The sequence below is a fragment of the Bufo bufo genome, chromosome 1 (assembly GCF_905171765.1).
Source record: "Bufo bufo chromosome 1, aBufBuf1.1, whole genome shotgun sequence".
In the NCBI taxonomy this organism is placed as follows: domain Eukaryota; kingdom Metazoa; phylum Chordata; class Amphibia; order Anura; family Bufonidae; genus Bufo; species Bufo bufo.
In genome coordinates, this window is record NC_053389.1 from 219,417,124 (window position 1) to 219,561,302 (window position 144,179).

The 144,179-nt window shown below is 46.0% G+C and overlaps 1 protein-coding gene and 2 long non-coding RNA genes across 11 annotated transcripts; 2 read left to right on the forward strand and 1 right to left on the reverse strand.

Annotated features, from left to right (window-relative positions):
• The first annotated feature begins 10,138 nt into the window (after positions 1-10,138).
• On the forward strand, positions 10,139-104,630 carry PLEKHA5 (pleckstrin homology domain containing A5). 9 transcript variants are annotated; one of them, XM_040435416.1, is made up of 30 exons: positions 10,139-10,274; positions 10,369-10,445; positions 19,645-19,702; positions 75,374-75,457; positions 75,661-75,772; positions 75,935-76,039; positions 77,840-77,912; positions 78,800-78,900; positions 79,649-79,764; positions 80,049-80,522; positions 80,598-81,072; positions 83,826-83,909; positions 85,084-85,200; positions 87,963-88,016; positions 88,938-89,018; positions 91,268-91,330; positions 92,573-92,653; positions 92,742-92,891; positions 93,326-93,427; positions 93,693-93,798; positions 95,570-95,616; positions 96,368-96,559; positions 96,945-97,065; positions 97,171-97,286; positions 97,468-97,677; positions 97,753-97,902; positions 98,306-98,403; positions 102,341-102,486; positions 102,600-102,705; positions 104,318-104,630. In XM_040435416.1, exons 1-29 carry the CDS (start codon positions 10,183-10,185, stop codon positions 102,683-102,685), a joined length of 3,771 nt encoding a protein of 1,256 aa, XP_040291350.1. In that variant the 5' UTR covers positions 10,139-10,182; the 3' UTR covers positions 102,686-102,705; positions 104,318-104,630. The 9 variants fall into 9 exon arrangements, with proteins under 9 accessions (XP_040291350.1, XP_040291288.1, XP_040291312.1 ...); XM_040435354.1 differs by lacking the exons at positions 85,084-85,200; positions 87,963-88,016; positions 88,938-89,018; XM_040435378.1 differs by lacking the exons at positions 85,084-85,200; positions 87,963-88,016; positions 88,938-89,018; positions 96,368-96,559.
• On the reverse strand, positions 77,798-92,324 carry LOC121003522. Its single transcript, XR_005779495.1, has 3 exons — positions 92,215-92,324; positions 83,180-83,184; positions 77,798-77,808 (listed from the first exon to the last, which is right to left on the reverse strand). It is a non-coding gene; the product is annotated as an uncharacterized LOC121003522 (long non-coding RNA).
• Positions 104,631-122,391: 17,761 nt separating the features above from the next.
• Positions 122,392-129,193, forward strand: LOC121003530. Its single transcript, XR_005779496.1, has 3 exons — positions 122,392-122,462; positions 122,982-123,062; positions 129,126-129,193. It is a non-coding gene; the product is annotated as an uncharacterized LOC121003530 (long non-coding RNA).
• Positions 129,194-144,179: the final 14,986 nt, after the last annotated feature.

Here is a 144,179-nt window from a genome sequence, read left to right on the forward strand (position 1 = left end):
TCAGATTTGTCTATAACTCTAATCAGGAACTCATGACTCATGGGCTATTGCTTCTTTTTTGTGTTTTGTTGCTCGCTGCAGGAAACCTACAGTGCTTCGGAAAGTCTTCAGACCCTTTCACTTTTTTCATATTTTATGTTGCAGCCTTGTGCTAAAACAAAAACTAATTCCAGTTTTTCTTCATTATTCTGCACTCAATACCCCTTAATGAGAAAGTGATAACAGAATGTACAAAATCTTTGCCAATATATTGAAAAAAGGAAAAACCTAAATCTTGCACTGACATAAGTATTCCGACCCTTTACTTAGTATTTAGTTGAAGTATCTTTGGCATCAATTACAGCCTTTAGTTGTTTTGGGTATGATGCCACAAGGTTTGCACAAGTGCATTTTGGGATTGTCTGCCATTCCTTTCTACATATCCTCTAAAGCTCTGTCAGGTTGGATGGGGACCATCAGTGGAAAACCATTTTCAGGTCTCTCCAGAGATGTTCAATTAGGTTCAAGTCAGGGCTCTTGCTGGGCCACTCAGAGTTGTTCCTAAGCCACTCCTGTTTTGTTTTGGCTGAGTGCTGAGGGTCATTGTCTTGTTGCAAGGTGAACCTTCTGCCCAAGTTTCTCGCATCTGTAATCAGGTTCTTTGGAGCTCAGACAGAGTGACCATTGCGCTCATGGTCACCTTTCTTACTACCGCCCTTCTCCTCCATTACTTAGTTTGGAGGGGTTGCCAGCTATAGGAAGAGTCCTGGTTGTTCCAAACTTCTTCCATTTAAGAATTATGAAGTCCATTGTACTCTTGGGTACTTTCAGTGGAGCAGAATTGTTTGTGACCTTCACACAATCCTGCCACTGAGCTCTACAGGCAGTTCTTTCCTCCTCACAGCTTGAATTTACCACAGGTAGACTCTAATCTAGGTGTATAAATATATCAAAGATGATCAAGAGAAATGGTAAGCCCTCAGAGCAAAATTTCAAGTTCATTTCAGAGTCCATTTATGCCAGAAAACTGGCATAAAAGAAAATAAATGTACCAGACCTGCTGACCCCACCTTTTTCTTTGAAAGTGGCGAAAGTGGTATAGCAAGGGCACTTGTGAAAAAATTGCTATTTTTTTCTGCTAGAAAACTGGCATTGGAGTAATGAGAAATTCCCTCATGGTTCCAGAAGTTTTGTGGTTTGTTGAGATGCAACTTTGTAAACCCTAAGCCGTGCTGCCATGTTCTTTCTAGAAAGAGGTTTCCCTCTGTCAGCCTTCCAAACAATCCACACTTGTTTAGTCTTTTCTTACTGTACTGTCATAAACTTGAACATTTATCATGCCAACTGAGGCCTGTATAGTCTCAGATGTAGATCTTGGGTATTTTGCAATTTCTCTTAGCATTGCATGTACTGACCTTAGGGTGAATTTGCTGGGATGTCCATTCCTGGGAACATTGTCAACTGTCCTGAATGTTTTGCAGTTGAGAATAACCTTTATCACTGTAAAAATATGGACTTCAAATTTTTAGAAATGGCCTTATAACCCTTGAAACAGGTATGAGAGAAAAAGATGTAGAGGGTTAATCACAAAACTTACTTGGAACCAAATCCAAGAAGTCTATATAATTATTTGCAGGGCACCAGAGGAGGAGGAAATAAAAAGTGGGTAAAGAGGAGAGTCAAGTATGGTGATCGATAGGCTGCCAGATGTGGTCAGTAGTTTGAACTAGTTCAACACGTACATAAAATGAAGATAAAAAAGAGGGAGGGACCACAGTGTGAGGCGCCAGTCGAGACAAAAGAAGGTATTAATAAAGGTATCTGGAAGGTACGTATAGTTGACCCCTAACGGATCAATAGTACTGACACCAGATATATCTAATATTAAGACCAATTGTTAGTCACTGGATGGTGTTAAGTGCATTTAGGAGAGTGTAAACAGGAATAAACAATACCTGAACATTCAGATCCTGAATAGGTATGATACAATAAAATCAATATAAGATCAATAGGTATTAGTAATCTCCACTCACTTCACTGGGAGGAAATTTTGAGGGATAAAGCTCAAGACACCCAACAAAAAGTCCTCCCAATCCTGGATCGCTTCAAGAATCTTAGGATGAGGCAGCAGTCCCAGAGTCGGTACTTCTTGCAAAAAATCCTTTATTTCCAAACAACAGGAAAATAGAGCTCCTTCCCAGATTGATGAGCAGCAACAGTTAAAGGGAACCTGTCACCAGGATTTTGGGTATAGAGCTGAGGACATGGGTTGCTAGATGGCCGCTAGCACATAGGCAATGCCCAGTCCCCATAGCTCTGTGTGCTTTTATTGTGTATAAATAACGATTTGATACATATGCAAATTAGCCTGAGATGAGTCAGAGCTTGAAAATATGACTCTTCTCTGGTCACACAAGCAAGATATGACTCTTTTATGTTAATTTGCATACCGTATGTATCAAATCGTTTTTTTTACACAATAAAAGCACACAGAGCTTTGGGGACTGGGCATTGCCTATGTGCTAGCGGCCATCTAGCAACCCATGTCCTCAGCTCTATACCCAAAATCCAGATGACAGGTTCCCTTTAACACATGGCCGAATGCTCCAGACCAACAAACTGTCAAAATGTCTGTTTTTATACAGGTGTTCACACTTGCTGATGAACATTTGATTAGCAGCACTTGGCTGCTACTTACCCTTTTCACACACAGCTTGTGCATTTTCGCCTAGTTTCTGTTAAGTAATGTCACAGTGTACTTTGTCAAGTGTTGTTGTTCATCTGAGGTTGTATTTACCCGATTTAACACCTTCTAAGGAACTGTTTTTTTCCATTATGTCCCGGTACATAAAACTATGGAATTCAAAGAGGGTGTACTACGTTTTTCTCATGACTGTATATATAAAATATCCAAGTGTTTTTGCTACCTCTTGAAGCTCATCAAGAGAATGCCAAGAGTGTGCAAAGCAGTAATCAAAGCAAAAGGTGGCTACTTTGAAGAACCTAGAATATGACATATTTTCAGTTGTTTCACACTTGTTTGTTATGTATATAATTCCACATGTGTTAATTCATAGTTTTGATGCCTTCATAGTCATGAAAATAAAGAAAACTCTTTGAATGAGAAGGTGTGTCCAAACTTTTGGTCTGTACTGTAAGTCAATGGGGACGGCTCAGTTTCGTCAAGCGAAATGGTGACTGATCGGAGGCAAACTGATGCATTCTGAGCGGATCCTTTTCCATTCAGAATGCATTAGGGCAAAACGGATCCATTTTGGACCACTTGTAAGAGCGAATGATGGATCTCACAAACGGAAAGCCAAAACGCCAGTGTGAAAGTAGACTGAAAGACTTGGCAAACAAAAAATGACAGATAATTTCAACAAAGGTTATGTTAGTAAGTGCCATATAATCCTCTTACAAATACATTGGTCGACAGTAACCAGAAAGTGGCCAACCCCTTTAAGACCGCCAGACGTATCATACAACCTGAGCCACTACAATCATTTTGGCACATTTACCGGCTCCTGTCTGGATATCTTACCCTGTCTGACTCATACTAAATTTAGGCCAGTGTGTGAGAAGGAGATTTTCACTTTTTTACGCCATAAATAAAAAAATAGTTTTTGCTCCCAACAGTAACTGATTACAGCACAGTTTAGGCTACTTTCACACTGGCGTTTTGGCTTTCCAGCTTCTGAGATCCGTTCAGGGCCCTCACAAGCAGTCCAAAACGGATCAGTTTTGCCCTAATGCATTCTGAATGGAAAAGGAACCGCTCAGAATGCATCAGTTTGCCTCTGTTTCGTCTCCATTCCGCTTTGGAGGTGGACACAAAAACGCTACTTGCAGCGTTTTGGTGTCCGTCTGACGAAACTGAGCCAAATGGATCCGTCCTGGCACATAATGTAAGTCAATGGGGACGGATCCGTTTTCACTGACACAATAAAAAACGGATCCGTCCTCCATTGACTTTCAATGGAGTTCATGATGGATCCGTCTTGGCTATGTTACAGATAATACAAACGGATCCGTACTGAACGGATGCAGACGGTTGTATTATCTCAACGGATGCGTTTGTGCAGATCCATGACGGATCCGCACCAAACGCGAGTATGAAAGTAGCCTTACATTTCTTAGGGCTTGTTCACATGGCAGATAATTCTGCTGCGTATACAGAAGCAGAACCTGCCACAGTTTCTGAAGTTGACCCACTTGCATCTTATCTCCACTGAATGGAGCTGAGTGGACATCTGCCACGGCTCCAAGTGACAGCTGCCCGCACACCACCCCAAGGGGGGGACTTGCCCAAGGGGATGTCAAGGGATGCAAGGTGCCGGCCGCACCCACCGCCGCCTTTCCAGCCTTCTGCACCGCCTCCTAATCCTCTGTGCCGCCTCTCGCTCCCCCCCCCTCCCCCTGCTGTAAGATATCGCGCGTGCGCACAGGGCTCTGAGAGGCTGGTGCCAGAGTGCAGGTCATACCTGGGTTGAGCGAAGTGCCGGCGCATGCGCACTTCGCTTTAAGAAGCCAAATCGAGAAGTCTGCACGGGCGCATCAGGCAGAGCCCTGTGCGCACGCGCGATATCTTACAGCAGGAGGAGGGAGGAGGGGGGGATGGAGGGAGAGGCGGCACAGAGGATTAGGAGGCGGTGCAGAAGTCTGGAAAGGCGGACGAACGGCACCTTGCATCCCTTCGGGCACCTTATTTCTTTGAGTAACAGCTTAGTAAAACCTGTTTTTTTAGCAAAATAAGGCTACGGATCACATTTAGAAGCCCACATTAGGAATCCTGATGAGGCCCTGAACATCAGCATATGTTTAGCTGACAGGGGTGAAACCTGGTGACAGAATCCCTTTAACTTAATCCCAAAAAAAACTTTCCACTGCATTTCATTGCTGTCATTAAAGGACCTGCTGAGATCATTTCAGTAATCGTCTTGTTAACTCAGGTGAGAATGTTGACGAGCACAAGGCTGGAGATCATTATGTCAGGCTGATTGGGTTAAAATGGCAGACTTGATATGTTAAAAGGAGGGTGATGCTTGAAATCATTGTTCTTCCATTGTTAACCATGGTGACCTGCAAAGAAAAGCGTGCAGCCATCATTGCGTTGCATAAAAATGGCTTCACAGGCAAGGATATTGTAGCTACTAAGATTGCACCTAAATCAACAATTTATAGGATCATCAAGAACTTCAAGGAAAGAGGTTCAATTCTTGTTAAGAAGGCTTCAGGGCGTCCAAGAAAGTCCTGCAAGCGCCAGGATCGTCTCCTAAAGAGGATTCAGCTGCGGGATCGTAGTGCCACCAGTGCAGAGCTTGCTCAGGAATGGCAGCAGGCAGGTGAAGGGACAGATTGATCTTCTGCAGAAAGTATGGTGAATGGACTGCTAAAGACTGGGGCAAAGTCATATTCTCCGATGAAGCCTCTTTCCGATTGTTTGGGGCGTCTGGAAAAAGGCTTGTCCGGAGAAGAAAAGGTGAGCGCTACCATCAGTCCTGTGTCATGCCAACAGTAAAGCATCCTGAGACCATTCATGTGTGGGGTTGCTTCTCATCCAAGGGAGTGGGCTCACTCACAATTTTGCCCAAAAACACAGCCATGAATAAAGAATGATACCAAAACACCCTCCAACAGCAACTTCTTCCAACAATCCAACAACAGTTTGGTGAAGAACAATGCATTTTCCAGCACGATGGAGCACCGTGCCATAAGGCAAGAGTGATAACTAAGCGGCTCGGGGACCAAAACGTTGACATTTTGGGACCATGGCCTGGAAACTCCCCAGATCCCATTGAGAACTTGTGGTCAATCCTCAAGAGGCGGGTGGACAAACAAAAACCCACTAATTCTGACAAACTCCAAGAAGTTATTATGAAAGAATGGGTTGCTAATCAGTCAGGAATTGGCCCAGAAGTTGATTGAGAGCATGCCCAGTCGAATTGCAGAGGTCCTGAAAAAGAAGGGCCAACACTGCAAATACTGACTCCTTGCATAAATGTCATGTAATTGTCGATAAAAGCCTTTGAAACGTATGAAGTGCGTGTAATTATATTTCACTACATCACAGAAACAACTGAAACAAAGATCTAAAAGCAGTTTAGCAGCAAACTTTGTGAAAACTAATATTTGTGTCATTCTCAAAACTTTTGGCCACGACTGTATAATGTCTATTGGAGGAGAGATGGTTTGTACTTGTAGTCATCAGCGAGAGGAGGTGGAGAGTGGTCATGGAGGTCAGGGTAGAAATGTCAAAATGTAAAAACCATGGCCCCCGCTTCCAATCTAAAGCCTTCAGCCATTTCCATCTTCCTCAAACCCTCTAGCTCTCTTCACAGAAATAAAACCTTCAAAATCTTTAGAGAAAAATCCAAACCGAGAGTCCAGAGGTATGCTGGAAACAGGACACCTGATGTAGGGGAGACATCAGGAGGCTCTGCTCCTGGCACTGGGGGTGAGATGAAGGGACCCTGCTCCTGGCACTGGGGGTGACATGAGGAGAATGCAGATTCTGGCATTTGGGGGGGACAAGTAGGTTGACTGTTTCTAATATTGCGGTTGACATGAGATGGCTCCCCCTCAGGTTTTATGGGTGACGTTAGCAGGCTCTGGGACTGGAGGGGGTGACATGAAGTGGCTCTGATTCTGATATTGGTGTGACAGTAGAGGATTCTGTTCCTGGTACAGAGGGTGGCATCATGTGGGCTATTGATGGTATTAGGGGTGACATGAGAGGGCTCTGCTTCTGATACTGGAGGTGTTGAGGGGCTCTTCTAGTATTATAGGCAAGGGACTCTGCTCCTGGTATTAGGGGGTGACATGAAGGGACTTTGCTCCTGGTATTAGGGGGTGACATGAAGGGACTCTGCTCCTGGTATTAAGGGGTGATGTGAAGGGACCCTGCTCCTGGTATTAGGGGGTGACATGAAGGGACCCTGCTCCTGGTATTAGGGGGTGACATGAAGGGACTCTGGTCCTGGTATTAGGGGGTGATATGAAGGGACTCTGCTCCTGGTATTACGGGGTGTCATGAAGGGACTCTGCTCCTGGTATTAGGAGGTGACATGAAGGGACTCTGCTCCTGGTATTACGGGGTGACATGAAGGGGCTCTGCTCCTGGTATTACGGGGTGTCATGAAGGGACTCTTCTCCTGGTATTAGGGGGTGACATGAAGGGACTCTGCTCCTGGTATTAGGGGGTGATGTGAAGGGACCCTGCTCCTGGTATTAGGAGGTGACATGAAGGGACCCTGCTCCTGGTATTAGGGGGTGACATGAAGGGACTCTGGTCCTGGTATTAGGGGGTGATATGAAGGGACTCTGCTCCTGGTATTACGGGGTGTCATGAAGGGACTCTGCTCCTGGTATTAGGAGGTGACATGAAGGGACTCTGCTCCTGGTATTACGGGGTGACATGAAGGGGCTCTGCTCCTGGTATTACGGGGTGACATGAAGGGGCTCTGCTCCTGGTATTAGGAGGTGACATGAAGGGACTCTGCTCCTGGTATTAGGGGGGTGACATGAAGGGACTCTGGTCCTGGTATTAGGAGGTGACATGAAGGGACTCTGGTCCTGGTATTAGGGGGTGACATGAAGGGACTCTGCTCCTGGTATTACGGGGTGACATGAAGGGACTCTGCTCCTGGTATTAGGGGGTGACATGAAGGGACTCTGCTCCTGGTATTAGGGGGTGACATGAAGGGACTCTGCTCCTGGTATTACGGGGTGTCATGAAGGGACTCTGGTCCTGGTATTAGGAGGTGACATGAAGGGACTCTGCTCCTGGTATTAGGGGGTGACATGAAGGGATTCTGGTCCTGGTATTACGGGGTGACATGAAGGGACTCTGCTCCTGGTATTAGGGGGTGACATGAAGGGACTCTGCTCCTGGTATTAGGAGGTGACATGAAGGGACTCTGCTCCTGGTATTAGGGGGTGACATGAAGGGACTCTGGTCCTGGTATTAGGAGGTGACATGAAGGGACTCTGGTCCTGGTATTAGGGGGTGACATGAAGGGACTCTGCTCCTGGTATTACGGGGTGACATGAAGGGACTCTGCTCCTGGTATTAGGGGGTGACATGAAGGGACTCTGCTCCTGGTATTAGGGGGTGACATGAAGGGACTCTGCTCCTGGTATTACGGGGTGTCATGAAGGGACTCTGGTCCTGGTATTAGGAGGTGACATGAAGGGACTCTGCTCCTGGTATTAGGGGGTGACATGAAGGGATTCTGGTCCTGGTATTACGGGGTGACATGAAGGGACTCTGCTCCTGGTATTACGGGGTGACATGAAGGGACTCTGCTCCTGGTATTAGGAGCTGACATGAAGGGACTCTGCTCCTGGTATTAGGAGGTGACATGAAGGGACTCTGCTCCTGGTATTAGGGGGTGACATGAAGGGACTCTGCTCCTGGTATTAGGAGGTGACATGAAGGGACTCTGCTCCTGGTATTAGGGGGTGACATGAAGGGACTCTGCTCCTGGTATTAAGGGGTGACATGAAGGGACTCTGCTCCTGGTATTAGGAGGTGACATGAAGGGACTCTTTTCCTGGTATTACGGGGTGACATGAAGGGACTCTGCTCCTGGTATTACGGGGTGACATGAAGGGACTCTGCTCCTGGTATTAGGGGGTGACATGAAGGGATTCTGGTCCTGGTATTACGGGGTGACATGAAGGGACTCTGCTCCTGGTATTACGGGGTGACATGAAGGGACTCTGCTCCTGGTATTAGGAGGTGACATGAAGGGACTCTGCTCCTGGTATTAGGAGGTGACATGAAGGGACTCTGCTCCTGGTATTAGGGGGTGACATGAAGGGACTCTGCTCCTGGTATTAGGAGGTGACATGAAGGGACTCTGCTCCTGGTATTAGGGGGTGACATGAAGGGATTCTGGTCCTGGTATTACGGGGTGACATGAAGGGACTCTGCTCCTGGTATTACGGGGTGACATGAAGGGACTCTGCTCCTGGTATTAGGGGGTGATGTGAAGGGACCCTGCTCCTGGTATTAGGAGGTGACATGAAGGGACCCTGCTCCTGGTATTAGGGGGTGACATGAAGGGACTCTGCTCCTGGTATTAGGAGGTGACATGAAGGGACTCTGCTCCTGGTATTAGGGGGTGACATGAAGGGACTCTGCTCCTGGTATTAAGGGGTGACATGAAGGGACTCTGCTCCTGGTATTAGGAGGTGACATGAAGGGACTCTTTTCCTGGTATTACGGGGTGACATGAAGGGACTCTGCTCCTGGTATTACGGGGTGACATGAAGGGACTCTGCTCCTGGTATTAGGAGGTGACATGAAGGGACTCTGCTCCTGGTATTAGGAGGTGACATGAAGGGACTCTGCTCCTGGTATTAGGGGGTGACATGAAGGGGCTCTGCTCCTGGTATTAGGGGGTGACATGAAGGGACTCTGCTCCTGGTATTAGGGGGTGACATGAAGGGGCTCTGCTCCTGGTATTACGGGGTGACATGAAGGGACTCTGCTCCTGGTATTACGGGGTGACATGAAGGGACTCTGCTCCTGGTATTAGGAGGTGACATGAAGGGACTCTGCTCCTGGTATTAGGAGGTGACATGAAGGGACTCTGCTCCTGGTATTAGGGGGTGACATGAAGGGGCTCTGCTCCTGGTATTAGGGGGTGACATGAAGGGACTCTGCTCCTGGTATTAGGGGGTGACATGAAGGGGCTCTGCTCCTGGTATTAAGGGGTGACATTTAAAGGACTCCTGGTGCTGAGGAGGCTAAATGCACCTGGTGTGGTACGCAGGGACAATACTGAGGTATGAGACCACTCCACCTGTCTACCTCTGCCAAGGACCGGCCTCCATCACATGAATAGTCGGGAGTGGGTGACCTGGGGCTCAGAACACGGCCCCCGCGCCACCTCAGGACTTTTACACTGACGTGACTGGTATCCGGGTCAATCACAGCCCCCTTATTCCCACTCACAGCACTGCCATCTGGACTGAAGTGCGGGTGCTATCAAAGAGTCACATCACAACCCCCGCACCCTCCTCTCAGGGATCTGTCACCTCAGGATAGCGGGAAGGTGGGCACTCTATGGGGGAGTGGTTACGGTGCTCGCCCTCGCGACGCTGCTCTGTGATTGGCTGGCTACTGCCAGTGAGCAGGAGCGCGCGGCGCGGTTCATCCCAGCAGGCTGTGCGCGTGCCCGCTCCGTGACAGACATGGCGGCGGATCCGAGCTTGGACTGGGTCAGCTCCCTGCCCTGGGCGTGGGGCTACGGGATCACCGCGGCCGGCCGAGTCTTCTTTATCAAGTAACCGCGGGGCCTGGGGGGCCACATCCGTGTCACACACATCTCACACAAATGTCACGTCTGTCTCATATCCATGTGTCTGCTCTCCCCACAGTGAGGAAGCCAAGAGCACAACCTGGCTGCACCCGGTGACCGGGGAGACCGTGCTGACCGGACACAGGAAGACCCCAGGTCAGTGCATCTGCAGGTGGTACACATGAGAAATCCTCACACCCCTGCCATTATGTATGCACACCCCGTCTACAGTACGTGTAACTGCTGTGTGCCCCCCTCTAATGTATATGACGGTGTGCAGTCATATTACTACTGTGTGCCCCCCTATGTATATTACTGTGTGCAAATGTGTGCCCCCCTCTAATGTATATTACTGTGTGCAGTCATATTACTACTGTGTGCCAATGTGCCCCCCATGTATATTACTGTGTGCAGTCATATTACTAATGTGTGCAAATGTGTGCCCCCCTCTAATGGATATGACTGTGTGCAGTCATATTACTACTGTGTACCCCCCATGTATATTACTGTGTGCGAATGTGTGCCCCCCCCTCTAATGTATATTACTGTGTGCAGTCATATTACTACTGTGTGCCCCCTATGTATATTACTGTGTGCAAATGTGTGCCCCCTATGTATATTACTGTGTGCAAATGTGTGCCCCCGTGTATATTACTGTGTGCAAATGTGTGCCCCCCGTGTATATTACTGTGTGCAAATGTGTGCCCCCCATGTATATTACTGTGTGCAGTCGTATTACTGGTATGTGTAAATTAGTGCCCCCTCTAATGTATATTACTGTGTGCAGTCGTATTACTACTGTGTGCGAATGTTTTCCCCCCAATGTATATACTGTGTACAGTCATAGTACAGCTCTCTATATAACTGTGTGCCCCTCACATGTGTGTATACTGTGTACAGTCATAGTACAGCTCTCTATAGAACTGTGCCCCCTCACATGTGTATCTACTGTGTACAGTCATAGTACAGCTCTCTATATAACTGTGCCCCCTCACATGTGTGTATACTGTGTACAGTCATAGTACAGCTCTCTATAGAACTGTGTGCCCCTCACATGTGTATATACTGTGTACAGTCATAGTACAGCTCTCTATAGAACTGTGCCCCCTCACATGTGTATCTACTGTGTACAGTCATAGTACAGCTCTCTATATAACTGTGCCCCCTCACATGTGTGTATACTGTGTACAGTCATAGTACAGCTCTCTATAGAACTGTGTGCCCCTCACATGTGTATATACTGTGTACAGTCATAGTACAGCTCTCTATAGAACTGTGTGCCCCTCACATGTGTATCTACTGTGTACAGTCATAGTACAGCTCTCTATATAACTGTGTGCCCCTCACATGTGTGTATACTGTGTACAGTCATAGTACAGCTCTCTATATAACTGTGTGCCCCTCACATGTGTATATACTGTGTACAGTCATAGTACAGCTCTATATAACTGTGTGCCCCTCACATGTGTGTATACTGTGTACAGTCATAGTACAGCTCTATATAACTGTGTGCCCCTCACATGTGTGTATACTGTGTACAGTCATAGTACAGCTCTCTATATAACTGTGTGCCCCTCACATGTGTGTATACTGTGTACAGTCATAGTACAGCTCTCTATATAACTGTGTGCCCCTCACATGTGTATATACTGTGTACAGTCATAGTACAGCTCTCTATATAACTGTGCCCCTCACATGTGTATATACTGTGTACAGTCATAGTACAGCTCTCTATATAACTGTGCCCCCTCACATGTGTATCTACTGTGTACAGTCATAGTACAGCTCTCTATATAACTGTGTGCGCCTCACATGTGTATATGCTGTGTACAGTCATAGTACAGCTCTCTATAGAACTGTGTGCCCCTCACATGTGTGTATAACTGTGTACAGTCATAGTACAGCTCTATATAACTGTGTGCCCCCTCACATGTGTATCTACTGTGTACAGTCATAGTACAGCTCTCTATATAACTGTGTGCCCCTCACATGTGTATACTGTGTACAGTCATAGTACAGCTCTCTATAGAACTGTGTGCCCCCTCACGTGTGTATACTGTGTACAGTCATAGTACAGCTCTCTATATAACTGTGTGCCCCTCACATGTGTGTATATACTGTGTACAGTCATAGTACAGCTCTCTATATAACTGTGTGCCCCTCACATGTGTATATACTGTGTACAGTCATAGTACAGCTCTCTATAGAACTGTGTGCCCCTCACATGTGTATCTACTGTGTACAGTCATAGTACAGCTCTCTATATAACTGTGCCCCCTCACATGTGTGTATACTGTGTACAGTCATAGTACAGCTCTCTATAGAACTGTGCCCCCTCACATGTGTGTATACTGTGTACAGTCATAGTACAGCTCTCTATATAACTGTGCCCCCTCACATGTGTGTATACTGTGTACAGTCATAGTACAGCTCTCTATATAACTGTGCCCCCTCACATGTGTATCTACTGTGTACAGTCATAGTACAGCTCTCTATATAACTGTGCCCCCTCACATGTGTGTATACTGTGTACAGTCATAGTACAGCTCTCTATATAACTGTGTGCCCCTCACATGTGTATATACTGTGTACAGTCATAGTACAGCTCTATATAACTGTGTGCCCCTCACATGTGTGTATACTGTGTACAGTCATAGTACAGCTCTCTATATAACTGTGTGCCCCTCACATGTGTATATACTGTGTACAGTCATAGTACAGCTCTCTATATAACTGTGCCCCTCACATGTGTATATACTGTGTACAGTCATAGTACAGCTCTCTATATAACTGTGCCCCCTCACATGTGTATCTACTGTGTACAGTCATAGTACAGCTCTCTATATAACTGTGTGCCCCTCACATGTGTGTATCTACTGTGTACAGTCATAGTACAGCTCTCTATATAACTGTGTGCCCCTCACATGTGTGTATAACTGTGTACAGTCATAGTACAGCTCTCTATAGAACTGTGTGCCCCTCACATGTGTGTGTATATACTGTGTACAGTCATAGTACAGCTCTCTATATAACTGTGTGCCCCTCACATGTGTGTATACTGTGTACAGTCATAGTACAGCTCTCTATATAACTGTGCTCCCTCACATGTGTGTATACTGTGTACAGTCATAGTACAGCTCTCTATATAACTGTGTGCCCCTCACATGTGTGTATACTGTGTACAGTCATAGTACAGCTCTCTATATAACTGTGCCCCTCATGTGTATATACTGTGTACAGTCATAGTACAGCTCTCTATATAACTGTGTGCCCCTCACATGTGTATACTGTGTACAGTCATAGTACAGCTCTCTATATAACTGTGTGCCCCCTCACATGTGTGTATATACTGTGTACAGTCATAGTACAGCTCTCTATACAGGGAGTGCAGAATTATTAGGCAAGTTGTATTTTTGAGGATTAATTTTATTATTGAACAACAACCATGTTCTCAATGAACCCAAAAAACACATTAATATCAAAGCTGAATATTTTTGGAAGTAGTTTTTAGTTTGTTTTTAGTTTTAGCTATTTTAGGGGGATATCTGTGTGTGCAGGTGACTATTACTGTGCATAATTATTAGGCAACTTAACAAAAAACAAATATATACCCATTTCAATTATTTATTTTTACCAGTGAAACCAATATAACATCTCAACATTCACAAATATACATTTCTGACATTCAAAAACAAAACAAAAACAAATCAGTGACCAATATAGCCACTTTTCTTTGCAAGGACACTCAAAAGCCTGCCATCCATGGATTCTGTCAGTGTTTTGATCTGTTCACCATCAACATTGCGTGCAGCAGCAACCACAGCCTCCCAGACACTGTTCAGAGAGGTGTACTGTTTTCCCTCCTTGTAAACACACATTTGATGATGGACCACAGGTTCTCAATGCGGTTCAGATCAGGTGAACAAGGAGGCCATGTCATTAGATTTTCTTATTTTATACCCTTTCTTGCCAGCCACGCTGTGGAGTACTTGGACGCGTGTGATGGAGCATTGTCCTCCATGAAAATCATGTTTTTCTTGAAGGATGCAGACTTCTTCCTGTACCACTGCTTGAAGAAGGTGTCTTCCAGAAACTGGCAGTAGGACTGGGAGTTGAGCTTGACTCCATCCTCAACCCGAAAAGGCCCCACAAGCTCATCTTTGATGATACCAGCCCAAACCAGTACTCCACCTCCACCTTGCTGGCGTCTGAGTCGGACTGGAGCTCTCTGCCCTTTACCAATCCAGCCACGGGCCCATCCATCTGGCCAATCAAGACTCACTCTCATTTCATCAGTCCATAAAACCTTAGAAAATCAGTCTTGAGATATTTCTTGGCCCAGTCTTGACGTTTCAGCTTGTGTGTCTTGTTCAGTGGTGGTCGTCTTTCAGCCTTTCTTACCTTGGCCATGTCTCTGAGTATTGCACACCTTGTGCTTTTGGGCACTCCAGTGATGTTGCAGCTCTGAAATATGGCCAAACTGGTGGCAAGTGGCATCTTGGCAGCTGCACGCTTGACTTTTCTCAGTTCATGGGCAGTTATTTTGCGCCTTGGTTTTTCCACACGCTTCTTGCGACCCTGTTGACTATTTTGAATGAAACGCTTGATTGTTCGATGATCACGCTTCAGAAGCTTTGCAATTTTAAGAGTGCTGCATCCCTCTGCAAGATATCTCACTATTTTTGACTTTTCTGAGCCTGTCAAGTCCTTCTTTTGACCCATTTTGCCAAAGGAAAGGAAGTTGCCTAATAATTATGCACACCTAATATAGGGTGTTGATGTCATTAGACCACACCCCTTCTCATTACAGAGATGCACCTCACCTAATATGCTTAATTGGTAGTAGGCTTTCGAGCCTATACAGCTTGGAGTAAGACAACATGCATAAAGAGGATGATGTGGTCAAAATACTCATTTGCCTAATAATTCTGCACGCAGTGTATAACTGTGTGCCCCTCACATGTGTGTATAACTGTGTACAGTCATAGTACAGCTCTCTATAGAACTGTGTGCCCCTCACATGTGTATACTGTGTACAGTCATAGTACAGCTCTCTATAGAACTGTGTGCCCCCTCACGTGTGTATATACTGTGTACAGTCATAGTACAGCTCTCTATAGAACTGTGTGCCCCCTCACGTGTGTATATACTGTGTACAGTCATAGTACAGCTCTCTATAGAACTGTGTGCCCCCTCACGTGTGTATATACTGTGTACAGTCATAGTACAGTTGTCTATATTAATATGTGCTGTATATATACTCTATTATATGTACCAGCCAGTTGTGTCTTTACGGTGTACAGAATACAGGCCTCATACATGTACACGCTGTAGACATACTTCCATTTTTTTTTTTCTGTTCCTAAACTGGAACAGATAAACAGTAATTACACCGCACATGTGATCCTAGTATTACACCGCCATGCAGCGATGGAATAATACTAGCAGTGACTTCCACTGACGGAATAAGGCTACTTTCACACTAGCGTTTTTGCCGGATCCGGCAGGGCTCAGCAACAACGCTTCCATTACTGATAATACAACCGTCTGCATCTGTTATCAACGGATCCGTTTGTATTATCTTTAACATACCCAAGATGGATCCGTCATTAACTCCATTGAAAGTCAATGGGGGACGGATCCGTTTTCTATTGACTTGTATTGTGGGTCATGCCGGATCCGTCTTGCTCCGCACCCCAGCAAGCGGCGGTTTGCTCTCCGGTATGGGAACAAAACCAAACGGAGCAAAATGCATTCTGGTGCACTCCGTTCTGTTCAGTTTTGTCACCATTGACAATGAATGGGGACAAAACGGAAGCGTTTTTCTCCGGTGTTCAGCCACTAAAATGGATCTCAATACCAGAAAATAGAAACGCTAGTGTGAAAGTAGCCTTATACTTATAGTGACGGATCCGTTTTTTTCCTTTTTGATTTCACACAACCGCATGCTAACGGAATGGATGTGCAAAATCAACACAGATCTGTTTAATTCCAGCATTGAGATTCTCTGCCGGATCTCGATTAACAACACAAGTGTGAATGTAGCCTAATAGAATAGTACTAATAGTGTCGTACACTGACGGGACGGTACTAATAGTGTCGTACACTGACGGGACGGTACTAATAGTGTCGTACACTGACGGGACGGTACTAATAGTGTCGTACACTGACGGGACGGTACTAATAGTGTCGTACACTGACGGGACGGTACTAATAGTGTCGTACACTGACGGGACGGTACTAATAGTGTTCTGTGCTTACAGAATAGCACTAATAGTGTCATACATTGACGGAACAATTCTAATAGTATTGTACACTGATGGAACAGTACTGATGATGTATGCTGACGGAATAATACTAATAAGGTCGTACACTGACTAAGCAGTACTGATAGTGATGTAAACTGATGGAACAATATTAATAATGAAGTACACTGAAGGAGTATTACTAGCAGTGTTGTAAACTGAAGGAATGTTACTTATAGTGATGTACAGTGACGGAATAGTACTAATAGTTACATACACTGACTGAATATTATTATTAGTGTTGTGCACTTATGGAATAATAATAGCTCTGTACACTGAAGTAATAATACTGATGGTGACGTCCACTGACGGAATAGTACTAATAGTGTGCTTTGCTGAAATAATAGTATTAATAGCTTTATGCACTGATGGAATAATACCACTGCACAGTGATGGAATGATCTTTATTTATATAGCGCCAACATATTCCGCAGCGCTTTACAATTCAGGGGTTCATGTACACACAGTCATAAATAACATAGCAACAGACCAGTCAATAATTAGAAGAAGAGGAAGGAGGGCCCTGCTCGCAAGAGCTTACAATCTATGAATAGTAATAACACTAGTGATGAGATTACTCGGGGGTTGATACCTTTTAATGGCTAACTGAAAGATGCCAAGATGGCTCGCTCCTGAGACCACTGCTCTGGTCCTCAGGCCTGTGTATGGAAAGCTCGCAGGAATCTCCTTTTCATATCTCCTATTTACTGGCTGAGGCTACTTTCACACTAGCGTTCGGGGCTCCGCTTGTGAGTTCCGTTTGAAGGGGCTCACAAGCGGCCCCGAACGGATCCGTCCAGCCCTAATGCATTCTGAGTGGATGCGAATCCGCTCAGAATGCATCAGTCTGGCTCCGTTTGTCCTCCGCTCCGCTCAGCAGGCGGACACCTGAACGCAGCTTGCAGCGTTCAGGTGTCCGCCTGGCCGTGCGGAGGCAAACGGATCCGTCCAGACTTACAATGGAAGTCAATGGGGACGGATCCGTTTGAAGTTGACACAGTATGGCTCAATTTTCAAACGGATCCGTCCCCCATTGACTTTCAATGTAAAGTCAAAACAGATCCGTTTGCATTATCATGAACAAAAAAAAAAAAAATTTTATTTTTTTTTGTTCATGGTAATGCAAACGGATCCGTTCTGAACGGATCTAAACGTTTGCATTAAAGGTGCGGATCCGTCTGGGCACATACCAGACGGATCCGACCTAAACGCAGGTGTGAAAGTAGCCTAACCCAGTACAATGTTATTTGTTACTTCACCGCAGACGGAGTAGTAATAATGCTGCTGTATGCTGCACACTGATTTCATAGTATATATACAGTCATTTAGAACGGATTGGGCATTGATGGCGCTTGTGTACCTTTTTATAGATTAATTTTTTCCATCTACTGTGCAGACGCGCTCCCGCTCAGTAACACGCCGGATTGTAGGGTTGACCCCAGCGTTGAGTACAGGGGGGTGGCAGTGCTCTTGTGGACGGGGGTTGCATGCTGTCTTCATGGTTGTTCCTTTAGGCCTCATGCACACGACCGTTGTGTGCATCCACGGCCGTTCCGTTTTCCGTTTTTTTTTCACTGACCCATTGACTTTCAATGGGTCCGTGGAAAAATTGGAAAATGCACCGTTTGGCTTCTGCGTCCGTGATCCTTTTTCCAGTCCGTGAAAAAAATATAACCTGTCCTATTTTTTTCATGGACAACGGTTCACGGACCCATTCAAGTCAATGGGTCCGTGAAAAATCACGGATGCACACAAGATCCGTGTCCGTTTTTCCTATAATTTTCAATGCAAACTTGACTTAGTTTTTTTTTTCACTTTTCATGTCCGTGGATCCTCCAAAAATCAAGGAAGACCCACGGATGAAAAAACGGACACGGAACAACGGAAACCGTTTTTGCGGACCGCAAAAAAAAACGTCAGTGTGCATGAGGCCTTACTTTTTGGATCAAAACTAACGCGTCTGCCTCTTGGGCTACTTTCACACCAGCGTTTTTGCTGGATCCGTCATCGATCAGCGGAAACGCTTCGTTCTGATAATACAACCGTCTGGATCCGTTCTGAACGGATCGGGTTGTATTACCTCTAAAATAGCCATGACGGATCCGTCTCTAAAACCATTGTAAGTCAGTGGGGAACAGATCCGTTTTCTTTTGGGTCTCAGAAAACTGATCCGCCACCATTGACTTACATTGTGTGTCTTGCTCCGCACCACATCGCGGACAGAAAAACGCTGCTTGCAGCGTTATTCTGTCCGCGATGGGGATGCAGCCAAATGGAATGCAGCCAAATGGAACGGAACGCATTCTGCCTCCGCTATTGAGATCCTATGACGCATCTCAATAGCGGAAAAGGAAAGCGCAGATGTAAAAGTAGCCTTACCTTTGTGTCACTGCTATGTACTCTGAATTTTCACTAGTGGTCCTCAGCTTCGAACGTGTGGCGGAAGCAAGCAATAGGACTGTAGCTTTTACTTTTCCAGTTGTGTCTAATGAGAGCAGCGATGTGATTGGCTGGTTTGGTACGTGAGGCCCGTGTAGGGAAATGTGATGTGTGGACCCCCCAGGAAAGAGCTGGTGGCTGTGTATACAGTAGTGGTGGTGAATGTGATGTTGTGCAGGCCCCTGCGCCCTCACACAGACCATTGTAAATATTTACTGGGTGCTGCGATGTTCTGCAGGATCCTTCTGTCTGGCCGAGCTCCAGGTCTCGGCTCACGCTCTCCGCTGGGCCTGTCCGGGTTTCTTGCCAATGTGAGCATCGCACTGTCTGTTACAGTGTGGGAATGAGCTGTCTGTGTAGACTGGCGCAGTCTGCCAGCACCATTGGCCCCTGTCTGCTTGCTCATATCTCTGTGGATAGTGTTTGTTGGGGATCCAGATGGCACGTTTGCCTCCACTATAAATAACAAGGAGCTGCCAGTGCAGGAAAGCAGCAGATTTGTGATTGTAGAGGTGCACAGCCTCTGACCGTACCCCCACATTCCACAGTTAGTCCTGCGTTCTCCAGACCCCAGAACATCCCGCTGATACAGTCTCTGTATTCTTTTTCAGATTTACCTACCGGCTGGGAGGAGGCGTACACATTTGAAGGTGCCCGATACTACATCAAGTGAGTGCTGTCTGTAGTGGTTTATTTAAAGGGCCGGTGTCTTCTTTGTTTAGTTTTGAAACTTTCTAATAGACTGTGGGGCAGATTTTGCTAATCATGTCTCATTTAGACAAACGATGTAAAACTGGCCCAAGCTCTGTCCGTGGAAAACTGATGATTTTCCTATCTCGCTGAATCTGGATAGTCTTTGACTGTGTTCAGTTTATCTGCCTTTACCATCTGTGTCACATTGGTATGTCATCCTTCTTTCATGTCAGTGAGAAAAACTGAAGAATTAATTCACACCTAGCATCTCGTAGCGAAGCATCAGTCACAAACTAACTGTACATGGATGGTGGCCAAGTATGGTCACTTATCCCAGACCATCTGCTATCCTTTTGAGCTGAACTGAACGGCCATGTGAAACCCGCCTAATGGGTCAGTTTTCAGTCCTGGTGCTGTCCGTTCAGCACCTTATAGACAGTGGCTGATGCTGGATCATATATTTGGTGGACGTTTAGACTGTCTGACTTATGTACCCACCCACTGGTTGACTTGCGCGTTTTGGCACAAAAATTTAACTTTTTAAGCAATGTCCCTTTTCTAACAAGTCTACCCCCCCCCTCCCCTTGGCAGACGAGGTGCCAAAAGTGTTTTTTTGGCGTAGTTTACTCCAGTTTTCAGGCACAAGCACATGTTGGGAATAGTCCCCTCACAATTTACTTTGACCAGGCCCTGCTTTAAAGTTGCGACAGTTGTCTCCCAGTCCACATTCACCTTTGGTTTGACTTGTATGTGGTTTTCAATGGGTGAGAGAGGAAAAAACCTCTGCTAGACACCTCCGGTGGTGGCTTATTTCCTGGGAAAATAAGGATCGGGCAGAAAAATGTTCCCATTCCTCGTCTCCTCCGACATCGTCTATCGGTAGTTGGCAGCTCTCCATATACATTAGATGGTTGGCTGGTCCTGCTGAAAACGGCGTCTTTTGTCGACCATACACTAATGTGCATGTGGCCTTAACAGCTGAGGGCTGTGTATCCAGATTGTATCATCTTCTGTACTTATAGAGTACCTCAGCATTAGGCCCCATTCATTTGGTCTGCACCTGATCTGCATTTTTTTGCGAATTGGATGCAAACCTATTCATTTCAATGGGTCCGCAAAGAATCTGAATAGCACACCATATGCTGTCCGCATCCGTACGTCCGTTCCACAAAAAGATAGAACATGTCCTATTCTTGTCCATTTTGAGCACAAGAATAGGCATTGTTACAATTGATCCGCAGGAAAAAAAAAAGGGATACAACACTGACGTCACAAGGATGTCATCCATATAATTTGCCGACCGCAAAATACATACGTTCATGCGCCCTTATAAGCAGGGCTTCATAGGATATGTTTGCACCCTTGTTCACTGACAGCAAGCGTGGAAATGCTTAAAAATTGAAGCACAAACTACTAATTGCAGTATGTGTTACACTGTGATTATGTTTAAATGATGGGGCCGGCCCTTTAAGGATCTTGCCATGTTGCAGTAAATCTGTCGCTTGTTGTCAGGGCCTGACGGTGCTTTTATGACATCTGGACAGTGTCCTGACATATACGGTGCCAGCTGTGATTCATCTGGGGCGCAGTTAGCAGCAGATATGTGGCGGTCGCACTCCTATGACAGGTCAGCGTTGGATGTGCTGAGATGCTGGAAAGAAGGGAAGTTGTTCAGATAATGCTTTATGCATTTGGAAACTTTTCAGATCCTTCACTTTTTTCACATTTTGTTATGTTTCGCCCTTGTGCTAAATAAAAAAAAAAATATATAAGTTTTCCTCATCATTCTGAAGTGGTTACCCCATTATGACAAAGTACAAAACAGAATGTTCAAAATCTTTCCTAATTTATTGAAAAGGAAAAACATAAGTATTCAGACCCGGTCTCCTTGTCCCAGCCCCCCCCCCCCCCCCCACAGCATGATGCTGCCTCCACCATGCTTCTCTGTAGGGATAGTATTGGGCAAGTGTTGAGCAGTGTCTGGTTTCCTCCAGACTTGACTTAGAATTGAGGTAAAAAAAAGTTCAGTCCTGTTTTCATCAGACCAGGGGATCTTGTGGAACACAGTCTGAGAATCCTTAGGGGTCCATTCACACATCATATGTGTTTTGCGGATCCGCAAAACACGGACACCAGCAATGTGCATTACGTGTTTTGCGGACCGCACATCGCTCTCATAGAAAATGCCTTTTCTTGTCCGCAATCGCAGACAAGAATAGGACGTTCTATTTTTTTGCGGAACAGTAGTGCGGATCCACAAATGCGGACAGTACATTCCGGCCCCATTGAAAATGAATAGGTCCGTACCTGTTCCGGAGAGCGTCACAGCTAGGGAGAAGGTGAGGTGTTTTTTTTTCTCCCACGTAGAAAGTCTCCTCCTCATTGCTCCGATGCTAAAATTAGCATGCCTGGCGGGAGAATACAACGGGGGCCACAGCGGGCGAACAGAGCGCCACCCAGAAAAAATAGTAAGTGCAGTTAGATCACTGCACTATGCCCTACGTATCCTGATACTTGGTTTATAATGTTATAATGTTAGATCTGTGCATCCACACAATCCTGTCTCTGAGCTCTACAGGCAGTTCTGTCCCCCAATGGCTTGGTTTTTGCTCTGATAAGCATTTTCCGTTGTGAGACCTCATATAGACAGGGGTGTATCTTTCCAAGTTATGTCCAATCAACTGAATTTACCATGGCTGTGCAGATGGTAAGCCCAAATTCTGACTGGCATTTTATCACACTCCGACTCCAGCTCCTTCATAAATGGCCAATAATAAGTTTACTGTAGTGAAATGCTAATATTGGGCTTTTTACTTACTATTATGTAAGTAATCAGGCTGCTTAGAACTTAAACCATATTTATTGGAATGGGATTTCTGAAATTCTTGAAGTTTTCTAAACTCCTGTAAGTAAATAGGCAATGTGCTATCCACTTAGTGACTAGAAGCACTGTTATACACTTAATAATTCAATTTTAAGAAATGTATGAATTTGTCCTCAAAGATAGAAAAGCTATATATGTATTTCCTGGAGATGCAGAGAGCCATATGCAAGTCTAAATGGGAATAAAAAGAAACCTTTAAATAGTGTAACTACTATAATCGGTACTTCACAGGTGCCCGCAGTCTGCCTCCGCTATGGAAAGATGAATTCTTACCCGCTATTGGCTCCTGTTTCTCCATCTTCTGGTCCACGGCTTGTTTACGTCCTCTCCGGCATTGGCTTGATCATCTCAGCCAGTGACTGGAATCGGTGGTGATGTGTCCACAAGAGAGACGTCACCGATGAAGCTAGTTACTGGCTGCAGCAGAACAGATGATTAAGCACCTGCCAGGGATGAATTAAACGAGCCGCGGACCGGGTGATGAACACACGGGAGCCGGCAGGCAGGACCAGAGCGGTGGAGAGTGGGCAGGTAGGAATCTTTCCATAGCAGAAGCAGGCTGATGGCACCTCTGAAAAAATACTCATTCGCCGGACAACACTAAATACTGTGTTCCTGTTCTGTTTCAGGCAATGTAGTAAACGGCCTTGAGGCAGCATGAAGATACCAAATATAAGGCCTTAGGCGCACAAACGTATTTTGTTTCCATGTCCGTTCTGGTTTTATTACAGATAGGATGTGGAACCATTCCTTTCAATGGGTCCACAAAAAATGCGGACAGCACACCGCGTACTATCCACATCCATATGTCAGTTCCGTAGCCCCGCAAAAAAATAGAACATGCCCCATTCTTGCTCGTTTTGTGGACAAGGATAGGCATTGTTTCAATGGATCCGCAAAAAAAAAATGATGCAATACGGATGCCAAATGGACTGATTTTGATAACCATAGACCTTAAAATTTATAGAACATAAAATATATGAATAATATTTTATAAAATAAATTAACATTTGTAAATGTCTCTAAATAAATAAAAAAAAGAAATGTATTCATATTACAGTGTTCCCTGTGCGCTAAAAATGACATGACCGCCTTATTCTGCGATTCAATACAAGTATGGCGAAAGCAAATTTGTATAGTTTTTATTTTGTTTTAATACTTAGGCTACTTTCACACTAGCGTTCGGGGCTCCGCTTGTGAGCTCCGTTTGAAGGCTCTCGCAAGCGGCCCCAAACACATCCGTACTGCCCCAATGCATTCTGAGTGGATGCGGATCCGCTCAGAATGCATCAGTCTGGCAGCGTTCAGCCTCCGCTCCGCTCAGCAAGCGGACACCCGAGCGCTGCTTGCAGCGTTCGGGTGTCCGCCTGGCCGTGCGGAGGCAAACGGATCCGTCCAGACTTACAATGTAACGTAAGTTGACACAATATGGCTCAATTTTCAAACGGATCCGTCCCCCATTGACTTTCAATGTAAAGTCTGGACGGATCCGTCTGAACAACTTTCACACTTTTTTCTAAACTATAATGCAGACGGATCCGTTCTGAACGGATCCAAACGTCTGCATTATAGGAGCGGATCCGTCTGTGCAGACACCAGACGGACCCGCTCTGAACGCAAGTGTGAAAGTAGCCTAAAAAAACAAAAAAAAAAAAAAAAAACATTTGGAAAAAAATTTCTTTGCACCGACATTTTCTGACAGTCATAACTTTTTTTTGCGGGGCAACCTTTAGTTTTTTATTAGTACCATTTGGCTTTTTGGTCACTTTTTATTAGATTTTTTTGGGGGTGAACAAGAAATGGTGAATCATGGATTTTTTTTTTTTTTATTGCTCCGGCGGCAGGAAAAATATTTTAATATTTTAATCGTTCGAGCATTTTGGGATTCCTGTTAATTTATTTTTTATATATATGTAAGATTCAGAAAGGGGTGATTTGAATTTTTTATATATTTAACATTTTTTTATTTTAACTTTTTTTTTTTTTTGGCTTTTTACTACGTTTAGGGGACTGGACTGGACTTATCCCATACACTGCAAAAGAATACTATTGCAGTCTATAGAATTCTCAGACACTGGCTGTTGAGCCATGCCTTGAGCATGGCTTTAGGGTCCATTCACACGTCCGTTGTTTCTTTCCTGATCTGTTCCGTTTTTTGCGGAACAGATCTGGACCATTTCTGTAGCCATTTATTTTCAATGGGTCCTGACATTGAGCTGTCCGATTTTTTTCAGGACCCATTGAAAATGAATGGGTACAGAACTGCTCCAGATCTGTTCCGCAAAAAACGGAACAGATCAGGAAAGAAACAACGGACGTGTGAATGGACCCTTATAGGCATTTAACCATGACAGACCTGAGAACCTGCGGGCCTGCGGGGTGGCTCGGTTCGACATATGACCGCTGCAGACAATTATAGCAGCGTTGACCCTCTCCCCTTGCATAATATGAACAATTGTTATAATGCAAGGGAAGCAGGTCACTCACCGAACCCCATCTGTATTGCTGCCCCCTCTACTCTCTGTTCCCATCTGTATAACTGGCCCCTCTATTCTTCTGTTTCAGACGATATCACTGGCCCCTCAATTCTCCAGTCCCCATCTGTATCGCTGCCTCCTCTACTCTCCTGTCCCCATCTGTATCGCTGCCTCCTCTACTCTCCTGTCCCCATCTGTATCGCTGCCTCCTCTACTCTCCTGTCCCCCATCTGTATCGCTGCCTCCTCTACTCTCCTGTCCCCATCTGTATCGCTGCCTCCTCTACTCTCCTGTCCCCATCTGTATCGCTGCCTCCTCTACTCTCCTGTCCCCCATCTGTATCGCTGCCTCCTCTACTCTCCTGTCCCCCATCTGTATCGCTGCCTCCTCTACTCTCCTGTCCCCATCTGTATCGCTGCCTCCTCTACTCTCCTGTCCCCATCTGTATCGCTGCCTCCTCTACTCTCCTGTCCCCATCTGTATCGCTGCCTCCTCTACTCTCCTGTCCCCATCTGTATCGCTGCCTCCTCTACTCTCCTGTCCCCCATCTGTATCGCTGCCTCCTCTACTCTCCTGTCCCCCATCTGTATCGCTGCCTCCTCTACTCTCCTGTCCACATCTGTATCGCTGCCTCTTCTACTCTCCTGTCCACATCTGTATCGCTGCCTCCTCTACTCTCCTGTCCCCATCTGTATCGCTGCCTCCTCTACTCTCCTGTCCCCATCTGTATCGCTGTCTCCTCTCCTCTACTCTCCTGTCCCCATCTGTATCGCTGCCTCCTCTACTCTCCTGTCTACATCTGTATCGCTGCCTCCTCTACTCTCCTGTCCACATCTGTATCGCTGCCTCCTCTACTCTCCTGTCCCCCATCTGTATCGCTGCCTCCTCTACTCTCCTGTCCCCCATCTGTATCGCTGCCTCCTCTACTCTCCTGTCTACATCTGTATCGCTGCCTCCTCTACTCTCCTGTCCCCCATCTGTATCGCTGCCTCCTCTACTCTCCTGTCCCCCATCTGTATCGCTGCCTCCTCTACTCTCCTGTCCCCCATCTGTATCGCTGCCTCCTCTACTCTCCTGTCCCCCATCTGTATCGCTGCCTCCTCTACTCTCCTGTCCCCCATCTGTATCGCTGCCTCCTCTACTCTCCTGTCCCCCATCTGTATCGCTGCCTCCTCTACTCTCCTGTCCCCCATCTGTATCGCTGCCTCCTCTACTCTCCTGTCCCCCATCTGTATCGCTGTCTCCTCTACTCTCCTGTCCCCCATCTGTATCGCTGCCTCCTCTACTCTCCTGTCCCCCATCTGTATCGCTGCCTCCTCTACTCTCCTGTCCCCCATCTGTATCGCTGCCTCCTCTACTCTCCTGTCCCCCATCTGTATCGCTGCCTCCTCTACTCTCCTGTCCACATCTGTATCGCTGCCTCCTCTACTCTCCTGTCCCCATCTGTATCGCTGCCTCCTCTACTCTCCTGTCCCCATCTGTATCGCTGCCTCCTCTACTCTCCTGTCTACATCTGTATCGCTGCCTCCTCTACTCTCCTGTCCCCCATCTGTATCGCTGCCTCCTCTACTCTCCTGTCCCCCATCTGTATCGCTGCCTCCTCTACTCTCCTGTCCCCCATCTGTATCGCTGCCTCCTCTACTCTCCTGTCCCCATCTGTATCGCTGTCTCCTCTACTCTCCTGTCCCCCATCTGTATCGCTGCCTCCTCTACTCTCCTGTCCCCCATCTGTATCGCTGCCTCCTCTACTCTCCTGTCCCCCATCTGTATCGCTGCCTCCTCTACTCTCCTGTCCCCCATCTGTATCGCTGCCTCCTCTACTCTCCTGTCCCCCATCTGTATCGCTGTCTCCTCTACTCTCCTGTCCCCCATCTGTATCGCTGCCTCCTCTACTCTCCTGTCCCCCATCTGTATCGCTGCTCCTCTACTCTCCTGTCCCCCATCTGTATCGCTGCCTCCTCTACTCTCCTGTCCACATCTGTATCGCTGCCTCCTCTACTCTCCTGTCCCCATCTGTATCGCTGCCTCCTCTACTCTCCTGTCCCCATCTGTATCGCTGCCTCCTCTACTCTCCTGTCCCCCATCTGTATCGCTGCCTCCTCTACTCTCCTGTCCCCATCTGTATCGCTGCCTCCTCTACTCTCCTGTCCCCATCTGTATCGCTGCCTCCTCTACTCTCCTGTCCCCCATCTGTATCGCTGCCTCCTCTACTCTCCTGTCCCCCATCTGTATCGCTGCCTCCTCTACTCTCCTGTCCCCCATCTGTATCGCTGCCTCCTCTACTCTCCTGTCCCCCATCTGTATCGCTGCCTCCTCTACTCTCCTGTCCCCCATCTGTATCGCTGTCTCCTCTACTCTCCTGTCCCCCATCTGTATCGCTGTCTCCTCTACTCTCCTGTCCCCCATCTGTATCGCTGTCTCCTCTACTCTCCTGTCCCCCATCTGTATCGCTGCCTCCTCTACTCTCCTGTCCCCCATCTGTATCGCTGTCTCCTCTACTCTCCTGTCCCCCATCTGTATCGCTGCCTCCTCTACTCTCCTGTCCCCCATCTGTATCGCTGTCTCCTCTACTCTCCTGTCCCCCATCTGTATCGCTGCCTCCTCTACTCTCCTGTCCACATTTGTATCGCTGCCTCCTCTACTCTCCTGTCCCCCATTTGTATCGCTGCCTCCTCTACTCTCCTGTCCCCCATCTGTATCGCTGCCTGCTCTACTCTCCTGTCCCCCATCTGTATCGCTGGCCCTTCTGTTCTGTCCCAGTCTGTATCACTTCCCTCCCAGTCCTCTCCATTAATGTTTCTCTCTATTAGTTCTGAATATGGTCCTGGAGTAAGATGTTGAGGTCTGTGGCACAGGTTTCTCCTGTTCTTCCTGTTTTCTCTGACACCTGGTGCTCACTATGCTTGCTGATCGTACTCACCTCCTGGGAGGAAGCCATGACTCAGGGATGCTCCTGCTGAAATCTCTGTTGAGCAATCACTTCATGTTTCTACATGTCAAACATCTGCTGAGAGGCTACAATTACCTGAAAAGGAAGAAGGAGTAGGCTGCCGGCTGTGTGCCGCTGAACCATTCCAGCTGTAATCCCTAAAGTGCTGTGTCCTTAGTTATAGACCACTCCTCATATGAAATGTCTTATGTAGTGACCCTTAACCCTGAGAGCCCCCCTTAGTGCAATATCCGTAGTTCTAGACCATTTCTCATATAACTTGTGTCTGCTGTAGGGGCCGTACACAGGGAGCCCCCTCCTCAGTGCTGTATCCATATAGTTAGAGACCATTCCTCATATGACATATCTTCTGTAGTGACAGTACATTACACCCCCTCCCCCACTGGTGTACCCACTGTCTCCTCTCTCGGACTCGGGACATCTGGCTTTATTTGGGATTCTTCATATTTTTTATACTTACATCCTGTTTGTCACATTCTGCTTTCCCAGGCCCTGTCATGTCACATACAACGTGCTGATATCTCACAGGACCGGTGCTCCCACGAGACGGGGCTGTCCTTCAGTATGATTATCTCACGCTCCCTGTGCTCACAGATGAGTGTAAATTGAGGTCTGCGCTTGTCGAGTTGTGATTTTTCTTCCTTATTTTCTTAAAGTAACCCTACAGAAAAATTTGATGCGCTGTGATAATCTTGGTGCAGAGCCTGAAGAGGACATGACGTGAGTTCAGTTTTTGAGTCTCTTTGTCATGCCCCACCCACTCAGGCATTGCACTAAGCAGAACTCATGCATTAGTGCTAGTGCATCCCCTTTTCCTGTAGTTTGCCTTTAAATAGTCCTAAAGCCTCTACTCTCACCCCGTGTATAGAGAACCTGATGGGGTTGTATCTGTCTCATAAGTACCTGAGCTCACTCCATTTTATCTTACCTCATGTCCCTTTTGTCACTGAATGGGAGCCTGTCCGTGGATAAGTCTCTGGTCATTAAAGGGCCAGGCATCTCAGGATATCTTCAGCAGAGTATTGTGCATGTGGCCTCTTAATCTGGTCAAGTTGAGGCACCTCTGACTGACTTGAACATGATCAGAATTGGTCATTTTTAGTCCCATAGACAAGGATAACCATAGAGAATTATTTGGACTGCTCAGCTGCCTGTTCTTTGCCACAGATGAATACATGAAGCTTCTCCATTGTTGGGCTGGCAGATCCGGTGTCTGGGAACCTGCCTTGTCCTCATCCTCTATCGCTTCTTCTCCATGTCGTGGGCTTCATGCATAGGAGGTTAACATGGGGATGATAATGGCCCAAAGTGGGCTATGTCCTTCAGCATTAGTTACCTAAACCTTCATGTTTAAATGTTGCAGGAACGAGCCTACGATAATTTGTGGGTGTTAATGATATAGGAATCCTCTGGGGGGCGCTGTGTGTAGTCAGTATGGATAGCGTCTACGTCTGATGTCGGTGAGCCGTGTTAGGCGGGATCAATATGGATTGGATCTGTGTCTGTGAGGTCACAGTTTACCACTAGGGGTGATTTGTATGGTCGGATCTACATCTGATGCCACTGTGTGACCAGTATGGTCCAGGGTCTGGTGAGTTCTGGAGCCTGGGTCCTCACCATTTCTAGTACACATTACCTATACCTGGGTTCTCTGGTGTGGTCACCTCAATTGTAAGTCGCTGCTGATGGGTTCATGTGTAGTTACTGCTTGCCTATGAATTGTGAGTGTGAGAGTAACGGTGAGGGGGGGGGGGGTAGTTGTGTTTCACTAGAAGATCATGATTTTTTTTAGGGGAGGTACATTTTTCTACATGAATGATTTGATAGTATCATGACCTCTGGCGTCACATGATGATGACATACCTACACCATTAGTCCATTACCAGATTGGATAATCAGTGTTTTATACAGCGTTGTTCTTATTCATGGCTCCGTGACACCTCCACCACCGTCCGCTTGTACACGTGGCGTCTCCTGCTTCTGATCCGGTGCGGTGTTTGTGAAGCTGCAGGAACTTGTCATCTCCTGATGTGGACATCTGCCGAGACTGCCTAATGGTTTATGAGCCCCCTGTCAGTGACATGTGGGCACCATACGATCTGTGTATCCAGTATCAGGGTCGTCGACACTGAGCCATTTTAGTTTTTTATAGTCCTACAAAGATTTCTATAGGATAGACTGGAGAACACTTGTGTTCACATGTGTAGCACACAGCCAGGTGCCAGCAGAAGTGCTCCGGGCACTTTGGAGTCGCAGGGTATGTCTGGGGTCATGTGGCACAGTGTGCACACATTACAGCATAAGACACCATCGGTGATATAATGCTGCACAGGCCCTCATACACATTAGTGTATTGTTGGCAGGACCAGCCAAATGTAATGTGTATATGAGCTTCAGCTTTCCCTGATACATGATGAGAGGAGGATCGGGTGAACTGGATTTTTTTTTTTTCCTGGTCCTTTTGTGTCCTCGGGAGATAAGCTGACCACAGAGTTTTCTGGCTGTGGGTTTCCCCTCTCTCCCTACTGGTTGAACAGAGCACATATCTGTATGAGGAACGTTCTGCCAGCATCTATTGAAGGTCTATTGGCACGATCAGTGTATAATGTTGTCCCACTGTGACGCCTTACAGGGATGCTCCACTGCAGGCAATATCTCTAAGCTTATCATGTGATATCACGTTCTCCGGGTACTGGATTCTCTGGGGGACCAGTGGCAATTGCTGAATGTCCCGGCAGCGCCACCACATGGAAAATGAAGCATTGCACAATCCTCACAAAATCCATGGTGTATCTGTGTAATGATGATGGGTCCTCCAGAGACACTTAGCAACTGCTCTCTGCTTTGACTGATAGATGACCACCCTGGACCCTGACCGCTCCATGAATTCAGAGTAAGTGTGGATGTGTTATGGCCACTTACATGGAGCATTCCAAGTATGTGATGGACATGTCCTTCAGTGTAATCCTGCTATATATGTCACCATTTACTATTACAACTTTGATCGTAGTGACACTTGAAATGGTACTTGATCCACATTTCTGAACACCGGGAATGATGATAAGTTTTGCTCAATGATTAATCTTGGATATGAAGATCTCTAAACTTAATGAATGGTAACGATTATTGTTGTCTGTAGACCCACCATAAAGGGATGGCCTATGCTCAATATCTGATTGGTGGGGTTGCTGTAACTCTGACCCCGAAAGTAGGTGCCAGAATCGGACAGCTCCGTCCATTGTGTAGAAGGAGCGGTTTACTGCAGAGGTGCTCCCGGTGAAGTGGGAGCAGAACTGCAGTTATGGTCTCCATCCACTGCACAAAGTACAGAGTAAGGGTCCATTCACACGTCCGTTGTTTCTTTCCTGATCTGTTCCGTTTTTTGCGGAACAGATCTGGACCCATTCATTTTCAATGGGTCCTGAAAAAAATCGGACAGCTTAATGTCTGATTTTTTTTTTTCAGGACCCATTGAAAATTAATGGGTCCAGATCTGGTCCAGATCTGTTCTGCAAAAAACGGAACAGATCAGGAAAGAAACAACGGACGTGTGAATGGACCCTTATGTAGTTACAGTGCCTAAACTACTGCAAAACAGCTGATGGGTGGGAGTGCGTGGTATCCTGAGGATAGACAACCCCTTTAAAGCCAATGTCCAACCTTGAACACCATTTTACTGCTGCTATCAGCCTCCACTAGAGGGAGCTCACTGCATAGGTTGGTATTATTGACAGCTACATATAGACAGTACGCAGTAAGCCCCCCCCCCCCCCCCCCCCCCCCAGTGGTAGTTGTGGGCATCAGGATTGCATTGTGTAACTGTCCATCTAGGGGATAAGGAGCTCTGTATCAGAAAAACATATTTGACCACTAAGGATATATGAAAAGAACAGTAATCGGCATAGGGTGCTGGACCTTAGAACGACTAGGTGATAAAAGGTGATCTGCTGTACTGTCGGTGTCCTTGGCCCAGCTGGGGGCTGTGAAGGTTATTTGCAGGTGTCAGTTGCTCACGCTCCAAGCATTGATCGGCTAAATCCTGCCTCGTTTAGTGAAATAAGTTTTGTTAGTCGGTGGCGGCGTCCACAGCGCTCTCATCATATTAGTGTTTGCTGTGCTGTAATGAGACTTAAAATGCATTCAGACTATTAATGTGCTGCAGGAGGACGATGAAGGACATCAGCTTCTCCAGGCTCCTTCCATCTTACTGCTGGGCTGACCTCTTTAGACTTTCCGAGACGGGTGGCTGGTCCAGTATCACCAGAAGCACTGTCCATAGGTTGCCGGCCAAAGGTTATCAACTTCAACAAACTTTGTTCACCATCTCCTGCAGAAGCCGTCACACATGGACAGGAATCATCTGAAGTTTTCTCACCATTCTTTTCATTTCACAATCCCCTGCTCTGCAGCCTGCATACATAGGGGCATAGTGCTCTGTCCATCCAGGTCCTTCTAGTTCATGAATAGAAGACCAGAACTGCAGTGAAGACCCATATCTAGGGGAAGATTAGCCTATACAACAGTGCATTAACAGCCTATAGAAAGCTGAGAAGATGCTTGGGACACTGTATTAAAAGGTTCTGGGCCAGGAGCTGACCCACTATGCTGGACCTGGACTTTTATGGTCAGATGCAGTTTTGCTAGTGATGCCACCACGCAGACCAGTACAGCATTGATGATGGTAGTGGTGATGGTGTCATCGTGTGCCACACCCTGTAAACTTTTAGGCCCCTTGCAGACGAGCGTGAGCGGATTAGGTCCGGATGCGTGGCGGATGCATTCAGTGAAAAATGCACGATTTCGCAAGCAAGTTCATTAAGTTTGGTCTGCGATCGTGTTCAGTTTTTATCACGCGGGTGCAATGTGTTTTGATGCGTGTTTTTTTCCCCCGTGTGATAAAAAACTGAAGGTTTACAAACAACATCTGCTAGCAACCATCCGTGAAAAACGCATTGCATCTGCACTTGCTTGCCGATGCGATGCGATTTTCACGCAGCCCCATTCACTTCTATGGGGCCAGCGTTGCGTAAAAAACGCAGAATATAGAACATGCTGTGATTTTGACGCAATGCAGAACTGATGCGTGAAAACCAACGGTCATGTACCCAGACCCATTGAATTGAATGGGTCCGGATTCAGTGCGGGTGCGCAATGCGTTTGCATCACTCATTGCACCCGCGTGGAATACTCGCTCGTGTGAAAGGGGCCTTAGGTTGATTACTCAGTATTACTCCAGGTCACATCTTACTTTGTTGTCATTATTGGCCGAGTAGAAGGTTCTCCACATCTGGACTTCATCCAGAATAACCAGAAGTCCAGGCCTTGCAGATGAAATAGGACTTTAATAATGATGAAGAGGACCCCATTACACATTGTTTGTTGCGGGGTCCTGCGTTGCTCTGTGTTTAGTGAGGGTTTCGTTGCTCTCAGTTGTTATGAGTGGGGGTCCTTTTGCTCTCTGTTGTGATAGGTGGGATGTTTCATTGCTCTCTGCTGTGATGAGCTAAGCAGGGGATACTCAAGTACTTTTTGTAAAGGTCCACGTACCTGGGTCTGCAAAAAATATAGTAAGGAGGTAGACACCAATGTTGCATAGTTTGCTGCAATAAGTATTTTTTTTTTCACAATAAGCCGTGCCTCTAATCCTCTGTGTGCCTCCCACACCATAATGATGCCATCTTAGTGCCCCAATGTATTAAGAATGTCTCCTTAGTGATGCTTCACAATAATAATAGTGCCCCCAGAGTATGTTGCCTGCTTAATGCCCCCACAAAGAATATGGCCCCCTTAACTGCCTCCACACAATGTGATGACCCCTTAAGTGCCCCCTCACAGAGTGAGGCCCCATTACGCAACCTCCATATAGTGATCCCCTAAGTGCCCTGCTCACAGTGAGGCCTCCTTAAGCGGCTCCCAGCAAACCTGTGAAGGGAAGCTTACTTACCTGCTTCCTGATGCAGGCTCCCGTCTCCTGCTCTACCCAACCTCTGCTGCTCCACTCAGGTCCCTGGATGTAAACTTCTGGTTTAATGCCACTGCAGCCAGTCACTGACCGCAGCAGTGACCTGCTCTTTTGCGTCCTATCTTATGGTTACAATGATGCAAGTGATGCCCACTTAAGTGCCACCCACGGAGTGATGCCACCCACACAGTAATGGTGCTCCACTCTGTGCTCTGCTGTCATAGCGTTGTACCTGCTTGTGCTGAACCACCAAAGGCAGGGGAATGGTAACGTAGGGAGCTGGCGGTACCATGTGGGGGGGTTTAGACAACTGGCAAGCACTGCCAGTTCAGTACCCCTGAGTCAGTGTGTTACTGATTCTGTTGTGGTGAATGTGGGGAGTCTTTGCTCTCTTGTGATTGTTGGACGTCTCGTTGCTCTCTGTGTTGGGGTGGGATGTTGTTGCTCTCTGTATTTTGTGTTGTGCTGCATTGCTCTCTGTTGTGTTTGGGAGGGGGGCATCTTCTTTATAAAGGGGGAATGGTGTCTGCTTGCTCCCGGCATTTCTCCAGAGCAGTGGAGAGGAGGTGGTGTGTGCACTGATGGAGGATGGCTACTCTCTACTGACACTGCAGCCTTATTTAGCATTGACTGGAGCAGACTGATCATGTGTTATGGTGATATTGGGGGGTGTAGTTAAAGACGACTGACGTCGGTCTGGTCTATCCGCTCCTTCCAGTGTGGCCCAGACAGGCTGATCCTTATGCAATAGATGTCTTGCTGATGCCCCATCACTGTAGACCTGGAGCTTGGGAAAGCTGGGTGGCAGTCCCAGGGAGAGCAGCCTCGGGGGCCATATTGCTTGGTACCCAGCTTTCCCAGGAATGGGTTGTTGCTAAGAACCTGCAGAACAGAATATAACCTCGGGAGCTGATGTGGGAGACATCATGCTTACACTTCCACACTGCGTTCTTTCCTGTGGCGGTGTGAGCGCCCAACACTTGTTATATTTATCTAGAGCCGTATTCTCACCTTGTATGACTTTCTGGATCAGCCTCTCCTCCTCGGCCCAAGCTCAGTTACAGCAGCCATCTTGCAGTGTCGGAGCATGTAGTCACTGAAGTCCAGGCAGAGCCTTTTTATGGCAGCCTGTTCACATGAGGGCTTGTGGATTGACTCTTGGGGAGCTCTGTTCCCCTCTAGTTGTGACGACGGTGGTGGTGGTGGGGTTCTGCCTGCACAGTGTTAAGGCCGATTATCGGGAACGAACGCTCATTCCCATTAGTTGTTAAGGTGCGGCAGAACTGCCCCTTTCTGATACTTGCCTGCTTAGTCAGCGTGTGTAAATTACGCGATTTTCAGGCTAGTTATCAGAAGCGAGCGCTCAGCGTACCGTTTATTCCCGATAATTGTCCCGTATAATCAAACAATGGCCATCTTATATCAGGATGAAAGAAGCCCAATTATCGGCAGCACATTCCTGTGTAATCAGAGATGTGATGCTGAACTGAACACGGGGCGGGGGGATGACTGCGGTAGCAGTGTTTCTGTGGTGGCTAACCTCCGGCACTCCAGCAGTGGTGAAACTACGACTCCCATCATGCTCCATTCATTTTTATGGAGTTCTGAGAACAGCCAAGCAAGTGTACATCTTGGGAGTTGTAGTTTTGGCCATCACAGCAATATTTCCTCCCACATTCAGTTTGCATCAGGCAGGTGCCAACAAGTGCCAGTGGATGTGCGCTCGCATTGCCTGAATATTGGGCAGTGTAATACAGCCCTTATTCCTGGTAACGGTTGGAGAGGAGTCATAGGGAGTGCGTGCACTTGCAGGAGTAATGCGTCATTGTATTTGGAGGTTAGCTGGCGTCGCTTGATCATGGGTTGTTCCTCTCAGGATGTCCATAGCTGATCAGGTGGAAGCTCCAAGTAGAGGCAGTTCTAGAGATGTTCCAGTGGTGGGGCGACCGTGACCTATCATCTGATCACTTGTGAGGTTTGTGCAATGGAGGAGGCAGTTTGGAGGGATAAGTGGATGCCTACTGATGCAGCTGCTGCTCCTCTCCGTTACCCAAGGAAGGGTCGCCATTTGTGTTTTACTGGGGGCTCACAGATCTTTGTATTCTAGATTTTGGGGCTCCCGTAGATTGAGGACTCCCTGGTCTACAGATCCTGTATAGTCTGAAGTCATGTCACATATTACAGTAGGTGACACTAGAGGCCTCTATATATTCACAATTTTCCCCTGTAACGCCTGTACCCCAACCCCTCACCGCTGCATAAGGCCCCCATATATATCGTGCTGCAGACACAGCCTTGTAACTGGTCATGTTCTCATTTTATGTCATAGTCATTCTCTCGTGTCCTCCCGCAATCCCCCACTCTGCTGCACTCTATGGGACCTACAGTTTGGTTCATCCTGAGCCTCCTGCTTCCTGGATAGAATGCTAGAACTGCAGTTGGTGGAAGTACAGAAGAAATGTAACCCTTCATGGCAGTGTGGGTCTCTATGCCATGTATGGTTTGTGGAAAGCTGGTTGACTCCTCATGTGAACAGTGTAATGGGGGCCTCTAGTGGTCGTCACCCACCGACTGTTACAGAAGGTTAAAATAAAACCGCACACATGAGATGCTCTCTGGGCGACCTGTAATCGGTGGTTTGTGGTGTGAGGATCCTTTACAGTGCGTGAACGTCTGCAGCACGTTCTGTACAACCGGTTGGATGAGTTTTCAGCCTGAGCTTTCCTTCTCTTTGTTCCCGGGATCAAGTCAGTAATTAAAAGGGAAGTGATCTGCAAATATTGGATGTAGACGATGGGAGGGTGGTGCAGGGGCAGGAGGCTGGGAAGGCGGCAGAGAGAGAAGGGGCAGGAGGCCTGAGAGCATTGGAGACATAGAAGAGGAGTTTGCCCTGGAGTGAAGCTGTCCCCTCTCTGTCCTATGGTGACTGTCTGTGTTGTGGTCACTGCGCCTCCCTCTTAAGAGAGTGTATCTTATTGATTGCAGAATAAAGCTTCTTTCTCCACTTATCAGACACTTCTACAGTTCCCCCTGCTTTACTAAGGCTACTTTCACACTAGCGTTTTTTTTGCGGATCCGTCATGGATCTGCAAAAACGCTTCCGTTACAATAATATAACCGCATGCATCCGTCATGAACGGATCCGGTTGTATTATGTCTTCTATAGCCATGATGGATCCGTCTTGAACAGTCAATGGGGGACGGATCTGTTTTCTATTGTGCCAGATTGTGTCAGAGAAAACGGATCCGTCCCCATTGACTTACATTGTGTGCCAAGACGGACCCATTTGGCTCAGTTTCATCTAGCGGACAGCAAAACTCTGCAAGCAGCGTTTTGGTGTCCGCCTCCAAAGCAGAATGGTGACTGAACGGAGGCAAACTGATGCATTCTGCGCGGATCCTTTTCCATTCAGAATGCATTAGGGCAAAACTGATCCGTTTTGGACCACTTGTGAGATCCCTGAACAGATCTCAGAAGCTGGAAGCCAAAACGCCAGTGTGAAAGTACCCTTACTCTCAATTTAGTGTGCAAGTCCATCAAGTTAGCACCTCACTGAGGGATCAGATTACATCTGCAGCCCATAGAAATCTATGGAGAAGGGGTGAGGGAGGAGATACTGGAGAGACAGAAGCAGAAAGATACCCAGACATGGTGCTGATGGATAGTAACTTAGTACGGCCTGATTTCCATCCCTAAAACATGGACTTACCTGGACGTCTGTATGGTATTACATTTTTTTATTATGTGAATATTGAATGGGAAACGGAAAAAGGGTGGTGCATGCTATGCCAATAAAGTGAAGTGTGAATTATACCATTTACTGGATTAGGGCTGTGTGGATGTCACAGCTACACAGTTGCAAGAAACAGTAAGTGAACCCTTTGTAATTTCCTGGATTTTTGCGTTGATTCTTAATATATTGTGGTCACTATTATCGACAAACACATTTTACGGTACATGCAGTTGTACCGTTCATGTATTTTATTGATCCCACTGAGAAACATCCACAGTGCAGGGAGAAAAAGGTAAGTGAACCTATGACGTCTCCAAGAGCTACATGTCTAAAGGGGTTTGAATTAGGCCTCTTTCACACGAATGATACGGATTGTGTCAGGGTGCGTTCAGGGAAACTCGCACCATTATGCAAGCAAATTAAGTCAGTTTTGTCTGCGATTGCGCTAGTTGTTCAGTTTTCTCAGCGCCGGTGCAACGTGTTTTGATGCGCTTTTCACGCTCGTGATGAAAAAAAATGAAGGTTTACAAAAAAGTCTCGTAACCTTCAATGAAAAAACGCACTGCCCCCAGACTGCGTCCGGATTACAATGCGTTTTTCACTGAAGCCCCTTTTTTTTCCTATGGGGCCAGGGCAACGTGAAAAATGCAGAATATGGAACATGCTGCGATTTTCATGCAACACAGAACTGATGTGTGAAAAAACCCGCTAATGTACACAGACCCATTAAAATGAATGGGTCAGGATTCAGTGCGGGTGTTATGCGTTCACGTCACGTATCGCACCCACGTGGAAAACTCGCTCGTGTGAAAGGGGCCTTAAGGAGATAACATTGGAAGTATGAGCTTCATACGTTTTTTGCCCATGAAATAAAGACACACACAGGTTGCCCATGGCTGTCGCTGGTCCGGCTGTGGGATCTGTGTGCCGCTTACTGCTGGTTGCTGGGCGAGGCCTGTACGAGGTATTGGAAACAATCCGCATGGGATCCCACTTTTAAAAGACCTCACAGGATACCTTGTAGGATGACATGAAGCCTGAAAAGGCTGCAGTAGCATTGCCAAGGCTGTGTTTACCAGCTGTGCCTTGACATAAGACCTTTGGAACAACCATAGCAAAAACTGCACCCTGTGCTATGCACCTGCAATGTCTGAACACATTCCAAAAGACCGGGATGTACATCAGTCTAGGGGTGGGCGATTTACAATATCGTCATAAATTCCGGCCACAATATAGATTTTAGTTATATCGCGATAGATGACCACGAAGCGGTAGTGAATTGAAGAAGCTTTTCACTCGCCGCTCTGTGGCCTCCCGACTCTGCACCGTGCTGCAGGGCTTTGCGTTCACACATCGTCAGCGCACTGGCTGACGCTGTCTGTGACGTCAGGTCCCTCCCAGTGCATGGGAAGAAGGCGCGACCCGTCTCCTGCGGACTCCATCAGCCAGCCGTACAGGAAAGGTAAGTATATTAGCAGGGGCCCGAATCTACCAGGGGAGTGGATGGCTATGGCAAGAGGCTGATGGTGCTGGCTGGGGGACATGATGATGGTGGCAATGGCAAGGGGCTGATGGCGTTGGCTGTGGGGCATGATGATGGTGGTAATGGCATGGGGCTGATGGTGCTGGCTGGGGGACATGATGGTGGCAATGGCATGGGGCTGATGGCGCTGGCTGGGGGACATGATGATGGTGGCAATGGCATGGGGCTGATTGCGCTGGCTGGGGGACATGGATGATGATGGCCATGTAATTTGTATACATACAGAAGAAAATAATATATCGTTATATCGCACATGGTTCAAATTATATTGCGATATAGATTTTAGGCCATATCGCCCAGCCCTACATCAGTCCATGGTTAGACAAATTACCTCCAAATGGAGAAGGATTGGGACAGTTGCTACACTCCCTAGACCTGGGGATGCTGTTAAAATCACTCCAAGAGCACAATGAACAAACATGAAAAAAGGTGTGAGGAAACCCAAAGATCATACCTCCCAAGTTTTTGCACAGTCAAAGAAAAACACTTATGGTTCACTGTAGGGGTGGGCGATATGCACGATATGAATCTGTGCACCGATACAGATTATGTCCATATCGCTTATATCGCCGGGCCGCTATATGACCACGGAGCGGTAGTGAATTGAAGAAGCTTCTCACCGCTCCGTGGCTCCGGCTCCCGACTCGGCAGTCCGCACCGCGCTGTGCTGGAGTGGCCAGGGCCTGGCGTGCACACAGCGTCAGCCCGCTGGCTGATGCTCTGTGTGATGTCAGGTCCCGCCCACAATGCTTGCTGGGAAGAAGACGCGACACCTGCAAACTGCCGAGCATCCTGCAGGAAAGTTAAAGGGACTCTGTCACCACTTTCTAACCCCCCCTTTTAAAAGTATTGTTATCTCCATGGCGCCCCTGTGATTACAAAGGTGTTGTTAGAAGATAAATTCGCCGTCTCCTTTTGATAAAAAGAGCTTTTATCTAACCTGTCAATCTTCTTGATAAGGTGCCCAGGGCGTTTCTGTTGGTCTCAAGCTGCCGCCCGCCGCCGCCGCCGTTGGTGCCCAGCTCCTCCCCTGATGCTTTCAGCGCCGCCTGAATGTAATGAAATACGCCTCCGGCTCTCGCTCAGTGCCCCCTCCTCCTTTTCAAAGATCCCGCGCGTGCGCACAGGCCTGTGCCTGATGCGCCCGTGCGGACATTTACAATCAGCCTCATTGAGCGAAGTGCGCATGCGCGCACTTCGCTCAACCTCCTCATCAGACGAGCACTGCAGCCGGCTGGCTGCAGTGCTCGTCTGATGAGGAGGTTGAGCGAAGTGCGCGCATGCGCACTTCGCTTAATGAGGCTGATTGTAAATGTCCGAACGGGCGCATCAGGCACAGGCCTGTGCGCACGCGCGGGATCTTTGAAAAGGAGGAGGGGGCACTGAGCGAGAGCCGGAGGCGTATTTCATTACATTCAGGCGGCGCTGAAAGCATCAGGGGAGGAGCTGGGCACCAACGGCGGCGGCGGCGGGCGGCAGCTTGAGACCAACAGAAACGCCCTGGGCACCTTATCAGGAAGATTGACAGGTTAGATAAAAGCTCTTTTTATCAAAAGGAGACGGCGAATTTATCTTCTAACAACACCTTTAACAACACCTTTGTAATCACAGGGGCGCCATGGAGATAACAATACTTTTAAAAGGGGGGGTTAGAAAGTGGTGACAGAGTCCCTTTAAGTATAGCGATTTTTCTGGGGGGAAGGCTGGCGGATCGGGGGGGAGGGGGGAACTATTTGCAAAGGATGGCCATGGGGCTTGGGGCTGATGGCAGATGATGGCAAATGCCATGGGGCTGATGGCTCTGGGGGAAATGTCTGATAGCAGTTTTGTAATTTGTATTTTTTGTATACATACAGAAGAATATAATATATTGCGATATATATATCGCATTTCGCACATGCTTCAAATTATATCGCAATATAGATTTTAGGCCATATCGCCCACCCCTAGTTCACTGTATGAAAGATGCATTTTTCCTGTGTATCTATACACCTCAATGGTTTACTTTTACACTGGTGCAGTGATGGGCAAACTGCGGATCCCCAGATGTTGTAAAACTACAAATCCCATCATGCCCTGCTGTAGGCTGATAGCTGTAGGTAGACTGGGCATACTGGGAGTTGTAGTTTTACAACAGCTGGAGAGCCGCAGTTTGCCCATCCCTGCACTAGTGCATCAAATAATGAAATATTATACAAGACTCTAATATACAGAGCTGAACTAAACACTTTCTGGATCAATATTTTAGATGTATTAATGCAAATCTATACATCAGATCAAAAAGGGAGATATTTAAGGAGCAAAGAGGGACTGTCCCTCCAGAAGAGGGACGCTTGGGAGGTATGCAAAGATAACAGCAAAAGAGCTACTTAAAGGGTTTCTATCACTTCGTTTCACCTATTTAGCTTTCAGACACTAGCGATCCGCTAGTGTCTGCTTTATCTAACCATCCTAATATAAGAGCTTATTGTCCTGCCGTTTAGCTAAAAAAATAACTTATATAGATATGCAAATGAGCCTCTAGGTGCTATGGGGGCGTGATTAGCACCTAGAGGCTCCGTCTACCTTAACAAACTGCCGCCGCCCAGCGCGTCCCTCCAGCCCGCCCATCTCCAGCTGAAGCGATCCTCTCCGTGCGCGTCTCTGTTCTGCGCATGCGCAGTGAATGTCTGATCGCTTCCCTGCTCAGACATCTCCACTGCGCCTGTTCCTCGGAGCACTATGACGTCATCGGCGCAGGCGCAGTGGAGATGTCTGAGCAGGGAAGCGATCAGACATTCACTGCGCATGCGCCGAATACGAGGAGCATCGCATTCCGGAGGAGATGGGCGGGCTGGAGGGACGCGCTGGGCGGCGGCAGTTTGTTAAGGTAGACGGAGCCTCTAGGTGCTAATCACGCCCCCATAGCACCTAGAGGCTCATTTGCATATCTATATAAGTTATTTTTTTAGCTAAACGGCAGGACAATAAGCTCTTATATTAGGATGGTTAGATAAAGCAGACACTAGCAGATCGCTAGTGTCTGAAAGCTAAATAGGTGAAACAAAGTGATAGAAACCCTTTAAGACTCTACAAACTGCAAAAACCTGCATTGACGTGTCCACTAATAGAAAACTACTGGACAAGAATGGTGCTCATGGGAGGATGGCACGAAAGAGTCTGTTGTCCAAGAAATGCACTGCTGCCCATCTGAAGATTGCTCGAGACCTCACGGATGTTTTACATCTTCACCGCCCCTATTCACTTCAATGGGACGCTCCTTCCTAGTCACTTTAATAGTCCCATTGAAGTGAATAGGGGCGGTGGAGATGTAATTACACTGCTCGCCGCTGCAATGCCGACATTGGGCAGGTAAATGGAGAAGAGAACACATCGCTTGTACGAGTGCTGGCAGTCGGGCCCCTGCTGATCTGCTATTGATGACCTATTCTGACTAGATAATCACTTTAAAAAAATCATAAAATCGAGAAAGTGGTTTGTTATGTATTAGTGTAAAAGCATTGATTGATTGAATGACAAGCAACAATTGTTTAGTTTGTCGTTCTTGCAATCGCTGATGTAGACCCCAAATTATCGCTCGTCGTCCAGAATTCCACAAGTGGAAACCAGTATCATTTACAGCACAGGCGATCCCACAGTGGAATCATTAGGCTGCTCCTGTCACGTTAAAGGGGTTATCCAACCCCCTATAATGACTTGGGTAACAGTCAGACCACACTATTGGCAATCAATGCACAAATCCAGGGAATTCCAAAGGATTCACTTTTTTTTTTTTTTTGCGGCAGTAGTTCTGCTAATGTTTCTCATTGCTGCAGTTACTTCTGGGGGTGTGCAGTAGATAAACGGGAGCAGGATACCTGTGTGCTGTGTTGCCATTTAACCACCTAACTGTTTTGCCTGAATCCAGCTTTGGCAGTGGGAAAAGTGGCTAGCTGAAAGGGGGGGGAGGGGGATTGGGGGGCTGCTTTATATGCTATCTCCTGAATGGTAGCAGCTAGAAACATGCAACTGGTCTTGTTTGAAAGCTGACATTCATACAAGACCCAAAATCACAGCTAAAGCAACAGAGGAGAAATCACTGTTAGAAATCAAGTTGGGAATAATCGTGGGCAAAATCTGCTGTTACTTTTAGTTTAAGCTTTATTCACAGCATCCCGATTTCTATCAGTGATATCTTCCCCTGTACTGAACATATTGCTGTCATTCTGTTATTGTCTGAAAGCCTGGAATGTCCGCTTTCAAACAAGACCAGTTGCATGTTATCTACCATTCAGGAGATAGCAGCTTCTAAAGCAGCCACCCCCCATCCCCGTCCCCTCCTCCAGTTAGCTACTTTTCACCCGCTGCTGGACCTGGACACAGGCAAAAGAGTTAGGAGGTTAAACCTGAAAAAGTTGCAAACTGCACATGCAGTCTCGCAAAGTAAATAATTCTGTTATTCCACCAGCCTTCACTTTCCTGAAAAGGGGGCATGATGGAGGTGGGGCTGGCGTCCCAGCCACCTTTTATCATAAGTTGGCGTAGATTTCAGTTCAGTCACACAGACTGCTGGATGTTGCGCCTCGTCATAAATCAGGAGCAGCATCCAGCAGCGTGCCTGGTTATCGTAGCCCAGCGTACACCACCGGGCTTTGATAAATCTGCCCCACAGTCTCCATCCTGTATCTCCAGTAAAACGGACAGGTCTCACCTAGGGCTGTATCTGTATTTTAGTCTGCAAATAAAAAATCCACAAAATATGGACACCTTCAGTGTGTATTCTGTGTTCTTCTTACTCCCAAGAATAGAAAGGCCTGTTATCAGCAGTACGGACAAGAATAGGACCTGCTCTGTGATTTGTGGATCCACAAAACATACCTATGTGTGGCCCATAGAAATGAATGGGCCAGTGTCCGATCCTCAAAAAAATGTGGCTAGCACACGTATGAAAAAGATGGCGGAGTACATGTAGCCTTAGAGATGGAGCCTGTTCTGATAAATGCAGGATACAAGTTCTAGAACGGTCAGATGTAGGGTTGGTCCTTGTGTACATACCTTGCTTGACAGCTTATTCTAAAAAAGAAAAATCACTTGAAAGGTCACTGCTCCACCTACAGATTCTCAGTGGTGCTGCATCTGCAGGTGCCACTGCTCCACCTATAGTTTTTTTTGTGGTACTGCAGCTGTAGATGTCACTGTTCCACCTGCAGGCAGTAGTGTAGTCCATGAGCTTTGTGCTCATATCGGGATATTACATTCTCTCATTCTAGCTTCATTTGCCATAAGGAGATATTGTGATGATGTGACTGCTGGGATTTGTGGTACCACTTCTTGTATATTGGTATGTGATACATGGTGTGACTGCTGTATGTTGATGAATATAAAATGAGCGAAACTTAGCAATTGTCTGGCACTGGTCAGAACCTGGGCTGTATTTCTTTGTCTGCCTCTGACAATGAGAGTCTTACATCTAGGATATGATTAGCAATAGCTCCATCTGCAGGAGGCTGAGCAGTATTGCAATAGTCAAGTGCACTTCTGATTGATGTAGTAATATTTCCCAACCTGTAGCTCCAACTACAACTTCCCACATGTCTTGAGGGGGGGCAGTAGACTTGTGCTGTTTGTTAATGAAGGTGCAGCAGCCAATAATGACCTTTACATGGATTGAGGCCTTCAATCCAGAGTTAGGGCTCATGCACACGGCCGTTGCCCAGCCCGCATACAGCGGGTCCACAATACACGGACACCGGCCATGTGCACCCCGCGTCGCGGATGCGGACCCATTCACTTGAATGGGTCTCGATCCGTCCTGGCCGCCGCACGGATGTTGCCTGTGCATTCGGGACAGCAAATTGCGGTCACCAATGCACGGAATGGCTGCACAATGGCTGTATGCATGAGCCCTTAGAAGCGAGTTCACACTGTTTTTTTACGCTGATTTTGGAGCGTTTCTGTCTAAAAATCAGCTCCCAAAAAAATTAAAAAAAAAGCTTCAAAACAGTCCCCCATTCATTTCAATGGGAAGCAACACTTTTTTTCTTTTTCTTTACATGTGTAAAAAAAAAAAAAAAAAAAAGCGTGTAAAAAAAAGAAACAGCATGTCCTATCTTGGGGCAGAATCGATGCTAAATCTCCCAGCTCAGATCAGCTTCAGAAACCTCCAAGCTGAAAATTCAGCTTTTTTTTACACATTGGTTAAAAAAATAAATTAAAAAAATACATAAAAAACCACATTAAAATCTCATATTTTTTTTTTGTGCTGTGAAAAAAAAAAAGGCGCAGATTCCACAATTTAAAAAAAAAAAAAATTTAAGCATGTTTTGCAAAATCAGTTGTGTGAACTGCCCCTTACATCCTGCATTATTCTTTTGGTGGGGTCACTGTGTACATGCATTACCTATTCAGTACTGCCCCTGTCCTGAATTACATCCAGTATTATACTGCAGAGCTGCACTCACTATTCTGCTGGTGGAGTCACTGCGTACATATATCACTTATCCTGTACTGATCCTGAGTTACAACCTGTATTATGCTTCAGAGCTGCGCTCACTATTCTGCTGGTGTAGTCACTGTGTACATACATTACTTATCCTGTACTTACTTATCCTGTACTTACTGATCCTGAGTTACATCCTGTATTACACTCCAGAGCTGCGCTCACTATTCTGCTGGAAGGGTCACTGCGTACATACTTTACTTATCCTGTACTTACTGATCCTGAGTTACATCCTGTATTACACTCCAGAGCTGCACTCACTATTCTGCTGGTGGAGTCACTGTGTACATACATTACTTATCTTGTACTGATCCTGAGTTACATCCTGTATTACACTCCAGAGCTGCGCTCACTGTTCTGTTGGTGTAGTCACTGTGTACATACATCACTTATCCTGTACTTACTGATCCTGAGTTACGTCCTGTATTACACTCCAGAGCTGTACTCACTATTCTGCTGGTGGAGTCACTGTGTACATACATCACTTATCCTGTACTGATCCTGAGTTATATCCTGTATTACACTCCAGAGCTGTACTGCTATTCTGCTGGTGGAGTCACTGTGTACATACATTACTTATCCTGTACTTACTGATCCTGAGTTACATCCTGTATTACACTCCAGAGCTGCGCTCACTGTTCTGTTGGTGTAGTCACTGTGTACATACATCACTTATCCTGTACTGATCCTGAGTTACGTCCTGTATTACACTCCAGAGCTCTGCTCACTATTCTGTTGGTGCAGTCACTGTGTACGTACATTGCTGGATCTTCAGACTCTGTGTCCAGTTTTAGAGCAATCTGCTCCATTTCCTAACTGTTTTCTTTGCTTCCGATTGCCCAAGTGGTTTGGAGTGATGCTAAAAAGTTCACCAGCGTCACCAAGGTTATAGCGGATATGCCAATGTGCTATTGACTTTTACTGACGTGATGGGGTAAATATCGGAACCCGGATGCGGATCTGTCTGACAAATGCATTGAAATACTGTATCCGTCTCTCCGGTGTCATCTGCGGTCTGCGAATGCGGATCCGTTTTGCTGGAACACTTAATGCCGGATCCGGCACTAATACACCTCAATGTAAATTAATGATTCCGGTAAGTGATCAGTATTTTTGGCCGGAGAGAAAACTGCAGCATGCTGCGGTATTTTCTCTGTCCAAAAAACGTAAGAGGGACTGAACTGATGCATCCTGAACGGCTTTCTCTCCATTAAGAATGCATTAGGATAAAACTGATCAGTTCTTTTCCGGATTTGAGCCCCTAGGACGGAACTCAGTGCCGGAAAAGAAAAACGCTAGTGTGAAAGTACCCCAAACTCACCCAAGTGCCCCTAAAAGTGCTAGGTAAACTGCAATCATGAATACCAACAGAGTCCTTCATAGAGGATTTATTAGCAACTCACTCACTTATACGTATCTCACCCTGACCAGGCTGTACAGAACGGGCAGAGTGCCTATCACCGTGTGCCCCAGGTGTCTGGAATTGGACACAGACTTCTGGCACATGATTTGCACCTGGGCATGGGTCACTCATTTTCTGTCCACATTAGTATCGGTTCTGGTTCCATGTACACCTGAAGTTTGTTGCACAAAGAGACATGGGATCGTTACTTGCTAATTTTTTCCTGTGGATCCTTATTCACAGCTCGTAAATGCATTGCTTTAAGATGGTACAGTCTAAGGCCTCATGCACATGACCGTTGTTGTGTTCCGTTTCCGTTGTTCTGTTTTCCGTGATTTTCTGCGGACCCATTGACTTTCAATGGGTTCGTTGAAAACTCGGATAATTCACCGTTTGTCATCAGCGTCCGTGTTTCCAGTCCGTCAAAAAAATATGACCTGTCCTATTTTTTTTCACGGACAACGGTTTGCGGACCCATTCAAGTCAATGGGTCCGTGAAAAAACACGGAGGCACACAAGATTGACGTCCGCGTCCGTTTTTTTCCTATCATTTGCAAGGCAAACTTGACTTAGATTTATTTCCACTTTCCTTCATGTCTGGTGATCCTCCAAAAATCAAGGCAGACACACGGAAACAAAAACGGATCACGGAACAACGGAACCCCGTTTTGCGCACCGTGAAAAAATACTGTCGTGTGCATGAGGCCTAAGTATGTGGAAATTACAGATTCATCAGATTCTACCATGTATTGCCTTGGTATTTAATGGGGTGGCCCATCTCATACATTGGGGACATATTGCTAGGATATGCTCCTCAATGACTGATAGGTGCAGGTCCCACCTCTAGGACCCGCACCTATCTCTAGAACGGAGCCTGCAAATGAAGGAGCGTGGACCACACATAGGTCGTTGTCTTCCGGTCATTCCTATGGGAGTGCCGAAAATAGCCAAGCGACGATCTCTAATTTCGGAAGTCCCATAGAAATTAATATACCCTCAATGTATAAAATGGGCCAACCCCTTTAAGCATTATAAGTCCCCACTTAAATGGGTCATGCCATGAATGATGTGAAAAAATAAAAATCAGACATCATATAGTACATGACAATCTCTAGCAAAGCTAGAACCAGCCCTGTACCACACAAGTGTCCAGCACTCCCCCCATTCATTGTTCCAATTGTTCTGCTAGATTTACTTCAGGCTGGCAGCTCAGGGGGAGTGTCCTTTTTCAGGGGGCATGTCCTTTCTGCTGTAGCTCTTTAACTGCTACAGCTTCTAACATAAGATATGTCCAGTGACAGTTAAAGATTTAAACTGAGCAAATGCGACCACCTCAGTGAGGTGGACTAGAAATAAGGAAAAGAACAAATAGCAGGTGGTGCCATACAGGTACATTTTGAGTAGCTCAATGACTGTACAGTATGTATCTGTAATAGTTTATTTACAGTATGTATAAGGCTACTTTCACACTAGCGTTCGGGTGTCCGCTCGTGAGCTCCGTTTGAAGGGGCTCACAAGCGGCCCTGAACACATCCGTACTGCCCTAATGCATTCTGAGTGGACGCGGATCCGCTCAGAATGCATCAGTCTGCCAGCGTTCAGCCTCCGCTCAGCAAGTGGACACCTGAACGCTGCTTGCAGCGTTCGGGTGTCCGCCTGGCCGTGCGGAGGCAAGCGGATCCGTCCAGACTTACAATGTAAGTCAATGGGGACGGATCTGTTTGAAGATGACACAATATGGCTCAATCTTCAAACGGATCCGTCCCCCATTGACTTTCAATGTAAAGTCTGGACGGATCCGTTCAGGCTACTTTCACACTTAGATTTTTTTTTTAACTATAATGCAGACGGATCCGTTCTGAACGGATCCAAACGTCTGCATTATTGGAGCGGATCCGTCTGTGCAGACATCAGACGGACCCGCTCTGAACGGTAGTGTGAAAGTATCCTTACTTTGATGCACTACTTTCTGTTTTGAACAATTTTGCCAAATTTGGATAAACTTTAATAAAATAAAGTTAAAAAAGTTATGGGTGTCAGAATATGGTGATGCCAAGAGAGTTTTTTCTTTAAAGGCTATGTACACCTTTTTGGGGGAATTTTTTTATTTATTGCATTGTACTTATTTTGAGCTAAAACTCATTTTTTCAATTGGTCTTTATTAAAAAATATTAATCTTTTTTTCTGTACAGAGCTGAGATTAGGGCTGCAGTAAACGATTATTTCAGTAATCGAGTAATCTAATAAGTAAAAATGAAATAATAGACTGTTTTCCTTTATAAAAACTCATCAGACCACCTGCTATCAGTCCCCAACAACCTTTGTTCCCCCCTGTGCGATCAAACCAAGTGCATCAGTTCCCCCAGTGCCATCAGCTTCCCCTTACCCCAGTGCCTTCAGCTCCACTCCTCCAGTGCCATCAGCCCCTCCATGACATCCATTGCCATACCCCCCACTCCCCCAGTGCCATCAGATCAGCCCCTCTTTGTCCCCCAGTGCCATCAGATCAGCCCCTCTTTGTCCCCCAGTGCCATCAGATCAGCCCCTCCATGTCCCCCAGTGCCATCAGATCAGCCCCTCCATGTCCCCCAGTGCCATCAGATCAGCCCCTCCATGTCCCCCAGTGCCATCAGATCAGCCCCTCCATGTCCCCCAGTGCCATCAGATCAGCCCCTCCATGTCCCCCAGTGCCATCAGATCAGCCCCTCCATGTCCCCCAGTGCCATCAGATCAGCCCCTCCATGTCCCCCAGTGCCATCAGATCAGCCCCTCCATGTCCCCCAGTGCCATCAGATCAGCCCCTCCATGTCCCCCAGTGCCATCAGATCAGCCCCTCCATGTCCCCCAGTGCCATCAGATCAGCCCCTCCATGTCCCCCAGTGCCATCAGATCAGCCCCTCCATGTCCCCCAGTGCCACCAGATCAGCCCCTCCATGTCCCCCAGTGCCACTAGATCAGCCCCTCCATGTCCCCCAGTGCCATCAGATCAGCCCCTCCATGCCATCCATTGCGGGCTGTCCCCCTTCAGTGCCATGTCCCCAGCTCCAGTGAAATAAAATACTTACATTTCCTGTAGGGGAGCCGCTCCACAGCTCCTCCATCTTCTTCTCTGCACGCTGCACTGGGTCCTGATGTCAAACAACGCTTACATACACTATGACCTGACAATGTGTCAGGATCCAGTGCAGCGCGGTACGGGCCGGTGGGTTACCACGGAGCGGTAATTAATAGCAAGCAAAAAATTTGCATTGAGGGTTTTTTGTGGCGAATTACTCGATTCAATCGAGTAATCGTTTTAGCCCTAGCCGAGATGCTCTGGGACATTGATGGAGAACCTTTTACAGACAGAGTGCCCAAACTGCAACCCAAAACCCACTTATTTATCACAAAGTGCCAACACTGCAATTTAACCTCAATAGTACAGTCCAATATATCTTCCATGTATTTTATCATTTAGCTATAATAGCCTGCCTTCATTCAATGCTCTGCCTGTGCCGTTCATAGTGCTCCCTGCGCTGCTGAATGGCAGGAAAAGTCTAAGGCATATTGGTAAACCATAGATGGTTCCCAGGGTGCGGGTGCCCACAGAAAGGGCTCTGAGTGCCGCCTCTGGCACCCGTGCCATAGGTTCACCACCACTGCTCTAGGAGCACCCTTTGGATTTTCTATCTTTTCCGTCACCTGGGGAGCAGACTGACTCCTCATCTCTGCCTTCTGACCTCTTGTTATAGCTCCGTTCTTATCTTACTGATAAGAATGTTTATTAAATGACCAGCACAAAGTGGAAGTACCAGTCACAGTTAGAAAAACAGTTTGTGACAGAATGGCACAATATTTTTAATAAAGGCCAATTGAAAAAGTTAAATGCAATCATAAACAAAAATGCCTCCAAAGGTGTACATAGCCTTATATTTCTTAATGCAAAATCACATACTTGTACATAATTAGCATTAAAGAGATGCATGGAGCGGGCTCATGAGCTGAGCCCACTCCATACGTGGCTCTGCTGGCAGAAAGGGTCAGACGGAGGGAGGGGGCACTGTCTGTTCTCTGATCGAAGCACCATGGCAAAATCTCTGGGGTTCCAGTTGAGTGCTATAGCAGTCTGGGGCTCTGTGAAGGCTCCCAGCTCTGCCATAGCTAACTGCCTGTTAAGGCAGAGTTAACACTTATTAAGAGAGTTAACACAGTTATTTGGTGAGTTATTTTGATCAGTTACTGTCAGGCAAAGCCAGGTGTGTGTGAAAAACACAGAATAGGTGCAAATCAAATCATTAAACCTAGTAGGCTTCACTACTTGTTTTGGCTCACAATAAGGCTCCATTGTCTCCATTGTCCATTGACTGTATTTTTGGCCTGCAAAAAATGCTGTCCGCATCCATATGTCTATTCTTAGCCCCGCAAATAACAGAGCATGCCCTATTCTTGTCAGTCTTGCGGACACAGATAGGCATTGTTAGAATGGATCTGCAAAAAAACTGATGCTACATGGACGTTATCCGTATTATTTGCAGATACGTGTTTTGCGACTGCAAAATACATATGGTCGTGTGAATGCACCCTAACTGATGGAAATAACTGAAGTGTGAACTCGGCCTAAGCTGTGCTGCATGCACACCTTTTCAGAAAGCCTGTCAAAATCCCATAGACTGCAGCAGTATTCTATTATTTGCGAACTCTATACTGACAGGGAATGTCCCACAGGATTGGCGCATGGCAAATGTGGTGCCAATATTCAAAAAGGGTCCAAAATCAGAGCCTGGAAACTATAGGCCGGTAAGTTTAACATCTGTTGTGGGTAAACTGTTTGAAGGTTTTCTGAGAGATGCTATGTTAGAGCATCTCAACGGAAATAAGCAAATAACGCCATATCAGCATGGCTTCGTGAGGGATCGGTCATGCCAAACTAATTTAATCAGTTTTTATGAGGAGGTAAGTTCTAGACTTGACAGCGGCGAATCAATGGATGTCGTGTATCTGGACTTCTCCAAAGCATTTGACACTGTACCTCATAAAAGGTTAGTATATAAAATGAGAATGCTCGGACTCGGAGAAAACGTCTGTAAGTGGGTAAGTAACTGGCTCAATGATAGAAAACAGAGGGTGGTTATTAACGGTACACACTCAGATTGGGTCACTGTCACTAGTGGAGTACCTCAGGGGTCAGTATTGGGCCCTATTCTCTTCAATATATTTATTAATGATCTTGTACAAGGCTTGCATAGTAAAGTATCAATTTTCGCAGATGACACTATACTGTGTAAAGTAATTTACACTGAAGAGGACAGTATACTACTACAGAGGGATCTGGATAGATTGGAGGCTTGGGCAGATAAGTGGCAGATGAGGTTTAACACTGACAAATGTAAAGTTATGCACATGGGAAGAAATAATGCAAGTCACCCGTACATACTAAATGATAAAACACTCGGTAACACTGACATGGAAAAGGATCTAGGAATTTTAATAAACAGCAAACTAAGCTGCAAAAAACAGTGTCAGGCAGCTGCTGCCAAGGCCAATAAGATAATGGGATGCATCAGAAGGGGCATAGATGCCCGATGAGAACATAGTCCTACCACTTTACAAATCGCTAGTCAGACCACACATGGAGTACTGTGTACAGTTCTGGGCTCCTGTAAACAAGGCAGACATAGCAGAGCTGGAGAGGGTTCAGAGGAGGGCAACTAAAGTAATAACTGGAATGGGGCAACTACAGTACCCTGAAAGATGATCAAAATTAGGGTTATTCACCTTAGAAAAAAGACGAATGAGGGGAGATTTAATTAATATGTATAAATATATCAGGGGTCAGTACAGAGATCTATCCCATCATCTATTTATCCCCAGGACTGTGACTGTGACGAGGGGACATCCTCTGCGTCTGGAGGAAAGAAGGTTTGTGCACAAACATAGAAAATGATTCTTTACGGTAAGAGTAGTTAGACTATGGAACTCTCTGCCTGAGGAGGTGGTGATGGTGAGTACAATAAAGGAATTCAGGAGGGGCCTGGATGTATTTCTGGAGCGTAATAATATTACAGGCTATAGCTACTAGAGAGGGCTCATTGATCCAGGGAGTTAGTCTGATTGCCTGATTGGAGTCGGGAAGGAATTTTTTATTCCCCTAAAGTGGGGAAAAATGGCTTCTACCTCACAGGGTTTTTTTTTTTTGCCTTCCTCTGGATCAACTTGCAGGATGACAGGCCGAACTGAATGGACAATTATCTTTTTTTCGGCCTTATGTACTATGTTACTATTGTGCAAGCAATCAGGAGATCACATGTACAAATTCCTTGAGGGGTCTTTCACACGAGCGGATGCCGTGCGGGTAAGGCTACTTTCACACTTGCGTTTTGTGCAGATCAGTCTTGTATCTGCACAGACGGATCCGCACGAATAATGCAAACGCTTGTATCTGTTAACGGATCCGTTTGCATTATTCATAAAAAAAAAAAAGTAAGTCAAAACGGATCAGTCTTAACTTACATTGAAAGTCAATGGGGGACGGATCAGTTTTCAATTGCACCATATTGTGTCAATGAAAAACGGATCCGTCCCCATTGACTTACATTGTAAGTCTAGACGAATCCGTTAGGCTCCGCATAGTCAGACGGTCACCAAAACGCTGCAAGCAGCGTTTTAGTGACCGTCTAAAAAATGCAACGGAGACCAAACGCAGCCAAATTGATGCATTCTGAACGGATCCTTATCCATTTATATTTGTAAAGAATAAGTCAAGGCAACTGGACTTACTGTAGATTTCTTGAAAATGTTTCACTCGTTCTAACAACGAGCTTTCTCAATTCTGAGTGACTGTACTAGAATTCTCTGGGAATAAATATGTAACTGAATCAACATCTGGTAATTATACCCAGCATGGGGTCGGAGGTCATTATACCCATCATGGGGTCAAAGGTGTTGATTCCATTATCCTAATTGGAGTCAGTAAGTGATAATGACCTCCCAGAAAAAGGTGTCAAGACAGCATTGTATGTGGCAGACAATAGATGTCTAACCCCCCCTCCCCCCCCCCGCCTCTATTCAAGCTTGGACTCTATGCTGGGTATAATTACCAGATGTTGATTCAGTTACATATTTATTCCCAGAGAATTCTTGTACAGTCACTCAGAATTGAGAAAGCTCGTTGGAGGAACGAGTGAAAGGTTTTCAAGAAATCTACAGTAAGTCCAGTTGCCTTGATTTATTCTTTATAGATATACCATGACCTGGATAAATGAGAACCTTCACAGACTTATCCATTTAGACTGCATTGGGGCTTAACTGATCCGTTTTGGGCTGCTTGTGAGAGCCCTCAAACTGATCTCACAAACGGACCCAGAAACGCCAGTGTGAAAGTAGCCTAAGGCTACTTTCACACTGGTGTTTTGGCTTTCCGTTTGTGAGATCCGTTCCGGGCTCTCACAGGCGGTCCAAAACGGATCCGTTTTGCCCTAATGCATTCTGAATGGAAAAAGATCCGCTCAGAATGCATCAGTTTGCCTCCAGTCACCATTCCGCTCTGGAGGAGGACACCAAAATGCTGCCTGCAGCGTTTTGCTGTCTGCCTGACGAAACTGAGCCAAACAGATCCTGGCACACAATGTAAGTCAATGGGGACGGATCAGTTTTCTCTGACACAATCTGTCACAATAGAAAACTGATCCGTCTCCCATTGACTTTCAATGGAGTCCATGACGGATCCGTCTTGGCTATTTTAAAGACGGATCCGCACCAAACGCGAGTGTGAAAGTAGCCTTATCCGCTGCATGAAAGAGAGCCAAGCCCCGTTCCGGACAGCAGAGACACGGAGCATTAACATGATTGATAATGCTCCGTTCCTTTCTGAGATTTTTACTGCAAAATCACGGTGACAACTTTATCTCACTGTTATTTTGTAGTAAAAAGATCACAGAGAGGCAGAGAGCATTATCAATCATGTTAATGCTCCGTGTCTCTGCTGTCTGGAACGGGGCTTGGCTCTCTTTCACGCAGCGGATTACCCGCACGGGATCCGCTTGTGTGAAAGAGCCAAAAGGGGTTATCCGAGCCTAGATATGCCCAGGCCACTCACACTGATTCTAGTTACCTGGGTCCCCCGCCGCTCCTGGTCCCTGCACGGCCACCGCTGTTTCTCCGGGTCCGGGCATGTGAGGGGGTATTTCAGCCTCGGATAATTCCTTTAAAGGGACTAAAAATTACAGTTTAAATAATGTTTTAAAAAAATATGAAAATTGCATATTAAAATTCAAATCGCCCTTTTCACAATTTTACACATAAAAATAAACATAATTAGTATCACTGTGTTCAAAAATGTCCGAATGATTAAAATATAAAAATATTTATTATGTGCTTTTACAGCCATAATGGGGAAAAACATAAAAATGGCTAATTTGCTGTTTTTGGTCAAGTTGCCCCCCTTAAAAAAAAAAAAAAATATTGTAAAACGTATATAAATTTGGTATTGCCACAGTTGTACAGAGCTGCAAAACGAGTTTTCATGTCATTTTTACCACACAGTGAACGCCATAAAAGCAAAACAAAAAAAAAAGCGTAATTGTGTTTTTTTTCCCTCCTGTTTTTTTCCTTTTTTTTATACAAGCTATGGTAAATTAAATTAGGTCATTAAAAATTGCTACTTGTCCTGCAAAATGTAAGCCCTCATATGGCTGTACGAACGGAAAATTTTAAAAGTTTTGACCCTTGGAAAGCAAAAATACAAAAGCGCAAACACGAAAATTGGCTTTGGGAGGTTAAGTTGTTGTATTGTGACAAAACGTATTGTCTATTTTCTGGATATGGGATAAGTATCTCCTCGGTGGGGGTCCATGCGCCTTGTCCCCCTGTTTGAATGGCGCGGTATACAAGCATGGGTGCCCGGCTCTCTCTTTTTCCGCTGTGAGACTGCCTGAGATAGCTGGGCACTTGTACTGAGCTGTCTCCAGCAGTCCCATAGAGATGAAAGGAGCGGGAGACATGCGTTACAATGTGCCAGGGCAGGTAAGAGCCATCAGCTTAAAGCCCAGGAGAAAATAGAAAGTTATGTCACAGACGGTTGTCTACTCTGATACGTTGTAACAGATCTCCCCTGTGAGCAGGAAGAGGTCTGGATGGGATTTCATTCTCTGTAAATAGACAGTGTGTTTCCATTCTCTGACAGCAAGCAGATATCTTTTAAACGTAGGGAAGAATGAAACCCAGAGTCTATGAGAAAGTCGTGTCCTGGCTGGTTCTCTGCTGTGTTCAGTCATCGGAGGTTGGCTGCCTGGGGCTAGAGAGGGGTTATCTTTATGGAGGGGCTCTGACCTACTTTTCCTTCCTCTCTGGTTGCTGATACTGAGTGAAGCTAGGAGTTTTGTACTCAGAGCCAGTAGGGGGCGTCCACACTGCGTGCATCCAGTGTACCGCGGATCCCGAGCTCTGCTGGACGGTTCTTGTAAAGATTGTTTCCCAGCGTGAACCCATCATCAGGATAACGCAGTCCCACTGCAGCATTATGGCATTAAAGGGCCCCGGCCCTGCAGTCTGTTCTCCTCTAGGACAGATCCATGTATCTGTTCTGTTCCGCAGCAGTGTACATAGACGGCCACCGCTCACTGTCCACCCCATCAGTATGGGCGGGAGGACACAGAAACTCCATGGTCTGTTATTCCCTGTGAGCAGCCGTCTCAATCTCTGTTATCAGCCAGAAGCCCACCTTACTCCCACTAGAACCCGTGCACAGTCCCCACTTATGATCCTGTCACTTTAAAATGTTCCTGATTATATACTCCGGTTCTCCGCCACCACCCACACCTTCCTGATTGTTACGTTCATCTCCGACCATGGAGTCATGGCAACCAGATCTGTGCTTGCTGCAGAAGTTTACACGTCCCTGTGTGCCAGGCCTCAGCGGCATGATGCCCCGGTGCTGGCTATTTATAGGTTGCCCGTCACATGACTTGTTTATGGCGATGTCCGTTTTCAGTCTCTCGGCACTGAAACTAATTAGTCCAGTAAATCTGCTGCGCGTCATCCGCGCTGTTAATGAGATCCGCCATGAAAAGGTGGAAGCCGTCTGCAGATAGTGTAATGAGACTAAAGTCTTGAAACTTGAAGACTATTAACCATTCATGGTCTACCTGTGCCAGCGTCTGATCTAAGGTCAGCCTGGCATTAACCCCCCCCCCCCTTCCCCAAACAGTCCATGCAGAGTTGCTATATATCATGGATTCTTCTCATCATCTGTAGTCTGGCTCCCCGGCTCTACTGTCCTATGCTTGTGTTCATCCAGAGCTCCCCAATTCACTAACCACAGGGAAGACTGGCACAAGAGTAGGTCAGTAGTAGATGGTGAATTTGTTATAGCACTGAAGATTTCTACACCAGTCAGTGACCAGTGAGCAGCCCCTATGGGCGGTGTAATGGCAGCCAGAATGGTCGTCGTTCTGCGTCTGTCACTCTGACAACAGAGACATCCCGGAATAGAAAAACAGAAGAGCGCACACTAGGCGACCACTCTGGCGGCGGTATTTTCAGGGAGTCTGTCTTTAAGGGGGACACGCTCTGTGATGATGTGCCGCTTACTGTTGGGCTCTGCTGCCATCCGTAGTGCCCCATGCCGCACTGAGCCCTGGGCCGGGTGTCTTCCAGGTGGAGGGTGCTGCTGGAGAAGGAAGCTCTGTGTGCCTGGAATGAGGCCATCACATGTTGAGCTGTGTGCAGTGAGCATGCTCTGCTCCCAGCCTCTTCCTTCATTCTCTTCACACACCGCTCCATCTGTCATTCAGCAGAGGCAGTCGCCGATTCTCATGTTCCAGCGCCTCTCCTCTCTGGTGAGTGATCCCCCTGAGCCACTTACATGGGGTCAGCTTGTGTGGGCGCAGGGGAGGCCTGGCCACTCTTATACCGTTATTAGGGGAGCCACGGAGCTGCTGCCTGCACTCAGCAGTCAATATCATTTCTCGATTCCTGGAGTTAGATGGGTTAATGGAAGGAGTCCTGGTTGCACCGCATCCTAGATGTTTTACCTGGGGATGAAGGGCTTTAGGGCTGTGAGTGGAAGGTAAAGAGTGCTGCCTGGTGATGGAAGAGTTAAGGATGGTGCCCAGTGATGGTATGGTTAATCTGCCCAAAGGATTGAGAGCCGTGCCCGGTTTCAGAAGGGTTAGGGTTATGATTGTGGTCTTGTCACCTCTTGAAGTCCTGTCATTAGTAGCAGTGCTGCATCTGAGGCTTGGATTGTGGGGCTCCTGAATAGGGTGAGAGGTAGAGTTTTAAGATTTTTATAATTTTTTTTTGGGTGGGGTAGGGGACCTTATTATCAATGTCTGATCCTTAGGATAGGTAATCAACAGGGGTGCACCTAGCCTTTCTGCTGCCTGAGGCAAAAACTGAAGCGGCGCTTCCGTCCCTTACCTCCCTCCAATGCCAATTTCTTAACCTAACCTCTATTCTACAATGAAAGCGCTCATTCCCCATGGCCCTTCCGCTGCCCCTACCTGGTGCTGCCTGAGGCGATCGCTTCACCTGGCCTCATTGGTGGTGCACCCCTGGTCATCAATATCAAAATAGAAGGGTTTTCCGATTCCCGGCATCCCCACCAATTACCTGGTTTCTGGTGGCCGGAACCAGGCACCAAAACTAAATGATCCTATATGCTGCAGTAACCAGACATGGCCACCAGATGGTGTACAGAGCTGTGTACTTCTTGTTTTAGCCACAGCAGCTCCTGAAAGCCGTTGGTTGGTGGGGGTGTCGGGAGCCGAATCCTTTCTGATCTGATCTTCAAGACCCATTCTAAGGATACGTGGTCAATAGTAAAGTTCCAGGAAACCTGTTTATGGTTGGCAAGCAGGCCCGGTGCTATAATAAGGCAGACCAAGCGGCTGCCTTAGGGCGCTGAGAAGAGGGGAAGAGGGGGAGCGGGGGGGGGGGGGGGGGCGGCGGAAAAATGAAACTTTTTTTTTTTCTTCCATTAATCACTTGCATGCCGCCGGCCTCCTGCAGCTGTTCTCCTCTGTGTGGTGGTCCTGATATCTTCTCTCTGGCCTCCCGAATCCTGACAAGTTGTTTGAGGACTTTTCCCACTCTGCCAATCAGTGGCCGCAGCTGTGTCACGGCAGTGATTTCCCGCTGAGCCAATCACTGTTCTGACGCATGACACAGCTACAGCCACTGATTGACTGAGTGGGAAAGGTCCTCAAAGTCTTGTTGGGAGCACAGAGAGAAGATACCAGGACACAGAGGAGAAGGGGAGCTGCTGCAGACGGGACCAGGCCCAGGTGAGGAGCATAATTTTTTACACAACATTAATAGAGGGGGGAAATGTGCCATGGAGGGGGTTGAAATGTGACATGGGGGTGGGGAGAAATGTGACACAAAGGGGGTGATGTGACATGGGGGGGATAAATGTGCCATGGAGGGGGTTGAAATGTGACATGGGGGGGGGGGGGGGTGGGGAGAAATGTGACACAAAGGGGTGATGTGACATTTCTCCCCCTCCATGTCACATCACCCCCTTTGTGTCACATTTCTCCCCACCCCCCCCATGTCACATTTCAACCCCCCCCCCATGTCACATTTCAACCCCCTCCATGGCACATTTATCCCCCCTCCATGTCACATTTAAACCCCCTCCATGTCACATCACGCCCTCCTTTTTACATCACCCCCACCGAGTTGTGTGTCTGTGTGTGTGGGGGGGGGGGGGGGGCGCCAAAATGTAGCTTCGCTTGTGTGTGCAAAAATCCTTGCACCGGCCCTGGGCAAGGCTGACCCAGTGTTGAAGGAACAGTACAAGCATAACTGATCCACTTCCCTTTGGAGGCGGAGCATGACACAGGGTTTCAAAGAATGCCAAATTGAAAATCAGGTCTCATACTGGCCTGTTTTGCCTGAAGCATTATCTAAAAGGAGTTGTCCAGATTTAGCAAACCATGGCGTGTTCTTCCAGCTCCAAGGGTTGCAATACCGTACACAACCTGTGGGCAGTTGTGGCACTGTGATAAATCTGCCATGTTTTCTTATCCTGTCTCTCTGGCTGCAGCCACTTCTAGAAGGAGCTTTCTGCATACAGGTTTAGTATCGGGTGCTATCACATGGGTATGCAGGATGTAGTAATCTCCTCAATGATCTGTTGCTCTGTGTAGCGGGGCTCCAACTACTTTTTCCTTTCAGGGATGACTGTCCCATTATTTCATGCCAACCCCTTAAAGGGGTTCTCTGGGAATTAAGAAAATTAAAATAACTCAAAATACTTAAATATTACTTTATTATAAATAGAATTCAAAATACCTTTCATTAGTTATAATTGCTCATTTTATTTGGGGAGAATTCATTAGAAGAAATAAAATGGCCGCCGTCCTATTAGTACACACAAAACCTGTCCTAATCACACAGCAGGACAAGTTACTTCACAAGACTGAGGAGGGCGGGTGTGTGGGTAATGAGTGGCAGCACTTGTATGCAGTCTCCTTGACCACAGTCTGTCCTGTCCATCCTCTCTGTACTTCATGTCTCTTTATGAACTCTATTCCTACAGAGATTCAGCTGAAGATCATATCAGCTGTATTTTATTTCTCCTGATGATTGCTCCCCAGACAAAACGAGCCATTATACCGAATGTAAGGTATTTGGGAATATGTTTATAATAAAGTAATATTTAAGTATTTTCTGTAATTTTATTTTCTTAATTTCCAGAGATCCCCTTTAACTGTGCAATCAGACGTCCTGGAAACTGAAGTTTAAAGTGGTTGTCTAGGTTCAGAACTGAACCGGCCATATGGCCATCTTCACCCCTCCAGCCCCCCTGATATGAGCATCAGAAAATGTCATGCTCTGAAGCTCTCCCTTGCCCTGTTCTGAATCGCACAGGACAAGGGCTTTTCTTGTTTATATTATTACACTGCTTGGTGGAGGCTTCTACCTAGGAGTGCTCCCTGTGACTTCACCAGATCTGGTGGGCAGACTTTAGCGCTGCCCTAGCCGTTTTACAGGCTAGGGCAGCGCTAAAGCTTGCCCATTAGTGCCCCTGTGATAATGAGGTGTGTGAGCAGACTGCTGCAGGGAGGCAGTATAGTGGTGGTTATATTGCCCCCTAGTGGCTCCTGTGATGAGGTGTGTGTGCAGACTGCTGCAGGGAGGCAGTATAGTGGTGGTTGTATTGCCCCCTAGTGGCTCCTGTGAGGTAGTGTGTGAGCAGACTGATGCAGGGAGGCAGTATAGTAGTGTTTTCTTGGCCCCCTTCTGGCTCCTATGGTATTACGGTGGATGATCCGGCTGCTGTGGGTGTTGTAGTTACTTTTGGGTTGCATGTTCCTGCACTGTGTGGATGACATGTTAATTATGCAGCGATACAAGGTAACGAGGCGCATATGTCGCTCATCTCTTCGGGAGTCTCCCACTCATCACGTCCTCAGCAGCTGGTGTTTTTCATACAAGCGCTCGCTGAGCATTGCACCTTTAACTCTCTCCTATCCAGACTGGAATCCTGGGGTTGATGCAAGATCGGATGCTAGTTTTAGTGGTGGCAGAAGTAACACAAATGCTGATGGGCCTCTGAGATATATAGTGTGAGGCCCCTCGGACACCCTAGAATAAAAGGTCAGACATTTCCAATACATAAAGTTTCAGAATTGTCATGACACCTAATTCCTCAGAAAGGTACATGATGTAATCTGTAGTGAAGGTAATCTTCTTACCAGTGACTGTATTTGTGAGTTATCCCCTTCCTACTGATCCTCAGCTGTCTCATGTGACCAACACTCTGACTCTCCAAATAACACAGCATCTTATGTGTGGACAGGAAGTCAGTTTCTCCTATGTATTCCTATGGGAGCCTCAATGTTACTCTCATAGGAATGAATAGAGAAGTAACCGACTTCCTGTCCTGTGTTAGCTGGAGATCAGAGTGTTGGTCACATGACACAGCTGAGGATCAGAATGGAGGTTGTAACTTACAGTCACTGGTAAGAAGATTACCCGCATTACGGTTTTCTTCATGTCCCTTTCCGATAGGTCAGAGAATAAAAAATGTTTGTGGGAGTGCTCATTTAAGGTCAGTGTCACGAATTTGTAAGCCATTCCACCAAAAATCTCACAACGAATTGACATACTCCAGATTTCAAAATCTGCATGGCAGGTCAATTTCTGCATGGACGAAAAAGGCTCAGGGGGTCATTTACAACGGACATTACAGCAGTCTGTGGCATAGACAAACTCTCAGGACACTGTTTTTTGCGTCTTTTTTTAACACCCATGCACATTCTGTGCATGTCTACACATTACTGCTCTGATCACTTATTTTCACTTGTGCTTAATTATGGTCCAATCAGAATGAAGCTCCAGCCTGGGGGCCAGTGGACAGTGTGCGCAGCGCTGACCTACATACCGATACGCACTGCTAATTACCATCACGAAAATTCCTCAACATCACATTAAGCAGCCGTGCTGTGTGTGTTCTCAGAGTGCAGCACGGAGCTGGGGCCCCATACTTACACAGTACTCTACAGAGTAGAGCTGGGGCACTATATATGCACATTACATTATACAGAGTGGAGTTGAGGCCTCACATCCACACATTAGTATCCAGGGTAGGGCTGGGGCCCCATACCAACACATTACGATCCAGGGTGGAGCTATGGCCCTATGTGTGCACATTACTATATAGAGTAGAGTTGAAGCCTCATACCTACACCTTACTATCCAGTGTGGAGCTGGTGCCCCATACCTACACATTACTATGCAGTGTGGAGCAGGGGCTCCATACCTACACATTACTATGCAGTGAGGAGCAGGGGCCCCATACCAACACATTACAGTCCAGGGTGGAGACCAGTGGTCACATTGCTGAGGAATGTAAAGTTCTATGTAGCGTATAATAGGAGCCTGGGGCCACATCAGCTGGTCATCATATGGCAGGGATCATACACAGTATTCAATCTTGACCTCTGTGTGATGTATATACAGACACTAGGCACCTATACACACTACTGACAAAAATAGATATTTGGCTTTCAGGTGAAATTTATGGAAAACGTAAAAAGTTCCCGCTACAGTAATATGATATAATGAAAGTAGGGCATTTAAGTAGAAGCATGCAATGGTGATTTCTTCATCTCAAACAATGTATTGCAACAAAAGCCAAAAACAGTGGTGGATACACCCCTACAAAAAATGTCAATGTCTCAAAAACTTGTCTTGTGGCTTCGAGCATCGAATAAAGCTTGAGGTTCTGGGGTACAGAGTTTCGAGCCTCCTCATGGCAACTCAGCTGATCCCATAGGTTTTCAATGGGAGTCAAGTCTGGAGAAAGTGCAGGCCACTCTATTTCATGTACCCTCAGTCTCCAGCAGCCGTTCACTAATGATGTGACCTCAGTGAGCTGGTGCATTGTCATCCATGAAGATGAAATCAGACCTGTGTTGTTCATGCAGAGGGACAATGACTGGATTAATGATGTTGTTCAAGTAGTATGGGCTTGTCACTGTACCATTCACAAAGTGTAGGGCAGTTCTGTATTGACTAGACACACCTGCCCACACTGTAACATCACCACCACCAAAGGCTCGTCTGGTGACAACAGTGACTGATACCTAACGCTCTCCTTGATGTCTCCAACTTCATTGGCAGCCATCATTTCTGTTGAATCGATTTTCATCACTGAACAGCCCTGAGGCCCACTGGTCCCTCGTCCAGCATAGATGCTCCCTGGCCCATGCAAGATGAGGGCGCCTGTGGTCAGGTACCCTTGCAGGTCGTCTAGCACGTATACCACGCTGTTGTAAACGGTTTTGAATGGTCTGACGTGACGCTTGGGTGCCTCTCACCTCCCTTAAATGTGCCCATAGTTGTGTGGCATTCATCAGCCAGTTCTGCAGGGCATTGTTCACAATGTGTGGGATGTGACCAAATGACGTCCACTTCTCTGCCTTTCTGTGACTCTTCCAGTCTCTCTGTATCTCTGTTGTAACCTGCTGATGACACTTTGTGACTCTCTAAGTTCAGTAGCCACTTCCGTCTGAGAACATCCTGTTTAAAGCCTCGCAATGGCGAGGTACTGTTAATCATTTGTGTCGTCTTGGTCTCATGATGTCAAATTGTGAACACCATGATGAGGAGGACTGTTTAAATACGAATTCTAATTTAACCAGGAAAGTTATTGGGCGATTCATGGATCAAACACCTGTTGTAAATTTAGCTGTTAAGCTCCTTGTTAGAGAACAGCAAGTTGTGCAAAAAGTACTGAAACATTGAACAGTTGGACATGTGCATTCAGAAGTTTAGAGAGGGTTACATTAAGTTCATCTGTAAAGGTTAGAGTGCATTTTAGGCTTGTCTTGAAATTTCACCCATAAGCCAAATATCCTTAACTTTTTGTGAGTAGTGTATATAGGTGTGTGATATGTGTGTATCAGATGGCCCAGAGTGTGACAAGAAAATATCCCCCACAACATTACTCTACCTCAACCAGCCTGAACTGTTGACACCTGACAAGATGGTGCATCTGAAATCTGGATTCCCCTGAACAATGTTTTTCCTTTTTGCTCAGTTATCTAATTTTTGTGCTCTTTTGACCACCTTGCTATTTTGTTTTACTATGCTATATAAGAAAATTATAGGGGGTACCATATGTATAGTATAATATATAGGGTCAGGAGCAGACTGAATTTAAAGTGGCGCTGGAAAAAACAAAGTGGCCTCAAGTTGTAGATGGGTTCAACCTGACAGAAGGCAGGGCCAACACATGTAGGCTGGGCCAGCAATACCATGTAGCGGCACAAAATACTGATTCAACAGAACTAAATACTATAGTGCAGGGCTGGCTAACCTGCGGCTCTCCAGCTGTAGTAAAACTACAATTCCCACCATGCCCTGCTGTAGGCTGATGGCTGTAAGCAGTCTAGGCATGCTGGGAGTTGTAGTTTTGCAACAGCTGGAGAGCCGCAGGTTGGCCAGCCCTGCTATAGTGCAGCACAAAATACCTCCAAAGATTCTGCCCCTCTGTGGTGGTCAGCGCCAGCTTCTACATTCTGTCCTCCTACTCCATTTGCCTCAGGATGGCAGTACAGTTGAATTCAGGAGTCTGGGAGGGAGCATGCAGTCACCGGCCAAGTACTTGAGTGCTCCCAGTTTTAATTAACTGTCTGAGCATCAGACCGTTACTACTTTAGCTGGCAGCCTTGAGGAGGGCTTAGGCGGCTTTCTGGGCATTGGCCAGTCCACCCTGAGGTAGATGTTAGAGATGAGCCAATTTCATTTTATGAAATTCGTTCACGCTTCGATTGGTGGTAAAAGCAGAATTGCGTTATGGATTCCTTTACCATGAACCATAATGCCACTCTTTGACGGGATGCATAACGGAATGCCTTTAGAGGCATTCCGTTATTCATTTTGTCATAATAGATGTCTATGAGTTGCATAACGGAAACAGGACGGATCCGTTTTGCAGCCCATAGACTTCTATTATGACAGAATGAATAACGGAATGCCCCTAAAGGCATTCCGTTATGCATTCCGTCATAGAATTGCGTTATGGTTAGTGGTAACGGAATCCATAACGCAGTTCTGCTTTTACCACCAAACTAAGCATGAACGATTTTTAAAATATGAAATTCGCTCATCTCTAGTAGGTGTATATGTTTGGGCTACAGTATATTGGGTCGGGCAGGGGTTAACAATGGGGAGCAGTATATAGGGTTGTGGCAGTGGTGTGTGTGTGTGTGTGTGTGTATATATACAGGAGGTATAGGGTTTGGGTAGGTGTATAGTTTGGGATACTTTATATTGAGCCAGGGCAGTGAAGTACAAAGGGGGGGGGGGGGGTACAGTTGACAGTCGAGGCAGTGGTGTGTGTGTGTCACACGGTATATTATTTTGTTTGAGGCAGTGGTCCATGTATGAAGACTGTCGGGTTCGAGTTTGGAGGCCTCGTGGTAAGTGCCTAAACGCTGCCTTTGCTGTGTTGACACATTGCCCCATCTGCTGGTGTGGTGATCTGGGGAGCCACTACATATGACACATAGGTTACTCCTAGTAGTGATACTAGGGACACTAATAACTCGCCACTTGTGTTGTCTCGCAGGGCTTCTAACTGCCATTTTTCAGCAGGATAATGCTTGTCCACACACAGCAAGGCGTTCCCTCACTTCCTTGGCCTGCCTGGTCACCAGATTTACCACTAATTGACTGGTACCTCAGAACTGAAGTGGAGTTCAGATCCATTTTTGTAAGTGATTTTCCACTTTAAAAATCAAATAAGTTATTCAGCGAAGTCTCCCGAGACTTTTTCGAATGACTCACTTCACCTTATTGGAGGCCTTACTTTTTAATGCTGTACAGAGATGGATGTCCGTACAGCATTAATCCGAAGATGGATCTCCATATCGCATTAATCCGAAGTTTTGAGCGAAGCGACTTGGGATCTAGGATCCGAAGCTCGCTTCTCTCATCATTGTTCATGACTAACAGTTGTCCTGTGGACAGATTCTTCTATCTGACCTGTGGATCTCTGCAGCTCCTTCTGAGTGACCATTATCCTCTTGGCTGCTTCTCTAAGTAGTGCTCTCCTTGCCTGGGCTGTCAGTTTAGCTGGACGGCCATGTCTTGGTAGGTTTGCAGTTGTGCCATACTCCTTTCTTTTTCAGATGATGGATTGAACGGTGCCCTGCGGGATGTTCAGAGCTTGGGATATTTTTTTTATAACCTAACCCTACTTTACACTTCTCCACAACTATATTCCTGACCTGTCTGGTGTGTTCCTTGGCATGATGCTGTTTGATCACTAATGTTCTTTAACAAACAACTAAGGCCTTCACAGAAAAGCTATAGTTATACTGAGAATAAATTACACACAGGTGGACTCTATCTTCTAATTAGGTGTCTTCTGAAAGTAATACATCACACTGGATTTTATTTAGAGGTATCGGAGTACCGGGGGCTGAATATAAATACACGCCACACAGATATTTTTTTTTATAAATTTATTAAAAATGTTAAAACCCATGCATTATTTTCTTCTCACTTGACTTGCTATTTTGTGTTGGTCTACCACATAAAATCCCAATAATACGTTTAAGTTTGTGTCTGTAATGTGAAAAAATTTGGAAAAGTTCAGAGTGTACGAATACTTTTTCAAGGCAGTGTGTGTGTGTGTATGTATATATAATATATATACACTGCTCAAAAAAAAAAAAAAAGGGAACACAAAAATAACATCCTAGATCTGAATTAATTAAATATTCTTCTGAAATACTTTGTTCTTTACATAGTTGAATGTGCTGACAACAAAATCACACAAAAAAAAAATATGGAAATCAAATTTTTTAACCCATGGAGGTCTGGATTTGGAGTCGCACTCAAAATTAAAGTGGAAAAACACATTACATCAAAGTTGGATCAGCCTGTAATGTCCTTTAAAACAAGTCAAAATGAGGCTCAGTAGTGTGTGTGGCCTCCACGTGCCTGTATGACCTCCCTACAACGCCTGTGCATGCTCCTGATGAGGTGGCAGACGGTCTCCTGAGGGATCTCCTCCCAGACCTGGACTAAAGCATCTGCCAACTCCTGGACAGTCTGTGGTGCAACGTGACGTTGGTGGATAGAGCGAGACATGATGTCCCAGATGTGCTCAATTGGATTCAGGTCTGGGGAACCGGCGGGCCAGTCCATAGCATCAATGCCTTCGTCTTGCAGGAACTGCTGACACACTCCAGCCACATGAGGTCTAGTCTAGTATTGTCTTGCATTAGGAGGAACCCAGGGCCAACCGCACCAGCATATGGTCTCACAAGGGGTATGAGGATCTCATCTCGGTACCTAATGGCAGTCAGGCTACCTCTGGCGAGCACATGGAGGGCTGTGCGGCCCTCCAAAGAAAGGCCACCCCACACCATTACTGACCCAATGCCAAACCGGTCATGCTGGAGGATGTTGCAGGCAGCAAAACGTTCTCCACGGCGTCTCCAGACTCTGTCACGTCTGTCACGTGCTCAGTGTGAACCTGCTTTCATCTGTGAAGAGCACAGGGCGCCAGTGGCGAATTTGCCAATCTTGGTGTTCTCTGGCAAATGCCAAAGATCCTGCACGGTGTTGGGCTGTAAGCACAACCCCCACCTGTGGACGTCGGGCCCTCATATCACCCTCATGGAGTCTGTTTCTGACCGTTTGAGCAGACACATGCACATTTGTGGCCTGCTGGAGGTCATTTTGCAGGGCTCTGGCAGTGCTCCTCCTGTTCCTCCTTGCACAAAGGCGAAGATAGCGGTCCTGCTGCTGGGTTGTTGCCCTCCTACGGCCTCCTCCACGTCTCCTGATGTACTGGCCTGTCTCCTGGTAGCGCCTCCATGCTCTGGACACTACGCTGACAGACACAGCAAACCTTCTTGCCACAGCTCGCATTGATGTGCCATCCTGGATAAGCTGCACTACCTGAGCCACTTGTGTGGGTTGTAGACTCCGTCTCATGCTACCACTAGAGTGAAAGCACCGCCAGCATTCAAAAGTGACCAAAACATCAGCCAGGAAGCATAGGAACTGCAAAGTGGTCTGTGCTCACCACCTGCAGAACCACTCCTTTATTGGGGGTGTCTTGCTAATTGCCTATAATTTCCACCTGTTGTCTATCCCATTTGCACAACAGCATGTGAAATTGATTTTCACTCAGTGTTGCTTCCTAAGTGGACAGTTTGATTTCACAGAAGTGTGATTGACTTGGAGTTACATTGTGTTGTTTAAGTGTTCCCTTTATTTTTTTGAGCAGTGTGTGTGTGTGTATATATATATATATATATATATATATATATATATATATATATACATATACACACACGTAGTGTGTTATATGTGCAGAGTTTGTAGTGTACATAGGGCTGAAACGATTACTCGATTGAATCGAGTAATTCAACACCAAAAAATCCATGATTTGACCATGGAGTGGGAGTGAAGCTCTTGCTATTACTTACCGCTCCGTGGTCACCCGCCGGCCCGCACCGCGCTGCACTTTCTTCCTGACACATGGTCAGGATGACAGTGCAGCGCGCAAAGAAAAATATGGAGGAGCTGTGGAGCGGCGCCCCTACAGAAAAGGTAAGTACTGTCGCTGAGGACATGGTTAGGAGGGGGAGATGGTGGCACTGGGGGGCAAGCTGGTGGCACTGGGGGGCAGTTGGGGGGGCAAGCTGGTGGCACTGGGGGGGGGGCAAGCTGGTGGCACTGGGGGGGGGGCAAGCTGGTGGCACTGGGGGGGGGGCAAGCTGGTGGCACTGGGGGTCAAGCTGATGGCACTGGGGGGGCAGCTGGTGGCACGGGGGGCAGCTGGTGGCACTGAGGGGGCAGCTGATGCACTTGGACTGATCGCACAGAAGGGAACAAAGGGTGTTGGACAGGGGGTCTAATGAGTTTCTATAAAGGAAAACAGTCTATTAATTCATTTTTTTTTATTAGATTAATCATAAAAAATTATCCGTAGAATACTCAAAATAAAATAATTGTTTACTGCAGCCCTAAGTGTACAGCTCAGTGTAATGTGATGAGGTGGTAGGTTGGCTTTGATGACATCAGCAGTGGCGGGTGGGCTCACAGCTTCTCCTCATACTTTGGGTCCTCAGTGGACAGATAATCATTGTGCAGCGCTTGTCCGTCTGGTGAGTGTCTTCTTTCTGTCTCTTTACAAGTGGGTGGTTTAACCCTTACTGAGGTGAGTGGCTGGCACACCCTCATGGGCAGTGTTGGGGTGCTATAGGATGTAAGGAGTTCTTGATGAACATTGAAGATGTGGTGATTTCAGAGGGGTCTCTTGTGCAGTGACTTTGAGGGGTGTGCATCGCTAATTTAGATTATTACCTTTTTTTTTCCCCTGTTCATTTTGCTGAAGTGACAGTGATGACAGTGTTGGTGGGGGGGAGGAGGTGCACGTCTGGTTCTGTGCTGAGCTGTGTTCTGGTACCTGATGCCTGGAATTGAGGTGAAGGTGACTAAACCTGAAAAAGCCCCCAAACACTGCCTACCCTGGGGGCATTATTGGTTTGCGATGTGGGTGCATGACTACATTGAAGATCCAAGTGAAGCGCTGGAGCCCTTTTTCTTGTGGTCTGTACATATTGTGGGGTCAGGCGGTGTGTGGGTGTCCTGTGACATGTAGTAATATTGATTGTTGCCTAATCTGCTATAAGTGGCTTTTGGTCAGGGAGTCACAGGGTCAGTGTGCGGCTGCCTGTGATACATAGAAGCCCCGCAATGTAATACAGACAGGATGTCACATCATGCTGTATGGGAACACTCAACCTGTCCTGACCTGGTCCTGCTTGCACAGCTTTAGGTTTGTTGCAGTGTATCAGGTGCACAAAATTCTCTGTTCCCTAAACGCACCTGCAGCACAAATCTCTCCCCTGTCCTGCACTCCATGGCCAATTTCACACGAGCGTATTCCGTGTGAGAAATGCACTCCGTGCGGGTCATTTTACAAAGATCAGCTTCTTACGTCGGTCTTTGTTTCCCACGCTGCCGTACGTTTCGCCTGATTTATGATGAGACGTGCACCACGTCCTAAATGAGACGCACCTTCAGCATTCTGTGCTCCTGGAGTGAAACCAACTCCCTGACTGGAGTAGTTTTTGCTCCTCTCTTATGCCTGGCATCAAAGCTAGTAAATTTGGCCCACTCCATTCCCTCGCCACTCTCAAGTGGTGAACACGGCATAAAACCGCCTATGTGGCAAAATATTGTAGCACCAGCGTTTAAAAAGTCGCATAAATGGTTCTTGTGACTGTTTTTATGCCAAAAACTGACGTAAAAATCTTCGTAAAAGACCCCCGTTTGTCAGAGGTATTACCCGCCCTGAATGCTGCTCCTATGACATGAACAAGTGGCATTATAATGATTTATAATGCTGTGTGTTACTGCCAGATTTGTACTGACAGCATTATGGGAGTACAAATCATTAGAGTTGAGGTCGGGCAGGAACACACAGCATTGTAAATCATTATAACGCCGTGGGTCCATGCCATAGGAGCAGCATTCAGGACAGGAAATACCTCGCACTGAGTGCGCTCGTGTGAAATTGACCTTAGGCGGCTTTCACACAGTCAGTGTTTGATCAGTGATTCCCATCAGTGACTTGAGCCAAAACCAGGAACGGAGCCTCCAAAGAGAAGATATAAGGGAAAGATCTGCTCCTGTTCTGTGTTTGTCCCGCACCTGGTTTTGATCAGTCATTGATGGAAATCATTGACCAATCGGTGACTGCGAAAGTGGCCTTACCTGCACTGCACTGCTACATTGTAACAAGCCCTCAGCTGTGTGAGCAGAACTAGGTCACAGAAGGTTTTTTGGTCTGTTACCGTTCAAAGAGCAGAAACAAAGATCTTGAAAATGATGAAAAATCTGTTAGAAAGTTGTAGAATTCTTCATGATGTTGGATGCTGGTCATTTTTAGTAAGGGTCTTCAGTGCACATTTACTGTATGCATCGGAAAGCTCCGTACATTCATTAAATGGTCCCATAAGCCCCTCGTTATACCGATTGAGGCCAAAAGAGTGTTCCTGTGGGCTCCATTCAGCAATATCTTTTCCGACATTTTACTGCATGGAACTGCACTATTGTATACTGATGGGCACCTATTGGTGCCGGAGGCCACTGAGTGCCATCTGTTAAACATGTGCCAAAGGATTTCCCCATGGTAGCCTCGGACGCAGGCCACTAACTCATTGTGAAAACCGCTTACGCCCTATGTCATCACGTCTGTTGTCCCCTGGGTACTCCAGGGTGTGAGAGGAGACTTGCTTTCTTTTGGCGTTTCCTATAATGCCAAGTGGCAGTGAGTTTCTGGTGATTGATATTCTCCACTCCTTCAGTACTCAGAACAGCAGGATTGTTAGATTTCAGAGTGCGACCTTGTTAGTGGGCGATGATCGGCAAAGAGCGCGCAGCGAGCGTCACTCCACAATCAGATGCGAGAGCTCTGATCCTGTATGAAGACAAACCTCTGAATGATTCATGACGTTACATAAGAGCCATATCCTGAATAACGCCTGCACTACAGAATTTACTAGAAAAGTCCGTCCTTACATATGTCTGTGTCCAGGAAAGCTTGGTGACCTCCCTGATTTCTGTGCGTGCAGGAGGACACCTTCCCTTCACATACCTGAAATGTCTCGCATGCTTGTCTTATCGGTAACCCAAACACTGGAGATGGTCTATGTGATAACGCCAGGAGCGCAGCTTCTCCTCGAGGTGCATGGCATGCTTTTGTTTGTGTCTTTATATAGGATATATATATATATTGTACCGTATATAGTCAGGACAGTGGTCTGTCTATAGGAATGTGCATTATATGGGCGGAGGCTGTCAATGGTGCACTGTTCTTGTTCTGAATGGACGTCTTGTGCGGAAAATTCTCAATTGTTTGTCTGTTCTGTCAGACAAAGATTTTCCATGTTTTTTCTAAATCCAGACACAGAACATATTGTGACCTCCCTGGACACAGTGGTTACCCTGCAGCCCACGCTGTTTACCACTGCCACCCAATCCTATATGCCACCACCGTACATCCGACCCTATACACCACTGACACAATAACCAAACCTTACAATATGTACCTCCTTTACCACCAGCTAGCTCTATCTACCACTGTCCTCCAGCTCCGTATAACTCCATCGTCAGCACTATTACCTAACCACCAACGGCAGCAGTTACCTAGCGAAACATATATTAACACTATTACCTAACCATTTATTTACCACCACCATTGCCCAACCATTTATATACCACCACCACTACCATTACCCAACCATTTAAAGACCACCACCACCATTACCCAATCATTTAAAGACCACCACCACCATTACCCAACCATTTATATACCACCACCACCATTACCCAACCATTTATATACCACCACCACCACCATTGCCCAACCATTTAAAGACCACCACCACCACCATTGCCCAACCATTTAAAGACCACCACCACCACTATTGCCCAACCATTTATATACCACCACCACCATTGCCCAACCATTTATATACCACCACCACCATTGCCCAACCATTTATATACCACCACCATTATTGCCCAACCATTTATATGCCACCACCACCATTGCCCAACCATTTATATACCACCACCACCACCATTGCCCAACCATTTATATACCACCACCACCACCATTGCCCAACCATTTATATACCACCACCACCATTGCCCAACCATTTATATACCACCACCACCATTGCCCAACCATTTTTTTTTACCACCACCACCATTGCCCAACCATTTATATACCACCACCACCATTGCCCAACCATTTATATACCACCACCACCATTGCCCAACCATTTATATACCACCACCACCATTGCCCAACCATTTATATACCACCACCACCATTGCCCAACCATTTATATACCACCACCACCATTGCCCAACCATTTATATACCACCACCACCATTGCCCAACCATTTATATACCACCACTACTTGCTAACGCTATTACCCAGTCATTTTTGTACCACCACGTTGACCGCCCCTAATTATAGTGTGACTGATGAGCAGGATTGACCGGTTTGAGCTCTCACATCTCCAATCTTTCTGCTGCCTTCTCCCTTCATCGGTTCCTGAATGTAAAATAGATGCTAATTAATTTTGGAGAGTGTGCCATGTAATTGGCGCTAAAGTGTCCTCCAGGTTAGTAATTGACTTCCTTCCGTTAACTGTATAGTTCATTTACCTGATTAAGATTTTAATTCTCCCAGAAATAAATGAGCTTTGTCCACTGCTGGTATTGTGAATGCAGCTGTGGATATGACTGGGGTATAAGGGGGATTTACACAAGCCAGTTATTGGGAACGATTATTCCTGCGAACGCTCCTTCCCGACAATCTGCCCGTGTAAATGTGCTGCCGATCACCCAATGAATGAGCGAAACACTCATTCATCGGGTGATTGTGGTTCGTGCAAGCACCACCAATAAGTTCCTGGGCAGCAGATTGTGCTGTCTAAACAACGTACTGCTGCCCAAAAACCATGGTTCTATATGAGGACGAGGGACAGTGAAGGAGATCGCTGCATGTAAAGGTCTCCCTCACTGAACGAGCAGCTGACTGTCAGAAAGGAAAACTTAAGACCTTATGTAAGCAGAATTGTGAATGCAGCTGTGGATGGGACTGGAGTAGGACTTTATGCCGCAGAAGAATTGTAAATGCAGCTCTGGAGGTGACTGGAGTGTAAGACATGATGTAACCGCATAATTGTAACTGCACCATAGATGAGACTGGAGTATGAAACATGATATGACAGCAGACTAGCGACTGCAGCTCTGAATGTGACTAGAGTATAAGACACGATGTGACAGTGATATTTCATTGTGCGTTGCTGCTGCTGCCGCTGTGTGGGGTTTTATTGGTGTTGGCGGATTTTCTGCCTAAAGATTCTTTGTGGGTTCTTTGCCGGCGCCGATTTAACCAATAAGTTGTATGAAATCTCTGCCAAACCTTGAGACATGAGGCAGCATCCTGTCATTATAATTCAGAGGCCGTCTGCTCCCCTTTTTACGGCCATCTGGTTTGTTAGGTGTACTACTACCTTCATCATTCTCCTCAGATGTCGGTGAAGTTGTGTTGCATCCCGCGTTTTATATGTCATGATAAGACAGCCGTGTATGGGACTTTGGTCTGGTGGGTTCTCAAGTTTCCAGGAAGTGAAATGAAGATGTATATTCAGGGTCAATGATCAGCACAGGACCAGGACCACTAGACCTGGCTTTTACTGTCACCCAGGCCAGCTTTCCACACACCCTGCATGTCCTACAGCCATACACAGTACATAGTGCTGGAGGCTTAGAGGGAGGCCTTCTTATCCTACATCTGTAAATGGTCGGGGTAGTGTGGCCCTCATTGATGGTCCTCTGTTCTGGTAATGTGTTGATGAGCGCAGAAGTAAAAATAATTGGATTATAACTCTGTAACCTCCACCGTGTCAGAAACACGCAGACATTTGGTCACCCGGAAGGTCTGATAATCTGACGCTTCATTCAGTATAATGTGAAATATTATATGATCATGTCCTACATGGTGCTTGTGCCTTTCTGTTTTGTTGCCTGTAGTCAGGCTGTTGCACAACATATAGTTTTCGTTCCTCTTTGGCGCCATAGTTTCGTTATGTGGCTGCAGACACCCCGCTTCCTGTACTCAGGATCCATATTGGATTCCTTCTCTCTTACAGTTTCTTGTGTTTTCTTGCAGCCACAATGAGCGGAAAGTGACATGTAAGCACCCGGTGAGCGGCCAACCCTCCCAGGACAACTGCATCTTTGTGGTGAATGACCAGTGAGTATTAACTCTTCATCCTTTCTTTTTCTGACCCACTAGACTGTTTTATTATGTTTTGGAGTCTCTGGACTGATCACCCCACTGTGAAGCCCCCCTTTCCTCAGCACCTCGTATGCCACCTATAGGAGGGGATGGTTAGCTGAAGTTATATGATGACTCTCTATGATCTGATGATAGTGTTTTTTTTGTTTTTTTTCCAGGCCATCAGCGATGACGTCGCAGGAGACAAAGGACAGAACGGTCAGCATGACGAGTGACCACTCCAACTGCAACACTATGCCCACTGCAAACCCCACCAGCCCTGTATCCAGGGTGAGTTTCCTCCCCACCAGCCCCCTATTTAGGGTGACACGCTCGCTCTCATCTGTAGTGTCAGTGTCCTTTTGCTGTTCTGTGGGTCAGTGTATGACGTGTGGGGCACTATAACCAGGGTTTATGCCTAGGATATTTCTAACACTTGGTTCTTCTTGTCAGCCCTCGAGATCCTCCGGGAAGCTTCACAACTTTGGGAAAAGGTCAAATTCCATAAAGAGAAACCCCAATGCCCCTGTGACGATGCATGGCTGGCTGTATAAGAAGGTATGTCACAAGTGTTATATCTACCCATCTGTCAGTACTTTGAGCTCCACACAGATTGGTGGTCAATGATATGTGCTTGTCCTGCATCAGCCATATAATAATACACTCCTCAACGTTGAAACCAAGAAGGAAAAGTCATGGAATTATGGAAATCACAGGATGTATAGATATGCAAAAGATAAAAAAATGGAATCAAAATATTCAAAACATCTCTATTTATCCAGTATAAAGTATGAGCGCCACATGCAGAAATACATGCACTTACACGCCTTGGCATGCTATCAATGAGGTTTTCTGATAAATGTTCTGCCACACTGAAAGCACTTGGGCACACAAATCATCAAGATTTGCTGCTGGCAGATCTTTGTCCAGATGTGCTGGATGGGAGACAAGTCTGGAGACGCTGCAGACCATGGTAGCACATTTAGGCCATGCAGGCTGCTCTCAGTAGCATGAGCAACATGCACCCTGTTGTTGTCCTGTTGAAAAATGACTCCTGGAACACTTTGGAGAAATGGCCGCACTACTGGTTCCACAATCAAATCCATGTAATGCTGAGCTGTTAGTGTAGCTAAAATTAAGACTAGAGGGGTCTAGCTAATTATACATTATGCCACCCTACATCATAATCCTGGGATTAGGACCTTTGTAAAGGCCCCTTCATGGCATTGCCTACATGGCCTCCAGACCAATCTCCAGCTATCATTGCACCTGAGACCAAAGCAGGACACGTCACTGAAGAGGTTAGACCTCCATTCCAGCCTCTATTGCCATCTTGCTGTGCACCACTATAGCTTTTGACAGCGGCGGTGTAAGGTCAATGGAACTTCTGTAGCTGGATGTCTGGATCGCAGCCCAATGTTGTGCAAGCGGCTTCTGATGGTTTGTGTAGACACAGTTTGCCGCCCTGGGCTTGGGATGTGACGTCCAATTTCACTTGCAGTACAGAATAGATCACTGTGCTCCATTCCTCTAATCAGATGATCATTCTGTGCACCTCTTGCTGGCGTTCCAGTTCTTCATTGTTTTCTCAACCATGGTATAGACGGCATAGAACAGTGCTGACATCTTAGCCTAGGCATGTAACGATCTACCAGAGTAATAAACCAAGGTGTCTCGGTTCAAGGATTCGGTCCCTCTCAGATTGGGACAAGTGATGGCTGGCACATAGATGAACAGGAGGCATCGCACAATCATCCCACACTACGTGATCCCATTTTTGAGGTTTCATGTGACTAAAAAAACTTTGCTTTCAATTTGCATTTTATGCTCCTCCCACATGCCACAGATTGGAGCTACCTGCTCAAAAAATGTAATAATTTACAGTTCTTAGCGACACCTGCTACTTTTTCGATTTGTTTGTTCTTACAGCTTGCCCTTCTTGGTGTTGTCATTTTTCAATGTTGACGAGTGCTGATTCTGTTGGGGTGACAGTAGACTGACAACAGAGGGGTTAATCTGGCAGCGTCACTGTAGGGATGGTGTTCACACAACGTGTCAGCAACACCTGCTGCTGAACCTGTGCAAAGCGCTAATTACCAGAGGTTGTAGAAGCTTCTCTGTAACCCTGTAACTGCCAGCATGCATCGCAGCTGCAGTACATCTCCAGCTCTGGGCCATTGATGAGAGGACCTGGGACTTGATGTGTTTGTCGCCCTTCGCTCTGGTGCTACCCAAAGTGGTAGCACAACCACAATCACCAAAGGTGGATGAAGCTTTTCCCTCCTAACGCTGGGCACTCGCTCCACTTTACAGGACAAGCTTTCTCTCTAATAAGCTCCTTGTGATGTTTTTTTGCAGGCAAATTCGGGGATGAAGTTATGGAAGAAGCGCTGGTTTGTGCTTTCGGACCTGTGTCTCTTCTATTACAGAGGTGAGCCCCTGGCCCAGCTTTAGAGGAATCTATACCCTAATAGGGAGAACGGTTAAAGGGATATTACCTGTTTATTTGTCATAGCTCTTTCTGGCTCCAGTGAGTGACGTGACCACTGCGGTTGCAATAGGCCTCTTACTTGTGGATGATGGTAGTGGACATGGCGTTGCTGATGGAAATGGCAGTGGGTGTTGCTGCAGTGGACTACTGATCTTCAATGTGAATTTTGTTTATCTTTACATATGTGTAACTTTATACCAACAATTGGGGTGGCTTTTATTGCAGTAGAATTTTGGGCCAAAGTTTTTGTACAATTTTGGTGCATATTAAGCCGAGCCATTTCTGATAAAGCCTCAGTCCTTTCCTGCTAAGCCGTGCCCCTTGTGTATAAGCACATTTAGCTTAGTAAATCTAGCCTATTACCTTCATCCTATTGGGGGGGGGGGTCCTGTTCCGTGCCTTCCCTACAGCGGTAGTGTACATGTGCAGGCTTCTCCAGTCATTATCTGTAGGACTGACAGATAGCCTGCTGAGGCAGTGGACAGAGTGGTGGTCGTGTGCATGTGCACTACTGTTCTATCCTCAAAGGGACTTGGGGGCTCCCATTGTTTTAAGTGGGATTAGCGTGGTCAAGTTCTGAGTGATCATACATTACTTATCCTGTTGATAAATTACATTGATCCACTTGACAGTCCATGTATGTCTGCACCTGGACTATTCACACACTGAATGATCTGTGGGTTTGTGGCCATGTTTCCAAAGTATCGTCTCCAGTCTCCACACGTTTTCAATATCGAAGCCTCTGGTAACTGGAGGAAAGGTGGTAAGTTGTTGGATTGTCACCCTGAGAGGGGGTCTGGAGGTGACTGCCTATTTTGTTTCTGCAGATGATAAGGAGGAAGGTGTCCTCGGCAGTATCTTACTTCCCAGCTTCCAGATATCACTGGTAACTGCAGATGACCATATTAACCGCGCTCATGCCTTCAAGGTGAGAGTGTCTCTAGGCTGTACCTCATGTAGAGGGATGTTGTCGCCCTCTTGGGGGGGTTTCTTAGTGTGCAGCCTCTGCAGAGTCTGTTCATAGGTGAAGTCAGAGGTGGAATAATGGGAGTAGTAATACAATCATTCATGTCTGACTATGGACTATGTCTCTATATATTAAGGATCTCTGTCTCTTCTTTCCTTGGGGTTTGATATGAGTTACAAGTCTCATGAGGAAAAAGAAGAGCTCTGCATCGCTTTATTATGGTGAGTTCAAATTCACAGGGGCTTCAGTAGCTGACCCCTTACATAACTGCAGAGAGGCCCCACAAGCTGATGATGTATGTAATGACACAGGGTCCCCACAAACCTGATACCGTACATAATGGCACAGGGGCCTCATATGCTGATCCCCTACGCAACAGCAAAGCAGCCCCACCACCGGACCCTCAAAATAATGGTACAGGAGCCCTACAACCCAACCTGACTGCCTACATAACAGCACAGGGGCCCACAAACTGCTCCCTACATAAGAGGTCGGCATGACCTGCAGTAGACCCTGCTCCTGTATCCACACAATGTCTGCTGCCTCGGTTTAGTCCCGTCATGTTAAGAGACTTCCTCTCCCTGGACAAATAATGAGTGATGCACCCAGCGCCATCTGCAGGGCTATCATAGATTGCCCACTGATTGTGTCTTTTCTTTTTTTTCCAGAGATATAACTGTTTCTATCACTCCCCTATCCCTTCCATCAGGCAGCGCACTCAAACATGAGGACCTATTATTTCTGCTGTGACACCAGTAAAGAGATGGACATATGGATGAGGGTGATGACTGCGGCCTCCCTCGTACACTCTCAGCCTGCGAAACGGTATGTGTAGCCTGCTGTATACAGTGTGTATACTTGGGGCAGGAGTATACCCAAGTCAGTATTAGCATAGGATGTTCTGGAATCATGTACTATAAGCAGAATATTTTGGGATCCACCACATGATGATTACAGATGATGTAAGTATAGGAATCATTTCGGGAAGTGACCACAGGTATTTCCCACAGGCATCTTGGGGTTTCTCATGTGCTGAGGCTGCAGAGTGGCAGGATGGGCGTTTTTTGTGATTTTCCAGGGCAGTCATATTAACCCATGTTTCTCTTCAGAACGGATATCACTAAACTTGATCACCCTCCCCCACAAGAGATCAACCATGTGGCCAACCAAAGACTATTGATCCGACCAGAGACCAACAACAACCAGAAGAATCAAGAGATGATGATCAACAGAGGGGATGAAAAAGTATTTCGAGAAGCTGAGAAGTATGGATTCCAGAAGGATGGCCAGGAGCGCCCTCTAACCAAGATAAGCAGCGTGAAGCATCACTCCTACATATCTGACTATGACTTCCTGGCGGCAAACACTGCACAGTACAGAGCAACCCACGTGAATGGCCCAGAGAGCAGATTACACGATGGGCAGGGTCACCTCTCAGAGATGGACTTCAGGGGTCACCAGAGAAGTGTTGTGTCCCAGCAGGTTGAGACTGACAGAGCCATCCAGAGAACCAACTCCATGCTGCAGCTTGAGCAGTGGATCCGAACGCAGAGAGAGAAGAGTCCAGAGGAGGATACTGGCGGGTGAGTTAGGGGGTCGTCTTGGCTTGTATAATACCACTGACGTCTTGTATCTCATGGTTTTCTATTTTCACACAGTGTCATGTCCTATCAGACATTACCCCGGAATATGCCAAGCTACCGGGCTCCGGTGGTGCCACGTTACCCTGAGGGATACAAGACGCTGCCGCGGAATCTCAAGACACGACCAGACAGTGTCTGCAGCACCACTGGCATGCTATATGAACGGACATTGGTCCCGGTAACGGCCCCGCTGGAGGAGAAGCGGAGGTCAGTGCGGGATGATACCATGTGGCAGCTGTATGAATGGCAACAAAGGCAGTTTTACAATAAACAGAGCACTCTGCGGCGACACTCTTCTCTGACCAGTCCCAAGACCATGGTTCATATCTCCGATCAGACCCTTCACTCCATCCCTATGTCACCATCTCATGGCTCCATCTCTGGCTACCACACATATTCCCCTCACCGAGCCTACCGATCAGAAGTGTCCTCGCCGGTGCAGAGGGGTGACCTGACTATAGAACGCAGACAGAAGCCACAGTCCAATAAGGTGAGAACTGCATCTCTATACAGCACTAAATATATATTTGCTGTATAATATAACTTAAATCTGGAGACTGGTTATGTCACCATCTTTATAACTTCTATTTAGAGTGTTGTGATGTCACCACGTGTATAATACCTGAAGAGCAGTGATGTCACTGCTTTATAACTTAACTTTGGAGACTGAAATCTCACTGTTATATAATATACAGTAACTTATATCTGGAGAGCAGTGATGTCACAGCTGTATAATATAACTTACCGTAATATCTGGAGATGTAAGTGCTGTAGAGTGTAACTTATAGATTTGGAGAGCATTGATGTCGCCTCCCATATAATATAACTTATCTGGAGAGCGATGATGTCACTACTGTAGATTATAACATATCTGGAGAGTGGTGACGTCACTGCTGTGGAATATAACTTACTGGAATATCTGGAGAGCAGTGATGTCACTGCTGCATAATATAACTTGTATCTGGAGAGTGGTGAGGTCACTGTTGTACAGTTTAGTATAACACATCTGGAGAGCAATAATGTCACTGCTGTGGAATATAACATATCTGGAGAGCGGTGATGTCACTGCCGTACAGTATAATATAACATTTCTGGAGAGTGGTGAGGTCACTGCTTTACAGTATAATATAACTTGTATCTGGAGAGCAGTGATGTCACTGCTGCATAATATAACTTGTATCTGGAGAGTGGTGAGGTCACTGTTGTACAGTTTAGTATAACACATCTGGAGAGCAATAATGTCACTGCTGTGGAATATAACATATCTGGAGAGCGGTGATGTCACTGCCGTACAGTATAATATAACATTTCTGGAGAGTGGTGAGGTCACTGCTTTACAGTATAATATAACTTGTATCTGGAGAGCAGTGATGTCACTGCTGCATAATATAACTTGTATCTGGAGAGTGGTGAGGTCACTGTTGTACAGTTTAGTATAACACATCTGGAGAGCAATAATGTCACTGCTGTGGAATATAACATATCTGGAGAGCGGTGATGTCACTGCCGTACAATATAATATAACATATCTGGAGAGCAGTGATGTCACTGCCGTACAATATAATATAACATTTCTGGAGAGTGGTGAGGTCACTGCTTTACAGTATAATATAACTTGTATCTGGAGAGTGGTGAGGTCACTGCTTTACAGTATAATATAACTTGTATCTGGAGAGTGGTGAGGTCACTGTTGTACAGTTTAGTATAACACATCTGGAGAGCAATAATGTCACTGCTGTGGAATATAACATATCTGGAGAGCGGTGATGTCACTGCCGTACAGTATAATATAACATTTCTGGAGGGTGGTGCTGTCACCTTTTGTAGAATATAACATCTGGAGAGTGATGATGTCACTTCTGTGGAATATAACATCTGGAGATTGGTGATGTCACTACTGTAGAACATAATATATGGAGAGTGGTGCCGTCCTTTCTGTAGAATATAACATCTGTAGAGGTTATGTCACTGCTGTACAGTATATATCTGGAGAGTGGTGATGTCACTGTTGTAGAATATAATATATCTGGAGAGGTGATGTCGCTGCTGTACAGTAAAATATAACCTGGAGAGCGGTGATGTTGCATCCTTTATAATACAACTTGTATCTGGACTAGTGATGTCACCTTCTGTAGAATATAAATTACATCTGGAGAAAGTTGATGTCTTTGCTGCATAACACAACTTATATCTGAAGAGCAGTGATGTCACCACCTGTATAATATTATATATCTGCAGAATGGTGATGTTGTCTCCTTTATAATAAATAGAACATGTCAAAATAAATAAAAATATGGATAAAATATCACAACATAAAAAGTCACCTATAGAGAGGCTGCTGAGTTCTCCTTTTGAACAAGTTCATTCATATCATCATTATTTGCATCATTTTAGTGTATCCGTGGTCTTCAGCCTTAAGCCAACTCTTTGTGAATGATGACCTGTCCTCTGGATAGGTTATCAGCATCTGATCGGTGGGAGTCCCACACCCGGGACCCCTGCTGATCAGCTGTTTTGAGAGGGCACTGGTGCTCCTGTGAGTGCTGTGGCATTCTTGCTGCTTACCCTAGGCCACCGACATCATGACCTTCAGTCACGTGGCCTAGGTACAGCTCAGCCCCATTCACTTGAATGTGGGGCTCAGCTGCCTCGGCCCCTTCTCAAACAGCTGATCGGCGGGATATATTACTGATGCCATTGGTGACAGGCTGTGTAATCAGCACCTCTTTTTATGTGACTTTTTAATGTGATGTGTTATCTATGTCACTGTATGAGTGGTGATGTCACTGCTTGTATAATACAACTTATATCTGAAGAGCAGTGATGCCCGCTGTTGTGTAACTATATCTGAAGTTATTTCACATTTCATATAATGGATATCTGAAAAAGCATGCTGCATAATATAACTTGCGTCCGGAGAGCAGTGATGTCATGTCCTGTATAATAAACCATACATACCATGTAATGTAGTATATGATATCCTATATACGGGGTAGTATAATATTTCCTGGATACTGTATATGGGTCACTGGACAGCACTATACCCCCCTATATAACCTGTATAGTGAAGCAGCTATATATATATATATATATTTCCCATCCCATAGTTTCTTAGGACATCTTGTGGACTCTGTATCCCTGCAGTGATAATCTCTAAAGTGGTCCTGTACCCCTCGTCTCCTGGCTCTTGTGTATGTATGGCGCTTGCGGTCAGGTTGATGAGAATACCTTGTGTTTCTACAGCTCGCCTTTGCTGCTGAGAGAAGGTCAGTGCCGGCAGGATTGTCTGTACAGCCCATTACACCACAGGGTCTTCAAGGCAAAACTGTGAGTGGTGCATTTATCTGTAATAGCAGCGTTTACTCCCAGCTCCGCTACCATACACAATCTGCCCTGACTCCTGGAAATAATACAAGCATGACAGCTGGTCTGGGGGCCATGTATTTGGGTAGCTGCTCCAGAGTAATGACCTGCACCTCAGATACACAAAGGGGACACCACCAGATGTACATTTCCCAGATAAATGGGAGGGGGAGTACAAGCTTTATACACAGCCCCAATATAGGGAACTAGGGGTACATCTTCCAGAGAATCAGTGGGGGAACATCCCTTGATACACAGCCTCCCCAGATATAGAGCTAGAGGGTACATCTCTCAGTTAACCAGCTGGGGGTAATTCCCCATACACATCTCCCAGTCAAACAGTGTAGTCGAGAGGGGGGACATTACCAATACATAGCTTCCCAGATAAGAGAACTACCTCTCTGAGGTTCATTCCCAATACACAGCCCCAGATAGAGAACTAGGGGGTACATGCCCCAGATAAACAGCCCCAGGTAGAGAACTAGGGGGTACATGCCCCAGATAAACAGCCCCAGGTAGAGAACTAGGGGGTACATGCCCCAGATATATAGCCCCAGATAGAGAACTAGGGGGTACATGTCCCAGATAGAGAACTAGGGGGTACATGTCCCAGATATATAGCCCCAGGTAGAGAACTAGGGGGTACATGTCCCAGATAGAGAACTAGGGGGTACATGTCCCAGATAAACAGCCCCAGATAAAGAACTTGAGGTATATCTTCAAAATAAAGGTGAGGGTCATTCCAAATATACAACTCCCCAGATAAGAGAACTTAGGCGGTATATCTCTCTGATAAGCTCCTGGGAGATCTGTTGAATTCCTCCAGGACATGATCACTTGTAAGAATAAAATGTCTTGTCTTGTTGTTGGAAACGGTGATCAGGATCTGCAGGTGTTTTGTAGGAGGAGAGCATGGACACATCTGCTGCACTTCACACCTAGTGCGTCCTGAGGGACGCTAGTACTTGGTGTCACATGGTTGGGAAGAGGCGCTCTACGTAGCTCCGCCAGTTTCTGCTCCAGTTGTAGCATCTAGATGGTTGTATTTCTCTTCAGTGATGCATTTTTCTTCTGAGCTGTGTGGGAGATGTCGTACACTGAGATTAACATCTCTTCCCTTCTTTATGCTGCACTCCAGCCTGAGGAGCTGACAATCTTATTAATCAAACTGCGGAGACAGCAAGCGGAGCTGAGCAGTATCCGGGAACACACCTTAACCCAGCTCTTGCATTTAAAGCAGGCTTGCAGCCCAAAGGTCAGCATTAACAATGGCAGCTCCACACGTTCCACCATCCTGCATGAAGTGACTCGATATTCTAGTGTGTCATCTGCGAGATGGGGGAAGGGGGAGTATGCCCTGGATTGTGACTGTGTGATGCACCCCCTGCACTGGACTCCTGGGGGACATGTTTTGTGGTTTCTTGCAGCTCATATACAGGACTGTGCAGACGTTTTGTTCATTTAAAGAGTAGTCCACCTCTGAGCCAGTCACTTGGGGCTGCTGGAAACCTTAGACCTAAACTTTTATTGCCTGCTGTTATGGACACATCAATTACATTGACATCATGAGTTCAGTGGTTGACCATGTAATTCATGGCATGCCTTCTAATGGGGGGGCGGAGGGGGGGCAGAGCTTTTTCCTAGTCAGATCATCCATTACAAGGTAATACAGAATCAGAAGAAAGCCCCCCTGACTATTGGGCAAGATGTGGTAAGACACCAGAACAGTGTCCATCAGTTCAAAGGGACTGACGGTGGTGTCTCTGGGAGATCCAAGGAGATCAGCTCTAGGTGTCTCTGTCCATTGTGGGGAAGACAACTTCATGATAGGTGTGGAAGTCTTCTCCATAAAGCCTCGTTCACATGTCAGTGTCTCACGGACGTGTTCTGTACGTATTCTCCACAGATAGCACCCATTCATTTTAAAGTGTGTATTCAGACATCAGTGTTTTAGCACGGTCCGTGGGTCAGTGTTTTTAGCACAGATGCATGCTCTATTTTGTCCGTGTTCACGGATCCATCACGTCCATTGTAGTCTATGGGTCCATGAAAACCAGGGATGCAACACGGGTGCCATCCGTGTTGCAACCGTGTATCACGGATCATTAGGAAGAGATGCTTTGAATTATTTTTTTTCCAGCTGTTTAGTATCAGTGAAACACGGATGCAACACGGACAGCAAAAAAACGGACACCCAGACCCAACACAGATCCTTCACGGATGCATCTCTGACCACCTGCTCACGGATTTGAGCACAGACATGTGAATGAGGCTCAAGGCTGGAGTGATCAGGCGTTTTTCACAACTTTAGCATTTTTGTTTTAACGGGTGTCTTGCACACGGTTGGAGCGTTTTATTGATTCACCTAAATTGGGAAACGGAAGACACATGCTTTTTTTTCTAGTGCCATTTTTATTCCCCAGTTTGTGTGTGTTTTTGGCTATGTCCTTCCTTTTTTTTTCTTTTTTAACCGCTTGCTGACTATCCATTAACTATATTCGTCTGGGCGGTCGGCACTTATCTCTGCAAGGGATTTTCTGAACTTCCTTGTAGAGTTCACACCTGCACACTAATTGTACAGCTGCAGGAGTGGGGAGTCTCCTCTAAGTGACAGAGAAGCCATGGATACTTTGTATACAGATCAGAAAGTGGCAATGCAGCTTTCTGCTCCAGTCCTAGCAAATATGTGATCGCCAGAGGTTGGGTGGCTGCACGAGCTGCTGGGTCTTAAGGGGGTTATCCGGACATACCCTTATTTTCATCTCGTGCTCCGATGCGCTCCCTTGCTCTGTGCTAAATCGCGCAGGGCACGGGCTCTTTTGTTTATCATAACACCGCCTCTGATAGGCGGGCTTTAGCGCTGCTCAAGCTGTTTTACTTTACTAAATCCCGCCCATCAGTGCCGGGGACATCATCTGGCTTCCTGGCAGCCCCATGGAGAGCCCCGGTACGATCTGCAAAAAATGCCTTTGCCCTGCGCGATTTAGCGCAGTAAAAATGGAGGGATGTCCGGGTTCAGCTCTGAACCCGGACACTCCCTTTAACAGACCCAGATCAGCCCTGCAGTGAGACTGTACAGCATAGTATTCTGCTGTACAGCCTCTCTGGGGGCTGTATTCCCCCTGTAACTGGGGCTACTATGTCAGCCCTAGTTACAGGCGAAATCAGCAGTAATGTCCCCCAAAAATCTTGTATGATCTTAGGGGGAGGCACAAATTGTAAAATAAATCATTAAAATTGAAAAACAACCCATATCTCCCCTATATCAAAATGGCTATTATGGAAAGGGGACATACATAAACAAGTATTTTCATACTAAAGGGTTTTTAATTTTTTTTTTATACTGATGACCTATTCTCTGGATAAGGTCATCATTATCTGATCATGGGGGGTCTGACAAACTGGGACTCCCACTTAACAGCTGGTTGAGGAAGCCGCAGCTGCCACCAGAGCTCCTTTGAGTACTGCAGCCTCCTTCCAGCTTACCAAGCAGAGCATTGTACAGTAGCTGTGCCTGGTATCGTAGCTCAGCCCCGATTACTTGAATGAGACTGAGCTGCGCCTAGGCCTAGGAAAGGTTGAGAGAAGGTCGTGGCCTAGGAAAGGTTGAGAGAAGGCCGTGGCTCTCATCAAATAGTTGATCAGCAGGGATCTCAGATGTCTACGTTAAAGTCAGAAAACCTGGGTATGAAAAAAAAAAAAAGACAAGCTAAAATAAATACAATATAAAAATAAAGCTCCAGAAGCAAAAATTATTTACATAACCGAACAGAAACAAAAAAGTAATTGCTTTCAAAGACCATGCATCGTATGTCACGTGAAGGTGATGATACTATGTATGATGTCTTAGGGGGTTGATATTATGTTTGTGTCATGTGTGATAGTATGTGTGATTCGTCATGTAGAAGTTACTATGCATGCTCATACTAGGTATTGGTTTTCCTGCTGATGTCTAGTCTTGATATAAACTTGCTCTGTCCTTTCTCTACTCTTTAATGCTCCCTCCGTTGCTGCTAGAATGAGATTCTCTCACATCATCTTCAAAGGAACCTCGTCTATATGGATCACCAGGTGGGATTTGGGTGGTTTTTCTTTGTATTTGTGAAGTTTAGATTCCGTTCTGTGACCTGGAGCTGAACCATGTCTGTGCCTGAGCAGAATTCTGATATCATTAATTCTGTTCTGTAGATTCAGCTTTTTATCTGTTTTTTTTATTCGCTTATTAATTAGCGACCTGTAAGCCTAGTGGTGCGTGCTCTAACTTGGTGCAGTCATTAAAGAGAAGATAAGACTCTCAGGGTAGATTCAGGAGGGGAGGATCTAGAGGCTCTGCATGCGGACATGGTTAATAAGTGTAAGGGGACCTACTAGCTAGTGTGCCTTTTCATGACTGTCCTGGTCATCAACTCAGTTCTCATGGTCATCACCTCAGACCTCCCGGTCATCACCTCAGACCTCCCGGTCATCACCTCAGACCTCCCGGTCATCACCTCAGACCTCCCGGTCATCACCTCAGACCTCCCGGTCATCACCTCAGACCTCCCGGTCATCACCTCAGACCTCCCGGTCATCACCTCAGACCTCCCGGTCATCACCTCAGACCTCCCGGTCATCACCTCAGACCTCCCGGTCATCACCTCAGACCTCCCGGTCATCACCTCAGACCTCCCGGTCATCACGCGGTAGTAAGACACACTTGGGGCATTATACCTGGCGCTCCTCCAGCCCTTGTGTCAGCTGTGATATAATACAAAATTCCTTGATTTTGTTCTATCACTGGTAGTGTAACATCAGCCCAGGGTTCCTAGTGTTTCGCAGTGCATTGTCCTTCCAGGGTTGACGTGGACTCTATAAGGAGTAATGATGGTGTCCCCCTAGGGTGGTGAAGCAACAGCTGATGCTTTTGGGGGTTGAATGGTTTACGTAGCTGTGATTGTCATCTTTCAGCTGCAGCTGTCTACTAAACCTTGTGCTCCTCCGTGTTTGACATAGATGAAAGACAATGAGCCGTTAATCAGCATGGTTCACACTATGATTGAGAACTTGGCGCTTAGACCACAGCTATACCAGCAAGTAAGCCACAGGACAACGTCCTCATCTGCAATTGTCACCCTGGCCACATCATATGCAGAGTCTGCACCCGCTTACGACATCATATGTGAAGTGATCCTCCCACAGTGACATCATATGCAAAGTGCTCCTTCCCCTGCAATATCATATGTAAAGTGTTCCTCCCTTAGTGGCTTCATATGCAAAGTGCTCTTCCCCCTGCAACATCGTATGCGAGCCTCACTGTGCTTCTTTGTGTTTTGGGCTGTCCATGATCACTACCCTTCCTCTATGTATCTGCTCCAGTACTGGATGGAGACCCTGCACTGTGTACTAGTTGTGTGTGACCACTGATTTATCGTCTGCTCCTTCTGTAGACCACCAGGGTTAGGGTCATAGCTCTTACCCCAGACTTCTGATGACAGCTGAACCAAGTGGCATATCTTGAAACCCCAAGTCGTTTGTCATCAGTGGCCAGTCTTCTGAAAGAGATTGGGTGGGTGATCAAGATCACAATTTTTGGGTTCCAGCAGGAATGCAGCATGACATGGTTTAAATGCTTTTTGTGCTGATTCTGAAGGGATTGGACATGAACGCAGAACATGGGTTTGCTGAATACCGTAGGACAAGATTCAGCACAGTCCCTCCAGCTGCATAAGAAGGATCTGACTTAAAAGGAACCTGTCACATTGAACTTGGTGTCTCATCTGCAGGTTATAGAGCTGTAGGAGCTGAGCAGGCTGATATATTGTCTATATTCAGTATAACTTCTCATTTTTCAATTTTAATTCCTAATCTTTCTATGCTTAAAGGGGTTGTCCGACGTCCGCAAATGACATTTATCATTTAGAGAATGTTACTACAAAGCACTTCCTAATGTATTGTTATTGTCCATATTGCCTCCTTTGCTGGCTTGATTCATTTTTCCATCACATCTTACACTGCTCGTTTCCATTGTTACGACCACCCTGCAATCCGTCAGTGGTGGCCGTGCTTGCACACTATAAGAACCAATCCAGCCCCCCAACATCCCGCCCACTAGAGAAGCTAGCGCCTTTTCCTATAGTGTACAAGCATGTCCACCGCAGTGTGTAATGTGATTGAAAAATGAATCCAGCCAGCAAAGGAGGCAATATGGACAATCACAATACATTAGTAAGTGGGTTATATTAACTTTCTCTACATGATAAATGCCATTTGCTGAAGTGAGACAACCCCTTTATACAAGGAAGGTTATCAGTCAGTGAATAGGAACTACCACTGGGCTCCTAAGCATAGGAAGAGTAGGAATCAACATGGGAAATAACTTCTAGAAACTACATATCAATCTGCTCAGCTCATTTTGCTATAAGATGCTGCCTGCGGAAGAGCTGTCATGTCCTTCATAGTTACAGGCCTCCTAGGCTTTGTGTTTTGTGCCCATGATAACACCTTCCTGAGCCTGTGCCCTGGCAGATCAGGGGGCCTCCTAATGATCAATCTGTATCCTCTATTACCTGTGCTGAAATAAATGATAAACTGTGGATTGAGTGCCACGAGCACCAGTGCCCCTATGATGATGCTAGAACATTGGAGCAGAAAGTGTTGTCACGTGGACCGAGACAGGGAAGACTGGAGCGTCAGGAACCGCTCATACGCCACTATGGGATCTTCTGCTGGTTATTGGGTCAGTGTGTATCTCTGTGCATGGTCCCAGTCCATGCGTCTGTCATACTGCACATACAGCTAGCCTCTGCATGACGTGGCGGCACTGTGTGTCCTGGTTGCACACCCTCCTCTGTGTAATTGCTTCATTTATTGGATATGTGCATGGAAATGTGGAATGTCTACATTTATGACAGTTCTCTATAGACCGAAGGGGGCTTCCCAGGTCAGCATACCCTGAAGACTGGAGATAAGGTGGAAGCTGAACTTCCCTGCCATTAGATATAGGACACATTCCCATCATGCATCTGTCAGGATTCTCCTAATACAGGTTGATTATAATGGAGTGAGTTAAAAGAAGACCTTCAGTGTCCGGCACCGTCCTATACATGTAATGCAGCCGTCCCTGTCCAGGGTTATGACAATCTCCACAACGTCGCTCTGTGCTGTGGATCGTTCTATACGAAGAGTGGATGCAGGTGTCGGGAGGGGAGCATTGATGGACTGTGGGGGTTATGAGCCGCTCCTCTGGGCTCCAGGGGTTGTCTCTCGTTGCCACCAACCGCCATTTTCACACCATCAGCCTGGACATAATTATGTGTGGTGTAACTGTGTCGTTTCCTTCTTAGATGACTCAGGATGACTGCAGAACGACGGTGTACAAACACCGGACTGAAGAGCTGGACATTGATGTGAGTACACAAGCTGCTGTCCGTATGGAGGAAAGTGCCGCCGCCCCCCCCCCCCCCCTTCCCCTTTCCCGCCCTAAAAGTAAAAACTCTGCACCATCATCTTCCAGGCTATGGGAACGAAACCCGAAAAATACAGTTTCTAAATGCATTATATGGGAACTCGTTCCACAAAAAAACTATCCCTCATATGTTGACAGAAAAATAAAAAAGTTATGGTTCTTTGAAGGTGGGACAAAAAAATTAAAACATCACTGACAAAATGAGGTTGATCTTTAAAGGCCTGTCACCCCACTAAAGTATTTTTATTTATTTTTTTGGCTACTTATAATCCCTATACTGCGATATATCAATATATAATGCTATTACTCATTTTGGTTCAGTAGTTAATTCAAAAAACATACTTTTATAATATGCAAATTACCTGTCTACCAGCAAGTAGGGCGGCTGCTTGCTGGTAGCAGCCACATCCTCCTTTCATAATGACGCCCCCTCCTCATGTTGATTGACAGGGCCAGCGAACGCGCTCGTCCTCTGTTGGCCCTGTCTGCATTCAAAATCTGGCGCCTGCAACTTACCTGTCTTCAGTTGGTGCAGGCGCACTGAGAGGAGGACGCTCGCTCAGCCGCTCCTTCCTCGGTGCGCCTGCGCCGGGTGTAGATGTGACAGCAGCCCTTTAAAGGGAATCTGTCACATTGAAAATGCTAATTAGAGCTAGAAGAGCTGAGCAGATTGATATAGTTTTATGGGAAAAGTCAGTGTATATCATTCATTTAAATTCCTGCAGATTCTTGGCTTTGGAGTCAAGGAGGCGTCTTTTCAGCCATTGACAGCTCTCTCTGTATACACAGTCATAGATGGAAAGCTCTCAATCACTGATAGGACACCTCCTTGACTTCATAGCTCAGAACGAACAGGAATTTAAATGTATAAATTACAGGTTTTACTGAATCTTTTCCTATAAAACTATATATCTATCTGCTCAGCTCCTCCTGCTCTATAACTTACTGCCTGCAGCTCAGACACCATGTTCAAGTTCCAGCTTCCTGACTCTCACTGTTCTTCCAGTTTCCATCTGTCCAACCTAACTTCTGCAAGCACAGGGTCCTGTGCGCTACTGCAGCCATGCCTTTTGGCTTCTGCTCTGCTCAGAGATGATTTGTCCCCTATATGATGCAGTGATTTGCAATACGCTCTGTGCTATCCTCATTGCTGACAGTCTCTCTCTCTCTCCATCTCCCCCAGGCCAAGCTGAGCAGATTATGTGAGCAAGACAAAGCGGTGCAGGCCTTGGAGCAGAAGCTGCAGCAGCTGCACAAGGAGAAGGTAAGATCACCCCCTTCCCCTCAGTGGCAGTCCTCCTCTCCACAACCTGCCTGTCCATCTGAATCGCTGACTTGTTTTGTCCCTGTAGTACACCCTGGAACAAGCTCTGCTCTCCGCCAGTCAGGAGATAGAGATGAATACAGACAATCCAGCCACTGTTCAGAGTGTAGTGCTACAGAGGGATGAGCTGCAGAGCGGGCTGCTCAGTACCTGTCGAGAAGTGTCCCGGGCCACGGCGGTAAGGACTTCTAAGGATCAGTGATCATTTTCTTAAAAATAATATACCTCCCTGCAGGTTTTCCTGCTGCCACCACTATTTGTCACTTCTGTACAGGTGTATCACCCCCTAGTGGTGGCAGCAGCTGTATGTCAAAAGCAGCAGGGCATCGGTGCAGTGTACAAGGAGGCAGGAAAATGTTATGGATTCCTGCTGCAGGTTTATTCAGATATCATGTAGATTGTAAGCCCTCTCTCCTTCTGTACCAGTTTGTAACTCGTCTTGTTTGATTAGTGCAATTGTCTGTATTATGTATGTATATCTGTTCTCATATGTACAGCGCTGAGGAATGAATGGCGCTTTAATAATAAATAATAATAATATTGTCGCCATAAATCACATTTTAGTGCATAGTTCATTGCTGGAACATACTCTTGTTGTTCCCTTTAATGCAGGAATTAGAAAGATCCTGGAGAGAGTACGACAAGTTAGAGAGAGATGTCACCACAGCAAGAAACCAGATGCGGGAGCGTTTAGAAAGACTGGGGGAGGTCCAGGTAAGATGTGCAGCCGTCACATTCACTGTTTCTCTACAGGGTCATCATCCTCAACTCAAAAAAAAAAGATATCAGCCACCCCAGAATCAGGCACTGCTGGCTGGATCCATAGAACTGCAGAGCGATAATTTATCACTGAATAGCTTTGCAGCATGACTGTCACTTGCAGTCCCTAATGTCACAGCCCATTTGGTGCAGGGCACATGCATAGTGTGCCGTTCAGTGCCACAAGGCCAGATTCTCATATTGTCTTCTGTATGTTCAGACGGAGTCGGCCGGAATCCAGCGGGCACAAATGCAGAAAGAGATCTGGAGGATTCAAGATGTGGTGGAAGGACTTAGTAAACACAAGCAGCAGAGGCCACAGACAGGTGAGATATGGTGTGACCAGTGGCTGCACTGAACAGAATGTGATGACCACAATGTAACCTCATTAATGCCCCTCCACTTATTCTATATACCATATATACTTCATGATCTACTGTATTCTCACTGGGGATTTAGTATCTTGTTTATAAGCATGTGAAGGAAATTCCGCTCATGGCTGTGTGCTAATGGAGACTACTTAAAGGGGTTGTCTCATCATAGACAAAGGGGGCATATCACTAGGATATGCCCCATTGTCTTATAGGTGTGGGTCCCACCACTGGGACCCGCACCTATAAAGAGAACGGAGCCCCGAAAGTGAAGGAGGGCGCACTGTGCATACGCAGCCGCACTCCATTCATTTTCTATGGGGCCGGCGAAAATAGCCAAGCGCTGGCCTGGCTATTTCCGTTGAGCCCATAGAAGTGAATGGGAGCGGTGCCCGGTCATGAGCGGTGCGCAGCCATTCACTTCTATGGGGAGCCGGCTTGGTGGTGGCCGGACCGGAGTCCTCCAGACACCACCTTGTGGGGCTCCGTTCCCGATATAGGTGCTGGGACCTGCACCTGTAAGACAATGGGGGCATATCCTAGCGATATGCCCCCATTGTCTGTGATGAGACAACCCCTTTAAGGGCCCTTTACAAAAGCCAAGAATCGTACAGATTTATTACTAACGAGCGCTCATAGTAACGCTCGTTAGCCATGATCAGTTGGTGTAAAGGTGCCGCCGATCGTTTACGCGCATGCAAAAATGATCATTTACCGGCAGCAGATTGTGCTGTGTAAACAGCATCTCTTGCCCGCAAACAACTAGTCAGTATGGGGAAGAACGATATCATTAGCGATCACTGCTCCCCGTACTCTGGAGGAGATCGCTGCATGTAAATGCAGAGGTCTCCTCCACCAGCGATCAGCAGATTGTCGGGAAGGAAGGAACGCTTCCCTCCTTACTATCTGCTGTAATATCGGCCTGTGTAAAGGGACCTTGAAGCTTGGGAAAGGACATATTAGAAGCTTAAGTCACTGATGAAACAGGAGTTGGGTTTCAGACCATGTCAGACCCTAAAGGCTCTTTAACACGAGCAAGTTTTCCATCTGCATGCAATGCTTGTTGTGAACGCATAGCATCCGGACTGAATCCTGACCCATTCATTGCAGTAGGTCTGTGTACATGAGTTTTTCACATATCATCTTTGCATTCAGGCAAACCGCCAGCATGTTCTATATTAGTTTTTGACAGCTCTGGCTCCATACAAGTGAATGGGGCTTGCATGAAAAACGGAAGGCATCCGGATGCAATGCGTTTTTCACTAGTGGTTGCTGGGAGATGTAGATTGTTATTTTTCAATTTTACTTCACATGTGTGAAAAACGCATGCAGTCAGGAAGGCTCACACTGAACGTAATTGCAGAAAATACGGATTGAACTTGTGCGCAAAACCACCAGTTTTTTTCCTGCACAGATCCTGACACATTCCGTATTGCTTGTGTGAAAGAGGCCTAACAGACAATGTAGCTGAGCTGGAGTCACTTATTACAGATGTGCCCTAATGGAGCATAGCTGTGTTGTAAAGTATGGAGAAGTGCTTATGCCTCTAGCAAGGCAGGATGTAGATTTGCAACTAGCGCTGATTCCAACAGACAATGCAGCTGAGCTGGAGTCACTGACAATGGCTATGTCCTGGTGGAGCAGAGATAAACAGACTGAAGATGAAACTGGAGAATCCAGAATGTAGAAGAATGTCATCACATGTCATTTATATTCTGGTTTTCAGATAACTCTGACCCCAAGCTGCTGTCTTCAGGAATGAGCCCGGGTGAGGTGAGTGATGTCTGCACTTCGTCCATGTCTTTTAGTCCTGATAACGGGAGGTTTCCATCCTGCTTCAGAGCATGATTCTGCAGGAGCCACACTGGGGGATGGCCGGGCAGGATGAACCCTTCTCCTCATGGTACATGCTGGGAAATGTCATCCCCTTGTGCATTAGAAATGTCATTCATGCAGCAGAGACCATATAATGGTTATGTCTCTGACCCCGGACACTTCTTATTGATCCGGTTCTGCACAATACTGGCTGCCATTGCGGGCTCTTGTCTGTCTTGTTATCCCCCTTTCAGCGCTTGAGACAGATGGAAACCAGAGATATGATCTGTCTTGAAACATCAGAGCTTTGTGATAATTTGGGGGTTTGTGGGAACATCATTGTAGACATTTATTAGGGTTCTCCAGGTTCGGATTTCTTTATTATTGAGGTTGAGAAGTTACTGACATGCCACATATATTTGTAGTGCAGCATTCTGGATAATGATGACACTGTATGGTATGGGAGCAAATTCTGACATCAGCGGTTACATGCTATGATCATATGACTGACTGCTCTATGGTCTCTGCAGGCGCTAATGGGAATGATATCTGAAGTTTGGACTTATTTAGATACAAAAGAAATAATGTTCAGCAGAGCACATAGAAATATAAGAACCTGTAGGACCCATGTTGTAGATTCTGACCAGTCCGGTGGATGCAGCATTTAAGATGAATGTATGACGCCTCCATGCGTTTCTGTAATCTCCAGGAAGAGGAGCTAGTTCCTCCGCGTCCTCCGCTCCCTCGCTCCTATGACATTGCTGATGCAGCTCCCTCTCTTCCCCATTTACCAAGTGATAGCAGCTCGTCCTTGCTGTGTTACAGCAGGGGCCCCGTCCACCTTCCTGACGACAAGAGCACCCATCACGTCCAGATCTATCAAAGAAACGGATCTTATTCTGTAAGGGAGAGTGCTGACCTTCATCCTTGTCTGTCTCATCATTTGCATTTCATCACCCCACTCTGGGGGTTGTGGTTATGTAGCAAAGGTTGTGACCTAACATTCAGTTGGGAAGACCACACGGGCTGCAGGGCTTCAAGGACTTAAGTGGGATGAACCCCAGTTGATGATAACCTCAGGAGGATCTGTGGGTTGAATGTAATTCACCATACTCCTGTGATTGTGGATCAGTTGTTGGGGGTTCTTGCCCTCTGCAGGCATTTTGAGGGTCTGGGTCATTAGATTACTGCTTCATCTTGCTCATTTCTAGTGTAACATCTCCTTCCATGTCCTGGTTCCTCACGAGTTTCTTTTTATAATCCTCCTTATCATTACTGTGTTTCAGGGACCCGATTACAGATTGTACAAGAGCGAGCCCGAGCTGACCACCGTGGCTGAGGTGGATGAGTCCAATGGTGAAGACAAGGCTGAATTGATGCTGGACATGGGGGCTGCAGCCAACAAAGGTTTCTGCATCTCTCATATAGGGACTGCATGGTGGCTGCTTATAGTGTAGATCCTATAGAGTAGAGTACAATGTATGGTAATTGTCCCTCTGTGATGTTCTTCAGGTTCAAACTTTCCGGTGGGAGTTGTACCCCCAAGGACCAAATCTCCACAAATGGAATCCAGTACTATTGCATCCTATGTCACCTTACGCAAGAACAAGAAGCTGGACACCAAATCGGTACATGAGCTTTGTATCTCATGGCCATGAGCTGGGGACGAGATCTTTACTTTGGGGCCAGTTTTGGGGTCCTGGTTCTGTCCAGTGGAGCTCATTCACTGCACCTTTACATGGGGTCTGTGATACTTGGATCTTTAGACAGTTGTGCTAATTCCAATTTATTCCTTCCTCTGGTTGTAAGGAGCGGCCACGGAGTGCTGTGGAACATCTCTGCTTAACTGAAAGCCCACGACCACGCATGACACTGGAGGAGCAGTTGGAGAGGATGCGCAGACATCAGGCTGCATGTCTGAAGGAAAAGAAGAAAGGGTTTAGTTTCCTGGGTTCCTCAGACCAATCTCCGTCAAGGAGTCCCTCCTTCTCCGGGGAAAATTCTGTAAAACTGGTGCAGGTACAGGGGTTAAAAATATTCTTAGCCCGACGCTGTTCCTGCTGACCCCAGCTAACACAGCTCTGCTATTTCCAGCTCCAGAAGAAGGAGGAAAAAATCTTCAGTAACATCAAAGATATGGAGAATGTTGTGCAGGAAAGAAACACTGAATCATCAGCTCAAGACGTCTCAAGACTGAAGGAGGTGACTGAATTACAGAGCTCTCCAGCAATCTGTGATAAAGAAGTGAGTGCCTCAGGAAAGGGAGATGGGTGGAGTAAGGGAAGTAATCTGTGATGGCGAGGGGTGGAAATCCATGGGAAGGAGTTGGGTGCCTCAGGAAAGGATAGTGGAGGGGCAGATTTAGGGGGAGGAGTGGAGTGATTAATGATAAAGAAATGAGTATCTTGGGAAAGGATGGAGGCAGGCATTGTCATACTGAAGGATGGAGTAATGAGTAACGGAGAGGTCCAAGGGGCATGGCAATTAGTGAAAGAGTGGAGTGGAGCAATCAGTGATAGGTGTCGCTGGTTAATGGTTAGTGATATATAGGTGACAAACATCAATAAGCGACCGAGCAGGGTACAGTGAGGAAGGCGGTTGACTGCTGGACACCATGCTGTACAGTTCTTGTCCTCTCTCTTTGCAGTCAGGAGATGTGGTCACTACTGAGAAGTCTCCTGCACATGAAGCCAAAGATGATAGAGCAGAAACTTCAAATACAACGCCAGAAACCCTCGGAAACTGGTGAGCACAGGACTGGAGAACCTGCAGTGACAACCCTCCGAGATTCCACAGTATGGCTGCCACATAGGTGGGGGGTCAGTGCACTGCTATCTGGTATGGAGGCAGAGAGCTATATAACTCACATGCATTGCACACATAAACACAACCAGGATGCACAAGGGAGTGATGTGTTCAAATGTGCATAAAAGGGAACTTTTCAGGCTTTTTTAAGGGCATTCATAGCAAAGCTTGGGGGGGCTTAAAGGAAATCTTTCACCACGATTCTTGAAAGAAAGGGATGTAAATGAGCTCTTTGCAAGCTCTGCCTCTAATGCCACCAAATGTAAGGCAGCTATCCTAAAAGTCAATACTCTTTAAAGAAGCCTTGAGACATGACTGGAATATTAAATAAGGCAGCACCTCATCTGCAGACAGCTGTTTTGGGGTGATTGCCCCTCATCCGTGCAGAGCAGAGAGTACTGGCTTAACTGGGTGAGAGGCCTGACAGGATTTGGGGGCTACTATCTCTCCTTAGAGAGAGAGCGCCTTAATCGGCATGAGGAGACTTGTAGGACATTCATGCTCCTCTGGAATTCTGGGAAGAAAAGGATGCAAATGAGCTCTTCACAAGCTCTGCCTCTAATGCCACCAGATGTAAGGCAGCTATCCTATAAGTCAATGATCAGCTCTTTAAATAAGCTCTCCCCCCAAATCCTGTCAGGCCTCTCACCCAGTTAAGCCAGTACTCTCTGCTCTGCGCTCATGAGGGGCAATCACCCCGAAACAGCTGTCTGCAGGTGAGACGCTGGCTCCAAGTCATGTCTCAAGGCTTATTTAAAGAGCTGAATATTGACTTCTAGGATAGCTGCCTTACATCTGGTGGCATTAGAGGCAGAGCTTGTTAAGAGCTCATTTGCATCCCTTCTCTCCCAGAATTCCAGAGGAGCATGAATGGCCTATAAGTCTCCTCACGCCGATTAAGGCGCTCGCTCTCCCCAAGGAGAGAGAGTACCCCCCAAACCACGATTCTTGGCTATTATCTGTAGTAATACATGAGTAGTACTGAAGATAAGGAGTCAAGATCACCACTTTTTATTTTCCTACTGCTCCTTGTTCCTCTGCAGTCAGCTTTCAAAGCTGCACTGAAATACATGGTCTGGACTTCTGTGCTCAGCTAACATAATGGAGAGGACTCATGTGCACATGCTAAGCAATCCTAACAATGTATTTCAGTGCAGCTTTAAAAGCTGACTGCAGAGGAACAGGAGGCAGTAGGAAAATCTGGACTCCAATATCTGCAGTACTACTACTCATGTATTACTGTGATAATAGTCCAAGATCGCAGTGACAGATTCCCTTTAAAAGGTTCATTGAGAATTTTAGTATTGACCTATCTTTAGGATAGGCCACCAATATCATTTTTGAGAGAACTTATAACAAGTAACTCCAAAGCCAGAGCTACACAGCTCCGTCCTCTAAATAGTCGAAGGCACTGAAAACTGAAGCTGTCCCCACATTTACTTCATTGGGAGCACTGCTGCAGTTACCTGCTCCAGAGCCAGTCTAAAACAGCTGATCAGTAGATCTGTGAAGTTGTCAGACTCCTGCCCTTGTGATATTGATGGACTGTACTGAGGATAGGTCATCAAAATCCTGGAATATCTCTTTAAAATTTCTGGGTGGTTAATGTATGGATATATAAAGTGCATTTATATCAGCCTCGTGCAAAAATAATAATATAAACATTTTTTAATTTTTCCTCTTTATTCTGCACTCAATACCCCAGAATTACAAAATGAAAACAAAATTTTCAAAATACAGTGAAGGAGTTTAAGCATGCATGGGTTAGGCATAAGGCCACCCTTCATATAAGATAGGGCCAAGGGCTATTCATAGTATTCAGTATATTGGGCAGACTAGATGGGCCAAATGGTTCTTATCTGCCGACACATTCTATGTTTCTAAAATCTTTGCTAATTTATTGAAAAGGAAAAACTAAAATCTTGCATTGGCATAATTATTCAGACCCTTTATTCAGTATTTAGTTGAAGCATCTTTGGCAACAATTGCAGCCTCCAGTCTTCTTAGGTATGATGCCACAAGGTTTGGACATCTGGATTTTGGGATTTTCTGCCATTCTTCTCTGCAGATCCTCTCAAGCTTTGTCAGTTGGATGGGGACCATCGGTGGACAGCCATTTTCAGGTCACTCCAGAAATATTTTATTGGGTTGAAGTCAGGGCTCTGGCTGGGCCACCCAAAGACAATCACAGAGTTACACACTAAGCCATTTATTTTTGTGTTGTTTTGGCTGTGTGCTTAGGATCGTTGTCTTATTGGAAAGTAAACCTTTTGGCCCAGTCTGAGGTCCAGAGCACTCTGGATCAGGTACAGTATTTATTAAGAATATCTCTGTACTTTGCTCCATTCAGCCTTCCTTCAACTCTGACCAGTCTCCCTGTCCCAGCCGCTGAACACCCCCACAACATGATGCTGCCACCACCATGCTTCGCTGTATCAATGTTATTGGGCAGTGCCTGGTTTCCCCCAAACATGATGCCTAGAATTGAAGCTAAAAAGTTAAATCTTGGTTTCATCAGACCAGGGAATCATGTTTCTTATAGTCCGAGAGTCATTTAGGTGTTTTGTTTTTTTTGCAAACTTTAATGTGTCTTTTACTGAGGAGAGGCTTCTTTCTGTCCACTCTGCCATAAAGCCCAGATTGGTGGAGTGCTGCAGTGATGGTTGACCTTGTAGAAGTTTCTGCACACAGAATCTTTGGAGCTCAGCTAGAGTGGCCATTGGGTTCTTGTTTACCTCTCATACCAAGGCCCTTACCCCACCCCCTCTTACTATGAACTTTTAGAGCAACAGAAATTTGTCTCCTTCTCTAGATCCGTGCCTCCAAACAATCCTGTCTCTGAGCTCTACAGGCAGTTCTTTCCTCTCATGGCTTGATTTTTGCTCTATGTATTGTCAGCTGTGAGACCTGATATAGACAGGAGTGTTCCTTTCCAAATCATGTCCAATCAACTGAATTTACCACAGGAAGACTCCAGTCAAGATGTTGAAACGTCTCCTAGATGATCAAGAGAAATGTTTATTTTAGTACAAGGCCCCAACATAACAAAATGTGAAAAAAGCAAAAGGGTCTGAAGACTTTCTGAATGCACTGAAAATACTTAATACTGGGAGTCAGCGCAGTACATAAAACGTGGAAAGTCCTTTAGATTTAGGGTATGGCCACATGGGTTGCATACACTTCTTTTCTGCTGTGGAATTGCAGGCAGGAAATCTGCAGTGTTTTAGAGAACCAGCAAAGTGGATGAAAGTTAAACAATGGTGCAAAAGAAAAATAAAAGTGGAAATTGACCTGCAATGCAGATTTTCCCTCTAAGCCGTCACAGACAGGGTCCAGGCTTATAGTACTTTGTCTATTGGGTATCTAGAGCCCTTTTCATATGTTCACAAATTAAAGGAATGGCAATAATGGAATAAAATAATTATCTTAAATCCGCAGCATATTAATTTATGGAGATTTCCTCTGCAGATTTCACAATGCATAAAGGGAAATCCGCAGGAAAATCTGCCTGTAACTGCAAAGCTTTTCTGCTGCAAAATACTTTCCCTTGAGGACATACTATGAGTTTGTGCTTCTGTTCTTCTTCTCCAAAAATTCTGCTGTCCGTAAACAGAGAAATTGCCAGTTTACATCACACCTATCCTGTCCTAATACTTCACACAGCTGTGGGTTCGTTATAATGTACCCGTGTAGACAAACCCCTATGAGCTGAAGAAAAGTCCATGGAGTCCATGTTGAATGCTCAGCTGGGGGACCAGGACCAGGTCAGGACAGGTTTTCTTGTTGGAGGCCATGGGGGATACTTTTTTTGTATAGTCAGGAGGCCTTCTCATTGGCAGTATTCTTGCCCTGAATGATAGAAGTTTCTGTTTCTTAGTTTACAAGTTTTGGCCTCTGTTCCAAAACACAAATCTGAGAGCGGTGAGAGCGTCAGCAGCACGGCGAGAGAGGCGGAGTGCAGCGGCATCCTCTTCTCCTACGACTTCTCTGCGGATACTCTGAGGAGACAGACTGTGTTAGACGGTAGGTGCGGCTCAGACACATCCGTAATAATCGTATATCTGATAAGCCAGCTCCTAGTGATGGCAGATTACGGCACTTTTACGCTTAATTACGGGATTTCTCTCATCTTTCAGCTGGAAATCTTCCTTCCCTTCCTGAAGCGCAGGAGTTACCGGTGCAGCCACAGCTGACAGAAGGCTCGCACTTTATGTGTGTGTAGCTAGAGCAGAGTCTTCTCTGGTGAGTGTTTCTGTTCCTGCGTCAGGATATAATGAAGGTACCTACCCCAGTATTCTAGATCCCAAAGAGGGCATCCCAGATTAGTTTTTACATGTGAGACCAGGAGGCGCCAAACCAGATGCAGATAAAGGGCCAGCGCAGTCTCCATTGTATACAGATTCATCGGTGTCATGTCAAGTTCTGAAACGTTCATCCCCCTCGCCATCTTCTGTTTGCGCCAGTGAATAGAAATAGTGATTACATTCTTTAGAAGCTAAAAACTCACCCTGAGCTTGTCTGGCTTACCCAACATAGGGTTTGTTACAGTGTTATCAGTATAGGCAATCCTCTGTGAGCTGAAAACAGCAGCAGCACAAATCTCTGTCCTGGAGTCTAAGCTGAATCGCTCTCCGCTGTATTAACAAGTAGATTTTATACCCATGACGATGGAATAGTTAGCAGTTCGTTAGCGGTTCAGAAGTGCTCACATTGTACAAAGCAATGGTTGCTCTAGTAATGTGTAATTCAATCATAAGCTCGCTAACTGTTTGTCAATGCATATATTACACAGAAAGAAAGCGGGTGACGACTTATTACACACTCAGATATGCATTCGATGAACGAGAATTTTTAAGCATCCTAAAAGATCACGATCATCGAGAATCTACCGATTTTGCGATTGCAGGAAAATGTCACAGTGCGAAGATCGCTCTTTTGCGAACGATGTTATGATTTTCATTCAATTCTCACAATGTCTAAGGCTACTTTCACACTAGCGTTTTTGCTGGGTCCGGCAGGGTTCAGCAAAAACGCTTCCGTTACTGATAATACAGCCATCTGCATCCGTTATGAAAGGATCCGGTTGTATTATCTTTAACATAGCCAAGACGGATCCGTCATGAACTCCATTGAAAATCAATGGGGGATGGATCTGTTTTCTATTGTGGCAGAGAAAACGGATCCGTCCCTATTGACTTGCATTGTAGGTCATGACGGATCCATCTTGCTCTGCACCTCATGACTGAAAGAAAACCACAGCATGCTGCGGTTTGCTCTCCGGTATGGGAACGCAACCAAACGGAACGGAATGCGTTTCGGAGCATTTCGTTCTGTTCAGTTACGTTTTGTCCCTATTGACAATGAATGGGGACAAAACGGAAGCGTTTTTTTTCCCCGGTATTTAGACCCCATGACTGATCTCAGTACTGGAAAGTATTAATGCTAGTGTAAAAGTAGCCTAATACAGGCTTAAGTCAAGAATGTATCTCCATTCACTGACAGCAAACACAGCGTGAAAAGCAGGAAACAAAATTTGAGTGGAAGAACTTGCCTTTATAATTTGCTGCAGAACTAGTTGGGACTGGATGCCGCTTAGGGCTCATTCACACAACTCATTTCAGTGTGATCGCAAAAGATGCTCCATTCTTTGGCCCAGCAAAAAAGATGGAACATGTCCTATTCTTGTCCGTGTTGCGGACAAAAATAAGTATTTCTATAATGGGCCGCTCGTTCCGTTCCGCAAATTGAGGAACCCACACAGGCGGCATCGATGTTTTGTGGACTGCAAAATACGGCTCTGTCGTGTGAATGTGCCCTTACACTCAGTGTTGCCCTCTGTTTTCTTGTCCTGTAGGATGGAGGATGGTCGTTACTGTACAGTTTATAACCAAATCCGGAATGGCGCTCCTGTGTGACTTGGATTCCCGCTTGCTGCTACATTCTACTTGCACATAAAGAGGTAGAGTGGAGGGGTAGAAGGAGGTTCCTGCCGCACATCCCCCACTCTTCTCTGCACTCTCACCCTCGCCGCCATGTTTTCTGCGATTCTTCCAGGGGCGTCCAGCAATAACGAGCTGTATAAATGTAATTATGTTCATTGTATATTCAGGAGACGGCCGGAGCTCATGCCTTTTATAACATGTCAAATAAATGTCAATGTTGTTTAACCCTGCCTATGTCTTTGAGGGAGGGATGATATCACCCCTAAGCAATCTTTCCCATGTTCGCTCATTAACTTTGTGAGGATGACTATGTAAATAGAACCTACAGTCTGCTCCTAAAATCGGAGCAAGTCCGACCAGTGTAAACTATTAGTTTGCCGTTTCACGTCTGATAGTCTGGAATTTCCAAACAGGAGATTATCAGATAATGAAGAATTCCATTTCTGCTGAAGAGACAGGATCCAGCAGATGTAACATTCTCTACCTTTATACTGAACACGTGTTAAGGGGGTATTCTGGTTATCTCATTTTATCCCCTGCCACAAAGGAAAGATCATTATTTACATGGCAGATAGCATGCCACCTCTCTTGTTCACCTGGCTGCAGCAGTGACATGACGTCGACGACCTGTAATAACTGCAGCGGTCTCATGTTGTTGATGTGACATCCCCTCTGCAGCTGGTTAAACAGATTCCGTCCGGGAGAATTGGAGAAGCAGTGCGGGCCCTGCCAGGTGAGTAATGATCACTTTATAGCGGGAGGATTCCGTTTAAGTGTCAGTTTAAAGTTTTCTTTGTGTTTAACGTGTTAAATGGGTTTTCTCACAATCAGTGCTCCAGACTAAAAAAAATACCTAGTAGCCATTGGCTCCTGAACTGAAAAATTTAGGAGCCAAATTAAATTTTTAGTCGCCAAATCGAAACCGAATCAAAATTTTGGTATCGTGACAACGCTACGCCGCTCAGATCGGCGTAGGGTTGTTTCGATACCTAAATTTTGATTCGCTTTCGTCACCAAAAAAAAGTACGATACTCAATACCACAAGAAAAAAAAAACACCAAAAAAAGCTGCGTGCATTTCGCATTTTATGAAACGTTCGGCCCATAATAGAACAGTCATATCCTATTTTTTGGGATGACAAGGTGACTAAAAAATGGCGAATCGCATGGTATTTATTTATTTTTTTCTGTTACGGCGCTCACCGCATAGGAGATATTTTTTAATAGTTTGGACTTTTCGGACGCAGCGCTATGTAATATGTTTATTTATTGTTTATATATTTTATATGTAAAATTGGGAAAGGGGGGATTTAAACTTAATATTTTAGGGTACTTTCACACTAGCGTTTTTCATTTCCGGCATAGAGTTCAGTCACAGGGGCTCTATACCGGAAAAGAACTGATCAGGTATATCCCCATGCATTCTGAATGGAGAGTAATCAGTTCAGTTTGCATCAGGATGTCTTCAGTTCAGTCATTTTGACTGATTAGGCAAAAGAGAAAACCGTAGCATGCTACGGTTTTATCTCCGACGAAAAAAAACTGAAGACTTGCCTGAATGCCGAATCCAGCATTTTTCCCCATAGGAATGTATTAGTGCCAGATCCGGCATTCAAAATATCAGAATGCCGGATCTGTCCTTCCGGTCTGCACATGCGCAGACCGGTAAATATGTGTAAAAAGATACAAGACTGATCCGTCTGTCCGTATGACAAGCAGAGAGATGGATTCGTTCTTGCAATGCATTTGTGAGATGGATCCGCATCCGGATGCGTCTCACAAATGCTTTCAGTCACATCCAGATAGGCGGATCACACTGCCACAAGTGTGAAAGTAGCCTTATGTGTTTTTTTTGTTTTTTTTTACTTACTATTAGCCCCCTTAGGGGCTGGAACCCTTGTCCTATTCACCCTTAGGCCCCTTTCACACGGGCGAGATTTCCGTGCGGGTGCAATGCGTGAGGTGAACGCATTGCACCCGCACTGAATCTGGACCCATTCACTTCTATGGGGCTGTGCACATGAGCGATGATTTTCACGCATCACTTGTGCGTTGCGTGAAAATCGCAGCATGCTCTATGTTGTGCGTTTTTCACGCAACGCAAGCCCCATAGAAGTTAATGGGACTGCGTGAAAATCGCAAGCAAGTGCGGATGCGGTGCGATTTTCACGCATGGTTGCTAGGATGAAAGTCTATTCACTGTATTATTTTACCTTATAACATGGTTATAAGGGAAAATAATAGCATTCTTTAATACAGAATGCTTAGTAGAAGGTCAATTGAGGGTTAAAAAAAAATAAAAAATTAACTCACCTCCTCCAATTGATCGCGTAGCTGCCGGTCTCCTGTTCTTTCTTCAGGACCTGTCAAGGGACCTGTGGTGACATCACTGTGCTCATCACATGGTACATCACATGGACCATGTGATGAGCTCAGTGACGTCACCACAGGTCCTTTGACAGGTCCTGAAGAAAGAACAGGAGACCGGCAGCTACGCGATCAATTGGAGGAGGTGAGTTAATTTTTTATTTTATTTTTTTAACCCTCATTGGCACTGCACCACCAATGTTTATTATACTGGGGTGTTGGGGAAGGGGGGGGTGCGGCGCACTGTGCCCCCTATGTTTATTAAACTTGGGGGGGCACGCACTGCGCCACCAATGTTTATTATACTGGGGGGGGGGGGGTTCTGCGCACTGATGAAGATAACTGACCTGTTAATACAAATACAGTTAACCCCTCAGGTACCGCACCTAAGGGGTTAACTGCCGCTGATCGCAGCTCCCTGTCATAGAGGTCGGGTGCCGGCTATTTGATTCCGGCACCTTCCTCCTGTATTTGTATTAACGGGTCAGTTATCTTCATTGGTGGTGCAGTGGCCCCTCCCCTCCTCCTCCCGTCTCTCTTCTTATTGGCGGCAGCAGCAGCACAGGGGGGAGGGAGAGACTTCTTCTCCACAGCACTGTTGAGAAGAACGTCTGAGGCGGGGAAGAGAACTATCATCTCCTGTGCCCCGCCGCTGTATTCAACTGCAGAACTGCGGGTCTAGTCGCAAATGGCGACAAGACTAAAAGTCTTGTCGCCATTTGTAAATTCTAAGTCGCATTGGCGACCATTTTGGTCGCCATTTGGAGCCCTGACAATACAAACTTACATAGAAAAGAGAGGTCTCAGAAGCAATGGAGATCCTTTTAAAAGCTTCTTCTTTATTTCTCATACAAACAGCAGACACAGCCACATGGTACACGGAATGCAATGCGTTGACGCGTTTCGGGTACTAGACCCTTAGTCGTAACGGTGCTTCATAGTGAGACCCCACATTTTATAGGAGTATATTGTCCAGCCCTCCAAATTTTCAGAGACAGGGCAACCAACTCCATTGGATGTTTCACTATGCGTCACACCTTTCTTACAACCTGCTAATCACATGTTAAATGAGTTGCACACTGTGCGGGAGCGCTCCCTCCAATTAACCCTTAGGGAACCAAATCCCATATTCCAAACACATACAAGGAACAGACAGAAACCGCACAGTGTGAACAGCATACTTCATATAGCAACTTGTAAAAACATAAATTGCAAAGCCCATATGGCCCTATACATTGCCGCGGGCTGCAGATCTGGAAGATTACATATGTATTCTATTTTTAATTGTTACATAATAATATATAAGCAAGAAATGAAAAACACTAGTTTGTAGCGAATTAGTTCATATTATTAGTGAATGGCCATCAGTTAATTACATGCATAGTGTGTGATACACGGCGTGCGGGAATCCCAACTGGATTGCGCCCTTAGGAACCGCAATCCCGGCCTCCCAAGCCAAGGCAGGGAAAGGGGAAAACCGCCCAGTGTGGATGGCGCACTACATATAGACAATGGAAACATAAATATGAAAAATGTAAAAGTGAGCGCAAAATATAGATAACAAAACCAGCATCACCACATAACTCTCCAATAGTTGGAGGGATTACATATATTACATAACAGATGATTACTGCAATGCTACCAGTGGTCACTTTGATTTTGACATCTGCTCTCATCACTGATATAAATACATTAGTTCTTTTTTCAGATTCAAACCATTTGGAACTCTGGTATTGAGTCTGAAAATCCAGAAAGCTTCTCGTAGGCGGAGTTTTTTACGATGATCTCCCCCTCTCCTAGGTGCAAAGACCCTCTCTATTGCAAAGGCTTTGAATGTTTTGACCTGGCGAGCATGCATTAGTATGAAGTGTCTCGCTGCATTGGAGATGTTCAGAGCGTTCGGGTTGTGGATGTAATTCAAATGCTCCAGGAGTCGGTTCTTAAATTTACGAATCGTACTCCCGACATACATCAGATCACAGTCAGTGCACCGTATAATGTAGACCACCCCTTCAGTGTTGCAATTAATGTAACTTTGGATGGGAAAACTGAAGGAATGGCCTGACTTATCAAAGGACTTCAAGGGGATCACATAGCTGCAACTTTTACATGGGTTACTCCCACATGTGGAGAAACCCCTGTAATTGAGCCAGCTAGGATTAATGTTGGCTCCCTTTTTGTTGGTAGTGAAGAGGGATGGAGACAGGGAGCAGGACAACGTAGTCGCCCTCCTAGGAACAATTCTACAGCCTGATTTCAAGGCATTGTATAGAATCTCATCATCATACAAGATAGGGAGGCATCGCTTAATTGTAGCGCTGATTTCATTAAATTCCCTGCTGTATGTAAGAGATAACGTAGGGGTGTTGTCCTGGTCACTGTCTCCATGTACCCTCACACTCGCTGCAGCCGTGTTGGATTCCCTGCGGTCCTTGGCTTTTCCAAAAAGCATTTCCCGTCTATTTTTATGTAGTGCAATACCTCTGCCTCTTTGAATCATCCAGTCAGGATAATTTCGGGCCTTTAGCCTTTTATCTACCTTGCTAAATTCCTCTTACAATAATTCTGGTGAACTGCAATTTCTTGCGGTCCGTATATATTCCCCCACGGGAATCGCCCTGATGGTATGCAAAGGATGATGACTCCTGGCATTCAGGATCGAGTTACCAGCTGTATCTTTTCTATAGATACAAACTTACCCTCCATCCAAAGTATAGGGAATAAGAATCTGATAGTTGTCAGAACCCCCAAGCTGTGACTCCCACCAATCATGAGACCGCTCCATTCACTGTCTATTGGGACTTTGGACATAGCGGAGTACAGCGCTACAGTGCATGCTTGACCTACTGCTCCATTCATTTGGGGGAACAAGACAGCCTCCCACAGTGACAGTCCCAGCAGTCAGACCCTCACCAATCAGATACTTATCCTGTAGACCAGTGGTGGCGAACCTATGGCACGGGTGCCAGACGGGGCACTCGGAGCCCTCTCTGTGGGCACCCGCACCCTGGAAAAAGTCTATGGTGTACCAATATACCTTAGACTTTACCTGCCATTTATCAACGCAGGACGGACTATGAACAGCACAGGCAGCACATTGAATGTAGGCCGGCCATCCTAGCTAAATGATAAAGTACATAGAAGATATACCAGACCTCCCAAGTGCCCCACTTTTGAAGGGGCAGTCCCTTTTTTTTTTTTTTTACCCAAGTCCCTCTTTCCCCCTTAAATGTCCCTCTTTTTGATCTGAGGTATATATTTTGATATTACATGTACAATATTGATCCAGAAAGTGTTTATCTGGTCCTTATCTATATATTAGACCCTGCCTTGGATTTTAGAAATTTCTATACGAAGATAATTTTTGCGCTATTGTGCGCTAAGAAAACTATTAAAGTGTATAATTATGCAGGAAAAATGGATCTTTCACATAATGAACCATGTGTACGTCTTTGACCATCCGTATGGGTATACTACACTGCTCAAAAAAATAAAGGGAACACAAAAATAACACATCCTAGATCTGAATTAATTAAATATTCTTCTGAAATACTTTGTTCTATACATAATTGAATGTGCTGACAACAAAATCGCACAAAAATTAAAAAATGGAAATCAAATTTTTCAACCCATGGAGGTCTGGATTTGGAGTCACACTCAAAATTTAAAGTGGAAAAACACACTACAGGCTGATCCAACTTTAATGTAATGTCCTTAAAACAAGTCAAAATGAGGCTCAGTAGTGTGTGTGGCCTCCACGTGCCTGTATGACCTCCCTACAACGCCTGTGCATGCTCCTGATGAGGTGGCGGACGGTCTCCTGAGGGATCTCATCCCAGACCTGGACTAAAGCATCTGCCAACTCCTGGACAGTCTGTGGTGCAACGTGACGTTGGTGGATAGAGCGAGACATGATGTCCCAGATGTGCTCAATTGGATTCAGGTCTGGGGAATGGGCGGGCCAGTCCATAGCATCAATGACTTCGTCTTGCAGGAACTGCTGACACACTCCAGCCACATGAGGTCTAGCATTGTCTTGCATTAGGAGGAACCCAGGGCCAACCTCACCAGCATATGGTCTCACAAGGGGTCTGAGGATCTCATCTCGGTACCTAATGGCAGTCAGGCTACCTCTGGCGAGCACATGGAGGGCTGTGCAGCCTTCCAAAGAAATGCCACCCCACACCATTACTGACCCAATGCCAAACCGGTAATGCTGGAGGATGTTGCAGGCAGCAGAACGTTCTCCACGGCGTCTCAAGACTCTGTCACGTCTGTCACATGTGCTCAGTGTGAACCTGCTTTCATCTGTGAAGAGCACAGGGCGCCAGTGGCGAATTTGCCAATCTTGGTGTTCTCTGGCAATTGCCAAACGTCCTGCACGGTGTTGGGCTGTAAGCACAACCCCAACCTGTGGACGTCGGGCCCTCATATCACCCTCATGGAATCTGTTTCTGACCGTTTGAGCAGACACATGCACATTTGTGGCCCGCTGGAGGTCATTTTGCAGGGCTCTGGCAGTGCTCCTCCTGTTCCTCCTTGCACAAAGGCGGATGTAGCGGTCCTGCTGCTGGGTTGTTGCCCTCCTACGGCCTCCTCCACGTCTCGTGATGTACTGGCCTGTCTCCTGGTAGTGCCTCCATGCGCTGGACACTACGCTGACAGACACAGCAAACCTTCTTGCCACAGTTCGCTTTGATGTGCTATCCTGGATAAGCTGCACTACCTGAGCCACTTGTGTGGGTTATAGACTCCGTCTCTTGCTACCACTAGAGTGAAAGCACCGCCAGCATTCAAAAGTGACCAAAACATCAGCCAGGAAGCATAGGAACTGCAAAGTGGTCTGTGGTCACCACATGCAGAACCACTCCTTTATTGGGGGTGTCTTGCTAATTGCCTATAATTTCCACCTGTTGTCTATCCCATTTGCACAACAGCATGTGAAATTGATTGTCACTCAGAGTTGCTTCCTAAGTGGACAGTTTGATTTCACAGAAGTGTGATTGACTTGGAGTTACATTGTGTTGTTTAAGTGTTCCCTTTATTTTTTTGAGCAGTATATATTGGTATTCTGGTTAAGTTGCCGTGTTAGCATTTTGCGATAAATAAGTGGGTTTTAGGTTGCAGTTTGGGAACTCTGTCTGTAACAGATTGTGGATAGGGAATATGTTTGTATTATGGTAAAACCCCTATAAGTGTGTAAGTTAAAGCTTGCTACATCTGCAGCCTCTGCACCAGGGGGTCCCTATTCCCAGGACCTGTGGGAGCCCCAGTGACGGATGCATATCAATTACGTGTGTTTGTTGTACACTGCTCAAAAAAATAAAGGGAACACTTAAACAACACAATGTAACTCCAAGTCAATCACACTTCTGTGAAATCAAACTGTCTACTTAGGAAGCAACACTGAGTGTGGAGTGTGGAGGCGTTTGTGGGAAGAGGTGATAAGAGGATAGGAGAGAAGGAGGTCTTGTGAGGATCGGAGATTGCGTGTGGGGATGTATCAGGAAAGTAGCTCAGAGATGTAGGGAGGGGACAGGTTGTGGACAGCCTTGTATGTATTTGTTGGTATTTTGAACTGAAGTCGTTTGGGCAATGGAGAGCCAGTGAAGGGATTGGCGGAGGGAAGAGGCAGAGGAGTAACAGGGTGAGAGGTGGATTAGTTGTGCAGCAGAGTTGAGGATAGATTGGAGGGGTGTGAGAGTGCTAGATGGAAGGCCACAGAGGAGAATGTTGCGGTAGTCTAGGCGGGAGATGATGAGAGCATGTGCAATTAGTTTCGCAGACTCAAAGTTGAGGAAAGCGTGGATGCGGGAGATGCTTTTGAGTTGGAGGCGGCAGGTGGTGGAAAGGGCTTGGATGTGTGGTCGGAAGGAGAGGGCAGAATCCAAGGTCACTCCAAGGCAGCGGACTTGGTTGACCGGGGAGAGTGTGCAGTCATTAATTGTGATAGGTCTGTTGGAGGGGTTCAGCAGGATGGGGGAAAGATGATGAATTCAATTTTATCTATGTTAAGTTTTAGAAAGCGAGAGGAGAAGGAGGATATGGAAGATGGGCATTGTGGGATTCTGTATAGTAGGGTGGTGATGTCTGGGCCAGAGAGGTAGATTTGTATGTCGTCAGCATAAGAGTGATAATGAAAGCCATGGGACTCTATGAGCTGTCCCAGGCCAAAAGTGTAGATAGAGAAGAGCAGGGGTCATAGGACAGAGCCTTGTGGGACACCAACAGAGAGGGAATGAGACGAGGAGGTGGTGTGAGAGTGTGAGACGCTAAATGTCCGCTCTGTGAGGTATGATCCAGGAGAGGGCCAGGTCAGTGATGCCAAGAGATGAGAGTTTGTAACAGAAGGAAGTGGTCGACAGTGTCAAAGGCAGAGGAAAGATCAAGGTGAAGAAGGACAGAGTAATGTTTTATGGTTTTAGCTGTTAGTAGGTCATTGGTGACTTTGGTAAGGGCAGTCTCAGTTGAGTGGTGGGGTCGGAAGCCAGTTTGTAGGCTGTCAAAGAGGGAGGAGAGGTGAGAGGACAGTTCAGAATGGACATGTTGCTCAAGTAGCTTTGAGGCAAATGGAAGCAGTGATATGGGGTGATAACTGGACAAAGCAGATGGGTCGAGTGAAGGCTTTTTGAGGATGGGATTGAGTGCTAATGAGTGTTTATAAGGTCAGCGATAAGGAGCCTGTCAGCTCCCTGCCTGATGGAAGAGAGAAAATACAGATCCTTCTAATAGAGCATCTCAGCTCTGTACAGAGAAAAGGAATCCATATTTTTAATAAAGACCAATTGAAGAAATTTTTACCTCATAATAAGTACAATGCAATAAGAAAAAATGCCCCCAAAGGTGTACATGGCCTTTTAAGTCTCTTTACATATCCCTCTTGTAAGTTAGAAATGTTGGTCATACGGTTAGGTATCCCTCTTTCTCAAGCTGTCACAGCCTTGTAGTCACATTAGGTACTCTTAGGTCTGTTTCACACGAGCATATCCAGTCCAGGAAACACGCTGTATTTGCCAGACTGAACATTGCTCTTCTGACCAAACACACAAGATAATAGTGATTTATTATGCTGTGTGTTCCTGCCTGTACTCACATAAAGCCGTGATTACGGTTCTGTAGACCCGTGGTGAGACGGGAACACACAGTGTCATAAATCATTATGATGCTGTGAGTTAAGTAAGAGGAGCAGAGTTAAAGCGGTTGTCCGGGATTGGTGATATTTGTTTACTAGCGCCAAAGTCACCTTAAGTGTATATATATCTGTGTGTTACCTTTTTTTCTATTGTGATCCCCCGATTCATCAGATCCAAATTGCTAGCCGGAAGTGAGGATTTTCTAAATGTGAGTGACGTACCAGGCTCCTTTTGTGGAGAGTGAAGCCTCTTCTTTCGCTTCGCAAGGTGCCTGGCGATGTCACAGGCACACAAGGGTGTTCTGCAGGGAGGGAGGTTAGTAGGCGGTAACTGGCAGCGCTAGGTAACGCCCCTCTGGGCCGGTGACGTCACCGGGCATTCAGGAGCGTTATCCTCTGAAAAAGGAGGCAGAGAACTATGCTATTTAGCATAGTCCACGCCTCCCATCTACATTACATATAAGTGGCAGGAGGCGAAATGGCAATGAGTGGGAGGGATACATTGAGTAGTGGAGACTGCTGTGACAAATAGCCTGGCAGCGGCGATGGGACCCACAAGGCAGTGCGGCCGGAAATTACATAACCCCGTTTCAGAAATGTAAACATTACGTGGGGGACTGTAGTAGCACTGGAGAAGTGCTGAAAATATTGAAAACCAACAGGGGGACATTGAAACTGCTAGACAAGGTGATATTGCATGTTTAAAAAAATGTGTTTTGTGTTTAATCCCGGACAACCCCTTTAATTCCTGAAATAAAGCCATCACACACAGCATGTTTCCTGGACTGGATATGATGGTGTGAAACTGGCCTTAGGGCTAAATCTTATGAGCAATGTAAAACCTGTTCATGTTCTGCCTGCTAAAAAACGGACTACTTTCCTTCCGTGTTTAAACAGGATTGTCTCCGCCTGTGTTTATCTTTTTTTTTCTATTTACATGGAATCTGTATGTCATCTGTTTTTCACATCCAGCAAAAAAAAATTGAAGAGCACACACCCGCACCCTGATGGCATCCCTGTGCTGTCAGCTATTTTTTCATAGATTGATTTGAATAGACTAATTTAGTGGGAAAAGAGAACCAGAATTTAGCATTCTGCGATTTTCTCTAAATGGACCAATGGTCTGTGAAACAGATTGACAGAAAATCACTTGCCTTAAGTGCATGCATGTGACCTCAACGAAGAGGGGAGTAAGCAGCTGCAAGACACCTCTGTCTCCTCCAGATACCTCTAGCGACAGCTTAACTCCCTCGACAAAGGATTGGGCATGCTAACATCAAACAGCCCCATATACATTAGACCATTGGCAGGTCCAGCTGTCATTCATCTACTATGTATTGCCAGCTACAGGGTACAGCTTTATGGAGTGTATTAGATGTGTTTCTGCTATAGATTTCAACCTATGCTTTCCAAAGGGTGAAACCTATGCTGGATATCTGTAAGATTAATTGACATGCTTTCGATTTGTTATTTTTTTTTTTTGTAGCGTGTAGATGAGATGACTTAAAATCAGGCCTTAATAATACAGACATAATTTACAGCTGTATGCAGTTGGATTCATTCATGCATGCACTGTTCTGATCAGAGTCTCTCGGAACACAAACCTGAAGACCACAGGTGACTGCATATTAACAATCATCCGTGTGCTGCGTATGCAACACAATAATTCCAGGACGTCCCCCGTTAGAGCACCACAGGAAGCTGCAGGGACAGGAAATGAGATTAAAAAGCCCCTCTCCAGTGTTCCTCCTATCCCTACAGAGGACAGTTGCAGAGAGTCCATGCATGAGATAAAGGATACCACTTGGGGGTTTTGCATCAGGCCGGGGCTGTGTTTGGCCCCTCCTCCCAGCTCCTTAAGGTCCTAGCTAGAACCTCTCTGTTAAGATGTTTCCTTCTATGGCCTTCTCTTTTTGTAGGTGCGGTCTCTGGGCGCTGATAATGCTTCCCCTCCAGGGGTTTTGGGCTACGCGGTTCCATCATATTCCTCATGCAAAGGTTCTGGAGCAGTGACGTGACTTGCGGTACAACAGTGGGATGCTGGAAGTGCCTGTATCGGCATCCATAGTTAAGTGTGACCAACAGTGGTGATTTTGCAGTCCTGGGATGGAGGACTCGCATTGTGGGGTTGACTCTCCTATAAGCGATAGCGTTCTCTTAGGCATGGAGGAGAAGCGTGGCAATAAAAGTAAGCCCTATTTAAGGGGAAAAGGTGTGTGAGCTGGTGTTTGTCCACTGACATGATGGAGGTCCAGATTCCTCGTACACCTGAGTGTAACCGAGACACTACCCGCCCAGCAGTTAAGGTCATGTAAGTCTGTATATCATTGACCCTGCTTCAGCCTTTTTTTTTTTTTTTTTTTGGTAATATGTTTGAATGGTAGTTCTCTCTTATTTTTATACCATTAGGTGAAAATCCCACAAAGCCAAAGAAAAAGGGTTCAAAATGTGCAGCCTCAGTCTCTGATCCAACTAGTCCGAAGTAAAGATGGACTCAGAAGAAGACATAATGGGTCGTTATGTCTCGGAGGATGAATAAGAGGAAAAAGTATTCCCTTTTACCTCATCTGAAGAGACTACAAAATATCAGTTCTCTGTATACAATATAGATTCCTTATTGACAGCAGTATTCTCCCCAAAATAAACCATCATGTCCGAAAAATGATCCATCTTGCTCAGTATCCCATGACACACACACAGTGCTGCTTGCATTCTTAGCAGTTACATCTGTGGAGCCAGTTTTGCTTCTAGGAATGGGGCCCTTTCAAACATAGCCAGGAAAGCCTTGTGGCTCAAGACCTGGTCAGGTGATATTGCTTCAAAGAATAAATTATGTTCTATCCCCTTTTCAGGATATGTATTTGGGCCAGTATTAGATAAAATTCTTGAGAGCAGCAGCTGATAAAAAGAAAAGGTTCCCAGTCGGCAGAGGAAAGGGAGCCATCCTATAGGAGGGAAAGGAAGATGGTTCCTCCTTAACCCTAACTAACGATCCTAAGCAATGACTCAAAAAAAGTGGGCGAAAGACTGCAGGAATGGACAAAAATTGCAAGAAATCCTTGGATACTTCAAATAATTGAGACAGGATACAAATTAGATTTCCAGTCTTTCTCCCCTCAAAGGTTCCAGTTAACAGAGTTTGTCACCATGTTTATAGGCCCTGCTCGTGGAGAAGCTTTGTCATCTGGAAACCATTGTTTCAGTTCTTCGCCTTCAGGAATTCACAGGCCAATTCAAAGCTATTTCAGATTTTTTTTTAAAAGCCAAATAGGGCCTACAGGACCATCATAAACGTGAAATACATTGATCAAATATTGCCGGTTTAAAATAGTCAATCAGGACGACAACAACCCCTCATACCTCCTGCAGTGACAATGTGTAGAATAGATTAGAAATGTGAGTATTATCATATCCCAGTTTATCTATGGCATCAGCAATTTGTGAGGTTTGGCAGTAAAAGTAGGAGAAAAGATTCATCATTATCAATTTGTGTCTCGATTTGGAATCTCCTCAGCACATCGAGGGTCTACCAAACTAGTGGTGGAAATAATGGCCTTTTTAAGGAAAATCCATGTAATAGTGCCGTACTTAGACGACTTTCTCCTAGTAGAAAAATTAGACCAGCTGCTCCAGAATTATTTAGAAATAACTTTGTCACTCATTTTGATTGCCAATTACATAAAAATAGGATTTCCAAATCTCCTCCCAAGTACCAGGAAGGTTTTTCTAGGTACCCTTCTCGATTCAGAGAATGAGATGTTATTCCTCCCACCTGCCGAACAGGAGAAGATTCTGACATGTCCAGAAAGAAGAGAGTAGCAATGCGCATACTGCATAATGACCTTGTGCATTCTAATCATCCCATAGGCTCAATTCCATTCCCATAAATTACAAAGAATAATTCTAGCTCAGCGATAATGCTTTTGATTACATCACCATGGCCAAACAGAAGCTGGTTTCCCGACCTGAAGTCCTAATTTCTGGAGAATCCAATAATACTACCTCGGAGAGAGGACCTTCTTCTCCAGGAACCTCTCAGACATCCAGAAGTTGTATTTAACTGCCTGGATCCTGAAAGCAAATCCTAAGAAGGCAAGGTCTTTCAGAATATCTACTTTACAGTGTAGCCACAAACCAGTTACTTTGCTATTTACTTTATGAGAAAATCTGGAAAAAAATTCAGTACCTAGATTAAATATAAACATCCAGATCATCCTTTCCCAGGTATTGCAGATATTCTGGATTTTCTCCAGATGGGGTTGAACAAAGGACTAATACAGTACTTTGAACGTGCGGATTTCAGCTCTGAGTCATTTTAGACTTCCCATTAGCCTTGCATAGGTGAATCAAAAGATTCTCCAATACAGTATTGTGAGTGAGACCAACTATAAAACAAATAGCTCCTTCTTGGAATCTCACTTTAAGGTACATTTACACAGCCCGAGAATGGGGCAGATTATCGGGAACGACCGATGTGAACGGTCATTCCCGATAATCTGGCCATGTAAATGTGCTACTGATCATGCGATGAATGAGTTAAGCTCTCGTTCATCAGGTGATCCTGTCGTTCATGCAGGCACCACCAATCATGGTTTGTGGGCAGCAGATCGTGCTGTCTAAACAGCGATCTGCTGCTCAGAAACAATGATTCTGTATGAGGACCAGGGATCACAATAGCTATCCCTCATCATCATACAGCTATCACTCATCATCATACAGTCTCCTTCACCGAGCAAGTTGCCGACTGTCTGGAAGGAAAGCTTCCTTCCCGACAATCGGCCACTTAGTAGGCCCGTGTAAATCCAGCTTTAGTCCTAAATTGCTCCTTGTAATCCCCACTTTGAAACTTTATAAAAATATCTTTAAAATACTTGTCCCTAAAAACTAATTTTGGGTGGCTTTTACACGCCTTTTCAATTAAGGAACCTTACACCTGAGAATCCTAGAGGACAGAATTGTTCCAAGAATTGATCCATCATTTCTACCAAAAGTAGCTTCCTCTTTTCATCAAGAACAGGAGATAATGCTACCTTCTTTTTGTGCTTCCTCCAGAAATCAGCAGGAGCAACTGTTTTACTATCTGTTTTACTGTAAGGAGAATTGTGTTGAAGTTTCTAAAAACTACAGAATCCTGGAGGAGACTCAAATCTCTTCATCAAATATGGAGGTAGAAACAAAGGGAAGTCTCTAAACAGATGCTGGCCAGATGGATTAACCCCTTGCCGACCTCCGCTGTACATGTACGGCTTAAGGTAGCGCCCGCTCACCATAGCCTCTGCATTTCTGCTGTTTAAAACAGCAGAGGCCCGCGGTGAATGTTTGCAATCAGCCATAAGGTTCATTGCATACATTTAACTCCTCAGATGCCATGGTCAAATGTAACCATGTCATCTGAGCGGTGCAGACGTGGGCTCCATGCCTGTAACAGCACTCCCCAGCTGAGAGAGGGGGAAGCTGTAATATCCCAGTGATGGCTCCTCGCCTTAAGCAGGCTCCTATACACATCACTGGTATATACCAATACAGGCCAGAAGGTGGCAGCACTCTACTGGTATTTAAAGGGCTTCTGTCACCCCACTAAACAGTTTTTTTTTTTTTTTTTTTTACTTTTAATCCCTATACTGCGATTTATGCATACATACTGTAATTAATCATTTTGGTTCAGCAGATTATGTTAAAAACGTACTTTTAAAATATGCAAATTACCTGTTTACCAGCAAGTAGGGCAGCTACTTGCTGGTAGCAGCCGCATCCTCCAATCCTAAAGACGCCCCCTCCGCATGTTGATTGACAGGGCCAGCGGACGGGATCTCTCTCTGCTGGCCCTGTCTGCTATCAAGATCTCGCGCCTGCGCTGTACCTGTGTTCAGTCGGCGCAGGCGCACTGAGAGGCGGACGCTCGCTCGGCCGATCCATCCTCAATGCGCCTGCACCGATGATGTCACATCTACACCAGGCGCATTGAACAAGGAGCGCCGAGCGAGCGTCCCCCTTCTCAATGCGCCTGCGCCAGGTGTAGATGTGACGTCATCGGCGCAGGCGCATTGAGGATGGAGTGGCCGAGCGAGCGTCCGCCTCTCAGTGCGCCTGCGCCGACTGAAGACAGGTACGGGGCAGGCGCCAGATTTTAAATGCAAACAGGGCCAGCAGAGAGAGATCCCGTCCGCTGGCCCTGTCAATCAACATGCGGAGGGGGCGTCTTTAGGATAGGAGGATGCGGCTGCTACCAGCAAGTAGCCGCCCTACTTGCTGGTAGCAAGGTAATTTGCATATTTTAAAAGTACGTTTTTAACATAATCTGCTGAACCAAAATGATGAATTACAGTATGTATGCATAAATCGCAGTATAGGGATTAAAAGTAACAAAAAAAAAAAAAACTGTTTAGTGGGGTGACAGAAGCCCTTTAATAAATTGTGTGTTCTGTGATGGATGGATGGATATCTGATTGCCAATTATAGTTACCAAGGGTGACAAAAAAGTAAACATTTTAAAAAAAATATTAAAAAAATAAAAATTCAAATCCCCCTTTCCTTAAAAACAAAATAAGCAATAATAAAAAAAATTGCAGACATCGCCACAAAAATGCCCATACTATTAAAATATAGCAATACTGCAAACTGCGTATTGTAAAAAAAAAAAAAGTTCAAAGTGGCATTCGACATTTTTTGTCACTTTACCACCCCCAAAACAAAATAAACTTAATAAAAAGTGATGAAAAAGTCACACACACTTCAAAATGGCATCAATGAAAAGCACAGATCACGCTGCAAAATATGAGCACTCTATACAGATAACTACAAAAAAGTTATAGGTGTCAGAATATGGCGATGAGAAGAAAAATAAATTTTTAAAGGGGTTTCTTTCTAGGGAAACTGGCAGAATTGCATTAGTTTTTTTTTTCCAATTCCACCCCATTTGGATTTTTTTTTTCCAGCTTCCCACTACATGATATGGAACATTAAACCGTGCCATTAGAAAATACAACTTGTCCCCCCAAAAAAAAAACCCATCATAAGGCTATGTGAACAGAAAAATAAAAAAGTTAGGCTACCTTCACTCCAGAAGTAGCAACAGTCCGGCAGGCTGTTTAAGCAGGCAAGCGGAGGATCGGCCTGACAAAAACAGCAGCATACATCGGTTTGTGTCTGGCGGGTTCTCCACTCGCTAGCCAGATGCAGACAGAATGTCCGGCAGACTCCATTATACTTAATGGGGTTGGCGGACATTCTGTCTGTATCCGGCAGCGCCAGGTCCGATGAATTCCGGCAGGCTGTGAATATCGCAAGTTGCTCTATGGGTTAAAGAAACAATCAAGGAGGCCTACAGTCTGCAAGCGGTATTCCCATCTCAGACATTGGGGGCAAAGCGCCAGGATATGCCCTCAATGTCTAATAAGTGCGTGTTCCTCCTCTGGGACCCGCACCTATACTTCGAATGGAGCCTGCAGTCCCGGAGGACGCACTGTGCTTGCCCGGCCGCCCTTCATTCATTCCTATGGGAAAGCCAAAAAATAGCTGAGCACTGGCTTAGCCATTTCTGTCAGCCTCATATGAGTGAATGGAGCGGTGGCTGCGCTTGGGCGGTGCACCTCCCTATCATTTCAATGGGACTTCCGAAAATAGCCATAGGAATGAACGGAGGGCACATGAGCGGTGCGCCAGTTCTACTAGTATTCTGACTCAGATTGTTGTAATAGCGATTTATCCCTAGTGAGACCTCTATGCCTGGCCTGTATAAGCAGATATAATCACTGCGGACAATCCTGATCAGATAGCTTGAACTCACCAACACTGAGTTTATCCGTGTAAGTTGCTTTATTCTATAAGCCAGATAACAGAGTACAGCAGAACAGATAGATTCCGATATTGTGCGGTCAAAAGATGATGCTTTTGCAAGCTTGCATGAGAATACATGTGTACCTGTTGAATCCCTGGAGCAGAATGAATATACAGGAAGTGATGTACACAGAAGAAGGAGTGGAGCAATGAAATGAATGACATATATCACAGATATAACAGAAAAACAAATGCAATACCAAAAACGACCACTAGATGGGAGCATATGACCAAATATAGAATATATAAATGGTTCAACAAATTAAACTATATAAATTTTAACTGCGTAGCAGCACACTCCCCGTCTGGCATTGAAAATGTCACTATTTAAACCATAACGGTAGTTATATAATTGCAAATAAACAGTGCAATTTGCTTGATGTTCGAGGACCTGAAAAACATAAGAGAACAGGCATATCATGCAACAACTAAATGTAAGGCCTAAGTGTATCAAGTAAAGTTCAAAAACTTCTTCCTTGAAGTTTCAAGTAGGATTCAGCAGCCTAGGCAATAAGTTCATTCTCCAAAGGGCAAGAGCAGAATAAGTTCCGTGATAGGCCTGATGAAAGTCTTTACAGTCCCTTGCCTTGCAATGTTAAACTCCACCTTGCGTACCTTACCATCATCACTAGGAACGCTCTTCAGAATAAGTCCCATAGGCCACTCAATTCTTTCGGCTTGCTGGTCCTTGAGCAGAACGAGATCTCCAACTTGTATGTTAGGGTACTGTCGGGATTCGAACCAGTGACCAGCCATGTCCCAGGCAGTAGCTCTAGCCACTAGACTACCAACCCTTCTGGATATTTCCTTCTACTGAACTCTTTGATCTACCTTGTTCCAGCCTTGCCTTGTTAATCTCTGTGATTCCTTGCACCTGCTACTTCCTCTTTATAAGCCCAGCCTCTTGCACCAGATCCCTGCTGGTTATTGTTCTTCTGGACTTGATCCTGCTGCATCTACTGCTGTTCCTCTGCTGCTACTGCTACCAACTTGACTGCTGCCGACCTTGGAATTGTCCCCGACTACTCTTCTGCTTGTCCCTACCAACTGACCTGCTTCCACCGTTCCTGATCCGGATTGTCTGACCACGCTCACTGCTGCCTGCCCTGAACCACCGCCTGCTAACCGATTACGCCTCTGTCTGACTACGCTGCAACTACAACCTGCCTGCGGTCCTTGCCACTGGGCTCCACCTCCAGCCAGCTATCCTCTGACTCAGGTGAGCCTGTAGGATTGTAACAGGTACTGTCGTTGCCATTTCCTGCGTCCTTGCAGAGTGGAAAGATACTCCATCTTCCAACGATTCCAGAAGCGGTTGGCAAGGTTTTGTACTCGTAGATAGCAAAAGCAAAGAAGGGGCACACTCAAAAGGGCGCACTTGAAAGAACAAAGATGCACAATTTATTCAACCTAAAAACATATACTCCCCTAAAAATAGATATACATAAAATGCAGGCTCTATACGGATTTATGACCTCTAAGTAGATAGGAATGAGTCCCGTATATCAATGCGCCAGTCCCAGGGTGATTCCTTTAGAATGTATGCCAGCTGTATACAGATGAAATGAAGCCCGTGCTGATGAATAGAAAAGATGGTACATATATGCCGGCTATATAGCACTGGGAATGTAGCACGTGCGTCATTATACCGCAGCCAGATATATGTCAATGGAAATACAACACGTGTACAGGTGTAATGGTGAAGGCTGTGTAGCGCTTAATACCAATGACTTCTGGTCGTTCCCAGTTAAAGTCCAATTAATATATGCGGCAATATTCACAGTAGGTAACAGTATCACTTCCAAAAGTCACCTGGTAAGTTCACAATACCATAATGGGTTCTCCCCAGGAACTGGGTCTTACCCGTCTTCACTGCCTCTTTGCAGCGCTGATTCCAGCCAGCCGCACACCAGCGGCGTCCCACGTGGTGTGCTAGACCTCAGTGTGGCGTCCCACGTGACCTGGTTGCTTAGGAGACCGGGTAAAGCTGAGATGACGTCACAAATAGGCGACCGCTTGCTCAGGATCTGGACAAAGCTGATTCTCCTTTATCTACTTTTCTTATTGCAGATATTCTCATGTAGGATTAGTAAGTGCAACGCTCACTCCTCATGCCAGACGCGTTTTGAGGTGCTGTACCTCTTCCTCAGTGGCCAGGAACCCTCCGAAAATGGAGATGCTGAAATGGAGGTCTTTGGTTTTCTGTGAGGAGTGGGGGGGTTGCCCGGTGGTGATGGGACATTGGAGTCTGGTCGTCTATCGACACTCCGATCTCCCCTCCCTGTTGGACAGCTCTCCCCTTTACATCATTCTCTTCTGGGGACCGGGGATCTCCATTTTCGGAGGGTTCCTGACAAACAACGTATATGTCTGGATCCTATTCTACTTTGTGGTTCATATACTGACATGCTGGTTGAATATTGATGTGTCCTCCCAGAGTCTACAGGATAGCTACCTTCATAGGGCAACATTAGTTTACATACACACCCCTTTTGAAATCTGAGAAAAAGGATTAAATGCACAAGAAACGCGGGTTTATGCCTATGTGTTTGTGGTGTGTTTTTTTTGGCAGGTTACTGTGCGACCTTGCGCATTTCTCCAGATCCTATTTTAGTTGATGTATATTGTTGAATATAGCATCGTATGTTTTATACACAATTTTATATATGTTTGATTATTTATTTTTTATATGTTTTACTTATGGAGGCATGGAAATGTATGAGGTTTTTTTTGTATAAGATGATGGCAGCAGTATGGGCTGACTCTATACTAGGTTTTTAGGGAGTAGGATAGGAAGAAGGAATATGACCCTGGTCCATTCCGGATTTTAGTAAATACATGATAATGTGAAGCATTATGGGAGTAGTTGAACATATATGAGTGAGGATACATTCACTCAGTTGGCCACTGAGGAAGAGGTACATTACCTCGAAACGCGTCTGACATGATGAGTGAGCGTTGCACTTACTAATCCTACAAGAGAATATCTGCAATAAGAAAAGAAGATAAAGGAGAATCAGTGTAACGGACCGTTTCAGCAGACAAGGGGTTAAAATCCGTTTAGGCAATATGCCCCTTTCTGAGAGACAGGCACAGCTACTGCAGAACACCCAACTCCCGAACTGGATACAAATTAGCACTCCAAACTGGAACCCCACGAATAGCTGCTAGCAGACGAACAGGAATCAGCTTACACTCCTGGCAATCAGTCTCTAACAGCATACAGCGGATCCCCCCAATAACGAGACAAGGCTCCGTGTTGAGGGTCAAGCAGTGGTCTGAGGTGCTGGCACACCCAGCCTGTTTTTTTATTACAGTTGTTGCAATTACAGGTCCGCCCACAGGGAGGTATAAAACAACCAAGCCCATCTGGTGTACACGCCCCTAGGGGACCAGAATGAAGACTTGTGACATAGGACAGATATGTAGCACTGCAGGATACACAGAGACAATACATCCCCACAATGCATCATGGTTTCCTTCTCTCTGCCCTGGAGACACCCGAGGCGTAATCCAATTATCTCTCAAGACAAAGAGAAGTCACCAATACACATGTGCAGACAACAGAACAGAAATCACCCTTTAAACACACAATGGGACAATGGCACAATAGAAACACACCCAGCATTTTCCTCCCAAGCTGACAAGTTACACTTATTATAAATTGTTACAACTTTGTGAGTTTACATTGGCCATACATATAACTTACATCAATTTAAACAGTATAACTTGGGGACAAACCTATCCAAAATTCACTTGAATAGGTTCAGGGGTTTAAAAGTTAGTATGGGCCATAATCCTGAGGCAAGAGGCTGATAAACAGGCCTCTCCAAAACCCAGTGGCGAGGTTGGTTTCGCCACAATCAGCTTTGTCCGGATCCTGAGCAAGCGGTCGCCTATTTGTGAAGTCATCTCAGCTTTACCCGGTCTCCTAAGCAACCAGGTCACGTGGGACGCCACGCTGAGGTCTAGCACACCACGTGGGACGCCGCTGGTGTGCGGCCGCCTGGAATCAGCACTGCAAAGAGGCAGTGAAGACGGGTAAGACCCAGTTCCTGGGGAGCACCCATTATGGTATTGTGAACTTACCAGGTGACTTTTGGAAGTGATGCTGTGTTACCAACTGTGAATATTGCCGCATATATGAATTGGACTTTAACTGGGAACGACCAGAAGTCATTGATATTAAGCGCTACACAGCCTTCACCATTACACCTGTACACGTGTTGTATTTCCATTGACATATATCTGGCTGCGCTATACTGACTAGTGATGAGCGGGAGGTGCCATATTCGATTTCGACGAAATTCGCAAATATTCGCTAGAATATTTGTTTCATATTCGTCTAAATCGAATATTCGTCATTTTTCTAGTTATCGCGATTAATATGCGATTTAAATAATCGCGTATTGCGATTGTAACTTAAGGCTACTTTCCTATTGGTTTGATATCTAGAATTAGCGAAGATGACGAATGTATTCGTCATATTCCTCAAAACGAAGATAACAAAGTATTCTCCATCTTCGTTTTAGCTCCATATTCGTCAACTTCGCTGATTCTAGCAATCAAATAGGAAAGTTGACTATAGAGACAGCTAAGTTTAATTCGCTATGCGATTATATTACTTTGCTTTTTTTTTTATAAATAGAATCATTATAATAATCAAGTATTTAACTATTCAATAAAAAATTTTTTTAATATAATCGCATAGCGAATTAAACTTAGCTGTCTCTATAGTCAACTTTCCTATTTGATTGCTAGAATTAGCGAAGTTGACGAATATGGAGCTAAAACGAAGATGGAGAATACTTTGTTATCTTCGTTTTGAGGAATATGACGAATACATTCGTCATATTCGCTAATTCTACCAAGCCAACCATAGTAAACCAGGTCCAAGTTGAAATCGCAACGCGATTAATTCAAGTTATATTAATCGCATTGCGATTACAACTTAGCACTGCTATATTCCATATTAGGCTATAATTAACGAATATGGAATATAGCAGTGCTAAGTTGAAATCGCAATTCGATTATTATAACTTGAATTAATCGAATTGCGATTTCAACGTAATTCTTAAATCCGACAGTACATTCTAGTATGGAGACGTTCGCATGTTGATGGGGACACTTCATGAGCACGGAAGTCGTCAGAAGCGGCAACGGGCACTGACTGGAGAAGCCAGGAAGCCAGGAATCCTAAGGACAGGTAAGAACTACTTTTGGGAAGTGGGAAAGAAAAAAATATAACAATAAAAAAAAAAAAAAAACAATATTCGAAATATCGAATTTATAGCACTATATTCGAAATAGTCGCGAATTAGCGAAGTGCCGATATTCGTAAAAAAATCGAATATTCGCGCTCAACACTAATACTTACGCACGTGCTACATTCCCAGTGCTATATAGCCGGCATATACAGTGGGGGAAATAATTATTTGACCCCTCACTGATTTTGTAAGTTTGTCCAATGACAAAGAAATGAAAAGTCTCAGAACAGTATCATTTCAATGGTAGGTTTATTGTAACAGTGGCAGATAGCACATCAAAAGGAAAATCGAAAAAATAACTTTAAATAAAAGATAGCAACTGATTTGCATTTCATTGAGTGAAATAAGTATTTGAACCCCTACCAACCATTAAGAGTTCTGGCTCCCACAGAGTGGTTAGACACTTCTACTCAATTAGTCACCCTCATTAAGGACACCTGTCTTAACTAGTCACCTGTATAAAAGACACCTGTCCACAGAATCAATCAATCAAGCAGACTCCAAACTCTCCAACATGGGAAAGACCAAAGAGCTGTCCAAGGATGTCAGAGACAAAATTGTAGACCTGCACAAGGCTGGAATGGGCTACAAAACCATTAGCAAGAAGCTGGGAGAGAAGGTGACAACTGTTGGTGCGATTGTTCGAAAATGGAAGGAGCACAAAATGACCATCAATCGACCTCGCTCTGGGGCTCCACGCAAGATCTCACCTCGTGGGGTGTCAATGGTTCTGAGAAAGGTGAAAAAGCATCCTAGAACTACACGGGAGGAGTTAGTTAATGACCTCAAATTAGCAGGGACCACAGTCACCAAGAAAACCATTGGAAACACATTACACCGCAATGGATTAAAATCCTGCAGGGCTCGCAAGGTCCCCCTGCTCAGGAAGGCACATGTGCAGGCCCGTCTGAAGTTTGCCAATGAACACCTGAATGATTCAGAGAGTGACTGGGAGAAGGTGCTGTGGTCTGATGAGACCAAAATAGAGCTCTTTGGCATTAACTCAACTCGCTGTGTTTGGAGGAAGAAAAATGCTGCCTATGACCCCCAAAACACCGTCCCCACCGTCAAGCATGGGGGTGGAAACATTTTGCTTTGGGGGTGTTTTTCTGCTAAGGGCACAGGACAACTTATTCGCATAAACGGGAAAATGGACGGAGCCATGTATCGTGAAATCCTGAGCGACAACCTCCTTCCCTCTGCCAGGAAACTGAAAATGGGTCGTGGATGGGTGTTCCAGCACGACAATGACCCAAAACATACAGCAAAGGCAACAAAGGAGTGGCTCAAGAAGAAGCACATTAAGGTCATGGAGTGGCCTAGTCAGTCTCCGGACCTTAATCCAATCGAAAACCTATGGAGGGAGCTCAAGCTCAGAGTTGCACAGAGACAGCCTCGAAACCTTAGGGATTTAGAGATGATCTGCAAAGAGGAGTGGACCAACATTCCTCCTAAAATGTGCGCAAACTTGGTCATCAATTACAAGAAACGTTTGACCTCTGTGCTTGCAAACAAGGGTTTTTCCACCAAGTATTAAGTCTTTTTTTGTTAGAGGGTTCAAATACTTATTTCACTCAATGAAATGCAAATCAGTTGCTATCTTTTATTTAAAGTTATTTTTTCGATTTTCCTTTTGATGTGCTATCTGCCACTGTTACAATAAACCTACCATTGAAATGATACTGTTCTGAGACTTTTCATTTCTTTGTCATTGGACAAACTTACAAAATCAGTGAGGGGTCAAATAATTATTTCCCCCACTGTATGTACCATCTTTTCTATTCATCAGCAAGGGCTTCATTTCAACTGTATACAGCTGGCATACATGCTATAGGAATCACCCTGGGACTGGCGCATTGATATACGGGACTCATTCCTATCTACTTAGAGGTCATAAATCCGTATAGAGCCTGCATTTTATGTATATCTATTTTTAGGGGAGTATATGTTTTTAGGTTGAATAAATTGTGCATCTTTGTTCTTTCAAGTGTGCCCTTTTGAGTGTGCCCCTTCTTTGCTTTTTCTATCTATGTTTTCACTTTGGTCCTTAGGGTGGGACTTGTAGGTGAGCACCTTTTCCATACGGTGAGAGGTTGAGCCACTGAGTTTTCCATATAAGGTTTTGTACTCGCTTCCATTGATCATAGCACAGATTTCCGTCTTTAAAGTTTCCAGGTGGAGCAGGAACGGACCCAAGCTTCTGGGTAAGCAGGGTAGCTGGGGTAAGGATAGTTGGGGTCTCTGGATCTTTGTCAGGTTCTAGAAGACCGAAGATGTCAGCAGTGGTCTCTTCTGTGTGATCCAGCAGGAATTCCGGACCTGTTAACCAGGAAGAATTTGCATATACACTTGCAGACATTGGCCTAGTAGCATGATCTGAAGGATTGATTTCAGATGGGACATAATGCAATTGTTCAAATTTAGATGATTTCCTGATTCTTTCTACACCGTTGCTGACGTAGACATAGAAACGTTTAGTCTGGTTGTATATGGAGCCCAGAACAACCTTACTGTCTGTGTAGAATTTGGTGTCATCTATCTGAATGTCTAGCTTGCGTAATATGAAATCTGCGATTTCTACAGCTAGCACAGTCCCACAAAGTTCAAGCCTAGGAATTGTGTGCTCAGGCTTAGGTGCTAACTTAGCTTTCCCAAACAGAAACCCTATGTGGGATTGATTAGAAGAGTCTCTCACCTTGAAGTAGGCAACAGCCGCAATGACATCAGTAGACGCGGCTGAGAAGATGTGAAGCTCTTTTCTCCGGGTCGTAGCAAGGGAAGCTGAGGTGTAGCAGCGTGGTATATGGATTCCATCTAAGGCGTGTAGATATTGCTTCCAGGACTCCCACTTTCAAAGCTTGTCAGATGGCAGTGGAGCATCCCAATCTTTAATAGACTCTGAGAGCTGTCTAAGTAAGGCTTTACCTTGTATGGTGATGGGAGCCACAAATCCCATTGGATCGTATAGGTTGTTTACCACTGACAGAACACCACGATTGGTAAATGGCTTGTCTGTAGAGCTGACTTGAAAGCTGAAAGTGTCCTTTATTAAGTTCCACCGTAGGCCCAGACTTCTTTGTATAGGTGGCATGTCCATTCCCTGATTTAAGTCCTTAAACCCTGTGGCATGATCGCCAGGTTGAAAGGCTTTCATAACAGCAACACTATTTGAGGCAATTTTATGTAGTCTGAGGTTAGCCTCAGAAAGCATACCTTGTGTCCTTTGGAGCAGGTCTATGGCTTCTTCATCTGTAGGTAAAGACTTAAGTCCATCGTCAACATAAGTCTCTCTCAACGAATTGTCGAGCATCCGTGTAATAGTCCTTTTCTCCATCAATGGCAGTCCTTCGTAAACCGTATGTTGCAACAGCGGGTGAGGGACTATTTCCAAAAACATGTACTTTCATGCGGTATTCAATAATCTCATTGTCCATGTTATCACGGTGCCACAGAAACCTTAGGAAGTTCCTATGGTCTTCACGTACAATGAAGCAATGAAACATCTGTTCAATATCAGCAGTTATGGCAACTGGTTCTTTTCTAAATCTTATAAGTACGCCTACAAGGTTGTTGGTTAGATTTGAGCCAGTGAGAACATCGTTTAGGGATACACCTTGATGCTTGGCACTGGAATCAAATACTATCCTGATTTGTTTTGGCTTATGTGAATGATACACTCCGAAGAAAGGCAGATACCAGCACTCATCGTATCTTTAAAGTGGTGGCGCTGGTTCGGCGTGATCATTGTCAAAGATCCTTTTCATAAAGGCGATGAAATGGTCCTTTAATTCAGGCCTGTTCCTTAGTGTTCGTTGAAGTAAGTTGAATCTGGATAAAGCCTGTTCACAATTGGTTGGGAGTTTGGCCCTTGTAGCACGAAGAGGTAATGGTGCAACCAAACTGTTAGACTCATCCTGAAAGAATTCCTTATCCATTATTTTGATGAATTCTCTGTCTTCAACTGACAAGGCTATTTTGTTGTCCTCATTTGTACAAACCACTGTGGTACCTAGGTTGTCATCACAAAGGACAGGAGTAACATCAGGTACTTGGATGATGTCAAGAAGCTTCTCCTTTACTTCATAATGGTGAGGGCACTGTTTGAAGTGCGATGCACGTCCGTTTCCCAACACGTACAGTAGGTGAACCCGATTTTGTGTCAATCTCGCTGTATTTCTCGGCGAGATTGAGCACATACGAGCCCCATCGCGGGAGCCAGCGCCGAGCTGGCTTGCCGCGATGGAGACAGAGCCGTCATAGAAGCGACGGGAGATCCGACTTGGATTCCCGCCAATTCTACACGTGTGCGGCGTTTGTTATGAATCCTGAGGGGGAAGTCCCCGCCGGATTTTAAATAAAAATCCGGCCTGGGTCCCGCCCTCAGGAGCATACCGGGCCCTTAGGTCTGTTATGGGTTGTAAGGAGAGCCCCCCCTACGCCGAAAAAAAACGGCGTAGGGGGTCCCCCTACAATCCATACCAGACCCGTATCCAAAGCACGCTACCCGGCCAGCCAGGAAGGGAGTGGGGACGAGCGAGCGCCCCCCCCCCCCTCCTGAGCCGTACCAGGCTGCATGCCCTCAACATGGGGGGTTGGGTGCTCTGGGGCAGGGGGCGCACTGCGGCCCCCCCACCTCAGAGCACCCTGTCCCCATGTTGATGAGGACAGGGCCCCTTCCCGACAACCCTGGCCGTTGGTTGTCGGGGTATGCGGGCGGGAGGCTTATCGGAATCTGGGAGCCCCCTTTAATAAGGGGGCCCCCAGATACCGGCCCCCCACCCTAAGTGAATGAGTATGGGGTACATCGTACCCCTACCCATTCACCTGCAAGAAAAGTGGTAAAAACACAAATAAACCACACAGTGTATTAAAATATTTTATTTTTCTGCTCCGGAGGCCGCCCCCTGTCTTCTTTATTAGCTCTTTTACCAGGGGGGGGCTCTTCTTCTTCCGATATCCCGACGGGTCTTCTCCGCTATCCGGGGGGGTCTTCTCAACTCTCCGGGGTTCTCCTTCTGTCTTCTCCTTCTGTCTTGTTGTCTCCTTCTGTCTCCGGGGTTCTCCTTCTGTCTTCTCCTTCTGTCTTGTTGTCTCCTTCTGTCTTCTGTCTCCGGGGTTCTCCTTCTGTCTTCTCCGCTATCCGGGGGGGTCTTCTCAACTCTCCGGGGTTCTCCTTCTGTCTTCTCCTTCTGTCTTGTTGTCTCCTTCTGTCTTCTCCTTCTGTCTTGTTGTCTCCTTCTGTCTTCTGTCTCCGGGGTTCTCCTTCTGTTTTCGCCTCTCTCTGTTGTTGACTCGGCGCACCCCGGTTCTTCGTCTCGCGAGACTCGGCGCACCCCGATTCTTCGTCTCGCGAGACGAAGAACCGGGGTGCGCCGAGTCAACAACAGAGAGAGGCGAAAACAGAAGGAGAACCCCGGAGACAGAAGACAGAAGGAGACAACAAGACAGAAGGAGACAACAAGACAGAAGGAGAAGACAGAAGGAGAACCCCGGAGAGTTGAGAAGACCCCCCCGGATAGCGGAGAAGACCCGTCGGGATATCAGAAGAAGAAGAGCCCCCCCCTGGTAAAAGAGCTAATAAAGAAGACAGGGGGCGGCCTCCGGAGCAGAAAAATAAAATATTTTAATACACTGTGTGGTTTATTTGTGTTTTTACCACTTTTCTTGCAGGTGAATGGGTAGGGGTACGATGTACCCCATACTCATTCACTTAGGGTGGGGGGCCGGTATCTGGGGGCCCCCTTATTAAAGGGGGCTCCCAGATTCCGATAAGCCTCCCGCCCGCATACCCCGACAACCAACGGCCAGGGTTGTCGGGAAGGGGCCCTGTCCTCATCAACATGGGGACAGGGTGCTCTGAGGTGGGGGGGCCGCAGTGCGCCCCCTGCCCCAGAGCACCCAACCCCCCATGTTGAGGGCATGCAGCCTGGTACGGCTCAGGAGGGGGGGGGGGGCGCTCGCTCGTCCCCACTCCCTTCCTGGCTGGCCGGGTAGCGTGCTTTGGATACGGGTCTGGTATGGATTGTAGGGGGACCCCCTACGCCGTTTTTTTCGGCGTAGGGGGGGCTCTCCTTACAACCCATAACAGACCTAAGGGCCCGGTATGCTCCTGAGGGCGGGACCCAGGCCGGATTTTTATTTAAAATCCGGCGGGGACTTCCCCCTCAGGATTCATAACAAACGCCGCACACGTGTAGAATTGGCGGGAATCCAAGTCGGATCTCCCGTCGCTTCTATGACGCGCTTGCTGGGATGTGCTGTCACTATCCCAGTGAGTGCGAGATCTCGGCACCATGTTGCCGAGTATCAGCGCGACGCTGTCGTGCTAAAAACACAATGTCAGAAACACCTACTGTAAGTCTTGAAGGAGTGGATCTCAGATGGCGTACACATCCTGTCCAAGCATACAGTACAGACCAAAAGTTTGGACACACCTTCTCATTCAAAGAGTTTTCTTTATTTTCATGACTATGAAAATTGTAGATTCACACTGAAGGCATCAAAACTATGAATTAACACATGTGGAATTATATACATAACAAACAAGTGTGAAACAACTGAAAATATGTCATATTTTTCTAGGTTCTTCAAAGTAGCCACCTTTTGCTTTGATTACTGCTTTGCACACTCTTGGCATTCTCTTGATGAGATTCAAGAGGTAGTCCCCTGAAATGGTTTTCACTTCACAGGTGTGCCCTTTCAGGTTTAATAAGTGGGATTTCTTGCCTTATAAATGGGGATGGGACCATCAGTTGCGTTGAAGAGAAGTCAGGTGGATACACAGCTGATAGTCCTACTGAATAGACTGTTAGAATTTGTATTATGGCAAGAAAAAAGCAGCTAAGTAAAGAAAAACGAGTGGCCATCATTACTTTAAGAAATGAAGGTCAGTCAGTCAGCCGAAAAATTGGGAAAACTTTGAAAGTAAGGGCTATTTGACCATGAAGGAGAGTGATGGGGTGCTGCGCCAGATGACCTGGCCTCCACATTCACCGGACCTGAACCTAATCGAGATGGTTTGGGGTGAGCTGGACCGCAGAGTGAAGGCAAAAGGGCCAACAAGTGCTAAGCATTTCTGGGAACTCCTTCAAGACTGTTGGAAGACCATTTCAGGGGACTACTTCTTGAAGCTCATCAAGAGAATGCCAAGAGTGTGCAAAGCAAAAGGTGGCTACTTTGAAGAACCTAGAATATGACATATTTTCAGTTGTTTCACACTTGTTTGTTATGTATATAATTCCACATGTGTTAATTCATAGTTTTGATGCCTTCATAGTCATGAAAATAAAGAAAACTCTTTGAATGAGAAGGTGTGTCCAAACTTTTGGTCTGTACTGTACATCACTCACTATTACGCAGCCTAGGTCAAGTCTTTGTGCATAAGGGGCGTTGTCAGGCCCATCGCACTGGTCGCATACTTTACGTACTCTGAGAATGTCCCTTCCTAACAGGACTAAGATTTCAGAACTCTTGTCCATTGCAGGAATCTCATCAACAAGGCGCCCTAAATGAAGATGTTGATACGCAGCTTCTGGAGTAGGAATCTCTTCCCTTTCATCTGGTATCTGGTCGCACTCGACTAACGTTGGTAGGGGTATGCCCTCTTCCTCATTGACATGAGAGATCATGAATCTATCAACCCTTCTGCCGAAGGTCTCTACACGACCAGAACAGGTTCTGAGAGTATATGGTGTTGCGTGAGCTTCTATGGCAAAGATCTCAAATAATTTAGGCTTAACTAGGGATCTGTAGCTCTGTTCATCTATTATGGCATACATCCTAGCAGCTTTCTTAGGATGATCCCTTGGGTATATCTTAACTAGGCATATCTTGGCAAGGCATTTGTGGTCCTTGCCTTCTCCACAGACTTCTGTACATGAAGAAGAGACATTATCTTTGGTTGGAGCATGACCTTGTTGCTCCCCGCCATGATTTGAGACGGGAGTGGAGGTAGGAAGTTGTGGGTTGTCTGGAAGTGGCGTAGGATGCATGACCATGCACTTAATGACAACTTTACAGTCTTTATCAAAATGGCTATAAGAAGCACAGCACTTGTAGCACATGCCAAGTTTCTGGAGAATCTCCCTGCGCTCTTGTAAAGGCTTTGCCCTAAGCCCACGACATTTAAGAGGGTGAGGCTTCTTCTTCTTGTTGACATGAGTTGATCCGGTTTGCAGCATAGATGTACTTGCTGTCACGGGGTTCCGAAGGTGCACTCGGTCCCCCATTGCCCGCAGAACTGTTGCTTAGATTTTGGAATGAGGTTCTGTGTTTAACCTCATTCCCAGGGCGGCTTTACTAGCTGGGTGGCTCCTGCTCCTAGTCTGCCTTGAGCGCCGAGCTGATCACTCGGTGCTCGACTGGTTGGTCTGTCGGTCATGTGACGCTGGCCACGTCACATGACCCTCACTCCCCACTATAAATACAGGCAGCCTGCTGGCTACAGGTTGCCTGTTAATTTCTAGGTTCCTGGCTATTTGTTGGACTGCTGAATACTTACCTGATCCTGTTCCCTGACCATCCTTTTGCCTGCTCCTCCTGTACTGCGCTTCCGTCCCGTATTGTGACCTCGGCTCCCACCTGACTACTCTCTTAGGACTCCTCTTGTACTTCTCTGCTCTCCTGGTATTTATGACCCCGGCTTCTCCTGACAATTCTCTGCTTGCTCCATTTGTACTTTGCAGCTTTCCTGGTATTGACTCGGTCCGTTCACGTCCTGTTGTTTGTCTGTCTGTCATCCCTGCACTTACTCCAAGTTAGGGATTGCCGTCCAGTTGTCCCCTGTCATTAGGACTTGCGAGGCAAGTAGGCAGGGCCAGGGGTAAGGGTGGAGCGCAGTGGTCACTTCCCTCCCCCCTGTGTGTGTGTGTACGCGACCGTTACAGATTAACAGGCCCAATAACCACTGTATTATGAATCCTCTGGTGACCCTGACTGACCATGTCTCTAATCTGACGCAAAGGGTGCAGGAGTTAGGGGAAAAACTCAGTTCTTTTGAGTTAGGGCAAGGTTCTTTCACTCCTCAGGCCTCCAGTCCGCATTTTGAGCCCCAGATTAAGCTCCCAGAACCCTTTTCTGGAGACCAGAGAAAGTTTCTCTCTTTTAAGGAGAGTTGCAAACTTTACTTCCGTTTGCGCCCCGTGTCCTCTGGCTCAGAGAGTCAACTCGTGGGCATTATCATTTCCCGATTACAGGGTGATCCCCAGGACTGGGCGTTCTCTTTACCTGCTGGCACCAGTTGTTTATATTCTGTGGAGGGGTTCTTTCAGGCCTTGGGTACCCTCTATGATGAACCAGACAGGGCTCTAGTAGCCGAGACGGCTCTAAAGGCACTGGTTCAGGGCAATTTACCAGCAGAGGATTATTGCACCCAATTCAGAAGGTGGTGTGTCCCCTCAGGATGGAACGAACCAGCCCTGAAGAGTCAGTTCAGGTCAGGTCTGTCTGATAAATTAAAGGATCTTCTGGTCAGTTATCAACTTCCAGAGACCTTAGAGGAGATGATGACCCTTGTTGTCCGACTTGACCGACGGGTTAGAGAGAGACGACAGGAACAACAGTTCTCTTCCCAGATGGTGGTCCAGCCAGAGGCCTATCCCAGAGACAATGCTGAGGTCTCCACCGAGGAACCCATGCAGGTTGGCATGACCCGAGGGAATCTTCGCCGCAGACGTGGAGAATGCTTTTACTGTGGAGATCCTGACCATTGGATCAACCAGTGTCCTAAGAAGTTCCTCTCTGTCAAGTCTCCTAAGACAAGTCAACCTAAAGACCAGGTACACCCTGAATTTTCTAAATGTAAGCTTTCGGTACCCATTACGATTTCTCTGGGAGTAGATAAATGGCCGGGTAAGGCCTTTATTGATTCTGGCTCAGCGGCTAGCTTTATTGACTCTGGGTATGCTGTAAGATTGGGTATTCCTATGTTTGCCTTACCAACTCCTATCCATGTCATGGCTATTGATGCTACTCCTCTTATTGGTGGTATGGTGAGCTTATGTACCTCGGAGATTTCTCTAACCGTGGGTGTGTGCCACTCAGAGAGATGTTCGCTTCTAGTCCTGGAGAACCTACCTGCTGAGGTGGTACTAGGGTTGCCTTGGCTCCGACTACATAACCCCACTATAGATTGGTCCAATGGGGAGTTGGTGAGATGGGGGCCTAAGTGTGACTCGTGCTTGTCCGTGGTACAGGCTGGGGTCTCAGTAAAGTCTGATACTTTACCCTCTGTTGTTAGAGAATATTCTAATGTATTCTCATCACCAACCCCGGATGTTCTACCCCCCCATAGACCTTATGATTGTACCATAGAGCTTGTAGAGGGGGCCAAGTTTCCTAAAGGACGAATTTATAATCTTTCTAAGCCCGAACGCAAGGCCATGGAAGATTATATTAAGGAGAGCCTTGGTAAAGGGCATATTAGACCTTCTGTCTCTCCTATGGGGGCGGGGTTTTTCTTCGTTAAGAAAAAAGATGGTGGTCTTAGGCCATGTATCGATTACCGGAGATTAAATAAAATCACTGTCCAGAATAGATACTCCCTCCCATTGATTCCGGATTTATTTAACCAGGTTCTGGGGGCAACCTGGTTTTCCAAAATTGACCTGAAAGGTGCATACAATCTAATCCGAATCAAGGAGGGAGACGAATGGAAGACGGCGTTCAATACTCCGGTAGGACACTTTGAATATCAAGTGATGCCTTTTGGACTCAGCAATGCCCCAGCTGTGTTCCAAAACTTCATGAATGACATTCTTAGGGAGTACTTAGGTAAATTTGTTATTGTCTATCTTGACGACATTTTGATATTCTCTCCTGACTTCGAATCCCATGTGTCTCATGTTAAACAAGTATTAGAGGTATTGAGGGAGAATCAGCTATCCGCTAAACAAGAGAAATGTGTCTTTGGTGTACAGGAGATTCTGTTTCTAGGGCATGTTCTGACTCCTTACGCCTTCAAGATGGATCCTGGTAAGGTACTAGCAATTAAGGAATGGGTAAGACCTTCATCCTTAAAGGCCTTACAACGGTTCTTAGGTTTCGCCAATTAATATCGTAAATTTATTATGAATTTTTCCGTAATTGCTAAACCGTTGACCGACCTTACTAAGAAAGGGGCGGATTTGGAGAATTGGTCTACTGAGGCCATTTCTTCATTTGAAAAATTAAAAAAGGCATTTAGTAGCGCTCCCATTCTGATCCAGCCTGATCAGGAGAAACCTTTTATTGTGGAGGTGGATGCGTCCAAGGACGGCGTAGGAGCAGTCCTTTCACAAGGTCCTGCTAGCCTCACTAATCTGAGACCATGTGCCTTCTTCTCCAGGAAATTCTCTCCCACAGAGAGAAACTACGACATAGGGAATAGGGAGCTGCTGGCCATTAAATGGGCATTTGAGGAGTGGAGGCATTTCCTGGAGGGGGCAAGACATTGTGTAACTGTTGTCACTGACCATAAAAACCTTATGTTTCTCGAGTCTGCTAAGAGGTTGAATCCCCGTCAAGCCAGATGGGCTCTGTTTTTTACTCGTTTTGATTTTTCCATCACGTTCAGGCCGGGAAGTAAAAATGTGAAGGCGGACGCATTATCTAGGAGCTTCCAGGCTTTTCAACCTACTGAGGTACCACCTGAATCCATCCTACCAGCAAAAATCTTCTTAGCAGCTCTTACCCAGGATATCTCGGCTCGCATTAGGTCTGAACAACATCTGGCACCGGTATCCACCCCAACAGATAAGTTGTTTGTTCCCGTACAATTTCGTCTCCAGCTGTTGGGTGAGTGTCACGATTCTGCCTTTTGTGGACATCCGGGTGTTGAGGGCACTAAGGATCTGGTTTCTAGATCTTATTGGTGGCCCACTCTAACTAGGAATGTCAAGTCCTACGTGTCAGCCTGTGAGGTTTGTGCCAGGTCCAAGACACCTAGGACTCGCCCTGCTGGTAACCTACGACCCCTACCCATTCCCAGTAGACCCTGGTCCCATATCTCAATGGACTTTATAACTGACCTACCGCTGGCGGAGGGTAAGACTGTGGTTTGGGTAGTGGTCGATAGGTTTAGCAAGATGGTTCATTTCATTCCCCTGTCTAAACTTCCGAATGCTAAAACCCTGGCGTCTATTTTTGTGAGAGAGATTGTTAGTTTACATGGCATCCCGGAAAATATTGTTTCTGACAGGGGTGTGCAGTTTGTGTCCAAATTCTGGAGGGCCTTCTGTCAAAGATGTAAAATTTCATTGTCTTTTTCTTCCGCCTACCATCCTGAGAGTAATGGGCAGACTGAACGCCTTAATCAGTCTGTGGAACAATTCTTGAGGTTGTATGTTGCTGATGACCAGCAATTATGGGTCAAATTCCTTCCTTTGGCTGAATTTGCTTTGAATAACCGTGTCAATTCTTCTGCTGGGGTCTCCCCTTTCTTTAGTAACCATGGTTTTCATCCCCGTTTTCATTCTGGGTCGTCCGTCTCCTCCTCTAACCCTGAAGCGGATAAACTCTCCTCCGAACTGTGCACAGTTTGGGCCCGGGTTCAATCGAACCTAGAAAAGGCTCAATGTTCTCAAAAACTCAAGGCCGATAGGAGACGTTCAAGGGGGGTAAACTTTCAGGTTGGGGATAAAGTATGGTTGTCCTCTAAGAATCTATCTCTCAAGGTAACTTCTAAAACATTTGCTCCTCGTTTTATTGGACCATATAAGATCACGGAAGTGATTAACCCGGTATCTTTTAGGTTGGAGCTGCCTGAGTCATTCCACATTCATAATGTGTTCCATAAATCTCTGCTTAAAAAATATTTTGAACTGGTAGTACCATCAAAAGCCTCGCCTCCGCCGCTTCTTGTTAATGATGCTGTCGGGTATGTGGTGTCTAAAATAGTGGATGTCAGGAAGGTGCGTAATTCATTGCAGCACCTAATTCACTGGAAGGGGTATGGACCTGAAGAGAGATCTTGGGTACCTGCCAGGGAGGTTCATGCTCCTAGACTTGTTCGTAAATATCATTTAGAACACCCTGAAAAGCCATCGCCTGAAGTCTTGGGTTCGGTGGCCCCTCGTAAAAGGGGGGGTACTGTCACGGGGTTCCGAAGGTGCACTCGGTCCCCCATTGCCCGCAGAACTGTTGCTTAGATTTTGGAATGAGGTTCTGTGTTTGACCTCATTCCCAGGGCGGCTTTACTAGCTGGGTGGCTCCCTGCTCCTAGTCTGCCTTGAGCGCCGAGCTGATCACTCAGTGCTCGACTGGTTGGTCTGTCGGTCATGTGACGCTGGCCACGTCACATGACCCTCACTCCCCACTATAAATACAGGCAGCCTGCTGGCTACAGGTTGCCTGTTATTTTCTCAGGTTCCTGGCTATTTGTTGGACTGCTGAATACTTACCTGATCCTGTTCCCTGACCATCCTTTTGCCTGCTCCTCCTGTACTGCGCTTCCGTCCTGGTATTGTGACCTCGGCTCCCACCTGACTACTCTCTTAGGACTCCTCTTGTACTTCTCTGCTCTTCTGGTATTTATGACCCCGGCTTCTCCTGACAATTCTCTGCTTGCTCCATTTGTACTTTGCAGCTTTCCTGGTATTGACTCGGTCCGTTCACGTCCTGTTGTTTCTCTGTCTGTCATCCCTGCACTTACTCCAAGTTAGGGATTGCCGTCCAGTTGTCCCCTGTCATTAGGACTCGCGAGGCAAGTAGGCAGGGCCAGGGGTAAGGGTGGAGCGCAGTGGTCACTTCCCTCCCCCCTGTGTGTGTGTGTACGCGACCGTTACACTTGCGTTGTAGACTTGAAGAGGCTCAGACATATAGAGCTGAGAGGTCTCTGCGTTGGGAGTCAGAACAGTGTTGTTAGTAGGAGGTACAGGAGATGACTCGCATTCACTGGTGCGTTCAGCTGGATCTTCCAGTTCTACTGGGATAAGGCAGTCTGAATTAGTACTTTGTCCCATTGCTTGTTCAAGGACTTTCAGCCTTGCTATGGAAGCTGCTTCCTCCCCTTCCATTTGCAGAATCTTTATTTGTGAATCTGCCTCTGCTTGGAGAGCTTTGCTTTGAGCTTCCATCTTGGCTTGATGAGCTGCCATCTCTGCTTGACAAGCTGCCACCTCGGCTTGGCAAGCTGCCATCTCGGCTTGTTGATCTGCCATTTGAGCTTCCATCTCTGCTTGCTTTCTGGTAAAGGCGCTTTGCGCCTTTTTTGATTCGGCATCAGCGCGGGCCTCTATTAACTTGTCGCTTAATATTGATCTTCTGGAACCAGAGGATCTAGAAGAAAGTGCAGTGCGCTTGGTTGTGGTGGATCTGTGAGATCTGGTCTCCTGCAGTTGAGTAATGCGGAGTTCTGCCTTAAGCTTAGCATTTTGCACTGCGAGATCCCTTTGTTGGTTCAGTGCATCAGTTCCGGTCAATTCTGCTGAAGAATCCTCTATATTAGAGTCCTGCAAGAAGGCTGAGTATTTTGCAGACAGCTGCTGGTTGCGTACATACACAGCAAATAGGGGATTTATAGAGTCTCTTATTTCAGCTGGTTGATCATTAGCGTGTGACAAAACGGACATGCAGTGTGAGGTTCTGTCCCAGAGGTCTGACAGATTACTGGAGAATTCATCTCTAGTGGCTTGATAGTTTTCTCTGAGTTTCTGTGTTGGTTTTATTGTACGTTTGGTTCTTACACTCTGATCAGTAATATATGCAGAATCTGTTTCCTGTACGTCTGCCGGTTCAGAGGCATGATGTATCTGCGTTGGTTCAGCCATAAAAGAGTGTTCAGAGCCTTATCTAGACATTTTTTACGGTTTTGCGAAAAATGGTACTGTCTCTTTAGGAAGACAAACAGCAGCTTAGACAGGTTTGGTAACTCAGTGCAATGTAGAGAAACCGTTTTGAACATTCACTTGAAGTGCAGTAAGCTTGTGCGACCATGTGCTTTCACAAGATGGCGGATGGCACTGAGCTTGATTGCAGACTAGGCACACACATATACACAGCAGGCTGTAGTAATTCTATGCATCTTTTGACTATTCTGACTCAGATTGTTGTAATAGCGATTTATCCCTAGTGAGACCTCTATGCCTGGCCTGTATAAGCAGATATAATCACTGCGCACAATCCTTATCAGATAGTTTGAACTCGCTAACACCGAGTTTATCCGTGTAAGTTGCTTTATTCTGTAAGCCAGATAACAGAGTACAGCAGAACAGATAGATTCCGGTGTTGTGCGGTCAAAAGATGATGCTTTTGTAAGCTTGCATGAGTACCTGTTGAATCCCTGGAGCAGAATGAATATACAGGAAGTGATGTACACAGAAGAAGGAGTGGAGCAATGAAATGAATGACATATATCACAGATAGATGGGAGCATATGACCAAATATAGAATATATGAATGGTTCAACGAATTAAACTATATTAATTTTAACTGCGTAGCAGCACAACTAGGGCTATGGTTGCTTCATTGGTAAAAAGTGCCAATGCCATTATTGACCAGACGATTTAGACAAGTTACAAAAGATTTTGCAGACATTATAGATTAGGCGTAGGGCTCATGTACACGAACGTGCACTGGCACCGACTGTGGGCCCACCGTCTTTGAACGCAGACCCATTCTCTTGAATGGGGTCTACGATCCGCATCCGACAGTCCACACCGCAAGAAAGTAGTGCATGCACTACTTTTTTTGCGGTGTGAAGGCACGGACAGAAACCCCACTGAATCCATCCATAGTGCTTCCGTGCCTCTGCTCCCAACCTTCCAGATTGCAGACCCATTCAAGTGAATGGGTCCTTATCCTTGATGCGGTGCACAAGCCGCCGGTGCCTGTATATTGTGGACGCGGTTTTCAGGATGCAATACGGGTACTGGCCAACGGTCCAGTGCATGAGCCCTTACTTAGGACTCCTGAAGAAGCAGTGAGCGAAACGCATTGAGGGGTTGGGGACTGATAGGAATCTCAAAGTCCCACTTGGTACCCCTGGCACCAAACTTCTAGTATTGGCTTGGTTTGAGTCCTTTTCTGACGTCAGGAGAGCGCTTCACTCAGTAGGTAATAAAAGACAGAACAGTGATGTACTGAATGAACACTCTGAGGTTTATTTTTAATGCACACAGGTTACATAGAGGGGGCTTTACCCCCCTTATTAGCATATCATCGTAAGTTATGTATTCAACCTATCATATTAACACGCTCTATTCTACAGACACAAAAAGAGAAACAAAAACGGAACTTCAATATTAGGAATATTGTCCGGGAGTAGTGCCAAAGAGATAAAATCCAGGGTTACAGAGAATAGAAACTTTACAGCAATTAGTTTCACAGCAATCAGAGTTAGTTCCGAACAGAGAAACGAAACTTCAGCAAAAAGCAGAATTGGTTTTGACATAAAAAAGAACATGGATTCCTTTCAAATCTGATTTTTCTGATGTTAATTTGTGGCTGGAGTGGATGAAGTATAGTGCAGCCTCTGTGAATAAAAGTAACTGTTAGATATGCGGTGCTGCCAAGCCACACCTAGGTACCGTACCCCTAGTGTTACCAGAAAGTGTTGAAGAATGTTTTTTTTTTTACTCTTTTTGTTAATATGTCTTATAACCACAGTGCATGTACAGAATGGAAATCAAAATACCCTCTGTTGTTAAAAAATCCTCGCCATGGGGCAGGTATCCAGGTATATCCAGGTAACTACACATGTTACAAAGGGAGTACACATGGGAGGAATGTACAGAATTTCACCAAAGGTTATTGTCACAAATACAGCAATTTGAACATATCCCTCACTCAGAACCAAGTATACTCCATAGGAGATGTGTACTGGATCTGTGGAGATGGAAAAATAAGATCCAGATTGGAAAGTGCCTGGAAAGGTGAATGTGCGCTTGCCAAAGTTATAATGAACATGCACATTTTTACTGAATCAGATATTATAGAAAAAGGGGTGCTAAAGATAAACAAAAGAAGCAGCCCCCTTTCAAGTTTTGATCCCCATGTGTATATAGATGCAATAGGTGTTCCAAGAGGGGTCCCAGATGAGTTCAAAGCTAGAGATCAAGTAGCCGCCGGATTTGAATCAATATTTCCCATCATTACTGTGAATAAAAATGTGGATTGGATAAATTACATATACTACAATCAGCAAAGGTTTGTAAACTATACCAGAGATGCATTACAAGGGGTAGCAGAAGAACTACAA

Coding starts and splice junctions, on each gene's coding strand:
- PLEKHA5 (XM_040435416.1), top strand. CDS start 10,183: ATGGCGGCGGATCCGAGCTTGGACTGGGTCAGCTCCCTGCCCTGGGCG. Junction 76,040..77,839: donor ATGGCTGGCTGTATAAGAAG/GTATGTCACAAG, acceptor GTTTTTTTGCAG/GCAAATTCGGGGATGAAGTT. Junction 93,799..95,569: donor GCAGCAGAGGCCACAGACAG/GTGAGATATGGT, acceptor TCTGGTTTTCAG/ATAACTCTGACCCCAAGCTG.